Source organism: Salmo salar, chromosome ssa01, assembly GCF_905237065.1.
Source record: "Salmo salar chromosome ssa01, Ssal_v3.1, whole genome shotgun sequence".
NCBI lineage: Eukaryota > Metazoa > Chordata > Actinopteri > Salmoniformes > Salmonidae > Salmo > Salmo salar.
The window spans coordinates 88,065,104-88,209,282 of record NC_059442.1 but is presented as its reverse complement, the minus strand read 5'-3'; the positions used below and the strand labels follow the sequence as shown (position 1 = coordinate 88,209,282).

General features: G+C 46.3%; 7 protein-coding genes across 10 annotated transcripts; 2 read left to right on the top strand and 5 right to left on the bottom strand.

The window, feature by feature from the left end:
• Positions 1 to 30,291: 30,291 nt before the first annotated feature.
• LOC106608924 (histone acetyltransferase p300) lies at positions 30,292 to 51,977 on the top strand. Of its 3 annotated transcripts, XM_014207167.2 has the most exons (30): positions 30,292 to 30,748; positions 32,648 to 33,240; positions 34,284 to 34,463; positions 34,632 to 34,947; positions 35,132 to 35,245; positions 35,584 to 35,817; positions 36,229 to 36,334; positions 36,553 to 36,687; positions 37,711 to 37,828; positions 38,107 to 38,194; positions 38,436 to 38,513; positions 38,736 to 38,818; positions 39,055 to 39,169; positions 39,212 to 39,390; positions 39,689 to 40,150; positions 40,451 to 40,871; positions 41,062 to 41,180; positions 41,322 to 41,561; positions 43,164 to 43,252; positions 43,778 to 43,888; positions 45,723 to 45,779; positions 45,904 to 45,981; positions 46,068 to 46,135; positions 46,263 to 46,413; positions 47,100 to 47,246; positions 47,368 to 47,647; positions 47,869 to 48,036; positions 48,237 to 48,398; positions 48,606 to 48,887; positions 49,431 to 51,977. In XM_014207167.2, the coding sequence occupies exons 1-30, from the start codon at positions 30,655 to 30,657 to the stop codon at positions 51,732 to 51,734; spliced, it is 7,572 nt and encodes a 2,523-aa protein (XP_014062642.2). In that variant the 5' UTR covers positions 30,292 to 30,654; the 3' UTR covers positions 51,735 to 51,977. The 3 variants fall into 3 exon arrangements, with proteins under 3 accessions (XP_014062642.2, XP_014062622.2, XP_014062632.2); XM_014207147.2 differs by having other exon boundaries at positions 39,055 to 39,390; XM_014207157.2 differs by having other exon boundaries at positions 30,293 to 30,748; positions 39,055 to 39,390; positions 43,808 to 43,888.
• A 3,644-nt stretch (positions 51,978 to 55,621) lies between these two features.
• On the bottom strand, positions 55,622 to 61,021 carry cbx7b (chromobox homolog 7b). Its single transcript, XM_014207190.2, has 6 exons — positions 60,679 to 61,021; positions 59,724 to 59,767; positions 59,547 to 59,612; positions 59,324 to 59,390; positions 58,829 to 59,180; positions 55,622 to 57,046 (listed from the first exon to the last, which is right to left on the bottom strand). The coding sequence occupies exons 1-6, from the start codon at positions 60,745 to 60,747 to the stop codon at positions 56,847 to 56,849; spliced, it is 798 nt and encodes a 265-aa protein (XP_014062665.1). The 5' UTR covers positions 60,748 to 61,021; the 3' UTR covers positions 55,622 to 56,846.
• A 224-nt stretch (positions 61,022 to 61,245) lies between these two features.
• Positions 61,246 to 68,255, bottom strand: LOC106608955 (josephin-1). The gene is made up of 5 exons (XM_014207212.1): positions 68,003 to 68,255; positions 66,676 to 67,532; positions 66,364 to 66,492; positions 63,654 to 63,848; positions 61,246 to 63,358 (listed from the first exon to the last, which is right to left on the bottom strand). Exons 2-5 carry the CDS (start codon positions 66,969 to 66,971, stop codon positions 63,256 to 63,258), a joined length of 723 nt encoding a protein of 240 aa, XP_014062687.1. The 5' UTR covers positions 66,972 to 67,532; positions 68,003 to 68,255; the 3' UTR covers positions 61,246 to 63,255.
• Positions 68,256 to 68,366: 111 nt separating this feature from the next.
• Positions 68,367 to 72,911, bottom strand: LOC106608935 (GTPase IMAP family member 4). The gene is made up of 7 exons (XM_014207179.2): positions 72,641 to 72,911; positions 72,195 to 72,272; positions 71,914 to 71,964; positions 71,696 to 71,746; positions 71,449 to 71,499; positions 71,297 to 71,347; positions 68,367 to 69,455 (listed from the first exon to the last, which is right to left on the bottom strand). Exons 1-7 carry the CDS (start codon positions 72,756 to 72,758, stop codon positions 68,710 to 68,712), a joined length of 1,146 nt encoding a protein of 381 aa, XP_014062654.1. The 5' UTR covers positions 72,759 to 72,911; the 3' UTR covers positions 68,367 to 68,709.
• Positions 72,912 to 74,855: 1,944 nt separating this feature from the next.
• xrcc6 (X-ray repair complementing defective repair in Chinese hamster cells 6) lies at positions 74,856 to 79,790 on the bottom strand. 2 transcript variants are annotated; one of them, XM_014207104.2, is made up of 13 exons: positions 79,036 to 79,361; positions 78,812 to 78,903; positions 78,615 to 78,727; positions 78,233 to 78,374; positions 77,795 to 78,046; positions 77,382 to 77,568; positions 77,060 to 77,246; positions 76,523 to 76,691; positions 76,213 to 76,374; positions 75,974 to 76,103; positions 75,686 to 75,786; positions 75,438 to 75,554; positions 74,856 to 75,273 (listed from the first exon to the last, which is right to left on the bottom strand). In XM_014207104.2, the coding sequence occupies exons 2-13, from the start codon at positions 78,879 to 78,881 to the stop codon at positions 75,074 to 75,076; spliced, it is 1,830 nt and encodes a 609-aa protein (XP_014062579.2). In that variant the 5' UTR covers positions 78,882 to 78,903; positions 79,036 to 79,361; the 3' UTR covers positions 74,856 to 75,073.
• Positions 79,791 to 80,615: 825 nt separating this feature from the next.
• On the top strand, positions 80,616 to 86,416 carry LOC106608961 (desumoylating isopeptidase 1). The gene is made up of 6 exons (XM_014207226.2): positions 80,616 to 81,087; positions 81,306 to 81,327; positions 81,502 to 81,571; positions 82,006 to 82,115; positions 82,251 to 82,373; positions 84,377 to 86,416. The coding sequence occupies exons 1-6, from the start codon at positions 80,997 to 80,999 to the stop codon at positions 84,468 to 84,470; spliced, it is 510 nt and encodes a 169-aa protein (XP_014062701.1). The 5' UTR covers positions 80,616 to 80,996; the 3' UTR covers positions 84,471 to 86,416.
• Positions 86,417 to 97,874: 11,458 nt separating this feature from the next.
• LOC106608966 (protein shisa-9) lies at positions 97,875 to 114,713 on the bottom strand. Its single transcript, XM_014207239.2, has 3 exons — positions 114,389 to 114,713; positions 102,555 to 102,659; positions 97,875 to 98,347 (listed from the first exon to the last, which is right to left on the bottom strand). Exons 1-3 carry the CDS (start codon positions 114,489 to 114,491, stop codon positions 97,875 to 97,877), a joined length of 681 nt encoding a protein of 226 aa, XP_014062714.2. The 5' UTR covers positions 114,492 to 114,713.
• Between the last annotated feature and the right edge of the window lie 29,466 nt (positions 114,714 to 144,179).

The window sequence follows — 144,179 nt, the reverse complement described above, 5'->3', positions numbered from 1 at the left end:
CACACGACTCTACACACACACAGCCACGGACTCTACACACACACACACGGACTCTACACACACACACACACACGGACTCTACACACACACACCCGGACTCTACACACACACACACACCGGACTCTACACACACACACACTCACACACACGCGGACTCTACACACACACACACGACTCTACACACACACACACCGGACTCTACACACACACACACGGACTCTACACACACACACACACACACGGACTCTACACACACACACACACACACCGGACTCTACACACACACACACACACACACACACACGGACTCTACACACACACACGCCGGACTCTACACACACACACACACCGGACTCTACACACACACACACCGGACTCTACACACACACACACACACACACACACACACGCGACTCTACACACACACACACACCGGACTCTCACACACACACACGACTCTACACACACACACACACACGGACTCTACACACACACGGACTCACACACACACACACACGCGGACTCTACACACACACACACACCGCGGACTCTACACACACACACGCGGACTCTACACACACACGCCGGACTCTACACACACACACCGGACTCTACACACACACACACACCGGACTCTACACACACACACACGCCAGACTCTACACACACACACACACACACACGGACTCTACACACACACACACACACGGACTCACACACACACACACACACACACACACACGAGACTCTACACACACACACCGCGACTCTACACACACACACACACACGGACTCTACACACACACACGCGGACTCTACACACACACACACACACACCGGACTCTACACACACACACACACCAGACTCTACACACACACACCGGACTCTACACACACACACACGCGGACTCTACACACACACACACACACCGGACTCTACACACACACACACGACCACACTACACACACGCGGACTCTACACACACACACGCCGGACTCTACACACACACACGGACTCTACACACACACACACGCCGGACTCTACACACACACACGGACTCTACACACACACACACGCCGAGACTCTACACACACACACTCACACACACACACACACACACGGACTCTACACACACACACACGGACTCACACACACACACACACGCCGGACTCTACACACACACACACACCGGACTCTACACACACACACACACGGACTCTACACACACACACACACCGGACTCTACACACACACACACACACACCGGACTCTACACACACACACACACCGACTCTACACACACACACACGCGACTCTACACACACACACCTACACACACACACACGGACTCTACACACACACACACGGACTCACACACACACACACACCGGACTCTACACACACACACACACACGGACTTACACACACACACACCGGACTCTACACACACACACACCCGGACTCTACACACACACACACACACACGCCGGACTCTACACACACACACACACCGGACTCTACACACACACACACGCGACTCTACACACACACACACGGACTCTACACACACACACACACGCCACACACACACACACACACCGGACTCTACACACACACACACACACACACGGACTCTACACACACACACGCCGGACTCCACACACACACACACACGCCGGACTCTACACACACACACACGCCGGACTCTACACACACACACGCCGGACTCTACACACACACACGCGACTCTACACACACACACACGCGGACTCTACACACACACACACACGGACTCTACACACACACACCGACTCCACACACACACACACACGGACACACACACACACCGGACTCTACACACACACACACACAACCGGACTCTACACACACACACACACACTCCGGACTCTACACACACACACACACAGGACTCTCACACACACACACACGCGGACTCTACACACACACACACACGGACTCTACACACACACACACACGGACTCCACACACACACACACACAGACTCTACACACACACACACACACGCCGGACTCACACACACACACGCCGGACTCTACACACACACACGCCGGACTCTACACACACACGCCGGACTCTACACACACACCGCCGGACTCTACACACACACCGGACTCCACACACACACACACACACACACCGGACTCTACACACACACACACACACCGGACTCTACACACACACACACACCGACTCACACACACACACACACGCCGGACTCTACACACACACACACGGACTCTACACACACACACACCGGACTCTACACACACACACACACACACACACCTACACACACACACACGCCGGACTCTACACACACACACCACGCGGACTCTACACACACACACGCCGGACTCTACACACACACACACACACGCCGGACTCTACACACACACACACGCCGACTCTACACACACACACACCGGACTCTACACACACACACACACACGACTCTACACACACACACACACCGGACTCTACACACACACACACACACGGACTCTACACACACACACACCACACACACACACACGCGGACTCTACACACACACACGCCGGACTCTACACACACACACACCCGGACTCTACACACACACACCGGACTCTACACACACACACACACACGGACTCTACACACACACACACACGCGGACTCTACACACACACACACGGACTCTACACACACACACGCTCACACACACACGGACTCTACACACACACACACCGGACTCTACACACACACACACGGACTCTACACACACACACACACACACACGCGGACTCTACACACACACACCGCTCACACACACACACACGCCGGACTCTACACACACACCGGACTCTACACACACACACACACACGGACTCTACACACACCCGGACTCTACACACACACACGCGGACTCTACACACACACCCGGACTCTACACACACACACACGGACTCTACACACACACACACACACACACGGCCTCTACACACACACACACAACACCACGCCGGACTCTACACACACACACACACGCCGGACTCTACACACACACACACACACGGACTCTACACACACACACACGGACTCTACCACACACACACACACACACCGGACTCCACACACACACACACACGTCCACACACACACACACGGACTCTACACACACACACACACACACACACACACACACACACACACGCGGACTCTACACACACACACACACGACTCTACACACACACGCCGGACTCTACACACACACACACACACACGGACTCTACACACACACACACGCCGGACTCCACACACACACACCGCCGGACTCTACACACACACACACCGGACTCTACACACACACACCGGACTCCACACACACACACACACCGGACTCCACACACACCGGACTCCACACACACACACACACACACACGGACTCTACACACACACACACACCACGGACTCTACACACACACACCACACACACACACACACACGCCGGACTCTACACACACACACACGCGACTCTACACACACACACCACGCCGGACTCTACACACACACACGCCGGACTCTACACACACACACACACACACACACACACACACGCCGGACTCTACACACACACACACACCGGACTCTACACACACACCGGACTCTACACACACACACACACACCGGACTCTACACACACACACACGCGGACTCTACACACACACACACGCGACTCTACACACACACACACGCGGACTCTACACACACACACACACACACGGACTCTACACACACACGCCCCGGACTCTACACACACACACACGGACTCTACACACACACACACGCCGGACTCTACACACACACACACGCGGACTCTACACACACACACACACACGGACTCTACACACACACACACACGCCGGACTCTACACACACACACACACACCCGGACTCTACACACACACACACACGGACTCACACACACACACACGCCGGACTCTACACACACACACACACGCCGGACTCTACACACACACACACACACACCGGACTCTACACACACACACACACCACACACACACACACGCGGACTCCACACACACACACACACACGGACTCTACACACACACACTGGACTCCACACACACACACCCGGACTCCACACACACACGGACTCTACACACACACACACGCGGACTCTACACACACACACACACACGCGACTCTACACACACACACACCGGACTCACACACACACACACCCGGACTCCACACACACACACACACACACACCGGACTCTACACACACACACACGCCGGACTCTACACACACACACACACACACACACACGCGGACTCTACACACACACACACACGCGGACTCTACACACACACACACGGACTCTACACACACACACACACGGGACTCTACACACACACACACACCGGACTCTACACACACACACACACACGGACTCTACACACACACACCGGACCACACACACACACGGACTCTACACACACACACACACACGGACTCTACACACACACACACACGCCGGACTCTACACACACACACGGACTCTACACACACACACACACACACACCGGACTCTACACACACACACACACGACTCTACACACACACACACACACACACACACGCGGACTCTACACACACACACACGCGACTCTACACACACACACACACCGGACTCTACACACACACACACGGGACTCTACACACACACACACACACGGACTCTACACACACACACACACACACACACGGACTCTACACACACACACACCCGGACTCACACACACACACACACACCACGGACTCTACACACACACACGCCGGACTCCACACACACACACACGCCGGACTCTACACACACACACCGCCGGACTCTACACACACACACACACCGGACTCTACACACACACACACACCGGACTCCACACACACACACACACACACACACGGACTCTACACACACACACCGGACTCACACACACACACACGCCGGACTCCACACACACACACACGACTCACACACACACCGGACTCTACACACACACACACGGACTCTACACACACACACACACCGGACTCTACACACACACACACGCCGGACTCCACACACACACACACGCCGGACTCTACACACACACACACACACACCACACGGACTCTACACACACACACACACGCGGACTCTACACACACACACACACACGCCGGACTCTACACACACACACACACACGGACTCTACACACACACACACCCGGACTCTACACACACACACACACACACACCGGACTCTACACACACACACACACCGGACTCTACACACACACACACACACCGGACTCTACACACACACACACACACACACACACACACCGGACTCTACACACACACGCCGGACTCTACACACACACGCCACACACACACGCGGACTCTACACACACACACACGACTCACACACACACACACGCGGACTCTACACACACACACACACGCCCGACTCTACACACACACACACACACCGGACTCTACACACACACACACACACACGGACTCTACACACACACACACACACCGGACTCTACACACACACACACACCACGCCGGACTCTACACACACACACGCGGACTCTACACACACACACACCGGACTCTACACACACACACACACACGGACTCTACACACACACACACCGGACTCTACACACACACACACCCGGACTCTACACACACACACACACGCTCTACACACACACACACGCCGGACTCTACACACACACACACCGGACTCTACACACACACACACACGGACTCTACACACACACACACACACACCGGGACTCTACACACACACACGGCACACACACACACACCGGACTCTACACACACACACACACGCCGGACTCTACACACACACACACACACCGGACTCTACACACACACACACGCGGACTCTACACACACACACACACGCCGGACTCTACACACACACACCACGCGGACTCTACACACACACACACACGCCGGACTCTACACACACACACACACACCGGACTCTACACACACACACACACGACTCGACACACACACACACGCCGGACTCCACACACACACACACGCCGGACTCTACACACACACACACGCCGGACTCCACACACACACACACGCCGGACTCTACACACACACACACACGCCGGACTCTACACACACACACACACACGCCGGACTCTACACACACACACGCCGGACTCTACACACACACACCGGACTCCACACACACACACACACCGGACTCCACACACACCGGACTCCACACACACACACACACACACACACACACACGCCGGACTCTACACACACACACACGCGGACTCTACACACACACACGCCGGACTCTACACACACACACCGGACTCTACACACACACACCGACCTACACACACACACACGGACTCTACACACACACACACCGGACTCTACACACACACACACACACACACACACACACGGACTCTACACACACACACACACGGACTCTACACACACACACACACTACACACACACACACACGGACTCTACACACACACACACACGCTCCACACACACACACGGACTCTACACACACACACACCGGACTCCACACACACACACACGCCGGACTCTACACACACACACACGCCGGACTCTACACACACACACACACCGGACTCTACACACACACACCGGACTCTACACACACACACACGGACTCTACACACACACACACACACGGACTCTACACACACACACACACACGCGGACTCTACACACACACACACGCGGACTCTACACACACACACACACACACGCCGGACTCTACACACACACACACACCGGACTCTACACACACACACCCGGACTCTACACACACACACACACACCGGACTCTACACACACACACACGCCGGACTCTACACACACACACCACCGGACTCTACACACACACACACACCGGACTCTACACACACACACACACACACGCGGACTCTACACACACACACCGCCGGACTCTACACACACACCCCGCCGGACTCTACACACACACACACACCGGCTCACACACACACACACACCGGACTCTACACACACACACCACGCCGACTCTCACACACACACACACCGGACTCTACACACACACACACACGGACTCACACACACACACCGGACTCTCACACACACACACGCGGACTCTACACACACACACACACGCGGACTCTACACACACACACACGGACCTACACACACACACACACGCGGACTCTACACACACACACACGGACTCTACACACACACACACACGGACTCTACACACACACACACACGGACTCTACACACACACACACACACGGACTCTACACACACACACACGGACTCTACACACACACACACACACACACACACACACCGGACTCTACACACACACACGCCGGACTCTACACACACACACCGGACTCTACACACACACACACGCCGGACTCTACACACACACACACACCGACTCTACACACACACACACGCCGGACTCTACACACACACACACACACACGCCGGACTCTACACACACACACACACACGCGGACTCTACACACACACACACACGGACTCTACACACACACACACGGACTCTACACACACACACACACACGCGGACTCTACACACACACACGCCGGACTCTACACACACACCGGACTCTACACACACACACACGGACTCTACACACACACACACCGGACTCTACACACACACACACCGGACTCTACACACACACACACCCCGGACTCCACACACACACGCGGACTCCACACACACACACACCCGGACTCTACACACACACACACGGACTCTACACACACACACACACACACACGGACTCTACACACACACACACACGCCGGACTCTACACACACACACACCGGACTCTACACACACACACCGGACTCTACACACACACACACACGCGGACTCTACACACACACACACGGACTCTACACACACACACACCGGACTCTACACACACACACACGCGGACTCTACACACACACACACACCGGACTCCACACACACACACACACACGGACTCACACACACACACGCGACTCTACACACACACACCGCGGACTCTACACACACACACACACCGGACTCTACACACACACACACGGACTCTACACACACACACACGCCGGACTCTACACACACACACACACCCCGGACTCTACACACACACACCGGACTCTACACACACACACACCGGACTCTACACACACACACGGACTCCACACACACACACACACACACGCCGGACTCTACACACACACACACACACACCGCCGGACTCTACACACACACACACGCGGACTCTACACACACACACCCGGACTCTACACACACACACACGCCGGACTCTACACACACACACACGCCGGACTCACACACACACACCGCCGGACTCTACACACACACACACACACGGACTCTACACACACACACGCGACTCTACACACACACACACACACCGGACTCTACACACACACACACCGGACTCTACACACACACACACGGGACTCTACACACACACACGCGACTCTACACACACACACACGCCGGACTCTACACACACACACACGCCGGACTCTACACACACACACACGCCGGACTCACACACACACACACGCCGGACTCTACACACACACACGCCGGACTCTACACACACACACACACCCGGACTCTACACACACACACACACCGGACTCTACACACACACACACGGACTCTACACACACACACACCGGACTCTACACACACACACACCGGACTCTACACACACACACACACACACACGGACTCTACACACACACCCCGGACTCTACACACACACACACACGGACTCTACACACACACACACGGACTCTACACACACACACCGGACTCTACACACACACACACGGACTCTACACACACACACACACACCGCGGACTCTACACACACACACACCGGACTCTACACACACACACACACACGCGACTCTACACACACACACCGGACTCTACACACACACACACACGGACTCACACACACACACACACGCCGGACTCTACACACACACACCCGGACTCACACACACACACGCCGGACTCTACACACACACACACGCCGGACTCTACACACACACACACGCCGGACTCTACACACACACACACACGGACTCTACACACACACACACACCGGACTCTACACACACACACACGCGGACTCTACACACACACACACACACGGACTCTACACACACACACCCACACACGCCGGACTCTACACACACACACGCCGGACTCTACACACACACACACGCGGACTCTACACACACACACACACGCCGGACTCTACACACACACACCGGACTCTACACACACACACACGGACTCTACACACACACACCCGGACTCTACACACACACACCGGACTCTACACACACACACACACCGGACTCTACACACACACACACACGGACTCTACACACACACACCGGACTCTACACACACACACACACACCGGACTCTACACACACACACACGCCGGACTCTACACACACACACACGCCGGACTCTACACACACACACACGGACTCTACACACACACGCGACTCTACACACACACACACCGGACTCTACACACACACACACACACACGCGGACTCTACACACACACACACACCGGACTCCACACACACACACGCGGACTCTACACACACACACACACGCCGACTCTACACACACACACACCGGACTCTACACACACACACACCGGACTCACACACACACACACGCCGGACTCTACACACACACACACGCCGGACTCTACACACACACACGCGGACTCTACACACACACACACACACGGACTCTACACACACACCGACTTACACACACACGCCGGACTCTACACACACACACACGCGGACTCTACACACACACACACACGCCGGACTCTACACACACACACACGCGACTCTACACACACACACACACCGGACTCACACACACACACACCGGACTCTACACACACACACACGGACTCTACACACACACACGGACTCTACACACACACACACACCGGACTCTACACACACACACACACGGACTCTACACACACACACCGGACTCTACACACACACACACACGCCGGCCTCTACACACACACACACACACGCCGGACTCTACACACACACACACACCGGACTCTACACACACACACACCGGACTCTACACACACACACGGACTCTACACACACACACACGGACTCTACACACACACACACACACACGGACTCTACACACACACACACCGGACTCTACACACACACACACACACACCACGCCGGACTCTACACACACACACACACACACACACACGCCGGACTCTACACACACACGCCGGACTCTACACACACACACCGCGGACTCTACACACACACACCCCCGGACTCTACACACACACACACACGGACTCCACACACACACACACACGCCGGACTCTACACACACACACACACGCGGACTCTACACACACACACCGGACTCTACACACACACACACGCCGGACTCTACACACACACACACACGGACTCTACACACACACACGCCGGACTCTACACACACACACGGACTCTACACACACACACGACTCTACACACACACACACACCGGACTCTACACACACACACACGCCGGACTCTACACACACACACACACACCGGACTCTACACACACACACACGCCGGACTCTACACACACACACCGCCGGACTCTACACACACACACACACCGGACTCTACACACACACACACGCCGGACTCTACACACACACACACACACACGGACTCTACACACACACACACCGGACTCTACACACACACACACACACACACACCGCTCTACACACACCGGACTCTACACACACACACACGCCGGACTCTACACACACACACACACGCGGACTCTACACACACACACACCGGACTCTACACACACACACACACCACCGGACTCTACACACACACACACCGGACTCTACACACACACACACCGGACTCTACACACACACACACACCGGACTCTACACACACACACCGGACTCTACACACACACACCGGACTCCACACACACACACCGGACTCCACACACACACACACGCCGGACTCTACACACACACACACGCCGGACTCTACACACACACACACACGCCGGACTCTACACACACACACACGCCGGACTCTACACACACACACGCCGGACTCTACACACACACACGCCGGACTCTACACACACACACACGCCGGACTCTACACACACACACGCCGGACTCTACACACACACACACCGCCGGACTCTACACACACACACACGGACTCTACACACACACACACACCGGACTCTACACACACACACGCCGGACTCTACACACACACACACACCGGACTCTACACACACACACACACGCCGGACTCTACACACACACACACACACACACGCCGGACTCTACACACACACGCCGGACTCTACACACACACACCGGACTCTACACACACACACACGCCGGACTCTACACACACACACACGCCGGACTCTACACACACACACGCCGGACTCTACACACACACACACACCGGACTCTACACACACACACACCGGACTCTACACACACACACACACACACGCGGACTCTACACACACACACACCGGACTCTACACACACACACACCGGACTCTACACACACACACACACGCCGGACTCTACACACACACACACACGCCGGACTCTACACACACACACACGGACTCTACACACACACACCGGACTCTACACACACACACGCGGACTCTACACACACACACGCCGGACTCTACACACACACACGCCGGACTCTACACACACACACACACACACGCCGGACTCACACACACACACACGCCGGACTCTACACACACACACACGCTCCACACACACACACACGCGGACTCTACACACACACACACACACGCCGGACTCTACACACACACACGGACTCTACACACACACACGGACTCTACACACACACACACCCGGACTCTACACACACACACGCCGGACTCTACACACACACACACCGGACTCTACACACACACACACGCCGGACTCTACACACACACACACACACACACCGGACTCTACACACACACACACGGACTCTACACACACACACACCCGGACTCTACACACACACACACACACCGCGGACTCTACACACACACACACGGACTCTACACACACACACACGGACTCTACACACACACACACGCCGACTCTACACACACACACACACACGCCGGACTCTACACACACACACACACACCGGACTCTACACACACACACGCCGGACTCTACACACACACACACACCCGGACTCTACACACACACACACACGCCGGACTCTACACACACACACACACGCCGGACTCTACACACACACACACACCGGACTCTACACACACACACACACGGACTCTACACACACACACGCCGGACTCTACACACACACACACACGCCGGACTCTACACACACACACGCGGACTCTACACACACACACACCGGACTCTACACACACACACACACGCGGACTCTACACACACACACCGCCGGACTCTACACACACACACGCGGACTCTACACACACACACGCCGGACTCTACACACACACACACGCCGGACTTCTACACACACACACACACGCGGACTCTACACACACACACACACAGGACTCTACACACACACACACGGACTCTACACACACACACACCGGACTCTACACACACACACCTCACACACACACACACGCCGGACTCTACACACACACACACCGGACTCTACACACACACACACACGGACTCTACACACACACACACCCGGACTCTACACACACACACACACACACACACGGACTCTACACACACACACACACACACGCGGACTCTACACACACACACACCACACGCCGGACTCTACACACACACACACACACACGCCGGACTCTACACACACACACACGCCGGACTCTACACACACACACACCGGACTCTACACACACACACACACACACACGCGGACTCTACACACACACACACACACGCCGGACTCTACACACACACACACACACGCCGGACTCTACACACACACACACACACACGCCGGACTCTACACACACACACACCGCCGGACTCTACACACACACACACGCCGGACTCTACACACACACACACCGCGGACTCTACACACACACACACGGCGGACTCTACACACACACACACGCCGGACTCTACACACACACACACGCCGGACTTCTACACACACACACCACGCCGGACTCTACACACACACACGCTCGGACTCTACACACACACACACGCCGGACTCTACACACACACACACACGCCGGACTCTACACACACACACACACCGCGGACTCTACACACACACCACGGGACTCTACACACACACACACACCGGACTCTACACACACACACACGCGGACTCTACACACACACACACCGGACTCTACACACACACACACACCGGACTCTACACACACACACACCGGACTCTACACACACACACACACCGGACTCTACACACACACACACGGACTCTACACACACACACACGGACTCTACACACACACACACACGGACTCTACACACACACACCGGACTCCACACACACACACACGGACTCCACACACACACACACGCGGACTCCACACACACACACACGCGGACTCACACACACACACACGCCGGACTCTACACACACACACGCCGGACTCTACACACACACACGCCGGACTCTACACACACACACACGCCGGACTCTACACACACACACGCGGACTCTACACACACACACGCCGGACTCTACACACACACACGCCGGACTCTACACACACACACGCCGGACTCTACACACACACGCCGGACTCTACACACACACCGCCGGACTCTACACACACACGCCGGACTCTACACACACACGCCGGACTCTACACACACACGCCGGACTCTACACACACACGCCGGACTCTACACACACACGCCGGACTCCACACACACACACCGGACTCCACACACACGCCGGACTCTACACACACACACGCCGGACTCTACACACACACACCGGACTCCACACACACACACACACCGGACTCTACACACACACACACACCGGACTCTACACACACACACGCCGGACTCTACACACACACACACACACGCCGGACTCTACACACACACACACACACACACACGGACTCTACACACACACACCGGACTCTACACACACACACACACACACACACGCCGGACTCTACACACACACACACACGCCGGACTCTACACACACACACACACACACACACACACACACACACACAGACACACGCCGGACTCTACACACACACACACGCCGGACTCTACACACACACGCCGGACTCTACACACACACACACGACGGACTCTACACACACACACACACACACACACACGACTCTACACACACACACACACACACGACTCTACACACACACACTCTACACACACACACACACGACTCTACACACACAAACACACACACGACTCTACACACACACACACACGACTCTACACACATTCGACTACACACACACACACACACACACACACACACACACACACACACACACGCCGGACTTCTACACACACACACACACACACGACTTCTACACACACACACACACACACACACACACACACACCCGACTCTACACACACACACACACGACTCTACACACACACACACACACACACACACACACACACAACACACGACTCTACAAACGACTCTACACACACACACAACACACGCCGGACTCTACACACACACACACACACACACACACGCCGGACTCTACACACACACACGCCGGACTCTACACACACACACGCCGGACTCTACACACACACACGCCGGACTCCACACACACACACTGGACTCCACACACACACACCGGACTCCACACACACACACACACACACACACACACACCGGACTCCACACACACCGGACTCCACACACACACACACACCGGACTCTACACACACACACCGGACTCCACACACACCGGACTCCACACACACACACACACACACACACCGGACTCCACACACACACACACCGGAATCTACACACACACACCGGACTCCACACACACACACACACACACACGCCGGACTCTACACACACACACACACGCCGGACTCTACACACACACACACGCCGGACTCTACACACACACACACACACACACCACGCTTGACTCTACACACACACACACACACACGCCGGACTCTACACACACACGCCGAACTCTACACACACACACGCCGGACTCTACACACACACACACACACACACACACACACACACACACACACGACTCTACACACACACACACGACTCTACACACACACACACACACCTCTACACACACACACCTCTACACACACACACCGACTCTACACACACACACACGACTCTACACACACACACACACACACTCTACACACACACACAACTCTACACACACACACACACACAACTCTACACACACACGACTCTACACACACACGACTCTACACACACACACACACCACGACTCTACACACATTCGACTACACACACACACACACACACACACGCCGGACTCTACACACACACACACACACACACACACACACGACTCTACACACACACACACGACTCTACACACACACACACACGACTCTACACACATTCGACTACACACACACACACACACGCCGGACTCTACACACACACACACACACACCGGACTCTACACACACAACTCTACACACACACACACACACACACGACTCTACACACACACACACACACGGACTCTACACACACACACACTCTACACACGACTCTACATACACACACACACACGCCGGACTCTACACACACACGACTCTACACACACACGACTCTACACACGACTCTACACACACACACACACACACACACACACACACACACGCCGGACTCTACACACACACACCGGACTCTACACACACACACACACACACACACACACACACACACGACTCTACACACACACACACCGGACTCTACACACACACACCGGACTCCACACACACACACACACACACACACACACACACGCCGGACTCTACACACACCGGACTCCACACACACACACACACACACACACACACACACCGGACTCTACACACGCCGGACTCTACACACACACGCCGGACTCTACACACACACACCGGACTCCACACACACACACACACCGGACTCCACACACACCGGACTCCACACACACACACACACCGGACTCTACACACACACACACACACACCGGACTCTACACACGCCGGACTCTACACACACACACACACACCGGACTCTACACACACGCCGGACTCTACACACACACACACACACCGGACTCTACACACGCCGGACTCTACACACACACACACACGCCGGACTCTACACACACACACACACACGCCGGACTCTACACACACACACACACGCCGGACTCTACACACACACACACGCCGGACTCTACACACACACACACACACGCCGGACTCTACACACACACACACACACACCGCCGGACTCTACACACACACACACACACACACGCCGGACTCTACACACACACACACACACGCCAGACTCTACACACACACACACACACGCCAGACTCTACACACACACACACACGCCAGACTCTACACACACACACACGCCGGACTCTACACACACACACACGCCGGACTCTACACACACACACACGCCGGACTCTACACACACACACACGCCGGACTCTACACACACACACACGCCGGACTCTACACACACACACACCGGACTCTACACACACACACCGGACTCTACACACACACACCGGACTCTACACACACACACACACACACACCGGACTCTACACACACACACGCCGGACTCTACACACACACACCGGACTCTACACACACACACCGGACTCTACACACACACACCGGACTCTACACACACACACACACACACACACACCGGACTCTACACACCCACCGGACTCTACACACACACACACGCCGGACTCTACACACACACACACACCGGACTCTACACACATACACCGGACTCTACACACACACACACACAGACACACCCACCGGACTCTACACACACACACACACCGGACTCTACACACACACACACCCACCGGACTCTACACACACACACACCCACCGGACTCTACACACACACACACACCCACCGGACTCTACACACACACACACCCACCGGACTCTACACACACACACACACACACGGACTCTACACACACACACACACCGGACTCTACACACACACACACACACACACACACACACACACACACACACACACACACACACACACACACACACACACACACACACACACACACACACACACACACACACACACACACACCGGACTGTTTGCCATACTCCTAACTACCGGTACCCAAAACTACACAACTAATCACAACAGCAATACCATTGCCTTTAACAAATCTTAGTTCAGTCACCAGTTTAAGTTGAGAGTGGGGGTATCCATAGCATTTTCCAATTATATTCCTATTTCACAAGTCAAAAAAATTGAGAACCTTTCATAACGTTGCCAAACAAAGACTCAACAAACTTACCTGAGACTCCCTGTCTCTGCCAGTCTGTCCCTGCATATCTGTCCCCAACTCTGCTGTCTGTGTGCCATCTGTTGCCTGCTCTGTCTAATGACATCATTGTGAAACATTTCCATTAGAATTTCATGTCACAGAAGTTGTCATGGAGAGAAGAGGACCAAGGCGCAGCGGGAGTGTGGACACTCATGTTTATTAAATAAAACACGTAAAGCATCCACTTGAAAACAACAATAAACAGTACTTACAACAGCAACAGTCTTGCAGGCACCCACAACCCCAAAGAAAAACACACACACCTATATAGGACTTCCAATCAAAGGCAACTCAACACACCTGCCTTCAATTGGAAGTCCCAATCACCAACACAACATTTAACAAACACAAACCACCTGCCACATCCTGACCAAGACTAACACAATTACGCCCTCTGCTGGTCAGGACGTGACATTTCATTTCTTTCTTATGAACATTTTATCAACTAGTCTTTGAGATATTAGGCTACTAGGGTTCTTACTATGCGTTTTGGTGTATTGAAAAATACTCTGATGTCCGTCTTTTATTTTTCTGCCATTTTTCTACCTGGCTGGCTGGCTACACACACAGTGTGTAGGTTGTTTACAGTAGGAGATGGGCTTCTATCATCTTCAATCATTCTATTTGGGCTTCGATCTAAAAGGTAGCTAGCAAATGTGAAACGGATTAAAATGACAAGAGTTGACAGCTGTATGAGTTCACCATTTACACAACATATGCTGCAACCTTTTGTAATTTTAATAGTTTGTTTCATATTGGCTGGCTTCCAACAATAGCTGAATTTGCAAAGCTAGCGAGCACCAGTTCAGTTTCAGTGGTGTTTGCTATAATCTTTGCTACCCGAGTTAAATAAAGGTGAAATAAAATAAATAAATAAAAGTTCACTTGCGACAATTTAGCTTTTGCAACGAGACCATTAAATATATTTAAGACAATGGTAGAAGAGAGTGTAGTTCTGTTCAGTTTGGATATCAGTTTATCGCTAACCTTATCACAGGGACTTTGAAGCACTAACTTACATCATCTGCATGCTGATTCCATCTTTGACGACGCCACATAAATGGAATAGGTACTAGCTAGCTTAATAGTTAATATTTGCGCGCTAGCTCTGCATATTCAGCTAGTGTGTGTGCGCGATTGACTGGATTAACCTCACGTCAGTTACGTGCATTGAGTGCATTTCAGACAGTAGATACGACCTCTCTGTTACGGAGCAAGCTAAGGAAGTGGCAGTGGATCAAACCATTGTGAGGCAAAGGGTGGGGGGGTTGCAATCTTTTGAAACTTAAAAACGCGCTATTAAGTGTCTATAATCAGCACAATTGCTTTCATTGCGTATTATTAATATTATTTAAATTACATAGTTATGTTTCAGTGATATATTGGGGGGGACAAATCATATTTTTCCCAGGATGGGGGGGTCGTGTCCCCCCGTCCCCCCCGGGATTTCCGCCCCTGAACCAGCCAGAACCACATAAAACAAATACCCCCTGCCACGTCCTGACCAAACTACAATAACAAATAACCCCTATTACTGGTCAGGACGTGACAGTACCCCCCAAAGGTGCAGACCCCGGATGCACCTCACACAAATAAACAAAATAACCCCAAAACAAAATAAATCCCCTAAACTAAAGGGAGGGAAGGGAGGGTGGCTGCCGTCAACGACGGCTCCTATTCTACACCCCCCCCCCAACCAACCTATACTGGAGGTGGCTCAGGCTCAGGTCTATTACCCCCACCCAACCTGTCCACCCCTGCTGAATGCTCAGGGCTGTAGAGCGTCTCTGGGAGCTCCGGACTGTAAGCCGACTCTGGAAGCTCCAGACTGTAGTCAGACTCACTCGGTGCCAGACTGTAGTCAGACTCACTCGGTGCCGGACTGTAGTCAGACTCACTCGGTGCCGGACTGTAGTCAGACTCACTCGGTGCCGGACTGTAGTCAGACTCACTCGGTGCCGGACTGTAGTCAGACTCACTCGGTGCCGGACTGTAGTCAGACTCACTCGGTGCCGGACTGTAGTCAGACTCACTCGGTGCCGGACTGTAGTCAGACTCACTCGGTGCCGGACAGTAGGCCGTCTCACTCGGTGCCGGACAGTAGGCCGTCTCACTCGGTGCCGGACAGTAGGCCGTCTCACTCGGTGCCGGACAGTAGGCCGTCTCACTCGGTGCCGGACAGTAGGCCGTCTCACTCGGTGCTGGACGAGGTACTGTTGGCGGACACTCTGGACGAGGTACTGTTGCCGGACACTCTGGACGAGGTACTGTTGCCGGACACTCGGGACGAGGTACTGTTGCCGGACACTCGGGACGAGGTACTGTTGCCGGACACTCGGGACGAGGTACTGTTGCCAGTTTGGGGACACGCACTTCAGGGCTAGTGCGTGGAGCAGGAACGGGCTGAGTTGGACTGGGCTGACGCACTGGAAGCCTAGTGCGTGGTGCTGGTACTGGAGGTATCAGACGAGACACGCACTTCAAGGCTAGTGCGAGGAGCGGGAACAGGACATCCTGGACTGGGCTGATGCACTGGAAGCCTAGTGCGTGGTGCTGGTACTGGAGGTATCAGACTGGAGACACGCACTTCAAGGCTAGTGCGAGGAGCGGGAACAGGACATACTGGACTGGGCTGATGCACTGGAAGCCTAGTGCGTGGTGCTGGTACTGGAGGTATCAGACTGGAGGCACGCACTTCAAGGCTAGTGCGAGGAGCGGGAACAGGACATCCTGGACTGGGCTGATGCACTGGAAGCCTAGTGCGTGGGGCTGGTACTGGAGGTATCAGACTGGAGGCACGCACTTCAAGGCTAGTGCAAGGAGCAGGAACAGGACGTACTGGACTGGTCTGATGCACTGGACCGTAGAGGCGCACTGGTGGTCTCGAGCGCAGGACTGGCACCGCCCGTACTGGCTGGGTGCCCAATTCCCCCTGGCAAATGCGGGGCGCTGACACTGCGCACACCGGCCTAAAAACACTTGGCCTCTCCACAGTACGCAATAACCCGACGCACGGGACCTGTCCAGTCAAAGGTTGCTCAACAAAAGCACGGGGGTTTGGCTTGGGGCTTAATCCTTGCCCAGCCAAACTACCCGTGTGCCCCCCCCCAAAGAATGATTGGGGGTGCCTCTCCGGCTTCCTTTCCAGCCGTGTTCCCCGGTAGCGTTCCCGGTCCTCACCAGACTTCCTCCATGGGCCCTCTCCGGCCAAAATCTCCTCCCACGTCCAAAACTCCCGATAGTCCATATAATTATCCCGTTGCTCCTTACCCCGCTGCTTGGTCCTTGGTTGGTGGGATTCTGTCACGGTTGTCGTAGGGTAAAGTGGACCAAGACGCAGCGGGGAAATGTGCACTCATCTTTTTATTTAAATGGACAAAGAAGGTAAACCAAAATAAATACGTACACAACAAAAACACAACGACTAATAACAGGCCGGTAAGGCAACAAAGCTATACCCAGCACAATCTCCCACAAAACACTAAAACAAACACATACCTCTATATAGGACCCTCAATCAGAGGCAACTAGAAAACACCTGCCTCCAATTGAGAGTCCAATCCCCAATTAACTAAACATAGAAATACAAAGAACTAGACTAAACATAGAAATACATTAACATAGAACAATGCCCAAAACCCAGAATACTAAATCAAACACCCTACAACTAACACAACCAGCCCGAACCACATAAAACAAATACCCCCTGCCACATCCTGACCAAACTACAATAACAAATAACCCCTATTACTGGTCAGGACGTGACAGCATTTTACATTTACTATACTTTTTGCCGCATTTGTTGATAACAAAATATGAAAATACTCTGGATACATTCAGTAAGACTATTCCTGGAAAATATGCGGTAGGTGCAACATGAAACAAAGCAATGACAAGGGTTTGAGTGAAAGGACTAACTGGAGTCTCCAAGTGGCCACATACCTCTCCAAAGTGTGCAAAGTTCCTTAGTAATTTCAAAGCACTTTTAAGTCTTAAACTATAAGGTGCTTTTTTGAGCTCAGCTAGCTGTGTTGTTGAGGAACTAGAGCAGGGATGGGTAAATTCGATGGGGGTGGGGGCCAGAAAGAATTTGAACTCATCATCAGGGGGCCGGCCGCAGTTGCTTGCAGGTCTGCGTACGCAGAGAAAGCTGCCAGTACTGCACTGCTGCCACACATTTCCCAACTTTAGGGACATTGTCTTCAAGAAAATCGCTATGAGACATTGTCAACCCAAGTGAGCCTGAAGGCCCAAATTTGTGGGTTTGACCCATGGACTATAAAGACCAGAGATGGGCAACTCTGACTCTGGAGTGCCACTGTGTGTGTGTGCAGGCTTTTGTTCAAGTGTAACACTAATGCAGGGGAGCCCATCCTGGCTATGGATGGATTGGGTATCGGGGTTTGGAAATGGTGTCCAGGGAACATGACTACTATGTATCTAGTCCAGTCTAGCTCTAGAGAGCCCAAGGGGGCATTTCTACTGTAATGTAATGGATGGAATTGGAGTCATGATAAGGGAAAAGTCCAGCCAGACAGTTGCATAAACCATAGGGCAGAGTCAAAGCAGGACCAGGCAGGCATGTAGTATGGCACAACATGGTGGAGGCTGACCAACTGAATTAGATGAGGGCTCACTTCCAATACCCTAGAAAGTGTCAGTGTTATTTATATATTTACGGTGATTTCGTTTTTTAATCATTTCATTGTAAGTTGCATTTATAATCTAATCAAGTTGTATTTGTCACGTACGCCGAATACAACAGGTGTAGACCTTACAGTGAAATGGCTTACTGACAAGCCCTGAAACAACAATGCAGAAAAATAAGTGTTAAGTAAAAAATAGATAAGTAAAAATGTTTAATTAAAATAACAAATAGTTAAAGAGCAGCAGTAAAATAACAGTAGCGAGGCTTTATACAGGGGGTACCGGTACAGAGTCAATGTGAGGGGGCACAGGTTAGTTGAGGTAATTTGTTCATGTAGGTAGAGTTAATGTGACTATGCATAGATAATAACCAGAGAGTAGTAGCAGCGTAAAATAGGGGGTGGGGGAATGCAAATAGTCTGGGTAGCCATTTGATTAGCTGTTTGGGAGTATTATGGCTTGGGGGTAGAAGCTGTTAAGAAGCCTTTTGGACCTAGACTTGGCGCTCCGGTACCGCTTGCCGTGCGGTCGCAGATAGAACAGTCTATGACTAGGGTGGCTGGAGTCTTTGACAAAACATTTTTTAGGGCCTTCCTATGACACCGCCTGGTATATAGGTCCTGGATGTCAGGAAGCTTGGCCCCAGTGATGTACTGGGCTGTACGCACTACCCTCTGTAGTGCTTTGCGGTCGGAGGCCGAGCAGTTGCCATACCAGGCAGTGATGCAACCAATCAGGATGCTCTCGATGGTGCAGCTGTAGAACTTGTTGAGGATCTGAGGACCCATGCCAAATCTTTTCAGTCTCCTGAGGGGGAATAGGCTTTGTCGTGCCCTCTTCACGACTGTCTTGGTGTGTTTGGACCATGATATTTTGTTGGTGATGTGGACACCAAGGAACTTGAAGCTCTCAACTTGCTCATCGTCGATGAGAATGGGGGCGTGCTCGGTCCTCTTTTTCCTGTAGTCCACAATCATCTCCTTTGTCTTGATCACGTTGATGGAGAGGTTGTTATCCTGGCACCACACGGCCAGGTCTCTGACCTCCCCCTTATTGGCTGTTTCATTGTTGTCAGTGATCAGGCCTACCACTGTTGTGTTGTCGGTAGGGTTGCACATTTTTGGGATAATTCAGAGGTGGAAACTTTCTGTGGGAATTAATGGGAATATATGGGAATTAACAGAAATATATGCAAATTAATATTAATACCATTTAAATGTAGATGTTTTTTGCATTGGATATACTTACCATATCATACGGAGACAGAAACATAAACATTTTATCTTATCATAAGTAGACATAATTGAAAATGATGAAATCCTTCCAATAGAAATAAAAAAAAAAAATTGTTACGAATTGAACTTTAATTAAATGAGTAGACTCTTCACATGGGACGATTTCACTGAACAACAAAAGAAAGGGAATATTGAATGATCCCCAATGATACATCGCATCTCCCAAAAACGTTTTCAACATACATCTGTGAAATTATAGTCTAGAAACGAATGCTTTGGTTGTCTTCCTCTCAGGCTTCCATGTCTTCTCCCTGGACCTCCTCAATGTCCACCTCTTGAACGTCAGTGTCACGCCCTGACCTTAGAGAGCCGTTTTATTTCTCTATTTGATTAGGTCAGGGTGTGATGTGGGGTGGGCATTCTATGTTGTTTATTTCTTTGTTTTTGGCCGAGTATGGTTCCTAATCAGAGGCAGCTGTCTATCGTTGTCTCTGATTGGGAATCATACTTAGGCAGTCCTTTTCCCACCTGTGATTGTGGGATCTTGTTTTTGTGTAGCTGCCTGTGAGCAGCCCAGAACGTGATGTTTCGTTTTTTCTCCTGTTTTTGTTGTTTGGTGAGTTTCATCTTCATTAAAAGATGTGGAATTCCATGCACGCTGCGCCTTGGTTTATTTATGAGCGGGAGTTTGAAGATAGTGAACGTGACAGTCAGACTCTGAGGCCTCATCTTCACTGTCACTTTCCAACCTTGTTGAGGATGGCTCGTTGTCAGGCTCAAAAAGCCTCAAATTTGCCTGGATGGCCACCAATTTTTCAACCCTTCTATTGGTCAGCCTGTTGCATGCTTTGGTGTGTGTGTTCCCAAACAAGGACCAGTTGTGCTCTGAAGTGGCTGATGTTGGTGGGATTTGGAGGATGATGGAGGCAACAGGGGAAAGAGCTTCAGATCCACAAAGTCCCTTCCACCAGGTGGCTGATGAGATATGTTGGCACGACTGCTGCATTGCATCTCCATCCCAAAGCCCTAGCTTGGAACTGTACTTCACCAGACTGCAAAGAACCTTGCCCTCATCCAGGCCAAGGTGGTGAGACACAGCAGTGATGACACCATAGGCCTTGTTGATCTCTGCACCAGACAAGATGCTCTTGCCAGCATACTTGGGGTCCAACATGTATGCTACGGCGTGTATGGGCTTCAGGTAGAAGTCTTCATGCATTTTGATGTATTTCAGAATGGCAGTTTCCTCTGCTTGGAGCAATAGTGAAGTGGTCAGGGCAGTATGGATTTCTTCTCTTACATCTGCAAGCAGTCTGAACATCAGACAGGATGGCATTGTCTCCCTCAATCCGTGCAATGGCTAGTGCTATAGGTTTCAGAAGTTTCAGGCTACTTACCACTCTCTCCCAAAATACATCATCCAGGAGGATCCTCTTGATGGGGCTGTCCATATCGGCAAACTGTGATATGGCCATTTCTTGGAGAGACTCCTTCCCCTCCAGGAGACTGTTAAACATGATGACAACACCACCCCAACGGGTGTTGCTGGGCAGCTTCAATGTGGTGCTCTTATTCTTCTCACTTTGCTTGGTGAGGTAGATTGCTGTTATAACTTGATGACCCTTCACATACCTAACAATTTCCTTGGCTCTCTTGTAGAGTGTATCCGTTGTTTTCAGTGCCATGATGTCCTTGAGGAACAAATTCAATGCATGATCAGCACAGCCAATGGGTGTGATGTGAGGGTAGGACTCCTCCACTTTAGACCAAGCAGCCTTCATGTTCGCAGCATTGTCTGTCACCAGTGCAAATACCTTCTGTGGTCCAAGGTCATTGATGACTGTCTTCAGCTCATCTGCAATGTAAAGACTGGTGTGTCTGCTGTCCCTTGTGACTGTGCTCTTGTAGAATACTGGTGGAGATGATGTAGTAAATTATTCCTTTCCCACGAACATTCAACCACCCATCAGAGATGATTGCAATACAGTCTGCTTTCTCTATGATTTGCTTGACCTTCACTTGAACTCTGTTGAACTCTGCATCCAGCAAATGAGTAGATAAAGCATGTCTGGTTGGAGGGGTGTATGCTGGGCGAAGAACATTCAGAAATACACATTGCCTGTGAGCATCAGAGGTGAACCAGTTGCATACACAGCTCAAGCAAGACATTCATCAGCATTTCTCTGAGTACGTTCCTCCATTGAGTCAAAAAGACTTCTGATTCCAGGAGGACCATGAGCTGTTGCTGTCGATAAGATGTCTGATTCATCATTTTCACCTCAAATAGAAATAGAGGGACTTTTGTCAGAGGTTGCTTGTTGTGAGAGCTGGGGGAGCTTTATGCACTTGACCAGATGATTCTGCATCTTCGTGGCATTCTTCACATATGATTTGGCACAGTATTTGCAAATGTACACAGCTTTTCCTTCTACATTATCTGCAGTGAAATGTCTCCACACATCAGATAGTGCCCGTGGCATTTTCCTGTAATGATTAGAAACTAATGAGTAAAAATAATAATACAATTCCATGTACAGATAAATAGTTAAGCAGTTCAATTAAACAACTCCTTTGTAAGATACATGTTTTAAAATGAAACACGTATGGAAACAGGTGAATTAACACTCCTCAGTTAGCAGGCTCAAGCAAGCTAAAAAAAAACACGGTAGCAAAACGAGAAGAAATTGTTAACAAGTTAGAAATGATTTAAACACACTTTGCAGTAGGCTACTGTTAACCAGTGAATAACTAAATCATGTATGTCATATAAAATATATTCACCCCACCCAGTACAGTAATCAAAACTTACCAGAAAGCACGTCCTTGGCTCAGACAGTGTAGTAGTGTGGGCTCAATAGCATCTCATTAGTGTGCAAGATCTTGAGAATCAGCTGTACATGTGATGGAAGAATGCACTGTGCATGCAGAGGGTTGCAATTCCATTGAATTGGGGATAGTTTAACCAAAATATGCCACAAGACCTAGAATTGCCTTATGTGTATCCCACAAAAAAAGGTTCTCTGTTATAAGCTAACTTGTTTGATGAATGTAAGCAAAATTCACCAAATTCCAGGGCTTAACTTTCATTGGAAAATTCCCGTTAAGATTCTGGAAATTTACCGGAAAGTTTCCGACCCTTTGCAACCCTGGTCTTTGGCAAACTTAATGATGGTATTGGAGTCGTGCCTGGCCATGCAGTCATGGGTGAAAATCAAAGTTTATTTGTCACATGCGCCGAATACAACAAGTGTAGAACTTAAAGTGAAATGCTTACTTACAGGCTCTAACCAATAGTGCAAAAAAGATATTAGGTGAACAATAGGTAAGTAAAGAAATAAAAACAACAGTAAAAAGACAGTGAAAAATAACAGTAGCGAGGCTATATACAGTACCGAGGCTATAAAAGTAGCGAGGCTACATACAGACACCGGTTAGTCGGGCTGATTGAGGTAGTACAGTGGGGGAAAAAGTATTTGATCCCCTGCTGATTTTGTACGTTTGCCCACTTACAAAGAAATGATCAGTCTATAATTTTCATAGTAGGTCTATTTGAACAGTGAGAGACAGTATAACAACAAAAAAATCCAGAAAAACGCATGTCAAAAATGTTATAAAATGATTTGCATTTTAATGAGGGAAATCTCCCCTCTACAAAACATGACTTAGTACTTGGTGGCAAAACTCTTGTTGGCAATCACAGAGGTCAGACGTTTCTTGTAGTTGGCCACCAGGTTTGCACACATCTCAGGAGGGATTTTGTCCCACTCCTCTTTGCATATCTTCTCCAAGTCATTAATGTTTCGAGGCTGACGTTTGGCAACTCGAACCTTCTGCTCCCTCCACAGATTTTCTATGGGATTAAGGTCTGGAGACTGGCTAGTGCTTCTTCTTGAGCCACTCCTTTGTTGCCTTGGCCGTGTGTTTTGGGTCATTGTCATGCTGGAATACCCATCCACGACCCATTTTCAATGCCCTGGCTGAGGGAAGGAGGTTCTCACCTAAGATTTGACGGTACATGGCCCCATCCATCATCCCTTTGATGCGGTGAAGTTGTCCTGTCCCCTTAGCAGAAAAACACCCCCAAAGCATAATGTTTCCACCTCCATGTTTGATGGTGGAGATGGTGTTCTTGGGGTCATAGGCAGCATTCCTCCTCCTCCAAACACGGCGAGTTGAGTTGATGTCAAAGAGCTCCATTTTGGTCTCATCTGACCACAACACTTTCACCAGTTGTCCTCTGAGTCATTCAGATGTTCATTGACAAACTTCAGACGGGCATGTATATGTATTCTTGAGCAGGGGGACCTTGCGGGCGCTGCAGGATTTCAGTCCTTCACGGCGTAGTGTGTTACCAATTGTTTTCTTGGTGACTATGGTCCCAGCTGCCTTGAGATCATTGACAAGACCCTCCCGTGTAGTTCTGGGCCGATTCCTCACCGTTCTCATGATCATTGCAACTCCACGAGGTGAGATCTTGCATGGAGTCCCAGGCCAAGGGATATTGACATTTCTGTTGTGTTTCTTCCATTTGTGAATAATCGCCCCAAATGTTGTCACCTTCTCATCAAGCTGCTTGGCGATGGTCTTGTAACCCATTCCAGCCTTGTGTAGGTCTACAATCTTGTCCCTGACATCCTTGGAGAGCTCTTTGGTCTTGGCCATGGTGGAGAGTTTGGAATCTGATTGATTGATTGCTTCTGTGGACAGGTGTCTTTTTTTACAGGTAACAAGCTGCGGTTAGGAGCACTCCCTTTAAGAGTGTGCTCCTAATCTCAGCTCGTTACCTGTATAAAAGACACCTGGGAGCCAGAAATCCTTCTGATTGAGAGGGGGTCAAATACTTATTTCCCTCATTAAAATGCAAATCAATTTATAACATTTTTGACATGCGTTTTTCTGGATATTTTTGTTGTTATTCTGTCTCTCACTGTTCAAATAAACTTACCATAAAAATTATAGACTGATCCTTTCTTTGTCAGTGGGCAAACGTACAAAATCAGCAGGGGATCAAATACTTTTTTCCCCCACTGTATGTACATGTAGATATGGTTAAAGTGACTATGCATGTTTGCTGAACAGAGAGTAGCAGTAGCGTAAAAGAGGGGTTGGAGGGTACAGGAGGGGACTGAACAGGGAGTACAGGAGGGGACTGATCACGCACCCCCGAGGGGCCCCGTGTTCAGGATCAGCGTGGCAGATATGTTGTTACCTACTCTTACCACCTGGGGGTGGCCTGTCAGGAAGTCCAGGATCCAGTTGCAGAGGGAGGTGTTTAGTCCCAGGGTCCTTAGCTTAGTGATGAGCTTTGAGGGCACTATGGTGTTGAACGCTGAGCTGTAGTCAATGAATAGCATTCTCACGTAGGTGTTCCTTTTGTCCAGGTGGGAAAGGGCAGTGTGGAGTGCAATAGATATCACATCATCTGTGGATCTGTTGGGGCGGTATGCAAATTTGTGGGTCTAGGATTTCTGGGAAAATTGTGTTGATGTGAGCCATGACCAGCCTTTCAAAGCACTTCATGGCTACATACGTGAGTGCTACGGGTCGGCAGTCATTTAGGCAGGTTACCGTAGTGTTCTTGGGCACAGGGACTATGGTGGTCTGCTTTAAACATGTTGGTATTACAGACTCAGTCAGGGACAGTTTTAAAATGTCAGTGAAGACAATAGACAATTGGTCAAATTCAGCTTTTGAGTGCCAGTGAGAGATGATGTGTCACAATTTAACCATTATCATCATGAAGTCCACATGGGCCTATTACAGAGGCTACAACCTTACAGAACATTCAGATAGAAATGTGTTGTGTAGAGAGAGATATGACTCGCTGTCATGTTGAATAGGGATATGATAGTGTCCATTGCAAGGCACTACAGAACATTCAGAAAATGTATATAATAAAACAGAAATGATAAAGTGCCATGTAGAATAGGCCTATTGGGAATCATGCCAGTCCTATATGCATTTATCCAGTCTTTATAGGCCTGTACGGCTCTATATTTAGTTACTTTCTGAACGTTTCAGTAGGCTCCTGAAAGTGGCCCGGTAGAAGCCAGGGGCCCTAAGGAAGGAAAGAAGAGAGGTGACTGAAAAACCTCAGCATTATAAAGAAGTATTCAAGAGTGTAGTCCTACTAGGCTATATGAAATAAGTTGTTGCATGGTGCAACCATTGAGATCCCATTAATGTATTCAAATTCCCATGTCCATAATTTACCACCATGCATGCAGTTGCAATTCTGATTTAACCAGATACATTGTATCATATTTGTACTGCATTGCAACATATAGGCTACATGTATTGAAATACACACTTTTCAACTATTGCATTTCCCAGACCCTGGAGATAACAGGCTATTTATTCTATCCTGCGCTGGATTTATTTCGCATCACCTCTTCGCCACAGCCAACAAGGGTTTGCTGCCCGACGTTTATGTTCATCTTATGCTTAGGGTGGCATAAATGACGGGTGTGATCATGGAAGATATATATTGGGACAATTTTCTCGCATCAGATGAAGCTACATGAGTTTAGAGGAGAGCCACGACGTGTGTCTCCCTCTCTCTCACACCGACCCCCCTCCTCCTCCGCTGGCAATTTATAAAGAACAAAAAATTCGACTAGGGAGGGGGTTGATACGCCGAAGCTGAAATCGAGAGGCGAACCCAGGAAAGGAGTATATTGTACACGCGACTTCCCCCCCCCTTCGTCCCCCAAAAGGAGGGGGAAAAGTCAGAATTGTGGAATCGAAAAGGAAAATAAGGTTCAAAAGACGTGAAAACGTCTTCCGTTGTGGATACCGTATATATTTTTAATTCGAAAAAATATGGCCGAGAACGTTCTGGACTCTGGCCCGCCTTCAGCCAAGAGGCCTAAACTATCCTCTCCGGCACTGTCTGTCTCCGCCAGCGATGGAAACGGTAAATGTTGTTTTTATTTGGTTTGTTTGGGTATTATGTTGTATGTTTTTATTTGGTATTATTTTCAATTAAATGTGATTTTTTATTCGAAATAGGAAGGGGCCGTGCGATTGCCCCACTGTTTTTGTCGTACTAGCTCTAGCTAGCGAGTGTGTCGGACTTGACTAGCAATAGGCTAGTAATTTCAGCAATACGATGAACGCTGGCTACTACTGTAACTAGTTACGAATGCGGGGCTTCGATTTGTCGTTGGTATTTAGGTAATAAATACATGAAAATATAAATGGTATGTCAACAAAACGGTTAACATTTTAAATTACCCCCTATATTGACAAGTACTTATTCCTTTTAGGCGACACAGCTAACGTTAGCTTGCTAACTATTTGTAAGTAGCCAACGCGCTAGCTAGTGCTAAAGCTTACCGCTTGATCGGTGTGGCAAATGATGGTTGGAAAAACGTTTTATAATAAATTAGCTAAGTGGCAATCCATGAAACACAGATGGTTCAACTCGCTCACCAGTAAATTGACTTGCCTAGCCAAGTAGCTAGCTACTTTGCTAACTAGTTAGCTATTTGTAGGTTGCTAGTTAGCTCGCGAGCTGACTAAATAGCTAACTTTCAAAGCGAGTTATGACAAAGCTCATCGCCATTCCATGCTAACTAGCTAACGCGTTAACTCAAACGCACCAACGAACAGTAAAATTCAACACTGTCTGGTGTGTATATACATTTTCCAACAGAGTATTTCATAGTTATCATTAACTATCTATATAGCAAACGATATAACGTTAGCTAGTAAACTAATTGTTGAAGTTTCCTTCACCTGGTTACCTGGAAAAGTTAAATGTTTCCCATTTAGTTCGCTAGCTTAGTTTGATTGCTAGCTAACGTTCATTTCATAGTTAGATAGCTACTGCAGCAGGCCCATCCATGTAGCTAGCTAGCTAACCGAGTGATTGTTATGCTCAAATTGCCATTGTCAGTTTTTCTGAAGATGTGTGGGAGAGACTGGAGGATCCAAGCCAGCAACCTTATACAAAAAGGTGAACAATTACACGGTTAAGACAAAAAGCCATAGAACGTGGCCACATTATTTACCACTCTGATGTGTTAAAATGGCCTTCTGCAGATGCTCGCTAGTAGTTATGAGAAGGCATGTTTGAAATGGGACTTGAAACTGTTCGTACATTTTGTCATTGCATAGCTACGGCCTCCCATTGTCCATCTGATACGTGCTCAAGTCAGCCACTTGACACAAAATACTTTGAGGGTCCAAGTTACCCTAATAACAGAAAATAATGTACTGCACTTTTGAAATGTTTCCCCCCCATACTGCACAGAGAATGCTGTGGCGGTCCAATATATCCAGAAAAAAATCCTGTAGGCCTATATGTAATTTGTAAATTCTCTAGTTGTCGTTTTGTGATGAGCAGACTCATCCCTGGGTTGTGTTCAATACTCTAGCACAGCTTTGCATAACGTTGCCCCTCTTTTCTCCCGTTTGTTGCTTACTGAACATGACACGGTGATGGTCCAGAGGGTCTCTGTTATCCTGGCTCTCTGTGTGGTGTTAATGCAGTGTTGAGCCCCATCGGTGTAAACATGTCTCTGTCTGCACCGAGCTAAATCACGCTCGAGGTCCTGCACACAATCTGTGGTCGGCCACTGTGGTGGGGGGGGGTGTCTGTGTATCTGGCTGTGCCAATTAGCCACCTCATTTGATGCAACCATGTCTGAATGCAGTACACTGGATTTGGTTTTGTTACTAATAATTTGTTATGCCCGCAATGTACCCTAGCACACCTATCTTCCAATGCCCTCTTCTCTCACTCACATTCCCATCTTGCTCTTTCTCCCTCATCTCTCCATATGCTCTCGTTCTCTCCCTCTCTGCACAGACTTCGGCTCGTTGTTTGACCTGGAGCACGACCTCCCGGACGAGCTTATCAACTCCTCAGAGTTGGGCCTGGTCAATGGAGGGGACCTCAGCCAACTGCACACCAGCCTGGGAGGTGGGATGGGCCTGGGCCCTGGGGGAGGGTGTGGCCAGGACGCGGTGGCCAAGCACAAGCAGCTCTCCGAGCTCCTTCGGTCAGGCGCTCCACACGCCTCCACCCAGCAGGGCGCAGTGGGCAGCACAGGCGGGGCCAGCATGGGCCACCTGGGAAACATGAAGGTGTCCCCTGGGCCCCAGGGCATGGGCCAGCAGCAACACCTCTCCCCCCAGCAGCAGGCCAGCATGATGCAGCAGCAGGCGGGGATGGTGGGCAGCATGAACCGGGGAATGATGGGGGCCCAGAAGGGCAATGGTCAGCAGCAGCAATCCATGATGGGTGGGCAGGTGATGAACGGATCCCCCAGGATGGGCTTCTTGAACCAGGGGATTGGGGGGAACAATAACCTGCTGGCTGAGACTCTGCAGCAACAACAGCAGCAGGGGGCTGGTGGACAGGCTGGACTCAGAGTACAGCAACCTGGAGCAATGAACAAGGTATGCATGGACCCTTCAGACCACAGGGGAGAGATGTTTTTTAATTGACCTGTTCTTTATTTTACCAAGGAGGGGACATTGAGATTGGTGTCTTTTTTCCAAGTAAGCCCCCCTGACCAAGAAAGCTATAAGCAGTTTCTTTTGCCCACACAACGTTACTACCCAACAGTTTATTCATACGAAAAGAGAGCAGACTGAAAGAGCACGTTTCAGTACTCCTATTAAGGATGTATTAATCATGGTTTAAAAACGTACAAATTGGAGTTGTAGTGATCAAAAGCTTGGGATGGTTAAAGGCTCTGTCAGGGAGCAAGAAGACCATAGGAAAGAGCATGACTGGGATATGGAGGGAGAAAGCTGGGGAGGAGGGGATTTATGCAAATTGATAAACGTTCACTTAACCCCAAGTTCTTGGAGAGGTGGAGATGCATGAGCACACACACCTGCGCTGCTTCTTCTGCTTGCTCTTTGGGGTTTTAGGCTCGGTGTCTGTATAAGCACTTTGTGACAACTGCTGGTGTGATATTTTACTACAAATTGGGAGCCACGTGGAAGCCCTTGATTAATATTTCACATCAGTGGTCGTCTTATTCCAACATGTCAACGTGAAATGTGGGGCAACCGTGGCATGGCGGAGTAGTAATTGGTCTGCCTGTTCTGAGCCATCATTAATGAGTTAATTGAACCCACCAGCGCTACCTGCCGCTAATTGATTAGAAATGAAGTACATTGTCTCTTTAGAAGTGGTAGATTTAATTGGTGTGTAAATGGCAGGGAAGGGAAGTTGATTAGTGGTAAAAAGCAGCATGATTTAATCTCTCTCTGAAAGGAGATGGTGGTTATTTTAGCTTAGATGCTCTTCACTGTAAGTGGGTAATATCCCTGGGGTTGTGTTCATTTAACAGGGCTACTGTCTGAAATGACACATTTGACTTGAACACTTACATTTTCATACACATTATTTGGAGCAGCATATAAAAGCTGTAGAAATAATGTCAATTTATTAAACTGTTTTTCTTCTCTCCCCCCCCAAATCTCCTCAGATGGGTATGATGGGTAACCCGGGCTCCTATGGAGGCCCCTATGGAGGGCAGCAGGCAGGCCAGGGCCTGGGGGGAGCAGGGCTGGGCCCTCCGCTCCAGAACAAAGGCTCCATGCCCAACAGCCTGGCCCAGTTCAGCATGGACAAGAAGAGCCAGCCCATGCAGGGCATGTCTGCCATGGTTAGGAAGTTAGCTAGCTAGTCTCCTACCTATCACTTCTCACTTACCTGTCACAAAGCTTTCTTATGCAGGAGGTGCTACCGTTTGGGTACCAGTCAACTGCACTGACCAGCCCTTAACCGACTATCACAGTTCTCTTTTCGCTCTTCCTCCCCTCTCTATTCCCAGGCCTCCCAGCAGTCCGCTGCAGGTGTGGGCGGTGGAGCCGGAGGCACTGCAGGGATGGTCCCCAACGCCCAGGGAGGCCTGGGGCCCGCCGTGTCTGTAGCCGCAGCTGCCGCAGCAGCCGGGGCACCCCCTACGGCCGACCCTGAGAAGCGCAAGCTTATCCAGCAGCAACTAGTGCTCCTGCTACACGCACACAAGTGCCAGCGGCGGGAGCAAGCCAACGGGGAGGTGCGCCAGTGCAACCTGCCACACTGCCGCACCATGAAGAACGTTCTCAACCACATGACCCACTGCCAGGCTGGCAAGTCTTGCCAAGGTGAGCTGATGAAACACAGAAGAGAAAGACCTGCAAGATGGTTCCCTGTCACACCTTTACCTGAGATGTGTATGATATTCACAGTTGTCTGAAGTACTCCTCACATTAGCCTTTTCTCCCTCCCTCCCTTTTTTATTTTCCTCGCCTCTGCCCCACCCCCCTTGCCCTCCTCTCTCTTCCCCAGTGGCTCACTGTGCTTCATCCAGACAGATCATCTCTCACTGGAAGAACTGTACACGGCACGACTGTCCAGTCTGCCTGCCACTCAAGAACGCTGGGGACAAGAGGAACCAGCAGTGTGAGTGTCTCTGCCCATCAAACGCTACCCCCCCCAGCTGGGTCATGTAACAGTAGTATGCGCTTGTAGTATTCTTATGTGCTTTTAAAGAGCCGTCGGGTCTCAACTATTTTTTAAGTAGTGTGTATGGATGTATACAAGTGGTCTAGATGCTTTGATAGACTGTCTTATGATTGAACTCTGCCATGGACTGGATCTGTTGCCTTATAAATATGTTGTGACTACATTTGAAACTTCGACAGATCAACTCCTTGTGTTCCTGACCTAGGTGTTCATAGCATACGTCCTAGAGGACAGAAATATTAACACCGATAGATCTGCCTCTCCTGTCTCTACAGCCCTGCTAGGAGGTGCTGGTGTAGGTCTGGGTAGTTCCCTGGGCTCAGTGCCTGGAGGCCAGCCCAGCGCCCCAAACCTCAACCCCCCCAGCCAGATCGACCCCAGCTCCATCGAGAGGGCCTACGCCGCCTTGGGCCTCACTTACCAGGGCCTGCAGAGCCAGCCCAACCAGGCTTCTCTGCCCTCACAGGGCCTGCAGAGCCAACCGGGCATGAGGCCGCTCAATCCCATGGGTAAACTGTTTAGTTAGTCCAGTCTAATGTATTTTTTTTTTTTTTGACTGGTTTAAATAATTGATGTACTACAGCAACCGTGTGCATGTCCTCTTGGGGATTGAAGCTGTAACCAGTCAATATCCACATTAGTAAGGTTATACTGCTGCTTTCCCTAACTCCCCCTCTTCTCCACTTTAATGGGAATTACTCCAGCACACACACACACACACACACACACCTATCTCTGCACGTTTTGTTTGTCAACATTTGTCAAGTTGGCCTTTTTTTATCAAGTCATTTGCAAATAAAACACGCAGGGGGAGTCATTTCTATCATTGACTTACAAGTAGTGTTTGTTGGTGGCTCTTTGTTTTTATTCTAAGGTCATGTTCAATATTGACTGTGTTAATGTTTCTTACACTCTGTCAGGGGGTAACCCAATGGGAGTGAATGGAGGTGTGGGTGTTTCACCCCAGAACCAGCAGGCCAGCCTGCTACAGGACACCATGCTACACCTTAACATGAACTCCCAGGGGTGAGTAGCAGACCTGCCTTCAAATATACTTTATTAGCTTTTTTTTCAATACCCGGCGCAATGGAACCAATAGAATAGTCCCTGAAGTGCAAACCCCATCGACCATACCTGACACTCCAGGAAGGCGCTATCAAACACTCAAAGTTGTGATTTTTGGATAAAAAATAAATAATTTTACAGTGATGAATTTAACTTTGTTCTCTCTCTGTGTGTTCTAGTCTGATGAGTGATGCGGGCGGGGCGGGTAACATGGGATGCATGCCCACGGCGACCCCTCCCTCGGCAGCGGGCATGAGGAAGAGCTGGCACGAGGACATCACCCAGGACCTGAGGAACCACTTGGTGCACAAACTGTACGTGACTTTGAGCTGGAATGGAGGGACAAGAGCCTCTGGATGAGGGCTTAAAATACTCTTATACGGCTAAAGAGTTACAGCCTGTAGTGGGGTGTGTGAGCCTATAGCAGAACACACTATTCTACATTTGCACACTGTACATAAATTCAAAAATCTTTCTTTTGTGTTATTGACTGTGCGTTTGTTTATGTGTAACTGTGTTGTTTATGTCACACTGCTTTGCTTTATCTTGGCCAGGTCACAGTTGTAAATGAGAACTTGTTCTCGCCTGGCCTACCTGGTGAAATAAAAATGTGTGGGGCGTGTGAGCCTATAGTGGGGCGTGTGAGCCTATAGTGGGGCGTGTGAGCCTATAGTGGGGCGTGTGAGCCTATAGTGGGGCGTGTGAGCCTATAGTGGGGCGTGTGAGCCTATAGTGGGGCGTGTGAGCCTATAGTGGGGCGTGTGAGCCTAAAGGGTCTCTAATTTGTGGATAATGAAGACATCCTGCTAAATTTGGCTTTTGGTTTAGCAGTTTCTTTCATTTGATTTTGGTTCAATTAGTTGTATACAAGCCAAAAACTAGCCCCCGTTTCAATGCAGCTAATGCTGTCTCATGTCATAGATGGGTATCCTGTAAGAACATTGAATTGCTAGACAAATAGGAAATATGAAGAGAGCTATTTGTGGTAAATGTACCAGCAGAACAGGCCGCAGACAGTTTCACAGTAAACTCACATCCTCTGGGTTTTCATACAGCGCAGAACGACTATGACAGAACACACTGACCACATTCACCACATCTAAGCACCTCCCCACTGTCTCCCAGCTCAGACACAGCTAGCTAGGTGTGATTGTCTGCTTTCAACGCTCTTCCCTGCTGCATCTCCCCTAGTGTTCCTCTTAACTTTTATTTTGTCCCATAGAGATGATTTAACAAAACGGTTTTCTTTGCACTGAAATGTGATTTGCGTCCTGCTCTCGTTCATATCCCCCCCACTTTCCTTAGTCTCTTGTCTCTCTCTCTCTGTGTGTATGTAGGGTGCAAGCCATCTTCCCGACCCCAGACCCTGCTGCTCTGAAGGACAGGCGGATGGAGAACCTAGTGGCGTATGCTAGGAAGGTGGAGGGGGACATGTACGAGTCTGCCAACAGCAGGGTAAGCTGTTACACTGACTGAGTGAAGACTTTCACTGAGTTGCTGTTGAGAGGGGGGCAACCCTTAGACGATACAAATGTCTGTGGAATACAAATGCACTTCAGAATTTCTCTCATTTTGTGTATTTGTCTGTTCCTAGTATGTTAACTCATTTCACCCTCTTTCCCTTACGCTGTTCCCCTTTCTCATCATTACCCCTCTATCATCCTAACCTTCATTCATCTCGCTGTCTCCTTCACTCTATAATTTCTCCTTGCATGTCTCTCTCCTCCTCCCAGGCGGAGTACTACCACCTGTTGGCTGAGAAGATCTATAAGATCCAGAAGGAGTTGGAGGAGAAGAGGCGGACGCGACTCCAGAAGCAGGGTATGTTGGTGCCCACCCCTACAGGGTTTAGGGCCCTGGGCCAGCTGGCATGCCCCCTACAGGGTGTAGGGCCCTGGGCCAGCTATAGCCACTGCCTCTCACTGAGTGGACAGGACACACATGTAATATCACAAATAGATGTGCATACTGCATTCAGATTCTCAGACAGGACACATTCTTTAGAGTGCAACAGAGGCAATACATCTTCTCTCTCCATCTTTTCACCTCTCCACCCCTACAGATGGTCCCCTCCCTGACCACTCTCTGGTGCGGCCCGGTGGACCCAACCAGATGGTTAATAGGATGCAGAACCCTGCAGGTGAGTCCATGGGGACAGGAGAGGGGTCGCCAAACAGACCTTATAGTTTCACTTGAGAGGTTACTACATTTGGCTCATGTTGACAATATTTTATTCTGTAACTTTGTTAGTGTGCCTTGAGCCATCCTGCTTACTATGTCCAATATTACACAGCACGTTTAGATGCATAAGCACCTAAATGCGTTTTCTTTATATGATAATCCTCGTGCATGTTTTCTTCAGGTATGAACCAGTTCAACCAGATGGGGATGCAGTCTATGGGTCAGAGGTCGACCCCTCCTCTCCCCCTCACACCCATCAACCAGGTCAGTACTCTTTTTATATTCACTTAATGGGCGCTGTTTTGAAAAGAGCATTATACCCAAATACAAAAGTTTTAGTGTTCAATTGATCTTATAGATGTATTTTGATGCAAGAGGAACCGTATCTTGTCATAGCACTAACGTATACATTGATTCAACACATGGAGTAGTCCCTAGTATCAAAGTGTCTGAAAGGACTAATGAGCTCTGTTCTAAACCAACGTCTGTGTCCCCTTTAGATGGGCATGGGGAACCCCAGGATGAGCCAGCCCAACGTGGGCCAGCTCCAGAACCAGTACCTGCCCCAGGGACAGTTCCCAGGCTTAGGTCCAGGCCTCAGCACGGGTCAGCCCGGCATGGCACAGCCTAGTATGAACCAGCAAGGCAACCAGGGAGGCATGGCACAGCCTAGTATGAACCAGCAAGGCAACCAGGGAGGCATGGCACAGCCTAGTATGAACCAGCAAGGCAACCAGGGAGGCATGGCACAGCCTAGTATGAACCAGCAAGGCAACCAGGGAGGCATGGCACAGCCTAGTATGAACCAGCAAGGCAACCAGGGAGGCATGGCACAGGTGAGAGAGGTGGGGAAAAGTGGAAGTATATGGTCTGTCGCTGCCCTCAAAGTCCTATGTAGATGCAGGAAACGGAAGGACAGATTGGTTTTAATTGTGAACTATATCACCAAAACAACTCAACACAATCGCTAAGACATTCCCACACATCTGTACATGCACAAGTGAAACTCTCCTTCCTACACTATTGTTTCCCCATGTAGGTTCACTGGAGGGATGCCCCTGTCATACATAATGTATGTTAATGTCTGAATAATGTATGAACTGTTAATGCTAAATGCCTCATCTCTCCTTACAGACTCAGATACCCATTCCTTCCCCTCTCCCCGTCAACAGCCCTCTAGCCGGGCCCGGCTCGGTCGGAGGGGGTAGTGGTGTCCCCTCGGTGGGGCCCATGGGTCCCCAGAGTGTGGGTGGAGGCCCCTTGTCCAACAACCCCCAGCAGCCCAACTCCATCCCCCACCTCGCGGCCAAGCGCCAGAGTTCGCCCTCCCCTGCCCGCAGTCTCACCCCCACACCCCACCAAACGCCACCCAGGCTAGCTGGCTCACAGACCCCCCAGCCCCACACCCCCAACCCGTCCCAGCTGGCCCCCCCAGGATCTCAGCAGCAGCTAGGGCCCGGCAGCCAGGGGCCAGGCTCCAACAAGCCCATGCAGCAGGGGATGGGGGCGGGGTCCACCACCCCATCGCACCCTGGTCACCCCTCCACAACCCCCAACCCCCATGGAGGCCAGCTCCCTCGCACGCCTCGCACTCCGGTGAGATTCACTTGTTAGATCATGTAGAAAAGTACAGCTATATCTCCAACATGTAGTATGAATAGTACATTGATTCAGTACCAGTTTTACAAAAGTGATCACAACATTGACATACAGCTGCAAAATGGAACAGTTAACAGCCAATGTACTAATGACTTGTTTTGGAACTTCCTCTCACCCACCTTACTGCACTCAGTTACCTGTCAATTTCCTCACCTTCACTAACTCCCATGGGGGTTGTTGCATTCTCTTGTAATACCAATTATTTTCTAACCAGTGTCCTGTTCGTCCCCCCCCCAGATGTCCCAGAAGGGTGGTTTCCAATCCCAGGACGGTCAGGCTCTGACCCCAGCATCGGTCAGCAGTGTGGACACAGCCTCCCAGCAGGCCTCCCATTCGGATGCCTCAGCCTCCGTGGACCCCAAGACGGAGGTCAAGCAGCAGCAGGACGAGGAAGACGACGGGGAGGAAGGCTGCTCCAAGGGGGGGAAGTTATCCAACGTCAAGATGGAGAACAAACCCATCAAAATGGAGGGGGTGAAGAAAGAGGAGTGTGGGGGCAAAGGTGTTCCCATGGAAACGTCATCATTGGTGGGTGTAAAGAGTGAAGACAGGGTGAAGACTGAAGACCGGAAGCCAGAGGTGAAGAAGGAGCTAAAAGAGGAAGAGAAGGGATCTGAGTCCCCTGGTACACCGTCTGGTGCCCAGAACAAGAGGAAGAGTAAGGACTATGTTATTTTGTGATAGCATGTGTACGAGTTGTTTCTATACTCTGTGTGGTTATGTTCCTGCTTCTAAAAATGTATGCAGTTATCTGTTTCTGAATCTGACTTGAACCCTAACCTGTCTCTCTACCCCTCCTTCCTCAACTCCTTTCACCTCTTCTCCTCCTCTCCTTCTACCTCTCTCAGTCTTTAAGCCAGAGGAGCTGCGCCAGGCCCTCATTCCCACCCTGGAATCTCTATACAGACAGGACCCAGAGTCTCTGCCCTTCAGACAGCCTGTGGACCCTCACCTACTGGGCATACCTGTATGTACTGCATATTCACACTGTTTCAGTTAATGCTCCATCAAAAATGTGCTTTTTACATGTGAAGCTAGCCAAACCAATTTCCCCCTCTGTGGAATAATAAAGCAACCTTAACTTGACCATACCTCTCTCCCTCCCCAGGACTACTTTGACATAGTGAAGACCCCCATGGACCTGTCCACTATAAAGCGGAAGCTTGACACGGGTCAGTACCAGGAACCCTGGCAGTATGTGGACGACATCTGGGTCATGTTAAACAATGCCTGGCTATACAACCGCAAGACGTCCCGTGTCTACAAGTACTGCTCCAAGCTGGCTGAGGTGTTCGAGGCCGAGATAGACCCCGTCATGGTCAGCCTGGGTTACTGCTGCGGCAGGAAGGTGAGATGATGGGAGGGAAGCAAGCAGGAGATAGACCCCGGGATGAAGGGCCTGGGCTACTGCTGTGGCCGGAAGGTGAAATGGGAGTGTGATGCGGGGTTATGTGTTTGTGTGGTTGGTTATTAGGGTGTGTGACGTATAGTGTCAGGCTAGATGTGGTTATTACGTCGTTAGTTTCACATCCCATTCTGTGCATGGAGACGAGGCTTGGCTAATTTCAGCGTTGGCATAACACCGCCATATTAACTTTCAACACTTTTTTTTAATATTGAGCATAACCTCTTGAATGGGCTAAGCAAAGTGGTCAACAGGGATTACTTGAGCGTCTCCGTTCATGAAAACGAGGCAAAGCGGTGTGGCGGTCGGGGCTCAGCCCCATACAGCTGTTGTCTTGTACTGTGACAGTGAGCCTGATGAAGGTCCATGTGAGCCAGGACTGACACATTCCTCTGGCCTAACCAAGTGACCCATGATGACGCCAAAACATTGTTCTATTGCTTTGGGCAGAGGCTGTAGATGGTCTAATGGTGCTCATGATCATGTTTCCCTGGTCGCATGGTCTGGTAAAACTCCTGGCAATGCGTAACAACAAAAAGCGGATTTTTAATTAGCCATCTCTTTTCACTCTCCTTGCTCCAGTCTTTTTGATAGTACTTACATCTCTTTTCACTCTCCTTGCTCCAGTCTTTTTGATAGTACTTACATCTCTTTTCACTCTCCTTGCTCCAGTCTTTTTGATAGTACTTACATCTCTTTTCACTCTCCTTGCTCCAGTCTTTTTGATAGTACTTACATCTCTTTTCACTCTCCTTGCTCCAGTCTTTTTGATAGTACTTACATCTCTTTTCACTCTCCTTGCTCCAGTCTTTTTGATAGTACTTACATCTCTTTTCACTCTCCTTGCTCCAGTCTTTTTGATAGTACTTACATCTCTTTTCACTCTCCTTGCTCCAGTCTTTTTGATAGTACTTACATCTCTTTTCACTCTCCTTGCTCCAGTCTTTTTGATAGTACTTACATCTCTTTTCACTCTCCTTGCTCCAGTCTTTTTGATAGTACTTACATCTCTTTTCACTCTCCTTGCTCCAGTCTTTTTGATAGTACTTACATCTCTTTTCACTCTCCTTGCTCCAGTCTTTTTGATAGTACTTACATTACTTTTCACTCTCCTTGCTCCAGTCTTTTTGATAGTACTTACATCTCTTTTCACTCTCCTTGCTCCAGTCTTTTTGATAGTACTTACATTACTTTTCACTCTCCTTGCTCCAGTCTTTTTGATAGTACTTACATTACTTTTCACTCTCCTTGCTCCAGTCTTTTTGATAGTACTTACATTACTTTTCACTCTCCTTGCTCCAGTCTTTTTGATAGTACTTACATTACTTTTCACTCTCCTTGCTCCAGTCTTTTTGATAGTACTTACATTACTTTTCACTCTCCTTGCTCCAGTCTTTTTTTTACCTGTATTGAAAAGCTCTGTACAAATATTATATTCCTCCTGGTATTGAAGGGTCAAACTATTTTGAAAATGTAGTTTGGGTTTAATAAGTGTTCATTTATCTACCTTTCTCTTTCCTGTCTTCCTTTCTTCTCCTCCCTCAGTTGGAGTTTTCTCCCCAGACGTTGTGCTGCTATGGGAAGCAGCTGTGCACTATACCCCGGGACGCTGCCTACTTCAGCTACCAGAACAGGTATGGAGAGGGGGGGAGGAATCTGAGTGACTCACACACGGTGATCAATAGAAAAGTTATTCTATGTTGAATTGTGTTTCTATGGAAATAAATGGTTTGCCACTTCATTTTCATATCTGTTCAGTGTCTGCATTGTCCCATGTTTCCCCTCCAGTTGATTCTGTCGCTGCTGTGGTGGTTTTGCTCATCATGTCCAAATGCTAATCTGTGCTTTGCCTCGACCTTCTGCTCTGTTGTCTTGTCCTCCCTCTCCTCACCATCCAACCCTTTCGGTCCTCTCCCTCTGTCGTCAATGCCTGTGACATCTGCGTTGGCTTGCTTTTGTCTGATCCAATCATGCGCCTCCAAACCCCTCCCTCCCCTTCAATCCTGAATCATGATTGGCTGTTCTGATGACGACCCCCGCCCGCTCTGCGCTCCTCCTGCGTGCTTGCTCCCGCCCTGTCCTGCCATGCCTTGCCCTGATTGGTGGCTGCCTCCCCGTGCCTTCTCTGTGATTGGCTGTGCTGTTGGGGAACGGTGTAGTTCACCAAAATTTGGGCTTCTTGCTGACAGGTACCACTTCTGTGAGAAGTGCTTCAACGAAATCCAGGGGGACAACGTGTCCCTAGGAGACGACCCCTCCCAGCCTCCGACGTGAGTAGAACGTTACCCTCTAGCCTTCCCTCAACTTATCTTTTAGTTTTAACGTACATTTGATTTTATATTTAGGCTTTTATTATTTGACTCCTCATATGCCAAGCTTCTCCCTCATATCTGCTTAAAGTACCTCCATTTGCTGTTATTGGTAATATTTTGTGAATGTCTCCCTTCCATTTCTATGTTTTCTGTGGTATTCTGTCTTCTGCAGTAGGTAATTGGTTTTATTGTACATCTGTACTGCCGCTGTTATTGTTTGTCTCACCTCTCAGACTGGTCTTCCTCTATAGCCCTACATCTGTTCTGCAGCATCTCTTTAGTAAATCAAGATTGGGATGAAAACACGGTGTATTTAAAAAATCTGGCCAGGATATCTGGCAGGTTTCATGAGTCTTAAACTTTCTATATGAAATGTTGGATGAGGCCACAGCCAGATAATCCAATGCTCCAAACTTGTGGTGGTTTTAGAGTTTGATGTATTTATTTAATGGTTTGGGGAGGGGGGCCGAGGGAGAGGGTTGGGAAACCCTGTAAAGGTTAGACCAGTGGTTTTCATCCGGTGTGCTCTGGCACGGTGGTGTTCCTTGAGGAGTGCTCGTTTGTGCCGTGAAACTTTACCTAATTTAAAAATAATTTAGCACTCATTTGTAAACGTGACCTGTTGAATGCACATGGAATTTTGATTTGGGAGCACCAGTGGCGCTCAGATAAATACATTGAATAGCACTTTGTTACATCTGTATTGTCCTTTCAAGTCTGGTGTGCTCAGGCTGTTACATTTGTATCATTTGAGGGGCACTCATCACCAGCAAAGTCATTTGACTTTGCCAGTGAGAACCATTTAGCCCAGGCACTTTACAGCTAAGTAACACGTCTCCATGCACACAAGCATGGCTTTGTGTCCGTGTTTTACCTTTACAATGCAGAAAACCACTTGCCTCTAGCTCAAACGTTCAAAACTAAATACCTTATTTAATTTTGTGTGTATATATATATATATATTTTTTTTTTATCATGAGTAAGGAGCTATGGCAATAGTTAAACAAAAAATTGAAACGCAACATGTAAAGTGTTGGTCCCATGTTTCATGAGCTGAAATAAAAGCTCCCCAGAAATGTTCCATACACACAAAAAGCTTATCTCTCATGTTGTGCACAAATGTGTTTGCAACCGGTTAATGAGGGATTCTCCTTTGCCAAGATAATCCATCCACCTGACAGGTGTGGCATATCAAGAAGCTGATTAAACGGCATGATTATTACACAGGTGCACCTTGTGCTGGAGACAAGAAGGCCACTCTAAAATGTGCCAGATAATTAAATGTTAATATCTCTACAATAAGTTGCCTCCAACATCGTTTTAGAGAATTTGGCTGTACTTCGAACCGGCCTCACAACCGCAGACCATGTGTATGGCGGCATGTGGGCGAGCGGTTTGCTGATGGGGGGGGGGTTATGGTATGGGCAGGTGTAATCTACGGATAACGAACACATTTGCATTTTATTGATTTGGGAATTTGAATGTGCAAAAATATCATGACGAGATTGTGAGGCCTTTTTTGCTTTTTAAGCTGTCAGTCACCAACAGATGCATATCTGTATTCCTAGTCATGTGAAATCCATAGATTAGAACCTAATGAATTTATTTCAATTTACTGATTTCCTCATATGAACTGTTACTCAGTAAAATCTTTCAAAGAAGTTTGGGAACCACCTAGGCTGTGGTTCATCCATTCTTTTCCATTTTTATAAAAAACTCATGAGGCTTTTGACTGGGTGTGGCCTGGTTGCGGATGTTGACTGGGGGTGGCATTTCTTCTTTCTCACTTCAGTTCCATCGGTAAAGATCAGTTTGAGAAGAAGAAGAATGACACATTGGACCCTGAATTGTAAGTCCACCATTAAGTAAATATCTTGTTGAGTAATTGCATTCATGTTGTGATTGCATTGTGAGCGCAATGTAGTTGTGCAGTTGTAAGCAGTCGCAGTGATTGATTTGGCTCCTCTCTGCAGGCTTGTGGAATGTATGGACTGTGGACGTAAGATGCACCAGATCTGTGTCCTGCACAACGACACTATCTGGCCGTTAGGGTAAGTCTGTCTGCCCTGTAACCTAGGAAAGATGAGGCAGTTTGAGTTTAAGAGTCTGGTTTCTCTAATGAACTTTCTCCTACCAGTTTTAATTGTGATGGCTGCTTAAAGAAGTTGAATAAGACACGTAGAGAGAACAAGTATGCCGCCAAAAGTAAGTACCAATGTCTTTACAAAAAAATTATCTAAATATCACTTACCTGTGTCCATTTTGATGTAGTTCATCCCTCTTTACCTAGCTTACTTGTAACTAAACTAAGCTTATCTCCCTCCCTCTCCAGGGTTGCCCCACACTAAGCTGGGCTGTTATTTGGAGACGAGGGTGAATGACTTCCTGAAACGTCAGAGCCACCCTGAGTCGGGTGACGTCACCATTCGAGTCGTCCACGTCTCTGACAAGGTGGTGGAGGTCAAACCAGGCATGAAGTCCAGGTAAGGGACAGGCACCATTGGGGGGGGGTTGTTATATATATGTGTGTGTGTTACCCTGAAGAAATAGAACAGGAGAAAGGGATATCTGTAGCGGTGGAACAAGTGCGGTTAATGTAGTAATTTGTTGAAGCCAAAATCAACCCATAGCCACTAGGGATTGGATCACTTCTTTCTCTCAATTTGAGTTTTTATTTTATTTTTTAATTTTTTTTTGGAATTGTTAGATGGAGAAACAGTCACTCTCTGAAAGGTGAAGTTTTGAAGATATTGGTATGCAGGGTTGGGGAGTAACTGATTACATGTAATCAGTTAAGTTAAAAGCAACAATATTGCAGTTATATTAGACACTTTTGAGAACTAGATTACTTTTGAATTCAGAAAGGATGTTTGAGAACAAATACATTGACACCTTTCGGTTTCCTCAATGAAATTCAATTCAACATTGAGAAGGTGTACATTTTAAGTTTGTTCCACCTGAGTGAGTCTGATCACAAGTCGTTGATCCTTTTTGCCTTCTAATGCCTCTTAAGGGCACAGTAATCTAAAAGTATCAAAGTAATCCGATAGTTACGTTACTGATGACCGTAACTAGTTACTAACGGATTACATTTAGAAAGTAACCTACCTAACCCTGTTGGGATGCATGCATTGTAGCATCAGTTTTCTCACTCTTGTCGTGTCTCCAGGTTTGTGGACACTGGGGAGATGTGTGAGTCGTTCCCATATAGAACGAAAGCCCTGTTTGCCTTTGAGGACATCGATGGCGCTGACGTCTGCTTCTTCGGCATGCATGTACAGGAGTACGGCTCGGACTGCCCTCCTCCCAATCAGAGGTAATGGTTCTGTTAAGGGTCAATTTTATCTTAACTCAGTTGGGAGCAGTTTTATGTACATGCATCAAAGGACTGGACCTCATCTTTGCGCTTTCTCTCTCTGCCTACGTGTCTACCCCAGACGAGTGTACATCTCGTACCTGGACAGTGTTCACTTCTTCCAGCCTCGTTCTCTGAGGACTGGTGTCTACCATGAGATTCTCATTGGCTACTTGGAGTATGTCAAGAAGCTGGGGTACACGACGGGTCACATCTGGGCGTGCCCACCTAGTGAAGGGGACGACTACATTTTCCACTGTCACCCTATGGACCAGAAGATCCCCAAGCCCAAGAGGCTACAGGAGTGGTATAGGAAGATGCTGGACAAGGCTGTGGCGGAGCGCATAGTGCACGACTTCAAGGTAAGAGTCTTGAGGAAGGCTTGAGGGGTCCATGCAGGAACAGAGTTCGAATTTTAAATGGCTCCATCCACAAGTGGAAGGGTTGAGCGCACAAGGACAGAGTCATGGATTGGCTTCTGAGAAGGAGCACAATTTTTATCACTGCTCATGTTTTGGTGTTACGCATTTGTTACATAAAGCAGGACGAGTGGAGGTTTAATCCCTTTCTCTCCCTCTCTCAGGACATCTTCAAGCAGGCCACGGAAGACCGTCTGACCAGTGCCAAGGAGTTGCCGTACTTTGAGGGGGACTTCTGGCCCAACGTGCTGGAGGAGAGCATCAAGGAGCTGGAGCAGGAGGAGGAGGAGAGGAAGAGGGAGGAAAACAGCACTTCCAACGAGAGCGTAGATGTAAGTGGGATAGGTATTTACTACAAGGTACATTGCTGTGTGTTCTTATGGGTCTTTTGATCTTTCAATGTGATCATTTGATTCAATTTTAAATACAAAATGTTACATTGATGCTTGTATGAACTGCATTTCTACATTTGATCTAAATCAAAAATGGTTACTACCGTGTATATAATTCACCTTCTTCCCCACACTTCCAGGCCACGAAGGGCGACAGCAAAAACGCCAAGAAGAAGAACAACAAGAAGACTTCTAAGAATAAGAGCAGTATGAGCCGAGCCAATAAGAAGAAGCCAGGCTTGCCCAACGTGTCCAATGACCTCTCTCAGAAACTCTACGCCAGCATGGAGAAGCACAAAGAGGTAGGAGGAAGAGACCATTGAATGTTTTTAATGTATTTCTGAACATAAGTTACAAACATTAGGTAGTAAATCAGGCTCCCTTGGAGTAAATTGGTGAGAATCAGATTTTAGGACTGGCTGAACGAGACACTTTCGCAAACACAAAAATACTTTCCACTAAGACAGTATCTTCTCACTCTTCTCTGTTAACCCTTCTCTCCTCGCCAGGTATTCTTTGTGATCCGTCTGATAGCAGCGCCCATGTCCAACACGCTGGGCCCCATCACGGACCCTGACGGCCTGATGGCCTGCGACCTGATGGATGGGCGCGACGCCTTCCTCACCCTGGCCCGGGACAAACACTTGGAGTTCAGCTCGCTGCGCAGGTCCAAGTGGAGCTCCATGTGCATGCTGGTGGAGCTCCACAACCAGAGCCAGGACCGCTTCGTCTACACCTGCAATGAGTGCAAGGGCCATGTGGAGACACGCTACCACTGCACTGTCTGCGAGGTGAGGGGCTGGTGGAGGGTTAGAGGGGGAAGAAGAGGGGATGGGTAAAGCTGGGATGATAAACTGAAAATTAGACATTGCCTTCCTCTTACCAAAGCAATTTTGCTTACATCTTTTTTTAAATGTTTTATTTTCTAAAACAAATTCGATGCCCTGTCCATGTGCACACTAATTAGGGGGAGAGATAAGCACAAGTATATGTCCATTGTGCCACATTTTACACATTGCAATTGTGGAAAAACATACTGTTTTTAAAGCAACTACCATTATCAAAGAGAGGAGAGTAAGCTTTAAGGGTATAACATTTTATTTCTCATCCAATATTGAGCAAATGGCACCAGCACTATACAAATGATTGTGAAGCCTAATATGGTTGAGATGATGCACCTGTGGAGAGTTGCACGTCATTCATGGTGAATACATCAAGTAGCCTAGGCCTATAGGACATTAAAACTAGAATCCTTAGTTGCTACATACATTTTTGAACTTATAAATTGATGAGTGAAGTGTGGAGTAGTAACCAACACATGCTTTCTATCCCAGGACTATGACCTGTGCATCACCTGCTACAATACTAAGGGCCACATCCACAAGATGGAGAAGCTGGGTCTGGGCCTGGATGACGAGAGCAACAACGCAGCGTCCTCATCCATCGCCAACCCCGGGGACTCGCGGCGCCTCAGCATCCAGCGCTGCATCCAGTCTCTGGTCCACGCCTGCCAGTGTCGCAATGCCAACTGCAGCCTGCCGTCCTGCCAGAAGATGAAGCGCGTGGTGCAGCACACCAAAGGTTGCAAGCGCAAGACCAACGGCGGCTGCCCCATCTGCAAGCAGCTCATCGCTCTCTGCTGCTACCATGCCAAGCACTGCCAGGAGAACAAGTGTCCCGTACCATTCTGTCTGAACATCAAGCACAAGCTGAGGCAGCAGCAGCTCCAGCATCGGCTCCAGCAGGCCCAGATGCTGCGGAGGAGGATGGCCAGCATGCAGAGGGTGGGTCAGCCACCTCCGGGACCGGGGGGAAACGGTGGACTACCATCTCCGGGAAACAACGGCACCACCGGGCCCAGCACCCCCATGTCTGTGGGCACGCAGCCCCCCACGCCTCAGACCCCCACCCAGGGGAACATGCCCCAGCAGGGGATGGGCCAGGGCCCCCCAGGGCAGCAGCAGGGCAGCATGCCCCAGCAGCACCACATGCAGCACCAGTTCCAGCAGCAGATGCAGCAGCAGGGGGGAGGGGGAATGATGAACTCTCCTCAGCAACAACAGATGGTCCAACAACAGCTCCAACAGCAGCAACAGGGCCAGTCTCCAAATGTCCAGCAGATGCAGCACCCAGGAGGTCTGCCCCCCTACACCCCCAGACCTCCAGGAGCCTCGCCCCTCCACCAGTCCCTGGGTAAACCCGGTCTGGGCCCAGCCACCCCTCCACAGCAGCAGACCAACCCTAGTCAGGGCTCCATGCCCCAGGGGCAGCAGCAGCAGGGGCCTCCTCAGGCAGCAGTGGAGATAGCGTTGAAGATCCAGCGTGTGGCAGAGACCCAGCGTCAGATGGCCCAGGCCCAGGCCCTCCAGAGGCAGCAGGCGGCCCAGGGTGGAGGCATGATCCCTCCTCACCACCAGAACCCCCAGGCCCAGATGCAGGGCATGGCCCACCCAGGAGCAGGCATGGTAGGGCCCCAGGGCCAGGGTCTGGCAGGGAGGACCCTGATGGAGCAGCAGGGGATGGTGGTGGGGCCAGGAGGCATGCAGCAGCAGTCCCAGGTCCCCCCTCAGGTTCAGCTCCAGCAGCAGGCCCGACTTCAGAACCCCAACCAACAGCAGTGGGGAGGCCCTGGTGGGATGACCCCCCAGCAAAGGCAAGGCATGATGGGACAGATGGGTCACCTGACACTGCAGCAGCAACAGCAGCTTGCCCAGCAACAGCAGCAGCGGCAGCTTGCCCAGCAACAGCAGCAGCAACAACAGCAAGGTCAGCAACAACAACAGGCAGGGCAAGGGGGGTTAATGGGGTTGATGGGAGTTCAAGGCGGTGTGGCTGGGGCGGCGGCGGCAATGGTGGGGACAGGGAACCTCCCCCAGGCAGCTCTACAGGACCTCCTGCGTACCCTCCGCTCTCCCAGCTCCCCCGGCCAGCAGCAACAGGTCCTCAACATCCTCCGCTCCAACCCCCTCCTCATGGCTGCCTTCATCAAGCAGCGAGCCGCCCGATACCAGGGAGGTCCAGGAGTGCCTGGGGCACCGGGAGGAGGCCCAGGAGGGGGGCCTGGAGTCGTGCGGTTCCAGGGGGCCCCTGGTGGGGTAGGAGTTGGGCCTGGTGGTAACCAGGTTGTTATGGATGGTCAGCAGGTCAACGTAAACCCTGGAGCGGCCCAGGCAGGTATGAACATGGGCCAGGGAGGAGGAAATATACCCACTATGGCTCAGCTACAGCAGTTGCAACAGCAGCAGCAGCAACTGCAGCAGCAACTGCAGCAACAGCAGCAGCAGCAGCAACAGCACACAGCAGCAACAGCAACAGCAGCAGCAACAGCAGCAGCAGCAGCAACAGCAGCAGCAACAGCAGCAGCAGCAGCAGCAACAGCAGCAGCAGCAGCAGCAGCAGCAGCAGCAGCAGCAGCAACAGCAGCAGCAGCAGCAGCAACAACAACAGCTGCAGCAACAGCAGCGCCCCCTCTTGCCTGGGAGTTTGCAGCAGCAAATGGCAGCGCAACAACCGCAGCAACAACAAGGTGGTATGCCAGGCCAAGGCACCCCAATGTCCAACATGACTCCCCAGTTCAGAGAGATTCTGATGCGAAGGCACCTGCAGCAACAACAGCAGCAACAACAACAGATGAGTAACAATGGTCAGTTCCAGCAGCCCCCCCAACAGCAGCAGCAGGGCTTCATGCAGCAGGGCCAGCCTGGTCAACCTGGCCAGACCCAGTCTGGGGGAGGAGGGCCGCAGCAGGGGGGGGGTCAGGGGCCCCAGCCGAGTCCAGGGCAGGGCCAGCAAGGGCAGGGCTACCCTGGAACCATGTCCCAGCAGGTAGCCACAGCCCTGCAGCAGAGGCTGCAGCACCAGATGCAGATGCAGCAACAGGATGGTGGGGGGCCTGGGCAGCTCCAACAGGGGCAGCAGGGTCCCCAACAAGGCCAAGGTGGTCCCCCCCAGCCCCAGTCCTCCCATGCCATTCTCCAGCAGGCCCTCCACCAGAGACTCCTCCAGCAGCAGCACCTAGGAGGGGGCTCGCCTGCCCAGCACGGCAGTCCTATGAGCCCCCAGCAGCAGATGGCCCAGTCCCCACACCCCCACCTCCAGGGCCAGGCTCTGGGCGGTCAATCTCTCAGCAACCAGGTGCGTTCTCCTCAGCCTTCCCCTCGTCCACAGTCCCAGCCGCCCCACTCCAGCCCCTCGCCACGCATGCAGCCCCAGCCCTCCCCTCACCGCATCTCCCCCCAGACCCAGACAGGCTCCCCGCACCCGGGTCACCTCTCCCAGCACCACCCTGGCATGGTGGCCTCCCAAAATCCACAACAATTGTCACACCAACAACAACAGACTAACTCTGGGGACCCAGGTACATTTGGTTCGGACCCCAGTGCTATGATGTCCCAGATAAGTGGGATGGGGGGCTTGCATGGCCCAGGGCAGTCGGACATGTTGGGTAATAACAACCAGGACCTGGGGACGAACATTAACCACAACAGTTTAGACATGATGTAACCTGCTACTACGTCTGTCTCAGTGGTCTGAAGAACTGCCTTCATGGGTCTTGCTGGGATTGAATGGAAGGTGGATGGCAGTTTTAAAAGTTATTTTTATTTAATATTTTTCTGATGTATAAATGAAAAGAACTTAACTTCCTATGGGAGATGCAACATTTTAAATCTACAAGTCAATAAATGAATAAATTAAACGAATGGTAAGTTATTGCTGTTTATGTTATATATTATATATAACATTTTTGCCAATTGTGTACATAAGGTGTAAGGGGTTTCTGGATGTGAGAGTTCTTCCTTAGTATATGACACAAGTAATATTTTTGGGGACAGAATTATTATTATAACTTTTTTTTTACAAGTATTTTTAAGATTTTAAATGTGGTGGAAAATTAGTGAGTTAATACAATGGACCTTTTTATCGTTCTGTTTTCCTTCATAAAACCAGTCATGATTGTATCTGTTTTGCAGAAGTATTTTTTTTTTTTTTTTTTTTAATATATATATTATAATGATCAATATTTTCGCTGTATCTACAAACAAACATCACAACATATCTTCCTGCCTTTTTGGGGGGAGGGTGGACTTTTTTCGGTAAATGTACCTTGCGACTGCTACATTTCACAAAATATATTTTTGAAAATGACTGTCCAAAAACCGAGAGGATTGAGAAAGGTGAGTTTTTATTTGGACTTTTTTCTGGTTTTGTAATGGGGTTAGGGATCCAAGTTAAACTTAAACAGTGTTGTGGGGAGGGTGTTGAACACTGGGTGGCTGGCTGATCTCCCTCTTGGACTGACGGTCTCAGGTCGGAAGCTTTCAGTTTTGACGCCCAGATCTTCTACGCGAGCACCTCTTTTCCCCCGTGTCTCCCAACTTTTTATTTATTTTTGTCTCTCCCACGAATGTGCACTCCCCTTTTACCCCCACACTTACTACAGAATGATGGATGGACTTACTGAGGATGTTGCCTGTTGCCAGCTGATTCGGATAGATGATGGCTGTGCATACATACATACATACATACATACATACATACATACATACATACATAAATGAAACGCAGAGGAACGGGGGATATGGCAGTGGGGAACGTGTAGCGGGGTTTGCTAGCTATAAACTCGCCTCTTTTTTTTAAAATATTTGTTTTCTTGTCAACAATGCCGCCCTTTCCCGCCTCTCTTCCTAGTCACGTCTCCCTTGTAGTCTTTTGCCCTGCACCATTGAGTGTAATCTAATATTACTGTACAAAGAACTGGACTTTAATGAAATGCTGTTTTTGTAATAAAATGAACAGCATAAACTTGAGGTGTACAGACTTTAACCAAGGATGAGCAGAGACTCTTTCAATTATAGATTTTCTCCTTTTGATTTGGTTTCCTAGCAACTCGGGCTCCTCCCAAATTGAAAGTATTGAGGTTTCTGTAAGGTACAGTATGGGGTGTAGGTCAAATGAGCACCAATGCGCCTTTGTATTTTTGACAAACTGGGGTTATTCAAACATTCACAACACAATACCGGGGAGAAGGCTTATTAGTGTGGTCAGAAAATGAATTGGTCATTAAAGATTTCACAAGTTCACTTATTTTTCTCTAAAGGTTGGGATTTGGGGGGAGGAGGAAAAAAGTGGCAAAATCTTGACTTATTTTATATAAAAAGACAGTCTTTTATATATAGATATATTATTTAATTTTTTTTTTTATATATATATATATATATAACTTGAAGCTACAGGAATTAGATTAAACTTTTTTTGTATTAAAGATGTGATGCAAAATGACACTGCGGTCATTGATACTGCGGGTTTGAGTATATCATGCCATTTGAAGAGATGTACATGCATATAAATGTACACATACTGAATCACTGTAGAAACCATGGCAACTGAACTTTTTGTGTTTCTTCCGAAAGAGACTGGAAATAAGACTATTTAATATTTGTTTAGTGTTCAAATGGAATCTTTGACCACTTCTCTTACCATATTTTGGTGCTTGTGCTAAAAGGAAGCAAAAAACAACTGTTGCTCCATTTTTCTTTAGTTTCAAATTTAAGTTATTTTGGTGGTCTGATTTGTATTTTTTTTTGCAAATAATTTAATTGTACAATAAAGTATGTTTGTACCATTGGAAAAATACCTGTAACGTCTATTTACACAAGCTACAGTAACATGATTCAGCCAATCGTACATTGGTTGCACGGACAACATATTTACTCCATTATCGACCACATGACCGCCGATAAATTAAGAAATCAGTCACAAATGAACAATTTAAAGATCAACATCCATTTATTTTTAGTACAATATAAATAATCTGACATTATTTATAGACAATGGTTTTCTTATTAGATAAGATTTGCAGCCCAAATAAATGCTTTACAGAGTTCAAGTAACGGACACATCTCAACATCAACTGTTCAGAGGAGACTGCGTGAATCAGGCCTTCATGGTTGAATTGCTACAAAGAAACCACTACTAAAGGAGACCAATAAGAAGAAGAGACTTGCTTGGGCCAAGAAACACGAGCAATGGACATTAGACCGATAGAAATTTGGTCCCAACCGCTGTGTCTTTGAGACGCGGTGTGTGTGAACGGATGATCTCTGCATGTGTATTTCCCACCGTAAAGCATGGAGGAGGAGGTGTGGGGGTGCTTTGCTGGTGACACTGTCTGATTTATTTAGAATTCAAGGCACACTTAACCAGCATGGCTACCACAGCATTCTGCAGCGATTCGCCATCCCATCTGGTTTGTGCTTAGTGGGACTATAATTTGTTTTTCAACAGGACAAGGTCCCAACACACCTCCAGGCTGTGTAAAGGCTATTTGACCAAGTAGGAGAGTGATTGAGTGCTGCATCAGATGACCTGCCCTCCACAATCATCTGACCTCAACCAAATTGAGATGGGTCAGACCGTAGAGTGAAGGAAAAGCAGCCAACAAGTGCTCAGCATATGTGGGAACTCCTTCAAGACTGTTGGAAAGAATTCCATGTGAAGCTGGTTGAGAGAATGCCAAGAGGGTGCAAAGCTGTCATTTTGATCTGTTTAACACTTTTTTTGGTTACTACATGATTCCATGTGTTATTTCATAGTTTTGATGTCTTCGCTATTATCCTACAATGTAGAAAAAATTGTAAAATAAAGAAAACCCTTGAATGAGTAGGTGTTCTAAAACTTTTGACCGGTAGTGTAGGTGTCATAACCAGCCATAAAATAACGCAATGTGTGTTATGACATGGTTATGACACTGGGTGTCAAGTAAAGTGTTACCAAAAAAAATCTGTTCAGTATTTACTAATACACAAGTTTTCTCCTTCAAATAATAAATACATTGAATTACATTCAGTCAGATCGATATATAGAAAAATAAGGACTAGAAAGACAATACCCTTCAGTCTGTTTCTCCTAACCCTGGAGTTAAGGTGGAAGAAGCATTCCTCTTACTTCAAGCTCAAAGGATAAGCTGAATAAACATCCAAAAAGAGGGGGCAGTTAGTGTTGCATTGTTGTGTGTGCACGTGCAGACGCACGTTTACAAGCCCCAAAATATCTCCAAAAAGAGTAACTTCAGGCAGTCCCATAATCCCTTGCTGCATTGTGATCACAGAGGGAGATCATTTTACCGAGTCATACTCACAAGACACTATCAGCCTCGGCTTGGAGTGGGATAAACAGCCACTGACCAATGGGAGATTCCACAAAGACGACAACATCATGATGTAAATACAGTGCAATTCAGAACAGACTGTTCCCAAGTCAGTTTTTGGTAAAAAATAAAATAAAAAAGGTTTTGGTTCCACTTTTAAGGTTAGTTTACACTGCATGTGTTGCGCAGGGCGTTAGTGGGATCCAACATGTCTTGATTATCACTATGTACCCATAGAGAGGAGAGGAGAAAAGTATGCAGGCCGATTAAGTCATTTTGTAGAGGATTTCTAAATCATTACAAGACTCTAAGCCACATCTAATAATAACAGTCCAGATGCAGTGCACAAAACCCTTTTTTGTATAGAAGGCTATGATATACAGTATACTGTGTATAGCCGGCTCGATGTAGGACGAGTGTATGCCCATCTCAATGTAGTCATGTATACTGTACACTACAGTCTGCCTATTGAACGGAAGAGTAAGTTAGTGTGGACAGAGGTCACTCACAAGGCCAGAAAGGGAAGAAGGGTAAACGTATGAGGAGAAAAAGTGTTCCCGCATTCCCAACAGTGTGAAGATAAAACTCAAGAACCTCTCGAACTCTAGAACTCTAAGCCCCAGCCTCTGAAGAAGCCTTTGGCTGCCAAGGCCTCTCTGAAAGTTACTGTGAGAGAGTTTATGGTGACGTCAGTCACGGTCACCTCCCCTGGGCCAATCACTGGGTTCCAAACGGCCGACCTCTCTGACACGGTCACTTCCTCTGAGCCAATCACGGAGCTCCAGTCCTCTGCCCTATTCTGCCCTGACGGGGCGGGGGGCACAGGAAAGTGGGAGAGAGAACAGGAGAGGGTAAGTTTGCTGGGATTTAATCAAGTCTATCATGTGTATTGAATGTATGTGTACATCTTACCATTCTAAATCAACTGATATGTCAGCTTCATGACTTTTAACAGTTTTTATCATTATGATAAAGGTTAAATAACACTGTGCCTCCAGTAGGAGTTGTAACATCAATGATGGTAACACCAATGACACATTCTAGTTAACTGAACATTTTTGGCATGGAGACCACAGATGGACACATCTAAGGTTATTAGCCATTTAAACATAATTTACTAAAGTTATATTTTGAATGATTTTGCTCACAGTAGCTAGGTATCCATTAAATTGGCGACAGAATTGCATGAGAATATTCTAGAATCAGTGTAAAGAAAATATGAACATTTTCCCTCCAGTGGTATGTTTCCACAAATCGACAGTTGTTGAGGATAAAAATCAGTGCGTGATGACATAGTGCACACAAAATGCACTTTTTGCTTAAATTTTCATGTACAGAATAAAAAACTAAAGTTCAATGTGTTTGCGTCGCATTTTCAACTCTACACTTAGTTTTATGAAAAACTGTTGTGTTAATTAGCAAATGTGCCTACTCTGGTCTTGGCACATGCGCTCTAGCCAACACCTCACAGATACAGTGCAGATAGGCTACAGTGCAGATAGGCTACAGTGCAGATAGGCTAGTCTACATGATGAGATTATTATGGACAACAGCGAGAATATTTGTATTTGTCAAACGGCAGTCAAGCATCGATCATCATGTCACCAGAATAAGACCCTCAAATTATTAGAAAGGAGCATCAAGCTCATCATCACCGTGCACTTTCACCACCCTGTGAAGTTCATTATCATTTATTTCATCTGTAGCCTAATCAACTGCATGGTTTCCCAAGTCGTAGTGAGAGGGCCACACCATATCATCGCGTGATTCCAAATTTACTTCGATGTGATGGTTATTATATTAATATTTGTGCATATAGGTGTTTTTACCGCCCAAATGTTATCACTACAACTCTACATCACTACAGGGACAAACCAATTTGCTTGCTCTTGGTACTTTATACAATGTATTAAGGTAAGGTTTTGCAATATAAACATCATCCGTTATGTTTTAGTTCATTATAAACAAAAAAACATGTATGATTTGTAACTATTTGGTCATTGTAAAGTGTTTTTCATGGTTGCAAAGCTGGGAGACGCAAATGCCACCGCAATTCAAGAACAAACGTATTATTAAGTTACGTTTCTATGGTGACCTAGATTGTGTATCTCATTTGTCTTTCGTTCCTGATATCATGAACTCACTGACAAAGATTGATAAGAGCACTGTGCATTGCCTGCATGATGAGTACATTGCCTGTAGGCTATGCATAGGCCATCTGTGTTCTACCAGGAAGATTGACATGTACTGTTCTGCGCCATACATTAAACCCCATTGTCAACCCTCGCCCTTGCCATTACTTGTGTCTGTTTGCTGTGCCCAGTTTGGATGGGATCGGGGAGCTTATGTTCCTGCTTGTCTGCCCAGCGGGCCTCCTGTACTATATCTACTAACAGGTTGACACACACACACACACACACACACACACACACACACACACACACACACACACACACACACACACACACACACACACACACACACACACACACACACACACACACACAGCAGTGTCATAGTCTAGAATTAGGTGAATTTGGTGATTAGGCAGAATAGAAACTTCCTGTGACCGACTGATACACTTACCATTCAGAATGCCGTTGGACATCTCGGTCTCTCGCGCTGACTCATCCTGTTGAGCTTCCTCCTCCTCCATGTCCTCCTCCTCATCTTCCTCTCCCCTCCTTCCCCAGTCCTCATGTGTGGGGTCCTGTGTGGGGGTAGGGGGACCAGGGGGAGAGGCCAGGCGCACGAACTGTGACCTCCTGGGTTTGTTTTTGTGGTGGTCCAGGTGGGGGTGCACACTCCGTCTACAGGCCCCGTAGGTCGGATCCTCTGCCTCAGAGTCCAGTGAGCGAGTCAGGGAGAGACGTAGGCGAGCTGGAGGCTTCTCTGGCACCTTGTGGGCACTACGGAGATCCATGGTGTAAATAGTGTTCTACAGAGAGGGGAATAATGAAGATGTCTTATAGAGTAGCAGTGTTTCTCCAACATCCTTACCCCTTTAGTTAGTATGCCAACTAGTATTACTCTGTCTAAACAGACACAGGAGAAGATACATTTAACATTAACCCATCCCACCTGTAGTAGAAGCCTTTTAGCTTTGGGTCCTCTCTTCCGGTACCCTAGAGCTCTGTCCTTCTGGTCTCTGGTGGAATGGTAAGGTCAGTCAGTACAAACAGGCATAGTTTACTACTACTACAGTACGGTGTATTAATACTACTACTACTACTACAGTGCTATCATATTTGTTAGCTAGGTAAGGCCTCTACGTAATGCGCTCTACAGTGTCTCATGGACTTACTTTTCCTCATAGGCCTGCACCAGACGCTGGTCCAAGATGTGCTCCTCTGGTTCCCATGTACTGTATCTGTACAAAGACATCGCTGTGGTTACTCATCCTCGTCCATCCAATAATACTCTGCATGACTCATGGTCCTGGATTACTGGATATGATGATGACATCATAGATGATACTCACTTGGGGGGCCATCCCTTCCACTTCAATAGATATTCCACATTCCCCTGTGACACAGAAGGTTGGAGACAAACATCAATCAGGGAGAAAGAGGAGAGTGTGTGTGGGAGGATGTTGATGGTAATATTGCTATGCTCACGGTCTACTCCAAGCACATAGTGCCCCTGTGACAACAATTTTGGACCCCCTTGTGGCCCCCCTAAATGTGGAGTAGGAAATCATTTTTACATAACACATTTTTGCTATCTTTCTTTTTTTACATCCATTATTAGACAGTGGCAACGCGGAACATGGTATTTTGCCTGCTAATGCCTTCAATGCAGTGAAGAAAACGATATGACAACAATAACGTCTAATGTAACTGGCCCCTCTAACAGTACAACTGGCCCCAGCTTGGCCCCCCCAGTTGAAATGGTCTAGAACCGCCACTGCTGCACGGACAATGACTCATGCGCTTACGGAATAGAATTCACTTTTAATGCAATGCAAGACCAACACTTACAAGGACTTCGTATCATACAGTATGCTTGTCAAACGAGACGGCCGCGTTTCGCGCCCTAATAACCCACAAACCTGTATCTGCCATTTCCTCAAGCGAAACTGCGTAGCTCTTCACAAATGCGCAATAATTGCATAACCCGTGGTCTATTCTTCTGCCAATGCACACGACTGAATGCAATGTTTAGGTTCCGATATGAGGCTTCCGTTAGGATAGACCACTGGCACCCGGAGTGTAAAGCGATTGCAACACGCTCCACGTTATGTTAAAGTTAAAGAGATACTCCCCACTCTCACGCCCCCTTAAACGTTTATGTCAATGGATACTGGATATAAATAGACTACTGGTACAAGTGCTTTTCAATGTAGGGTACCCTATAAAGGATATTCTCCTAAGTGCGTAAAAGTGTCATTATCTAATTATGGTACATGCGTTTAATTTCCAATATGAACGCCTTACCTTTCTAACTCTTTTCTTGATTATTGATTCCACTGCAAACACTTGTTCACCAATCGCTGACAGCTCCATTGGTCCGATATAGAACGTTCTGCTCACTCTTTGAAATAAACTGATCTAGTAGAGATGAGAATAACCGCTGTTAGTTCAGCTCTCCGCTACAAAGTAACTGTATAGGCTATGACAAATATCTAGACGTCGTGCTTAAAAATGGTATTCTCCTCCCCCAACCCTCCCTCTAGAAAGTGAGCTTTGTTTTCGCTTTAGTTCCAGATTATTTCTCCATTCCACTCGATCTCTCCGTACGTACAGTGACTTCTCAAATCTGCGACACATCTGCACCGTTTGGCGCGTCCCCGTACTTCCAAACGCGCGCTCTTCGTTCCACAGTGCCAAAACAACGCTCAGCTCGAGCGAAACGCCCGTAACATGGGTCCGCGCACGCAAATGACACTAACAAGCAGTAGCAGGAAAACAAAGCAGGCAACGTAGGGTTTATTATAAATGCGCTCCATTTTCCATCCAAATTCCAACAATTGCACTCAAGAAATTAAGCCACATCCTCAGGTGTACATATAAAGTGCCATTACAGGCATTTTATTTCTGTGAAAAAAGAGAAAACAGTAACACAACCAGGACCCTTTAACAGAAGGGAGAAGGTGGGTGGGATTGTCATGGCAAAACGCTAAATCCACTATGTCACTACTTACTGGTTTGAAAGGGATTTTCTACCAGTGAGTTTGGTTTCCCAACCTGAAGTCCCCTAGGGGCATCCTCAGACCAGCAACCTCATTGTTTTGTCTCATGATTAGTGACTGTTGCAAATGATTAAATTATCAGTTGAATGAACCATGTGATTGGATGCTCAGATGAATAGGAAAGCTTTTAGGATTGAGCCCACCAGGTGCAAAATTTAACAACCCCTATTTTGGTAGACAATAATGTCTGTGTCCTCTGTAAACAAGTTAAGGCCTTATCAAGTCTTGAATAATTCACAATATGTTGTTGTGATGATAAATATCTATCAACCAAATCTCTCAAACAGCTGTCAAAAACTCTCAATTTGTAAACTAACAGGTTTCTTCGAACTTTCCCTTTCTCTTCTACACATCAGACATACTTTCTCTTTCCATTACTCCCTCAACTGTCAACCTTTTCCCTCTGACTCCAATTTCCTTTTCAAAACGTACCAACTTCCTTCAACACACTCAGCATTGTGGACATTACAGCCAAGGCATCTTCAGATAGATCAAAATCTAACATCAGTGCATTTCCAGCGAATAACTGGAAACCTTGGATATAATTAGCACTTGTACCAATTCCACAATTCTGTATATTTGGCTGGTGGATTTTTGCAGACAACCATTTATCCATGGTCAGTCGCACATGTTAAGGGTCAGGAGTTTTTCTTGACCACATGATCTAACCAGAAAAAACTCTGGGCCCTGATTAGGTTATAATACAAGTTTGTGGCTTTTCTTGGTCAGGCCGCATGGTCAAGAACAAATCCTGGCTCTACCATGATACAATATATAGCCATTTGTCAATTAATTAATTAATTATAACCTTTATTTATATAGCCATTTGTCAATACCTGGGCCTAACATGGCTTCAGCCAAGAGGAATTCTAATTTCAAGACATGAACTAGCAGAGTTTCCTACTAACAGACAGGCATGGTCTCAGAAGCAACTGAGAGGATAAAACAGCTACATAAACACGTCCTCCTGTGCTATTGAGAAAACGTGCTTCTCACCAACTATATTACAGTCTATGTACACAATAGACACACTATGGAGTGCTTGGCATTCCATTGGTTGCTGTCATCATTAGCTCTGTGTTTGTACAAACGTTTAAAAAAGGCGGGATTTAGTGGGATTTAGTGTTGTCCGAGTGAAAAAAATAGAATTGTGAGCAGTGACATGATCAGAGGAAGACAGACAGGTAAAGAAGAGATGTACACTATCACAGTAGAGCAGAGCACGACAGATAGGAGAGAGAGGGCCAGAGAGAGAGAGCGAGGACGAGAGCGAGAGGGGACACAGAGAGAGAGCGAGGACAGAGAGAGAGAGCGAGGACAGAGAGAGAGAGCGAGGACAGAGAGAGAGAGCGAGGACAGAGAGAGAGAGCGAGGACAGAGAGAGAGCGAGAGAGCTAGCAAGAGCAAGAGTGACAGATGGGTAGTATTACACACAGTCACATGCCTCTCACACTTGGAAACTGGAAACGTACAAAAAAAATCAAAAGTAACATGGAAAAATAGTCATCAATATATATAAAAACACATTAGAATCCCAAACACCAAACATAATGTTTAGAAATCTGAGTGTTGTGTAGCGTGATTTCTTCATGACCTCCCTGTATTCATCTTTTTCCTTCGTTGCTTCAGGTCTCATCAGCCAGAGTCCAGCAATGGGGGTGTGAGAAAAAAAAAGTATGTCTGGTCGGTGTGCATCTGTGTGATTGGCTGAACACAACCCGACCTGCTCTTCAATCTGTCCCGATTGGACCATGCCTGTTATCCTGAGCAACAACTGGGAAAAGTCTATTCCGGTAGACAAAAGGTTGCCGGGCACATTCAATCAACAGCCATCTGACCTCCATGTTTGGTGGACCTCCACCTCCTCAGACACCACCAATAGGAGCTCACCATTTTTCCCTCTCAGCTGGTAACGCAGGAACTTCCTGTTGTGTGGAGGGAATCGAAAAAACAGAAGGAAAATAAAGATGTCAGCTTGTTATTTATTAGAAGTTAGACAAGGATCAATCATCATTGTGGATGGCGGCTGTGGAATTGATTATTATTTGAGAATGAGACTGATTTTGTATTACTATGTGGCAGCACCTAGTGGAGACAATACAAATTACATTCTCTCTTGGCTGCTCCACAATGTATGTAAAATGAACAACGCAAATTATGATGGACTCAATCTACTGACTGGACAGGATAATTGGGATGACACACACACACACACAGTACCTGAGCTCATCAGGGTTTCCGATGGTATGTGGGCTACGTAGTTTGGAGTCGAGGTTGTAATAGACTCCGCCCACCTCCCGCACCCCTATCCAGTGCTGGCGTTTGAGTGACAGGCGCAGCGGACCCCAGCGCAGATTGGACGGGACGTTCAAGATGAAGCCCGTTACGTTGGATAGTGCAATACTGCCCACATCCCTGCAGGAACACAACACACAAGTCAATCACGAGTTCCCGAGTGGCGCAGCAGTCTAAGGCTCTGCATCTCAGTGCAAGAGTCGCCACTACAGTCCCTGGTTCGAATCCAGGCTGAATCACATCCGGCCATGATTGGGAGTCCCATAGGGCGGTGCACAATTGGCCCAGCGTCGTCCGGGTTTGGTTGGGGTAGGCTGTCATTGTAAATAAGAATTTGTTCTTAACTGACTTGCCTAGTTAAATAAAGGTTCCACAATCACACACAGACTTCCATGAGTGGATTTTCAGTAGCTACTGTAATTTTGTAAATCCATGATGATGTCTGTGGGGTAATTTAAGCCACCCTTTGTTTCTAGATAACTATACACAAACTTGATCCTGTGACCAAATATTTATGAAGAGGTCATCATTTCATGGCATCTGTGATGGAAGAAACCACATGGAAAAAGTGATAAGCAAATTATGTCCAAAGAAAAGATTTTCACAAATTCTAATGATTTTGATGCTTTTATCTAAACCAAAGTAGATACTTCAAAGATTGTTCTATACATCAGTTGGGGTCTCTATAAGCAACAATATGCAGTCCTTAACATTGCATGAACATGTAACCTTGTAGCTGTGTGGGCTAATATAGCCAAAATGTTTGCCTTGGGATAAATTGAGCAATTGGCCACCATACCCCATATAAATGATGATTACATTTAGTCAGTTCTATGCATAATATGCATAGAAGCATAGTATTTTTGCAATGTGTCATGCTTATGAACTCAAGATCATCATGCCTGTGTTTACAAACGGAAAACAAGCAGGGTTCTAGCCCCCCTTAAGGTTCTTGAAAGAAGCAGCCAAGGAAGTGAGAGAAGGGTGCGTGTCCATTGGAGCAGCAGCAAGGGATGAAACAAGTTGACTGAATGACACTGAAGAGGTACATTGACAAAAAAGAAAACAGCAGCATTGTCTTATCTGATGACATGGAGTCTGAGCTTGATAAACATATCCGGAATTTTGCGGACCAGTTTCACGGGCTTAGTAGCCTCTAATGCAGAGAACTTTCCTACAAATTGGCACATTGAAACAACATCCCTGTCCCAGACAACTGGTGAAGAAATGGAAGGGTAAGTCATATTGAACGAAGATATCTATATATGAATGTAGGAATACATTCAAGATATACAGTGTACAAAACATTAGGAATACCTTCCTAATATTGAGTTGCACCCCTCCCTTTTGCCCTCAGAACAGCCTCAATTCATCAGGGCATGGACTCTACAAGGTGTCGAAAGCATTCCACAGGGATGCTGGCCCATGTTGGCTCCAATGCTTCCCACAGCGTTGTCAAGTTGGCTGGATGTCCTTTGGGTGGTGGACCATTCTTGATACACATGGGAAACTGTTGAGCGTGAAAACACAACAGCGTTGCAGTTCTTGACACACTCAAACCAGTGCACCTGGCACCTTCTACCATACCCTGTTCAAGAGCATTTTAAACTTTTGTCTTGCCCATTCACCCTCTGAATGGCACTCAATCCAGGTCTCAATTGTCTCAAGGCTTAAAAATCATCTACAAATCCTCCCCTTCATCTACAATGATTGAAAGTGTATTTAACAGGTGACATCAGTAAGGGATCAAAGTTTTCACCTGGACAGTCTGTCATGGAAAGAGCAGGTGTTCCTAATATTTTGTACACTATAATATATTGAATATATCAAAGGGGGCTGCGGAGGGGAGAACGGCTCATAATAACGGAGCAAATGGAATGGCATCACACACCTGGAAACCATGTTCGATACCATTCCACTTACTCCGCTCCAGTCATTACAACGAGCCCATTCTCCCCAATTAAGGTGCCACCTACCTCCTGTAAAATATACCACACCCCCATTCCATGAAATCAACTTTGACCTACCAGCCTCATCACCCACTTACCCCAAGCTATGTTTTCAAAACTGTAATGTTTACATGAATTCTGATTATTTCCAGGGATACACAACATCCTGAAATATAAGTAGATCTCTTTGTTAGAAAGAAAACTATATTTGCCTTTACGTAGTGATGCTAAATGTAAAAAAATGACTTAACTTACCCCACTCTCCCCTATGAATGCACTGTACTTATGTCGCAATTGCTTTGATTTTGAAATATCAGTTTCGGTAGCTGTTTGGGTAATCATGAGTCTTGTGCTCGACAGGGATTCAGAATGAAGAGGATATGTAAAGAAGTCTTCCTCTTTCCACTCTATAGCTGGCGTACGGCCAGTGATTGAAGTGAACTAAATTGAGCACTGCTGAGCCGACTAACATAGTTGCAGACAACACACGCACCAAAAAGGGAGAGGAGTAAACAAGATGAAGAACACAAATGAGCATAGCATTATGGTTCCAATGGCTCAGATGGTGCTTGTTGTGGAATTGAACATTTCTGCATGGGCCACATACATCGTTTTGGATAAAAATGTTAGTTAAATGACTAGATATGGAAGAAGGCCATATAGCTTTGATGAGAACAGAGGTATACCTTCTTTTATCCCACCAGACAGCCTCGTATCCTCGGGTCTGCAGAGCAGCCATAATGACATTCACGTCATAGTTCCCATTTCCAAGCATGCTCTTCTTGTGGGGGGTTACCAGAGTGCTGGGAGAAAGTCTGTGGAGAGGGACAAGAGAGCGATGAGGACAGAAGAAGCAAGAGAGAAAAAGGTTGAGAAAGGTAGAGAGATGCAGAAGGTAGAAAGATGCAGAAGGGGGGGAGAAAAAGAGAGAGAGGGGGTGAAAGAGGAAAGGAATTTGAGAAATATCTCCCCTAGAGGACACAACTTTAACCCCCCACCTCTGGTAGATGTCCTGGAGAGTATCCCTGCTGAAAGCTGCCCCATCCTGGAAGACGTTATTGAGTGCGTGCAGAGCACACAGCTCCCGCCGCTGCTTCTCGTGGTAGATGGGCGGTGGAGGCGTGGCCGGAGGGGTCGAGAGAGCATGCTCTCCCAGGTCTGACCTCTCCCCCCCCACCCCTCTTCCCATCCCTCCCCGCGCCACCACCCCTTTCTGCTTGCTCAGCTTCCATGGAATACAGCCCAGGTCCTGCAGCCCTCCTCTCGCCCTCCCGGAACATGGAGCACTCCCCATCACCCTGTCGCTACGCCGACACGACTACCATCGTCATGGCAACCTTTCAGTTGCTGTAGGGGCGTGCGTGTGACAAGGGAAGGGGGAGGTGGGTCTACTGGGTGATACTGAGGGGCGCCAGGTCACTTCAGCTACACCTGCTGTTTCAAAAGGGACGATTGGAAGAAAATAAAATAAAAACTGCTGGCAAACAAACAGTGTTCAAGTTCAGTGAGGAGGCCCGGATTGAATTATGTGGACAAAAAGTTGGGTGTGTAGACATTGATATTCCAGTTACTTCAATATAAAAAATAGAATGAACCACAAGGGTCATCTATGGAAAAATAAAAATTAGCAAGAGAAGCAAGAGTATGCGTCTCTTTTATCAACTTCCTCCATTCTGATGTGTGTCATCGTGACTTTTTTTTTTTGAGTGTCACGAGAGCTTAGGAGTTCTTTCCATTTCTAGAGAGCCCAGAGGACCACAGCTCCACCACTGCGAGTTTGCTCCAGTGGAAACGATGAGGGACCTGATACAGGAGGCTCTGTGACATGTAGACAGACGACTCCTTAACAAAACAGCTGAGGGAGGAAAAGGCAGATATCCATGTTTAGAGGTTGTCACCTAAATCAATGTCATGCTGAGATAACAATTTAGGGATAACTAGATGTTTTTCTAAAGCGTCTTTTCAGCAGTGGTCAGCAGGAAGGAACACAATACACAGGGTAAACATTTATACTAACAGCTGACTCGATAAGAGCGGCATGCTTGTGGCATCACAGTAAACTGATAACTAGACAACAGGCGTAAGAGAGTCTTGGTATCATTTAGTATTCTGTAAAACAAGTGATATTTACAGATTAGCGAAATATGTCAAATCTACCTGGTATTCAAATCCATAGCTCTAGCTAAAATCCAGTGGAACAGGAAGGCAGCTGCAAAGAACGACTAGATGTTCTTTCTATAGCTGGCTGTACGTGCCATTTGTTTGATAGCGTAAACATGGATGCGAAACCCTTCATATTTAGTATATTTCTCTGTTGCCACTTACCTTTCGCTTCATGCGATACTGTAGTAGGGTTGTCATAATCCTGGTTAAATTAATTGTTTCGCCTCTTTTCCTGGGGTTGTTTAGTCCTTTGTCTTTAGCACCTTTTCCTTGTAGCGCCCTCTCTATATGAGCATGCGCAAAACGTCAATAGCTTGTTTGCTTGTCATAGGGCTGACGCAGTCTATCTGCGAACTGTAGTCCCTCCACTCCCTCGAGACTAAACTAAATCTAGGGTTTAGTTAATCTAAAAATGGGTTGAGACCAAAAATTTATTTTATGCAAAAACATCCGCAAATTGAATGAAAGTTTAAGGCCGCTTGACTTGCAGTTACACTAGCAGGAAATACAGTCCGAGTCACTCCACTTATTTGGAAGCAACTTTAATAATACTTAAATAAAAAATGAAACCATGGCACAAATGTAGACGACAGACAAGTGTGTGCAAGAAAACAATTAGTGTACATGAAGACAAATTGACATGGATTAAATACTGTTCAGTAACAGCAGTACTGTAAGAACATCATATTGATTTCACAAAACAAATTGACCCAACAAGACCATGCTAAATCTGACATACTTGACAATAATCCATGCAGAGACAGTGACATCCTGAGGATCAATTCCCCAAAGACAATAACAAACCCAGAATGACAAAAACAGTCAACAAAATGCACCTAAACCCAAAATGAAGTATTACTCTTCAACTCTCAATACTCCTGTCCCAGTTTCCGTGCCAACACCGAGGCCATGTCCATCAGCAGTTCCTCCCTGACTTGGTCCTCCCTTTTCTGCAGCTCGTGGGTGTAGTGTCCCCTCAGTGCCCTCATCTCTGCCAGCCTCTCCAGCAGCCCCCTCGCCAGCTCCCTCCTCTCCTCCACCGGCTTGTCTGGGTTGTTGTCCACAAGCTCAGCCCTCTGACCACACAGATACAGAGCAGTTCTGAGGCCTCCAGCATCATCCTCCAGTAGCTGGGCTAGCGTGGAGCCCGGACCCAAACAGTCTGCATGGGTGAGGACAATGAGGATGTGGCCTGTGGCACTCTCTCCGACCAGCTCCAGGAGGGCCTTGGTGGCGCTAGCAGCATCCTGGTCCACCCCATCTCCAGAGCCAGGGGTCTGAAGCACCAGCAGGAAGGCATGTGGGCCTGGGCTGGCCAGCTGCAGGCTGCGGAGGGTCTCCAAGGCTCTCTTACTGTCACCCAGCGATGGACCCAGGAGGTCTGGGGTGTCTATTATGATCAGCTCTCTCCTGTCCACCACCACCCTCCGCTTGGTACACTCCATCACAGCCCCTAGGGACCCCCCAACCTGAGGGAGGCTGCAGCCAACCAGGGCATCTGCAAGGGAGGTCCGACCGCCACCAGGAGGCCCTGTAAGGATGAGCCTCAGCCCAGGCTCTATGGAAATAGGGCTGGGAGAGGGCTCTGTGCCTGGGGGACTGTCACTAGAAGCCCCTGGAAAATAAATAGACATGAGTGCATAAATAATTAACACGTTTGTTCGTCTAAGCAAACATAAAAGAGACATGAGTAGAACAGTTAATTCAATGAATGGACAGTGTTTTGTGGCATGATTTCATCAAGTGCTAGTTCTATTATTAAGGAAAACAACCCACAAGACTAAAGGACAGTTGATAGGATGTTTTTCGTGTAGGAATACAGACGCAGCAAGGAACATAATAGAAATGTCTAATTTCCTCTGTTTGCTGACAGATTCCACACATAGGTTCACTATCAAATGTGAAGCAGAGGGGAACAGTATGGGAAACTAAATTACACATACAGTACCAGTCAAAAGTTTGGACACCTACTCAGTCAAGGGTTCTTTATTTGTACTATTTTCTACATTGTAAAATAATAGTGAAGACATCAAAACTATGAATTAACACAGTAACCAAAAAAAAGTGTTAAACAAATCAAAATATGTTTTATATTTTAGATTCTTCAAAGTAGCCACCCTTTGCCTTGATGACAGCTTTGCATACTCTTGGCATTCTCTCAACCAGCTTCATGAGGTAGTCACCTGGAATACATTTCAATTAACAGGTGTGAATTGTTCAAATTTGTGGGATTTCTTTCCTTCTTAATGCATTTGAGCCAATCAGTTGTGTTGTGACAAGGTAGGGGTGGTATACAGAAGACAGCCCTATTTGGTGAAAGACCAAGTCCATATTATGGCAAGAACAGTAGTTCAACTAAGCAAAGAGAAATGAGTCCATCATTACTTTAAGACATGAAGGTCAGTCAATACGGAACATTTGAAGAACTTTGAACGTTTGCAAAAACCTATCAAGAGCTATGATGAAACTGGCTCTCATGAGGACCGCCACAGGAAAGGAAGACCCCGAGTTAACGCTGCTGCAGAGGATACGTTTATTAGAGTTACCAGACTCAGATTGCAGGCCAAATTAATGCTTCAGAGTTCAAATACCAGATGACATCTCAACATCAACTGTTCAGAGGAGACTGCGTGAATCAGGCCTTCATAGTCGAATTGCTGCAAAGAAACCACAACTAAAGGACACCCATAAGAAGAGACTTGCTTGGGCCAAGAAACACGAGCAATGGATATTAGACCAGTGGAAATCTATATTTGTCTGATGAGTCCAAATTTTTGATTCCAACTGCCGTGTCTTTGTGAAGCATGAAGGTGGTGTGATGGTGCTTTGCTGGTGACGCTGTCAGTGATTTATTTAGAATTCAAAGCACACTTAACCAGCATGGTGACCACAGCATTCTGCAGTGATACGCCATCCCATCTGGTTTGCGCTTAGTGGGACTATCATTTGTTTTTCAACAGGACAATGACCCAACACACATCCAGGCTGTGTAAGGGCTATTTAACCAAGGAGAGTGATGGAGTGCTGCATCAGATGACTTTGCCTCCACAATTACCCAACCTTGACCCAATTGAGATGGTTTGGGATGAGTTGGACCGCAGAGTGAAGGAAAAGCAGCCAACAAGTGCTCAGCATATGTGGGAACTCCTTCAAGGCTGTTGGAAAAACATTCCAGGTGAAGCAGGTTGAGAGAATGCCAAGCATTTGCAAAGCTGTCAAGGCAAAGAGTGGCTACTTTGAAGAATCTAAAATATATTTTGATTTGTTTAACACTTGTTTACTATTCCATGTGTTATTTCATAGTTGTGATGTCTTCACTACTACCACAATGTAGAAAACTGTAAAAATAAAATAATAACATTTGAATGAGTAGGTGTCCAAACATTTAACTGGTACTGTATAAAGGAACAGAACTTGCAATTAACGAGAAGGGAAAAAAAAGAGGGAGAAACTTACCAGAGTTGTTTTGAATGATAACAGTGAAACCGCTGAGTTTTGAGAATGAAGCTGATAGACGAACAAAACCACATCAATACATTATCAACACTTTCAGAGTTATGAATCAAAGACATAATTTATAGGGTGGGTGGGTATTAGCAATCTCTTACCAACTATAAACCTCCAAATACGCGACAGCCACTTCAGTAAGTACTGTAAGCCTGACACACAAAGACAGAATTAACAAATCGTTCACCACCACATCATACATTACTCTATAATTACCCGAAACCTGTGATAGCAATCAATTAATCTACTGCATATTTACATTCAGATGAGTTTAGTAAACATGTTAATGAATATTTTCCTGCGTGTGGGTTTTGATAAGAGAAAGGGAAGAATTGTGACGGTACGTACTACGAAGAGTTCCCATCAGGTGGCTCACCCAACCCCACAGTGAGGACAGACCTAAAACAGAGGGAATAATATTTAGTTTTAAATAGTATTTAATCAACAAGACATTTAATTTAATCTGTTGCTCAGATGAAGATACTCAAATGTTGATGAATGATGACATATGCAGGCGGAATAATGCAATAGGGTTCAAGGTTCAACCTCCAGGCATGATGACGTACCAGTGAGTGTGCAGAAGAGATGGATGGGCCATCTTATCAGAGCTGGGAGGGCTGTAGCGGACCAAAGAGACAAATGAACTCACTCAGTATCAAACTAAATTATATTTACGGTGGCATAACAAATTGATTATAAAGCAAATCAGATACACAACACCAGTTGATGTTAAAACCATACAGTCAGTCCCCAGATGGGAGAGAGGATCATTTTACAGATATGACGACATTATGTACATCAAAAAGCATTTGCTGAAATAGTACTGTTGTGGTGTAAGACTTCTGACCCTGTGAGAATCTGTAGAGGAGATAGCCCAACACAGTGAGAGCTCCTGTCAAAACACTGTTGAAGTCCAACCACAGACCTGCAGGGAAAGATTAGTGAAGCATGAGACTGATCAATGTTCTTCACTTATCAGGAGTTTAACCTTTAACCCCAATACATTTTGAAACGGGATATTTTTTGTTTTACATTTATAAACTGTGGGCTTATCAGCTTGGTATACTTTTGTGTTTTGTATTGATTTTCTAGTCTAAATGCGTTATTGTATACATTTATAATATGTAGCCTACATTTCGGACTCAACGGCCTCTACAAAGATTGAAACAGAAAAATAAACTCCGGTCGGCATGTTACACAGACGGAGCAAATGTCGGTATGATACTTGTTACTTTTAGATCTCGGACGGATAGGCTAACAGTTACATTTATCGGGTGTGAATATCCTTCTTACCAGTGCTACCATCTCCACAGTAGGTTGAGGTACAATCGCTGTCCGGTTTGCAGTCGCACTGGTCCATATTAACAGGTAAACCCGGTCCGTATGCTACTGGCCAAAACCAAAGCGCCATCTCTCGTTACGTGGAAGTACTTTGAGGAGTCGTCGGAACAAAAGTGTTCTTTATTGTAACTGAAGGACCGATATAATGCAGTATGAGTGGCACTGAGACACGCCTTTTTTCTAATCATACAAGTAGGACGGGAAATAAAGGTAACTGCCAAAATAAAGGAAACACTTGCGTAAATGAGGGTATATAAATTATATTAAAAGCAGGTGCTTACACACAGGTGTGGTTCATAAGTGACTTCAGCAATTAACATCCCATCATGCTTAGGGTCATGCAGAAAAATGCCCATTTTTTTTTAGCTACCATGGCAAGAAGAGACCACAGTAGCTAGGTTTCCATCCAATTGTCTACAAATTGAATGCAAATATTCTAACAAATATATGCGCTTTTTCCCACCAAACTGACTTGTGGAGAAAAATCAGTCAGTGATGACGTATTGCACACATTTACTTTTTCGCGTACATTTTAATGTACTCTGGTCTTTGCATGTGCAATCTAGCCAACAACTTGCAGATACAGTGAGGGTAGGCTATAGTCTACTCATGTTGATATTATTATGGATAAGAGTGAGAATATTTGTCAAATGGCAGCCAATCATCGAAAATGTCACCAGAATAAGACCCTCGATATTTATTGGGAAGAGGCATCAAGCTCATCACCATGCACATTCACCACCCTCTGTAGTTTATCATAACTTATTTCATCTGTAGCTTAAAATATACTGCATGCTTTCCCGAGTCATAGTGGGAGGACCACACAACATATCATCCCGTGACTCAAAGTTTACTTCGATGTGATGGTTCTTACACTCACTGAACTAAAATATAATTGCAACATGTAAAGTGTTGGTCCCATGTTTCATGAGCTGAAATAAAAAATTATAGTAATGTTCCATACTCAAAACGTTTCTCGAAAATTGTATGCACAAATGTGTTTAAATCCCTGGTAGTGAGCATTTCTGCTAAGATGATAGATCCACCTGACAGGTGTGGCATATCAAGAAGTTGATTAAATAGCATGATCATTACACAGGGGCACCTTGTGCTGGGGACAATAAAATACCACTAAAATGTGCAGTTTTATCACACAACACAATGCCACAGATGTCTCAACTTAAGGGAGCATGCAACTGGCATGCTCTGGCATGTAGGAATGTCCACCAGAGCTGTTTCCATAGAATTTAATGTTAATTTCTCTACCATAAGCTGCCTCCAACATCATTTTAGAGAATTTGGCAGTAAGTCCAACCGGCCTCACAACCACAGACCACATGTAACCACACCAGCCCAGGACCTCCACATCCGGCTTCTTCACCTGCGGGATCGTTTTAGACCAGCCCACCTAGACAGCTGAGTATTTCTGGTCTGTAATAAAGCCCTTTTGTGGGGAAAAACTCATTCTGATTGGCTGGCCCAGGCCCACCCGTGGCTGTGCCCCTGCCCACCCATGGCTGTGCCCCTGCCCAGTCATGTGAAATCCATAGATTAGTGCCTAATGAATTTATTTACTAATGAATTTTATTGACTTCATTATATGAACTGTAACTCAGTAAAATTGTTAATTGTTGCGTTTTTATTTTTTGTTCAGTATAGTTCTGTAAAAAAAAAAATGTATTCAGTACATGGGACTTTAACCCATCATGCACAGGCTTTTATCTGCAACAAGTCAATTTCATGGAAAATGCACATCGTTTTTATGCAGATTTTAGAATATTCACATGAAAATCTGTTGCCAATTGGATGGAAACCTAGATAGTGACTTTGGAAGAGGGGCCTCAAAAGGTACATAGGGGGTTTAAAGGGTGTGTGCGTGTCAACCTTATGAAACACTTATGGAAGATTCTGGAGTGGAGCCTGAGACAGCGTTTACCACCATCAACAAAACACCAAATTATAGAATTTGTCATGGAGTCACATCCCCCCAAAAGTGTTCCAGACACTAGTACAATCTATTCCAAGGCGCATTGAAGCTGTTCTGGCAGCTCGTGATGGCCCAACACCCTATTAAGACACTATGTTGATGTTTCCTTTATTTAGGCAGTTACTTTTATGTTCAAAAACTGCAGACAAGTAAAATTTGAAGCAATTACAGACAATTATATAAATTGTTCCTTTTAATTTTTTATTAAAGTTTAAAACATGTAAAGAAACAAATATTATTCTAGCAACACAAATTAGAAACTTTCCATTTGAAGTACAGTGATATCTCAAACTAGAAACCTTGAAATGGAAGCCCAAAGATAGACCAATAACCCTGCGATCTAGTGCCTCTGACCAGAATAGACAGCGTAGATGTCAACATATTTTGACATCTACGCCTCATTTGGTGAGCTGTGCAGTCAGGGCGTCTATTAGCTCCTGTTTCTTGGTCCCTGTGACCTTCACCCCAAACTGCTTACAGGCGTCCTTCAGCACGGGCACCGTCAGCTTACCCAGGGTGCCTTTCTGTACATGACCCCTCAGCTCGTCCTCAGACATCTCCAACTTGGGCTTCTTTTCTGCGCCGCCTGCCGCCTCAGCTGAACACACACAGGGCCAGGATGTTACAACAACTAGTATTTCAACAGTGAGACTGCCAGCTACTACCCTGTTCTTTCTTACCCTATGGGCCGGACCCAAATCTCCCCTACAGGACACAAAGCAAGTAAACCATACACCACATTATAGATCATACAGAACTCACCTGGTTTGCGTTTGGGTCCAGTCTTGCCCTCTGGGTTGTAGTCAGCAGGGTACACCAGATCTCTGAACTCCTGAGCCAGGGAACCAAGACGCTGGTCCATCATATTCACATTGGGCACTGAGAGGGAGAGAGAGAAAGATAAGGAGAGATTGAACAGAAAGAATGGATGAGAAAAAGCGAGCTTGAGCACTGCTAAAAAAGAAGCATGTGGGCCAATCAGAAGCATATGGTGTGTGTATTCATCTTACTGGTGTGATCCTCTATGTGCTCCGGGGCCATGAGATCTAAAGCCAAGGCTTCCAGGTTCCTGTAGTGCTGCTGGAGGACTGGGTTCTCAAACGCATCACTCCTGGCAACACAGACAACACAGGAATCTCAAGACTCATTCAGGTCATATTCTAGGACGTTTACAATAGTGTTCCCCTTGTTTTCTGCTATTCTTTCACTGTTATGTTTTATGCTTTAACTCTTTTCAAAATGTGAATCCTGGTATGAAATAATAATGTTTAGTGTTCACTGTAATAAAAGGGCCGTACCTGTATTTGAAGCGCAGCTTGTGTACTATCTCCTTCATCTTGTCTACCTGAGGCTCGGAGGCTGTGGGGAGCTGAGGAGTGTCCAGGGTACGGATGTCATCCGCGTAGGGCAGGAAGATGCCATGGAAACCTGAGACAAACACACACACGTCACTACAATTAGTCTGAACGTTTAAAAGTATTTTAATTGTGTGGCATTTGTGCAAGACCACGGCTGCAGTGGGACCCAATGACTGTACCTGGAGCCGCAATCTGGGCCTGGCCATCATCCACCTCCTCTCTTTGGGGCACCAGCGCTAAGAAGCGCGGGGGAGAGTTACGAATCCGTGTATATTTACACAGAGCGAACACGTTCCTCACACTACACCTGCGCAGCAACGCTGTGAACACACAGGCACTCCCTGGGATGGAAAAACAGGACATGGTGAAAGGAGTTAAAGTTGGAACTGAAAATGGAACTTGGAGGACGAACGTGGGCTGACGTTTCCTAGATTACATTTTGACTTGTCACCGTTTCTCTTCCCATCATAGTGACAGGTTCACACACACCTGTGACCATTTCCTCCTCTGGGTAGATGAAGACAGCAGATCTGAGGTGGTGGTGCAGTTTGAGACGCTCCATGGGCTTGAACCCAATCAGCTCCAGACCCGGGTCAGAAAACTTCTTTATCACATCCACCTCGTCTTTCTCCATCACTATCTGCCTGCCTGCATACACCTATACAGACAACACACATCACATCTAGACCGAAAGTAACCGGACAGAATGAGAAATATGAAATCATACATTTTTTTATACCCCTTTTTCGTGATATCCAAATTGGTAGTTACAGTCCCATCCCATCGCTGCAACTCCCGTACGACTCGGGAGAGGCAAATGTCGAGAGCCGTGCATCCTCCGAAACACAACCCAGCCAAGCCGCACTGCTTCTTGACACAATGCCTGCTTAACCCAGAAGCCATGGGTCTCCCGGTTGCGGTGCCGGCTGCGACAGAGCCACTGCGCCACTCGGGAGGCCCATACTTTCTTTGATACACTTTAAATATATATTTCTTTGGTTTGATTTGAGATTCCCACTTAGTTACCTGAACTCTCTTGGTGTCGCTGGGGAGCAGCAGACTGCCCGTCTGTGTGTGGTAGAGGCGTGTCTTGGTGCGGACGGGCTCGTTGTTGTCTCTGTAGAGCTTGATGGCGTTAGGCTTCCTGGCCTGTAGGGCCGTGATGTACACACCCACTGCCACGTTCATCCCTTCCCCCAGACACAGATTCAACCTGAGACACAGAGGACAAGAGAGGAGCCATCAGCAACCAGGGCCCTGTTCAGTTTTATTAAACATTTGTAACATCTAAACATGTCCTATAAGAACACAGTGCCACACCTAAACAATGATGAGGGAAACTCTGTACCTTGCGACCGATCTCTTCTTCATCTCCTTGGCTCTGACCCTCTTCTTGAGGTCCTCCAATTTCCCACAAGGCTCCATCTGCAGACCCAGCTCAGCCTCGTCCTCGGGGGGGCTCACCACATCGCAGAAGAAGAGCGAGACGTCGAACCCACCTGGCTTCATCAGATGCATCAGGTCTATCACCACACCTGTGAGTGACAGAGAGAGAGAGAGAGAGAGAGAGAGAGAGAGAGAGAGAGTTCACTGATCCAACATTGTTTGTGATAAAATAAACATTTGCAAGAACAAGATGTATTTCCGGCCCCTTTCAAACCCCTTCAACCCTGTTACATCAAGGAGGCCAACTGCCATAGAGATACAACTATGTATGTTCTCTCTCTTTGACAACTGCCTTCCCCCTTTCTCCAGACCCACCGGTCTCTTTGAGGTCGCTAGCCTTGGTGCGGGCCTGGCGGTCGCGCTCGCTGTCTCCCCCATGTGGTGTGTCTCGGCAGGTGAAGATCATGAGGCGTTTGTGGGAGAGCCGAAGCTTGATGTCACTGTAGAGGTTGGAGCAGCACCATAGCGCCTCACCCAGGTTGGTATTCCCACTGCCCATGGTCTCTCCTGCCACCTGGGCACCCTTCTCCCCACGCAGCTCGTCCACGTCCTGCACCCGACGGGCACCTAGAGGAGAGAGAGATGGGAGGAGATAAAAGAAAAGGATAAACAGAGAGATAGGTGAGGAGGAAGAGTAAAGATAAGTCGATTGGAGATACACAGAGAGAATAATAACAAATGTTCAAATGGGTTCCAGAAGAATCCAAGACTCTTTCAGAGCACACACTGAAACTGCAGGCCAGGGGGACATACCAGGTGAGTCCAGGTCATGGTAGATATAGACATGCTTGAAACTGTTCCTGGGGTTCTTGCTCTGTTCCGTCCCATAGAACACTAGAGCCACCAGGTCCTTGTCACTGCTGATTATTTTACTGGTGTAGACACTGCGGACACACTAGGGAGGGAGAGTAGCACAATAAAACACTGTCAGAGGGCTAAGTAGGACCACAGAGATAAAGAGAGGAGTGGGAAAGTGCCATCAGTCATGTCACTTTTCATGGTGCTAAGAGTTCAGTCATTTTGATCACGTCTGAGATAAGGAGAGAAAGAGAGGCAGGGGAGGGGGTGAAGAAAGGACAGGAAAGGGTAAGGGAAAGCAGAGAGGGAGTTAGAGACAGCGAGAGAGAAAGATTACCTGCATGGTCATGTCAAATGGCGAGGGCTCTTCATCCTCCCCCTTGATGAACATCTCCTTGGAAGCATCCACCAGAAACACCAGGCTGTCACGGCCTGTGCTCTTATAGTCCACTGTGGAGAGGGATTACATTACATATGCTAACCCCCATTCTATTCAGTATTGATCCATTCAATCACCATCAATGTTGGTCTTACCTCCAGACTCATCCCTTTCCTCTCCATCCACATCTTCATCCTCATGGTGGTAGTCGTTCCACTGTGCCATTGGGACATGTACTAGTCTTGCCCTGAAAGTAACAAGGAAACAAACGCATACGTGCACACACACACAGTGTGTGAGAGAACTGTGGTTGTTATACAACTCTGATCAGGTAATACCAGATGATGTCGGGGTAAATTTAATGTGGCACTCCAGTCACCTTTTGGGTAAGTGGCTAGTTAGTTCTTGAGAACTCAAGGGGGGTATACCCACTTTACAGTTCCCCCCCCTTTTGGGTTCTTAGCTGATAGTATGGACCACAGCTACTCTCCCTCCCCATGTGAACCACAATCCCGACACTCTGTTTACTCCCGACACTCTAAGCGCAAATACGCCTCTTGCGATAAGGTTTTGTAAACCTTTGGAATGTAACTTTCATATATGCGAGAAATAATATTTAAAATACAAAACACAATTTTACTGTTTAGCAAAGTTGCACCCGGCTGTTTTCACACACTGCCTCAGCTACAATACCTCCATTACACCAATACGTTCCACATTTCCGGTGTTTCTTAAAAATACAGCCGTGTGCAACTTTCAAAACTGCATGCGGTAAGTCTTTTGTATTTTATTATTTTTTTCCCCCACTTATATTCAAGTTAACTTCCAAATGTTTCCAAAACTGTATCCAACACCTGCATTTGCGTTTAGACAGAACATTTGGGGGAGCGTCGGGGAATTAGGCGGCAGACAACTTTTTGAATATAATCACAGAGTTTCTAAACGGTATATGGTTATCTTAGCATCCACGTATCAGCATAAATAAGAATGCACTCTCATTTAAACTATACAGCCGAATGAAAGCATACCTTATGGCCGAATGTATGCTGTTACAAAAGTGGTTTCGGTGGAAATAGTTAGCTACAAGCCTTGTTTTGTCTTGATGCAGGTGTTGATATCAGACCATAGTCGTGTCACTGGTTTTAATTACGTCGTCAGTTGCGACCTGAAAGCGCATTACTTTTTCTATGGTGAAAATGTTGGTGGGTTCATGTAAAGCCAAATGTGCATAGCGCCATCTACTGTGCTATTGAGGTAGAGACGATTTATGAAACAAATATCGTCAAAATATTTGTCATATCAATCGTAAAACTCACTTGCATAAACACAAGATTTCTTAATTTTATTACGGATTCTTGCGTCCATTTCATAATATTTTATCAGACGCTTTGACGATGTAGGTCGTCACGGTCAACTATTTGAAGCTAGCCACAATACGGATTGTGGAATTTGCAGTTTCCCTTCAAAATAAGATTCCCCCATTGAAACATGCAAATGAATACAAATAGTGGAATAATACCTATTTGGACTAGATGCCAAACAAGGTTGTAATGTTTTTATATACATTCAAAATACAATAAGTAGTTCATTTGACAAAAAAAAGTAAAGAGTCAGTTGAAATCGCACTGTGGATGTAATTAGACTTCTGTATTGCATTGGGGGCATACTTATAATAAGCACTATCAAATCAAACACATAATATGCTGAAACACTTAAAAAAAACTTGTTGGCGTCAAATTAACAACTTATTGTCTTTTGTTGAATTTATATATCAATATTCCAAACTTGTTTAGGATGATCTAGTCCAAATATGGCATTATTCCACTATTTGTATACATTTGCATATTGCAATGGGTAACTTTTATTTTGAACGCGAACCCCACATTCCACTATTGTGGCCAATTCTTATTGTTGCTAGCTTCACACAGGTGTCCCAGTCTCACTCTATCCATTCATTGGCTGTTTTTTAAGCCATATGTATCTATGGGCAATTTTGACAGATCTATTTTGTTTTGAGTCACAGTGACACAGCAACAGCTGACTAGCATGTTAGCTAAGAGCTTCGTACTGTCGTGAATTTGCCTCAATTATTAGATAGATATTCGTTGTAATTAAGCTTAGCTACTATATGCCTTTTTATTTTTCCCAACATAAGGCATTTCGGACTATTTGTGTTTTTCTATTTGCGGAACCAGAACGAACTATAGTAACTTAACTAGTTACGTTAGATAACACTACGTTAACTAGTCGGATAGCTAGCTAGATAACACTAGCTAGCTAGTTCGTACACATTGAAGACAACACAGCACTCAACCTAATTTTACACCATCAAGCTGAATTATGGATCCAAATAACACCTCGTACGCTGTGAAACTGTATGTTTACGACATATCTAAAGGAATGGCTCGCCAGCTGAGCCCCCTCATGCTAGGTAAGTTGCTAACGCGTTAGTTAGCTAACTAGTTTTGCTTGGAATATACATTGTTTTACCCGCGGATGTAGAGTTTGGATTGATGAGCAGAGGCCGAGGATGCATTTTAGGCCTATGCGCTGAATTTAGAATCAATTTCTGTATCTTATGTACCCCAAGTTCGCTACAAAATGTAAACTTAATGTATAACGTTATCAACTATTCTGTTATATTCACAGGTAAACAGCTTGATGGAATATGGTGAGTAAATTATGTATTTTTTTGAATGATTGAAATCCTTATTTTAGTGAGGACAAAGGTCAAGTTATGTACACCTTTAAATATTTATATTATATTCCCCCAGTGTTTTTAAGTCTGTTAATTGGGAATCTGTCTTTATGTGAAATAAACTGTAGCCTTTTTCCTCTCACTTAGGCACACTGCTATAGTTGTACATGGAGAGGAGTTTTTCTATGGGGGAGATGGCATCACAAACTGCCCACCTGTAAGACAACGTTTTATTCTATTCCTTCCTAACATAAACTAGACCTGTAAATCTCTTTCTTATTGGTGTACATAAGTCTAAGTTAGTTACCCCAAGCATAGATCCTGTTAGTTGTGATAGAAAACGAATCCTGGGGCTGCATATGGGCTATTGGAGGACAACTGAGCAAGCAGGTGGCAGGTAGCCTAGCGGTTAAGAGTGTTGGGCCAGTAACCAACAGGTTGCTGGTTTGAATTCCCAAGCCTGCAAGTTGGAAAAATGTGCCGTTCTGCAAGGCAGTTAAATCCCCAACAACACCTGCTCCCTGGTCAATTTAAGGCACCCCTCCGCACCTCTATGATTCAGAGGGGTTGGGTTAAATGCATTCGATTGTACAACTGACTAGGCATCCCCTTTCCCCTTACAAGCTGTTTGTATTTGTTGTGTGTTTTTAGGGCGGAACGTCCCTAGGACAACCCAACTCCATAATAGACCTGGGCACCACAGAGGTGACTGAGGAGATCTTTATGGAGTACCTGTCTTCACTGGGAGAGTCCACGTACAGGTGAGGCTGTGGTACCTGGTTGATCTCAACCTTGTGGATCTCAACTCCACACGTAATGGCGATGTGCAGTCTCTCTCCCTCTCTTTCTCCCTTTACTCTGTTCCTATCTTTGCCTCACATCTTCTTTATCTGTAGGGGGAACCAATACCATCTGTTTGAGTGGAACTGTAACACGTTCAGTAACGAAGTGGCCCAGTTCCTCACTGGCAGCAAGATCCCCTGCCACATCACAGACCTGCCGGCTGAAGTGCTCTCCACGTGAGTTACACCTCTCTCCCCTCCCCTGTCTCTATAGCAACAAGAACCTGTTGTCAGACATTTAGTGTAGTGCGGGAGCATGGCACAGCGATAGTCGAGCACATATTGTTCATGGGTAAGAATTCCACCACTGACACTTTCATGCTGTCTCTCCTCGACCTGTAACTCTAAATCTACTTTCAATACTGTCTGAATAAAGAGAAAAATATGGAAGGAGGACAAGTCTCTGTTCACATGTAGAGTGTAGACACTATAAATATATACACACAGTTGAAGTCGGAAGTTTACTTACACTTAGGTTGGAGTCATTAAACCTTGTTTTTCAACCACTCCACAAATTTCTTATTAAACTATATTTTTGGCAAGTCGGTAAGGACATCTACTTCGTGCATGACACAAGTAATTTTCCCAACAATTGTTTACAGACAGATTATTTTACTTATAATTCACTGTATCACAATTCCAGTGGGTCAGAAGTTTGCATACACTAAGTTGACTGTGCCTTTAAACAGCTTGGAAAATTCCAGAAAATGGTGTCATGGCTTTAGCTTCTGATAGGCTAATTGACATAATTTGAGTCAATTGGAGTAATACCTGTGGATGTATTTCAAGGGCTACCTTCAAACTCAGTGCCTCTTTGCTTGACACAACTGGAAAATCAAAAGAAATCAGCCAAGTCCTCAGAAAAAAATTGTAGACCTCCACAAGTCTGGTTCATCCTTGGGAGCAATTTCCAAATGCCTGAAGGTACCACGTTCATCTGTACAAACGATAGTATGCAAGTATAAACACCATGGGACCCCGCAGCTGTCATACCGCTCAGGAAGGAGACGTGTTCTGTCTCCTAGAGATGAACGTACTTTGGTGCGAAAAGTGCAAATCAATCCCAGAACAACAGCAAAGGACCTTGTGAAGATGCTGGAGGAAACAGGTACAAAAGTATCTATATCCACAGTCAAATGAGTCCTATATCGACATAACCTGAAAGGCCGCTCAGCAAGGAAGAAGCCACTGCTCCAAAACTGCCATAAAAAAGCCAGACTACGGTTTGCAACTGCACATGGGGACAAAGATCGTAGTTTTTGGAGAAATATCCTCTGGTCTGATGAAACAAAAATAGAACTGTTTGGCCATAATGACCATCGTTATGTTTGTAGGAAAAAGGGGGAGGCTTGCAAGCCGTAGAACAGCATCCCAACTGTGAAGCACGGGGGTGGCAGCATCATGTTGTGGGGGGTTCTTTGCTGCAGGAGGGACTGGTGCACTTCACAAAGTAGATGGCATCATGAGGAAGAAAAATTATGTGGCTATATTTAAGCAACATCTCAAGACATCAGTCAGGAAGTTAAAGCTTGGTCGCAAATGGGTCTTCCAAATGGACAATTACCCCAAGCATACTTCCAAAGTTGTGGCAAAATGGCTTAAGGACAACAAAGTCAAGGTATTGGAGTGGCCATCACAAAGCCCTGACCTCAATGCCAAATAAATTTGTGGGCAGAACTGAAAAAGTGTGTGCGAGCAAGGAGGCCTACAAACCTGACTCAGTTACACCAGCTCTGTCGGAGGAATGGGCCAAAATTCACCAACTTATTTTGGGAAGCTTGTGGAAGGCTAACCAAAACATTTGACCGAAGTTAAACAATTTAAAGGAAATGATACCAAATACTAATTGAGTGTATGTAAACTTCTGACCCACTTGGTTATGTGATGAAAGAAATAAAAGCTGAAATAAATCATTCTCTCTACTATTATTCTGACATTTCACATTCTTAAAATAAAGTGGTGATCCTAACTGATCTAAGGCAGGGAATTTTTACTAGGATTAAATGTGTATTTGGCTAAGGTGTCTGTAAACTTCCGACTTGTAGACTTCCGACCTGTGTGTGTGTGCTATAAATCAGGACAGCTTGTTCAAAGCACAAGTCGCTGTGTATGGAGTTCATCATGTTACTCCCCGTTGATCAGATTCTAATTTGTGGTGTTCCACTCTCTGTCACCCACAGGCCTTTCGGCCAGGCGCTACGCCCTCTACTGGACTCCATCAATATTGCACCTCAGGGGGGCAACACCTTCAACGGACACTATGGCCAGAGATAGACCAGAGATAGACCAGAGATAGACCAGAGATAGACCAGAGATAGACCAGAGATAGACCAGAGATAGACCAGAGATAGACCAGAGATAGACCAGAGATAGACCAGAGATAGACTGATAACACAGGTGCACAGAGTAATATATTACACCAACAGTCTGTGTGTGAGGGGTGGGAGATCTGCAGCTCACCTTTTGTGAGTCCCTTAGGCTGCGTTTACACAGGCAGCCCAATTCTGATATTTTTTTCACTAGTTGGTCTTATGACCAATCAGATCAGCTCTGAAAAACATCTGATGGGAAAAGATCTGATGTGATTGGTCAAAAGAGCCATTAGTGACAAAAAGATCAGAAATGGGCTGCCTGATGTATGTCAGTCAGTGGGCCAGGCAGAAACCTAAGCCTACCTGACCTCTTTAATACCTTAACACCAACCAAGCCTGGCACACCCCATCCCCAGCCGTAACTTGATTATACCTAACTCTCCCCTTTTCCACTATAAAGTTGGCCTGATCCGTGCTGTATTTTAGTATGTCCACGGATATCAAGATGGCCGTAAGTATATAATAAGATGGAGCTTTCTTCTACTCTCCGTAGGATCCCATGATCGGCTGAATGTAAAACTAGAGAGCTGCAAGGTTTCTCTCTAGAAAGTGCAGCTCTTTCCTACACGGGTGGGGGTAGGGTACCTTTTACATACCTTCTATGTTTTACTAAATAAGTATTAAGCTATTTTACTGTTATATTGTTTTGTGTTCTTTTTTAATTACCATGATATGACTGGGTTGCCACTAGAGGGAGCGAAGGAAAGGAAAAGAGAAACAGCTAAAGTGGTGATAAAATCTAGCCAAATTCTGATTTGCACTTGCCTTTGTATTGGGAACTTGCGTATTCACATGTCTTCGTACCAACTGTCTTGTGTCAAGGTTTATCCATCCCTTGAATACATCGTCACACACACTCAGGGTCATCATGCGACGACCTCAAAGTACTGAATGTGTGATTTTTATAACTAAAGATACCATAGCCGGTCGTTTCAAATCGGAACAAATTAGTCATAATGGGCAGAACAAGCAAGGAGGTGGGCAGAGCCAGTTACAAGCTAGCGAGATCCTTTTGGCGCGTTCTAGCATACATTCGCATATTTCTGCTAGGGAACACCTACTCTGTGAAGTGCGCGTGTGCAATAACTCAATTCGCTTTTGCACTTCTAAACAGTGCCATTTTTTAAAAACTTTAGCAAAGGGTAAATTCTAGGAAACTTAGTCCACTCTGTTCATAACAGATTAAAGTTTTGGGAACAGAACTGTATTGAGATCAAATGTTTCATCAATTAGAAATTAGCAGAATCTCAACCAAAATCCATCTCGTTCCATCTTCTCCCACTGCTGGCCACTGGGCCTCCTCTCACGGCAAAAGCAAAGCGGATGCTTCACATTTATACAGTCGGTGAAATATCTGGCTCATTGTTCTATCTGTGTCTGAATCTTTCCAGAGTTTGTATTCCCATACCTTTTCAAATGAGCAGGAATACACCATATACAGGAGTTCTCTAAGATTGAAATGTTATGCAAAAATCACTCTTCATATCACGAATCATGCCAATCTCTATTCACTTTTCCCCTGATATTATCAGTGATTTTTCTTTTGTGGTATATTTATTTATTTGGATAATATATATATATATATATATATATATATATATATAACACAAGGCTGTCTTTGCAAGTTAAATATTTTAATGAATTCCCTAATGTCATTATGGTCATATCGTTATAGCTATTGTATCATCAAGGCTAATCTATTCAGTCATTCACATTGGTGTTAAGTCAATGTTGTGATATCCCCCCCCAAAAATCCATCCTTACCCTCTCCACTATTGTGATATAAATGATCCCGTTTATATTTTACGAAACTCTTGCCACTACTTGATAAAGAACCTTTCTCTATAAGTATTGTTGTCTGCGTCTTGTGTTAACTCGACGATCTTAAGAAAGATCGAGAAGGACGGTGTTCCACAGTGAAATGCACACCACAGTGCAGTGTTACCAGCCTGTCTATGGCTATTCTAGGACTGGTAGTTTACTGAACTAATAGTTAAGTTATCCCTTCACCAAAATAGCCAGTGATCAGTGGGAGAGCGTTCTACATGCGTTATGTGATGGTTTAAGATACTGTACACTGGAAAATACAAGTGCTTTTGATGATAATTCCCAGAATGTCCACATGGGGGGGATGGTAGTTTTCTAGTTTCAGATTATTTTTAATGTCGACAATATAGCTACAGAGGAAAGTTATACAAATAACACTTATGAACCTCTCTTTGAGAGACATTTAAAAGTCTTACAATAGTTCCATCGTATTTCACCTTTCTCTGAAGTCAGTGGCATCAAAAACCTAACTAGAACATCTTCATATACACTACATACAGGAACAAATAAGTAGTCGATCTTTGATATACATAATTTTTTGGTCCAATATATCCTTGATTATTACGTTTTTATTCAGCACAATATCATACATGTATCACACTTCAGTTAGATAATTATATATTTGGTCATAGTATCTTAAACATTTTAATAATGCACTGTATAATTTTGCCGCAAGTCGGTATATATTTTGCATTGGTCTAGTTGCATTTGTCTCAAACTAGGCTGTAGATTCAGTCTTCAGCTGTGTTACTGTGCTGCAGTGAGAGGCAGCCCGAGCTGTGGATCTACAACTGAGCAGAAGATAACCTTAGTCAGACAACATCAACACATCAGGGATTTCCAAAGGGGAACTGTAGAATCTGAATGTCAGATCAAAGTTTATTGGTCATGTACGCAGATGTTATCGCAGGTACAGAGAAATGGTTGTTTCTAGCTCCAAGCGTACAGTAATACCTAGCAATACAAAAACATTTAAGAAGCATAATCCAAAAAAATACAGATTTTAAGAAATCAGAACGAGCAATGTCAGACACTGGAATATAAATAAGCAATAAGGCCCGAGTGTGTGTGCTATATGGCAAATATGCCACGGTTAAGGGCTGTTCTTATACATGATACAACGCGGAGTGCTAGGACAGAGGTCTTAGCCATGGTATATTGGCAATATATCACAACCCCCCCCGAGGTTCCTTAGTGCTATTATAAACTGGTTACCATCATAATTAGAGCAGTAAAAATGTTTTGTCGTACCCATGGTATACGGTCTGCTTTACCATGGCTTTCAGCCCATCAGCATTTAGGGCTTGACCCACCCAGTTTATAAATATATGCAGTACCAGTCAAAAGTTTGGACACATCTACTCATTCAAGGGTTTTTCTTTATTTTGACTATTTTCTACATTATAGATTCATGTAATTCCAGGTGACTACCTCATGAAGCTGGTTGAGAGAATGCCAAGCGTGTGCAAGGCTGTCATCAAGGCAAAGGGTGGATACTTTGAAGAATCTCAAATATAAAATATATTTTGAATTGTTTAACACTTTTTTTGGTTACTACATGTGTTTTTTCATAGTGTTGATGTCTTCACTATTATTCTACAATGTAGAAAACAGTAAAAATAAAGAAAAAGCCTTGAATGAGTAGCTGTGTCCAAACTTTTGACTGGTGCTAATGTAACAGTGTAGGTTCCGTCCCAACCCGGGCTCGAACCAGGGACCCTTGCACACATCAACAACTGACACCCCACGAAGCATCGTTACCCATCGCGCCACAAAAGCCGCGGCTTTTGTGGCGCGATGGGTAACGATGCTTCGTGGGGTGTCACTGTCACCTGGAATTAGGGGAAACCCTACTTCAAGTCTCAGAGCGAGTGACGTCACTGATTGAAATGCTATTAGCCCGTACCACCGCTAACTAACTAGCCATTTCACATCGGTTACACTCACCCCCCCTTTGACCTCCTCCTTTTCCGCAGCAACCAATGATCCGGGTCAACAGCATCAATGCAACAGTGTAGGTTCCGTCCCTCTCTTCGCCCCAACCTGGGCTCGAACCAGGGACCCTTGCACACATCAACAACTGACACCCCACAAAGCATCGTTACCCATCGCGCCACAAAAGCCACGGCCCTTGCAACGCAAGGGGAAACCCTACTTCAAGTCTCAGAGCGAGCGATGTCACTGATTGAAATGCTATTAGCGCGCACCACCGCTAACTAACTAGCCATTTCACATCGGTTACACTAATTCTTAAAATAATTTTTATGGAGTATCTATCTACATAGGCGTACAGAGGCCCATTATCAGCAACCATCACTCCTGTGTTCCAATGGCACGTTGTGTTAGCTAATCCAAGTTTATCATTTTAAAAGGCTAATTGATCATTAGAAAACCCTTTTGCAATTATGTTAGCACAGCTAAAACTGTGGGTTCGATTACAGGCTCAAAATGGCCAGAAACAAATAACTATTTTCTGAAACTCGTCAGTCTATTCTTATTCTGAGAAATGAAGGCTATTCCATGTGAGAAATTGCCAGGAAACTGAAGATCTCGTACAACGCTGTGTACTACTCCCTTCACAGAACAGCGCAAACTGGCTCTAACCAGAATAGAAAGAGGAGTAGGAGGCCCCAGTGCTGAGCAAGAGGACAAGTACATTAGAGTGTCTAGTTTGAGAAACAGATGCCTCAAGTCCTCAACTGGCAGCTTCATTAAATAGTCCCTGCAAAACGTCTCAACATCAACAGTGAAGAGGTGACTCTGGGATGCTGGCCTTCTAGGCAGAGTTGCAAAGAAAAACCCATATCTCTGTCCAGTGTCTGTGTTCTTTTGCCCATCTTAATCTTTTCTTTTTATTGGCCAGTCTGAGATATGGCTTTTTCTTTGCAACTCTGCCTAGAAGGCCAGCAACCCGCAGGTCGCCTCTTCACTGTTGACATTGAGGCTGGTGTTTTCTGGGTACTTACATGGCTTTCAATGGCCTCCATTCTGTGTAAAAACTCCAGCTGATTTGGTAACACCATAGTGGACTCTGGTCTGACAGATCAATTGCAATTCAATAAACTCTATCAATTTAAATATACTGTTTCACAGATCATAAAGCTCTTATCCAAACCAAAAATGTCAACTCCACATAATACACTACATTATATACAGTGAAAACATGATTTTCTGATTTCTTCTCCCTATAATTTGGTATGATCGGTAAGTAATGTGTATTGCCCATCAAATAAAATGTTGCTTACAAGAATAGATAATTATGTGTCATATGTTTATCCCAACAGAACATAAAGAACAAGTATTACCTGTAAGTACAAGGGGATATCATCATTGGGTTGGAAAAAATGCATGGTGTCATACTGGAAAAGATTGAAAGCACTTCAATTCAGTGCTTAAAACATTGACTTAAGTACTGAAATATTAAGAACTATTTATATTGCTTCAACATTTTTCTTCCCTCTTTATTACCTGCTAATTGCACTGTTTTTGCCCTGGAGGGCTCTGTGGGTCGCTCATGTTGTGTTATGTAGCATATGTCATTGTTGTGGTGGTGTGTCTGACAATTAGTTTTGAGGCTGTAATGTTACAGGATTGGCGTTGCATCGGATCTGTTTGGTTCTCACTTGAGGAGGGGAAGCAGTCAATGCAAAACCTAGCTGAAATTGAGTCTGTTTTCTGTTCTTGTAGTCAAAACATTTGCTTTAGTAGCTGCTACTGGTGTGGGAGTCATTTACGCACTGTGTCTAGTAGTGTCAGTCATGTTCATGGGGAAGCTGTGAGAGTACATATGCCCTTGTCCTCAGCCCACTGCCCTGACACACACACACACTGAAGCCTGCATCCTGGGGCTGTGGGGAGATAGTGTTTGGACTAGGAAACAGCTTGGAGGAGCCGTTGTCAGAGCAGGGGGTCAAAAGACTATCAGTTACACTGGAGAGAACATGAGCAAGTGATGGGGACAGAGGGTGGGAATGAGGGGAGGACGGGGGGAGGGAATGAGTGAGGGAGGGAATGAGGGACGGGAGGGAGTGAATGAGGAATTGAATAGCTCTCCAAAAGAAGGGGTGAATAGAGACTTGATGAGAGACCTGAGAGAGAGAAGGAAGAGATGAAAGCAGGAGAGGAGAGGATCTCACTCTTTGAGGCCGACGTGAGTAAGGTCTTTAATCAGGTCAACACTCACAAGTCCGGACGATATTCTAGGGAGCGTTCTCAGAGCATGCACAGAACAACTGGCAGGCATATTCACGGTAATTTTCAACCACCGTCATTCCTGTTACCAAGAACTCTAAGGCGTCATGCCACAACGACTACTGCCCTGTAGCACTCACATCTGTAATCATGACGTGCTCTGAAAAGCTGGTTATAGCACACATCAACTCCATCATCCCAGACACCTTAAACCCAATCCAATTTGTGTACCGGCCCAACAGATCCATAGACAATGTAATCTCAATTGCACTCTACACTGCCCTCACTCACCTAGATAAGAGGATTACCTATGTGAGAATTCTGTTCATTGACTACAGCTCAGTGTTCAACACCATGGTGCCCTCCAAGCTCATCACCAAGCTTAGGACCCTGGGACTGAACACCTCCCTCTGTAACTGGATCCTGGAATTCCTGACGGGCCACCTCCACGTGGTGAGAGTAGGCAACATCACCTCCGCCACACTGACCCTCAAAATGGGGGCTCCTCAGGGGTCTGTGCTTAATCCCCTCCTGTACACTCTGTTCAACCGCGTTTGTGTGGCCACGCACGACTCCAACACCACCATCATGTTTGCTGACGTCACAACACTGACGATGAGACTGCCTACAGGGGGAGGTCAGTGACCTGGCAGTGTGGTGCTGGGACAACAACCTCTCCCTCAACGTCAGTAAGACCAAGGAGCTGATCGTGGACTACAGGAAACGGGGAGGTGAGCACATCCCCATCCACATTGGCAGGGCTGCAGTGGAGCGGGTCAAGAGCTTCAAGTTCCTCGATGTCCAAATCAGTAAGGACTTAAAATGGTCCAAACACACGCACACAGTTGTGAAGAAGGCGCGACAGCATCTCTTCTACCCCAGGTTGGAAAGATTTGTCATTGGCCTTCAAATCATCAAAAGGTTACTACTACAGCTGCAACATTGAGAGCATCTTGACTGGCTACATCTCTGCTTGGTATGGCAACTGCACCGCCCTCGAACGCTTGGCGCTACAGAGGGTGGTACGGACAGCCCAGTACATCACTGGGGCTGAGTCCCCGGGACCTCTATATTAGGCGGTGTGAAAGGAAGGCCCGGAAAATTGTTAGACTGTTCTGAAGTGGCCAGCAATGAGTCCATCTAAATCCCATTGAAAACTTGTGGAGAGATCTGAAAACAGCAATCTCAGAGAACTGGAGCTGTTTGCACAAGAGGAGTGGGTCAAACTGCCTATACAGAGATGCAGGAAGCTCATCAATGGCTATAGGAAGCGCTTGATTGTAGTTATTTTGACCAAAGGCTGTGCTTCCAAATATTACGTCTTGGGTGTCAATCATTTTGTCAGTTACATTTCTGTTTAGTTTCTGATTTTAAATGGATATAAGTTCTGAATCAAAAAACAAAGGTTATGTAATATTAATAGTGATTTAAAGAATATTGTAGAGAGCAAATACTTTGGTCAATTTCAACTTCTTTTTTGGGAAAATTGTGAGTTACTTGAAAAAAGTGCAAGGCTGCCAATAAGATCCTGTATATTGCTACTGACCCTGGACCTAACCCTGTATATAGCTACTGACCCTTGAACTCATCCTGTATATAGCTACTGACCCTGGAACTCACCCTGTATATAGCTACTGACCCTGGAACTCACCCTATATATAGCTTACATAGTTTCTTGTGTTCTTATTTTTGTTATACTTTACTTTAAAAAATAAATAATACTACTGATATTGATTACTGCACTGTTGGGAAAAACCCTGCAAGGCATTTCACTGTACTTGTGCATGTGACAATATAAACTTGATTAGAAAAGGGTAGAGGAGGAGAAGATGAGGAGGTAGAGAAGATGAGGAGGAATAGAGAGAAGCTGAGGAGGTGGAATAAAGAAGATGAAGAGAAATAGAGAGAAGATGAGGATTAGAGTGAAGATGATGAGGAGGTGGAGAGGAGGAAAAGAGAGAAGATGAGGAGGAATAGAGAGAAGATGAGGTGGAGAGGAGGAATAGAGAAGATGAGGTGGAGAGGAGGAATAGAGAGAAGATGAGGAGGAATAGAGAGAAGATGAGGAGGAGGAGAGGAAGAATAGAGAGAGATGAGGGGGAGAAGAGGAGGAATAGAGAGAAGATTAGGTGGATACGAGGAATAGAGAGAGATGAAGAGGTGGAGATGGGGGAATAGAGAGAGATGAGGTGGAGAGGAGAGTAGAAATAGAGAGAAGATGAGAAGGTGGAGAGTAGGAATAGAGAATATGAGGAGGGATAGAGAGAAGATGGAGAGGAGGAATAGAGAGAAGATGAAGAATAGAGAAAATGAGGAGGTGGAGAGAGATGGAGAGGAGGAATAGAGAGAAGATGAGGAGGAATAGAGAGAAGATGAGGTGGAGGGGAGGAAAAGAGAAGATGAGGTGAAGGGGAGGAATATAGAAGATGTGGAGGGTTAGAGGAGGAATAGAGAGAAGATGAGGTGGAGAGTAGGAATAGAGAATATGAGGAGGGATAGAGAGAAGATGAGGAGGGGGAGAGGAGGAATAGAGAGAAGATGAGGAGGAATAGAGAAGATGAGGAGGTGGAGATGAATAGAGAGAAGATGAGGAGGTGGAGAGGAGGAATAGAGAGAAGATGAGGTGGAAAGTAGGAATAGAGAATATGAGGAGGGATAGAGAGAAGATGAGGAGGGGGAGAGGAGGGATGGAGAGATGAGGGGGAGAGTAGGAATAGAGAATATGAGGAGGGATAGAGAGAAGATGGAGAGGAGGAATAGAGAGAAGATGAAGAATAGAGAAAATGAGGAGGTGGAGAGAGATGGAGAGGAGGAATAGAGAGAAGATGAGGAGGAATAGAGAGAAGATGAGGTGGAGGGGAGGAAAAGAGAAGATGAGGTGAAGGGGAGGAATATAGAAGATGTGGAGGGTTAGAGGGGGAATAGAGAGAGATGAGGTGGAGAGGAGAGTAGAAATAGAGAGAAGATGAGAAGGTGGAGAGTAGGAATAGAGAATATGAGGAGGGATAGAGAGAAGATGGAGAGGAGGAATAGAGAGAAGATGAAGAATAGAGAAAATGCGGAGGTGGAGAGAGATGGAGAGGAGGAATAGAGAGAAGATGAGGAGGAATAGAGAGAAGATGAGGTGGAGGGGAGGAAAAGAGAAGATGAGGTGAAGGGGAGGAATATAGAAGATGTGGAGGGTTAGAGGAGGAATAGAGAGAAGATGAGGTGGAGAGGAGGAATAGAGAATATGAGGAGGGATAGAGAGAAGATGAGGAGGGGGAGAGGAGGAATAGAGAGAAGATGAGGAGGAATAGAGAAGATGAGGAGGTGGAGATGAATAGAGAGAAGATGAGAAGGTGGAGAGTAGGAATAGAGAATATGAGGAGGGATAGAGAGAAGATGAGGAGGGGGAGAGGAGGAATAGAGAAGATGAGGAGGAATAGAGAGAAGATGAGAGGAGGAATAGAAAGAAGATCAGGAGGTGGAGAGGAGGAATAGAGAGAAGATGAGGAGGAGTAGAGAGAATATATGGCAGTGGAGAGGAGAAATAGAGAAAAGATGAGGAATAGAGATGAGGTGGAGAGAGAAGATGAGGGGGAGAAGAGGAGGAATAGAGAGATGAGGGGGAGAAGACGAGGAATAGAGAGAGATGAGGAGGTGAGAGGGGGAATAGAGAGAAGATGAGGAGGAATAGAGAGAAGAGGAGGTGGTGGAAGGGCAGAATAGACAAAATGAGGAGGTGGAGGGTAGGAATAGAGAAGATGAGGAGGAATAGAGAGAAGAGGAGGTGGTGGAGGGGAGGAAAAGAGAAGATGAGGTGGATGGGGAGGAATAGAGGAGGGGGAGAGGAGGAATAGAGAGAAGAGGAGGAGGTGGAGGAGAGGAATAAAGAGAAGATGAGGAGGAATAGAGAGAAGAGGAGGAGGTGGATGGGGGAAAAGAGAAGATGAGGTGGAGGAGAGGAGTAGAGAGAAGATGAGGAATAGAGAGGAGGAGGAGGTGGATGGGGGAAAAGAGAAGATGAGGTGGAGGGGATGAATATAGAAGATGAGGTGGGTTAGAGGAGGAATAGGGAGAAGATGAGGTGGAGAGTAGAAATAGAGAGAAGATGAGAAGGTAGAGAGGACAAATAGAGAGAAGGTGAGGAGGAATAGAGAAGGAATAGAGAAGGAGGGTTAGAGAGAAGATGAGGAGAGAAGGAATGGAGAGAGGATGAGGAGGTGGAGAGGAATAGAGAAGATGAGGAGGTGGAGAGGTGGAATAGAGAGAAGATGAGAAGGAATAGAGAGAAGGTTGAGGAGAAGATGAGGAGAGAGAAGATGAGGAGGAGGAGAGGAGGAATGGAGAGAAGAGGAATAGATATAGGATCAGGAAGTGGAGATGAGGAATAGGGAGAAGATGAGGTGGAGGAAATGAGGAACAGAAAGATATGAGGAGGAATAGACATGATGAGGAGTTGGAGAGGAGAAATAGAGAGAAGATTAGGAGGAAAAGAGAGAAGGGGAGGAGGTGGAGGGGAGGAATAGAGAAGATGAGGGGGAGAGGAGGAATGGAGAAGATGAGGAATAGAGAGAAGGTTGAGGAATAGAGAAGATGAGGAGGAAAGAGAAGATGAGGAGGAATAGAGAGAAGGTGAGGAGGAATAGAGAGAAGATGAGGAGGGGGAGAAGAGGGAGAAGAGGAATAGATATAGGTTCAGGAAGTGGAGATGAGGAATAGGGAGAAGATGAAGAGGTGGAAATGAGGAATAGAGAGAAGATGAGGAGGAAAAGAGAGAAGATGAGGAGGTGGAGAGGAGGAATAGAGAAGATGAGGTGGAGAGAGAAGATGTGGATAAATAGACAGAAGATGAGGATGAATAGAGAGAATGCAAGGAGGATTTGAGATAAAATGAGGATGTAGAGAGGAGGAATAGAGAGAAGATGATGAGGAATAGAGAGAAGATGAGGAGGAATAGAGATGAGGAGCAATAGAGAGAAGATGAGGTGGAGAGGAGGAATAGAGAGATGAGGTGGAGAGGAGGAATAGAGAGAGAGAAGATGAGGAGGTGGAGAGGAGGAATATAGAGAAGATGAGGAGGAGGAATAGAGAGAAGATGAGGTGGAGAGAGAAGATGAGGAGGAATAGAGACGATGAGGAGGTGGAGGAATAGAGAAGATGAGGAGGGGGAGAGGAGGAATAGAGAGAAGATGAGGTGGAGAGGAGAAATGGAGAGAAAATGAGGAGGTGGAGAGGAGGAATAAAGAATATAAGAAGGGATAGAGATAAGATGAGGTGGGGGACAGGTGGAAGAGAGAAGATGAGGAGGTGGAGAGAGAAGAGGTGGAGAGGAGGAATAGAGAGAAGATGAGGGGGAGAGGAGGAATAGAGAGAAGTTGAGGGGGAGATGAGGAATAGAGACATGATGAGGAGGTAGAGAAGAGGAATAGAGTAGATGAGGAGGTGGAGAGGGGTAATGGAGAGAATATGATGAGTAATAGAGAGAAGATGAGGAGGTGGACAGGAGGAATAGAAAGAAGATGAGGTGGAGAGGATGAAGAGGTGGAGAGTAGGAATAGAGAATATGAGGAGGGATAGAGAGAAGATGAGGTGGAGCGTAGGAATAGAGAGAAGATGAGGAAGTGGAATAGCGACGATGATGAGATGGAGGATTAGAGAAGATGAGGGGGAACAGAGAGATGATGAGGTGAGACGAGGAATAGAGAGAAGATGAGGAGGGATGTGCGAGGTAGTAATGCATCATCATCATGACTTACATTTTAGTCATTTAGCAGACGCTCTTATCCAGAGCGACTTACAGTAGTGAATGCATACATTTCATAAAAAAATTTTCCCCATACTGGTCCCCCGTGGGAATCGAACCCTGGCGTTGCAAACACCATGCTCTACCAACTGAGCCACACAGGACTACGTCATTGTAAATAATAATTTGTTCTTAACTGACTTGCCTAGTTAAATGAAGGTTAAATAAATAAATGTATAGAGCGTAGTTATATTCATTGCCTTCATTAGCGTTCCACTTCCGGAAGTGGATTCATCTGAGTACACATTTCCGTCCCATCGTCTTGGTTTTAGAACTACTGCCACTGACTAGAGGCATTACTGTTACCAGTCCCAGGCATGTTATGTGGCATTTAGTCCTAGTTGCACCTGTATCTCAGGCCCTAATAAAAGTATCCTACTGTTTAACAGCAGTTATGTTTCTCTATTCTTCTTAGTGCAGTTCTTCAGTGGTTAATCATTGTCCTGGTCAACCAATATGCACCACTTGTAGAATGGGGCGCTTCCCATGCTATTTAAATAGTCTCGTAACACCTCTAGAGCTGTAGTCCGTGCCCTTTTACTGTCCGTTCATCAGGGGGTAGACACAGAAATACCTCCGCCACTCTGGGGTGCGAGAAGTCGCAGTGAATTCCTTCCACTGATTTCACATATGACTTGCGCACAGAAATACTCTCTAGCCTGGTCTCAGATCGGTTTATGCTTTTGCCTACTCCACTATCATTGTCAAGCCATGACAATTCCATAAGGAGCTGGCAAGAGAGACGAAACAGACTGGCATCCAGGCTAGACAGTCTCCAGATCCCCCCGCCCCCAGGGGAAAATAAATGTGTACAAATATACTTTGTCCTTTCCTTTCATCCGGCTTTCCTCTGAAGATTCTTGGAGTGATCTCCCTCTCTCTCTCTCCATACATTGCTCTCTCCCTCTCTCTCTCTCTCCCTCTCCCTCTCTCTTTCTCTTTCTCTCTCCCTCTCCCTCTCTCTCTCTCTCTCCATACATTGCTCTCTCCCTCTCTCCCTCTCCCTCTCCCTCTCTCTCTCTCTCTCTCTCTCTCCCTCTCTCTTTCTGTCCAGTGCTGGAGCAGAGGCTGATTGGAGCTGACGTGACAATTGCATTGTCCCTGTTGAATTAATGTGGCCCTGGGGTGCTATCATCCCTCTAATGGCCTGAACACGTTGCTTTTATGGGTGGAGGAGGGGCCTGTGGCGTTGTTGTGTGAGTGGGAAATAGAGGATATAGTAGGAAGAACAAGACCACAGAGTAATGCATGGAGAGATGTAGTTAGTTAGCGAAAGGTTTAGAGCCACACAGAGTTGTGGTGGACATAGAGGCCGAGAGTGTCCGGGTTCTGAGGCTCAGAGGTGTTCAGAGAGCGACAGTGTTTCTCTTGCCTTATCAATGTCGTAATGATGTCTGTGGTTAAGTTATTGTACTAGAGTGGCGATGCCGATGCATCGTTGTACATATTTGTATCTGTTTATGTGTCTCTGTATGTACAGGGGAACTCAGAGTTCCGTGCTCAGACAGTGACCTCCGTCTTGCTGTTGGTGGAGTAGCTCTTATGCCTAGTGTGGTGGTAGGAGGATGGGTGGCTGTACGGCACAGGGTGGTTGAACAGCTCCGGGAAATTCTCTACACTGTGCTGTCTCCTGGTGGAGTAGGCATGCCGGTGGGCCGAGATGTGCCCAGGGTGGGAGGTCTGCCTCTGGACGTGGCGTCCACTGGTGTCCCAGGCTTTGAAGGCTGAGCTGGAGAACAGGGGGTGGCTGGTGGTCTTGGGCAAACAGGACCTCTCCAGGTGGCTCTGGGGGATGGAGATGGAGAGGGGGGCGTGGAGGTTGTGCTGGGAGGAGAGCTGGTGGTGGTCTTGGTGTAGGTAGGACTTGTCTTTGGGGTGCAGGGAGATGGGCTGGAAGGCTGAAGGGCCTGCCTGGTACTGGGAGAAGTCCATCAAAGGGTAGCTCTTATAGTAGCCCCGAGAGGCGGTGTCCGCTGCAGAGAGAGAGAGAGTGAGAGAGAGAGAGCGCTTTGGTTTGAGTCATAATACCGCTTTTACACAGATGATTGTAGCTTTCACTTTCGAATGAAGCACCATAGTTGGGGTCAATTCCATTTCATTCAAGGGTTTTTCTTTATTTTTATTGTAGAATAATAGTGAAGACATCAAAACTATTAAATAACACATATGGAATCATGTAGTAACCAAAAAAGTGTTAACTTCTCTAGGGCCAGTGGGACGATTTCGTCCCACCTACGTAACAGCCAGTGGAATCCCGTGGCGCGTTATTCAAATACCTTAGAAATGCTATTACTTCAATTTCTCAAACATATGACTATTTTACACCATTTTAAAGACAAGACTCTCGTTAATCTAACCACACTGTCCGATTTCAAAAAGGCTTTACAACGAAAGCAAAACATTAGATTATGTCAGCAGAGTACCCAGCCAGAAATAATCAGACACCCATTTTTCAAGCTAGCATATAATGTCACATAAACCCAAACCACAGCTAAATGCAGCACTAACCTTTGATGATCTTCATCAGATGACAATCTTAGGACATTATGTTATACAATACATGCATGTTTTGTTCAATCAAGTTCATATTTATATCAAAACCAGCTTTTTACATTAGCATGTGACGTTCAGAACTAGCATACCCCCCGCAAACTTCCGGTGAATTTACTAAATTACTCACGATAAACGTTCACAAAAACATAACAATTATTTGAAGAATTATAGATACAGAACTCCTCTATGCACTCGCTATGTCCGATTTTAAAATAGCTTTTCGGTGAAAGCACATTTTGCAATATTCTAAGTAGATAGCCCAGCATCACAGGGCTAGCTATTTAGACACCCACCAAGTTTAGCCCTCACCAAAGTCAGATTTACTATAAGAACAATGTTATTACCTTTGCTGTTCTTCGTCAGAATGCACTCCCAGGACTTCTACTTCAATAACAAATGTTGGTTTGGTTCAAAATAATCCATAGTTATATCCAAATAGCGGCGTTTTGTTCGTGCGTTCAAGACACTATTTGTCACGCGTTTCGTGACAAAAAAATTCTAAATATACCATTACCATACTTCGAAGCATTTTTAAAATCAATTTTTATGCCATTTTTCTCGTAAAAAAGCGATAGTATTCCGACCGGGAATCTGTGTTTTAGTACAAAGAGAGAGAAAATAAAAACATGGGATCCCCTCGTGCACGCGCCTCAGTCTTATTGTCCTCTGATAGACCACTTACCAAAGGCGCTAATGTTTTTCAGCCAGGGGCTGGAATTACATCATTCAGCTTTTTCCCAGGTTCTGAGAGCCTATGGGAGCCGTAGGAAGTGTCACGTTACAGCAAAGATCCTCAGTTTTCAATAAAGAGAGTCAAGAAGAACAAGAACTTGTCAGACAGGCCACTTCCTGTAAGGAATCTTCTCAGGTTTTTGCCTGCCATATGAGTTCTGTTATACTCACAGACACCATTCAAACAGTTTTAGAAACTTTAGGGTGTTTTCTATCCAAAGCCAATAATTATATGCATATTCTAGTTTCTGGGCAGTAGTAATAACCAGATTAAATCGGGTACGTTTTTTATCCGGCCGTGTAAATACTGCCCCCTAGCCCTAACAGGTTAAACAAAACAAAATATATTTTATATTTGAGATTCTTCAAAGTAGCCACCCTTTGCCTTGATGACAGCTTTGCACACGCTTGGAATTCTCTCAACCAGCTTCAAATGGAATGCTTTTCCAACAGTCTTGAGGGAGTTCACACATATGCCGTGCACTTGTTAGCTAGTTTTCCTTCACTCTGCGGTCCAACCCATCCCAAACCATCTCAATTGGGTTGAGTTGGATGATTGTGGGTGCGGCAGGTAGCCTAGTGGTTAGAGCATTGGGCCAGTAACCAAAAGATTGCTAGATCGAATCCCTGAGCTGACAAGGTAAAAATCTGTCATTCTGTCCCTGAACTAGGCAGTTAACCCACTGTTCCTAGGCCGTCATTGTAAATAATAATTTGTTCTTAATTTACTTGCCTAGTTAAATAAAAACATTGTGGAGGCCAGGTCATCTGATGCAGCACTCCATCACTCTCCTTGTTGGTCAAATAGCCCTTACACAGCCTGGAGGTGTGTTTGTTCCTATTGTCCTGTTGAAAAACAAATGATAGTCACACTAAAATTTTCCGCATTGACTGACCTTCATGTCTTAAAGTAATGATGGACTGTCATTTCTCTTTGCTTATTTGAGCTGTTCTTGCCATAATATGGGCTCAGCCTTTTACCAAATAGGGCTATCTTCTGTATACCACCCCTACCTTGTCACAACACAACTGATTGGCTCAAACACATTAAGAAGGAAAAAAATTCCACAAATTTACTTTTAACAAGGCACACCTGTTAATTGAAATGCATTCCAGGTGACTACCTCATGAAGCTGGTTGAGAGAATGCCAAGAGTGTGCAAAGCTGTCATCAAGGCAAAGGGTGGCTACTTTGAAGAATCTCAAATATGAACTATATTTTGATTTGTCTAACACTTTTTTGGTGACTACATGATTCCACATGTGTTATTTCCTAGTTTTGATGTCTTCACTATTATTCTACAACGTAGAAAATCATTAAATAAAAAAAAATCCCTTGAGTAGGTGTCCAAACTTTTGACTGGTACTGTATGTGTGTGTGTGTGTGTGTGTGTCTACATGTGTGAGTGTGTGTATCATCTCCAGGTCTCTGTCAGGTCGGATCAGCGTTCTCTGCCAGGCGATGTGTTTGATGCCTGGATACTCATTAGAGCCGCTGAGAGACATCTATTACAGTGAATTGGAGCGAATGCTTCTGAGAGGAACTCCAAGTGCATTTTGGGTTTGGAATACTTTCAATTCCACTCTGCTCAGTGAATCATCCCTCAATCCCTGAAAAGTGGACTGTGGAGTGACATAGGTTCCTGTCCCTTTCTGTTGCTAGGTTTCTCTTCAGTCTGTCAGTGTGGATGGTGTGTTCCGTCCCAAAACACTGCCAAAATGTTGCTTCAGTCACACTGCCATAACGTTGCTTCAGTCACACTGCCATAAAGTTGCTTCAGTCACACTGCCATAACGTTGCTTCAGTCACACTGCCATAACGGTGCTTCAGTCACACGTTGCTTCAGTCACACTGCCATAACGTTGCTTCAGTCACACTGCCATAACGTTGCTTCAGTCACACTGCCATAACGTTGCTTCAGTCACACTACCATAACGTTGCTTCAGTCACACTGCCATAACGTTGCTTCAGTCACACTACCATAACGTTGCTTCAGTCACACTGCCATAACGTTGCTTCAGTCACACTGCCATAACGTTGCTTCAGTCACACTGCCATAACGTTGCTTCAGTCACACTGCCATAACGTTGCTTCAGTCACACTGCCATAACGTTGCTTCAGTCACACTGCCATAACGTTGCTTCAGTCACACTGCCATAACGTTGCTTCAGTCACACTGCCATAACGTTGCTTCAGTCACACTGCCATAACGTTGCTTCAGTCACACTGCCATAACGTTGCTTCAGTCACACTGCCATAACGTTGCTTCAGTCACACTACCATAACGTTGCTTCAGTCACAAAATAAAAATGACAGTGAATGTGCAACTTTATTTCTTTGTTCTAAATTTAAGATCTGCCAATCTGTACCATAACATCACTTCAGTTCCTACTCTACAGTAACTAACTTGAATGTGGTTGTTTGTATGACCTTGACCTATATGGCTTGGACCTCATCTTTCAAGTAAAGGCCTGAGACTGTATGACATGTATATGGCTTGGACCTCATCTTTCTGGTAAAGTCCTGAGACTGTATGCCCTATATATGGCTTGGACCTCATCTTTCTGGTAAAGGCCTGAGACTGTATGCCCTGTATATGGCTTGGACCTCATCTTTCTGGTAAAGGCCTGAGACTGTATGCCCTGTATATGGCTTGGACCTCATCTTTCTGGTAAAGGCCTGAGACTGTATTGCGTGTAGTATATCTGCTTTCATTTATGATATCTCTCTGCCATGAGTGGAACTCAATTCGCCTCAGATGCCAGCTGGAAAACCCTGGGCTGGTTAGAAAGGTTACGGTGCCAGTCTGGATTATGATCAGCTTGTCCTGGAATGTACAATGGATGTTTGTGTTGGTAAGTTAGTGGGACCATATGTCTGTGTGTGTGGCCTTACCCACAGCCCTGAGGGAGGTGTACTTGTTGAGGCCCAGTCCACTGAGGTTGCTGTGGGGGTGAGGCATTCCTGGATAGAAGGCTGAATTGTTCAGGTGGTAGTGCTCTGTAGGGAGAAAGAGAGAGAGAAAAGCGAGTAATAAGATTGAGATCACTTTATTTGTCAATTGTACGGACAGAGAACTGTTTAAATGCTCCTAACATTTGTGACTGGGATTGAGAAGTCTTCTTTTCCAGTCCAGATCTATCTGTTGCAAAGGGCTGTTTTGACAGAAGGAGAAGGTGGCCTTTAGTGTTAAATGAGGTGTGGCTAATTAACAATGGAACAGGCAAACTAGGTAAAAAAAACTGTCACTAATTGCATCAATGAGTGCTGCTGGCCCAGCCTCTGTCATGCTGTCAGGGGCCACAAGGAAATTGGGACACTGGAGTTGCATAGGGGCAGATTCTGCTCATACCCTGCATGGTCAGTGGCAATACAACTGGGGTCAGTTCGTAACCTATATGAACACATAGGCAGTGATTATTCCCATAGAAATCCCCACGTTTTTCAACAGTGCCATGGCATGACTTTGCAGTTAGCAGTATGATATTGGTATATGTCTGTGACCTCTAAATGTTGATTGATCTGTTGATTGATTCAGATTGAGTGTGCATCCTCTTTTCCCTGAAGTCATTTGCTACAGTGTGTGTGTGTGTGTGTGTGTGTGTGTGTGTGTGTGTGTGTGTGTGTGTGTGTGTGTGTGTGTGTGTGTGTGTGTGTGTGTGTGTGTGTGTGTGTGTGTGTGTGTGTGTGTGTGAGAATGAATGTCAAATCAAATCAAATTTTATTGGCCACATACACATGGTTATCAGATGTTAATGTGAGTATAGCGAAATGCTTGTGCTTCTAGCAGTAATATCTAACAAGTAATCTAACAATCTAACCAAAAATCCCCACAAGAATAGCAAACAAACAAAAATTTGACCAACTGGGGACAGTTTCTAGGGGGTTTAGGGTTAAGGTTAGAATTAGTGTTAGGGTTAGAATTAGATTTAGGGTTTGGGTTAGGAGCTGGGGTTAGGGTTAGGTTATGGGGTAAGGTTAGTGTTAGAGTTAGGTTCAGGGTTAGGGAAAATTGGATTTTGAATGGGACTGAATTGTGTGTCCCCACAAGGTCAGCTGTACAAGACTGTGTGTGTGTGAGTGAGAGTATGAGTGTCTCTGTGTGTGTCACGCCCTGACCTTAGAGATCCTTTTTATGTCTCTATTTTGGTTTGGTCAGGGCGTGAGTTGGGGTGGGCATTCTATGTCCCTTTTTCTATGTGATTGCATTTCTTTGTTTTGGCCGGGAGTGGTTCTCAATCAGGGACAGCTGTCTATTGTTGTCTCTGATTGGGAGCCATACTTAGGCAGCCTGTTTTTCCGTTGGGGTTTGTGGGTAGTTATTTTCCTGTTTAGTTCTTGATAACCTGACAGAACTGTTGCTAGTCGTTTTTTGTTTATTTTGTAAAGTGTTCATTCTTTCTATTAAAAGTCAAGATGAATACATTCTCCGCTGCACCTTGGTCCCATCCTTTCAACGGCTGTTATAGAACTACCCACCAACCAGGGACCAAGCAGCGTGGCCAGGAGAGGCAGCCCCAAGATATTTTTTGGGGGGGGCACACGGGACGGTCGGCGGAGCCGAGGATGGAACCAGAGCCAGTCGGGTGAAATTGGAGGTGAGCGAAGGGAGCGAAGCAGAGATAGTGAAGGAGTTTATGGGGAGATTGGAGGAGAGAGCTATGAGAGAGCTGCTGTGTTGGTGCATGAGGCACGACATTCTCCCTACGGAGCGTGTCCTCAAATTGATGTCACCTGAATCAGCTCTCCATACTCGTCCTGAGGTGCATGCTAGCCGTCTGGTGAAGACTGTGCCAGCCCCACGCACCAGGCCTCCTGTGCGCCTCCCCAGCCCTGCACGTCTTGTGCCAGCTTGGCGCTCCAGACCTCCAGTGCGCCTCCACAGCCCGGTGAGTCCTGCGCCCGCTCCACGCACAGTTTCCCCAGTTCGCCTGGAGAACCCAGTGCGGCTTGAGCCAACTCCCCGTGCTTACCGTGGCGAGCATTTCACTGGTCAGGCCCCGTGCTATGGGGTGATGCGCACGGTGTCGAGGCCGAGCATCCACAGGCCGGTGTGCTCGGTGCCAGTGTCCCGCATTTTCCGGGGGGAAGCGGGCACCCAGCCAGTACGGGTGGTGCCAATCCTGCCCTCGAGACCACCAGTGCGCCTCCACGGCCCAGTGTATCCAGTGCCTGCTCCCAGAGCCAGGCCTCCTGCAAGTCTCCCCAGCCTGGTGAGTCCTGTGCCTGCTCCCAGAGCCAGGCCTCCTGCATGTCTCTCCAGCAGGGTGAGTCCTGTGCCTGCTCCCAGAGCCAGGCCTCCTGCATGTCTCTCCAGCAGGGTGAGTCCTGTGCCTGCTCCTAGAGCCAGGTCTCCTGCAACTCCCCAGCCTGGTGCGTCCTGAGCAGCCAGAGTCGCCCGCCAGTCCGGCGCAGCCAGAGTCGCCCGCCAGTCCGGCGCAGCCAGAGTCGCCCGCCAGTCCGGCGCAGCCAGAGTCGCCCGCCTGTCCGGCGCAGCCAGAGTCGCCCGCCTGTCCGGCGCAGCCAGAGTCGCCCGCCTGTCCGGCGCAGCCAGAGTCGCCCGCCTGTCCGGCGCAGCCAGAGTCGCCCGCCTGTCCGGCGCAGCCAGAGTCGCCCGCCTGTCCGGCGCAGCCAGAGTCGCCCGCCTGTCCGGCGCAGCCAGAGCCGCCCGCCTGTCCGGGGCCCGCTGCGATGGTCCCCAGTCCGGGGTCGGCGGCGAGGGACCCCGCTCTAGAGGTGCCACCAAAGTGGGGTGAGCCAGTGGTGGAGCGGGGTCTGCGTCCCGGCCCTGAGCCACCACCGCGGATAGATGCCCACCCGGACCCTCCCCTATAGGTTTAGGTTTTGAGGCCGGAGTCCGCACCTTTGGGGGGGTACTGTCACGCCCTGACCTTAGAGATCCTTTTTATGTCTCTATTTTGGTTTGGTCAGGGTGTGAGTTGGGGTGGGCATTCTATGTCCCTTTTTCTATGTGTTTGCATTTCTTTGTTTTGGCCGGGTGTGGTTCTCAGTCAGGGACAGCTGTCTATCGTTGTCTCTGATTGGGAGCCATACTTAGGCAGCCTGTTTTTCCGTTGGGGTTTGTGGGTAGTTATTTTCCTGTTTAGTTCTTGATAACCTGACAGAACTGTTGCTAGTCATTTTTTGTTTACTTTGTAAAGTGTTCATTCTTTCTATTAAAAGTCAAGATGAATACATTCTCCGCTGCACCTTGGTCCCATCCTTTCAACGGCTGTTATAGTGTGTGAGAATTAATTAATGTGTGTGTGTGCATGCTCAGTTGTGTGCGTGTATACAGAATGATGACAGGTGTGTTTGACTGGTGTCATGGACAGGTATATTTAACTGGTGTCATGGACAGGTGTGTTTGACTGGTGTCATGGACAGGTGTATTTGACTGGTGTTATGGACAGGTGTGTTTAACTGGTGTTATGGACAGGTGTGTTTAACTGGTGTCATGGACAGGTGTGTTTAACTGGTGTCATGGACAGGTGATTTGACTGGTGTCATGGACAGGTAGGTTTGACTGGTGTCGTGGACAGGTGTGTTTGACTTGTGTCGTGGACACGTGGTTTAACTGGTGTCATGGACAGGTAGGTTTGACTGGTGTCATGGACAGGTGATTTGACTGGTGTCATGGACAGGTGATTTGACTGGTGTCATGGACAGGTGTATTTAACTGGTGTCATGGACAGGTGGGTTTGACTGGTGTCGTGGAGAGGTGTGTTTGACTGGTGTCATGGACAGGTGTTTTGACTGGTGTCATGGACAGGTGTGTTTGACTGGTGTCGTGGACAGGTGTGTTTGACTGGTGTCATGGACAGGTGGTTTGACTGGTGTCATGGACAGGTGGTTTGACTGGTGTCATGGACAGGTGGTTTGACTGGTGTCATGGACAGGTGTGTTTAACTGGTGTCGTGGACAGGTGTGTTTAACTGGTGTCATGGACAGGTGGTTTGACTGGTGTCATGGACAGGTGGTTTGACTGGTGTCATGGACAGGTGGTTTGACTGGTGTCATGGACAGGTTGTTTGACTGGTGTCATGGACAGGTGGTTTGACTGGTGTCATGGACAGGTAGTTTGACTGGTGTCATGGACAGGTAGTTTGACTGGTGTCATGGACAGGTAGTTTGACTGGTGTCATGGACAGGTGTATTTAACTGGTGTCATGGACAGGTGGTTTGACTGGTGTCATGGACAGGTAGTTTGACTGGTGTCATGGACAGGTAGTTTGACTGGTGTCGTGGACAGGTGTATTTAACTGGTGTCATGGACAGGTGGTTTGACTGGTGTCATGGACAGGTGGTTTGACTGGTGTCATGGACAGGTGGTGTTAACTGGGTCATAGACAGGTGTGTTTAACTGGTGTCGTGGACAGGTGTGTTTAACTGGTGTCGTGGACAGGTGTGTTTAACTGGTGTCGTGGACAGGTGTGTTTAACTGGTGTCGTGGACAGGTGGTTTGACTGGTGTCATGGACATGTGGTTTGACTGGTGTCATGGACAGGTAGGTTTAACTGGTGTCATGGACAGGTGTGTTTAACTGGTGTCATGGACAGGTGGGTTTAAATGGTGTCATGGACAGGTGGTTTGACTGGTGTCATGGACAGGTGGCTTTAACTGGTGTCATGGACAGGTGTGTTTAACTGGTGTCATGGACAGGTGGGTTTAAATGGTGTCATGGACAGGTGGTTTGACTGGTGTCATGGACAGGTTAAGAGGTGTGTAGTTTCAAACAGCCTGGCAGGTTTTCATCACAGAGCTAAGAGATGCACAGAGCCAGCCCTTCGAACAGGGGTGGAGAGAAAGAGAGATGAAAGAGAGAGAGGGAAAGAGGGATACTGCATTTAACCCAACCGCTCTGAATCAGTGAGGTGCGGGGGGCTGCTTTAATCGACATCTACATCATCGGTGCCTGGGGAACAGTTGTTGGAGGAGGTTAACTGCCTTACTCAGGGGCAGAACAACAGATTTTTACCTTGTCGGCTCGGGGATTCAATCCAGCAACCTTTCGGTTACCGGCCCAATGCTCCTACCCACCAGGAAGGGAGAGAATTAGAGGGAGAGAGAAGTAGAGTGGGACAAGGGGAGGGAGAGAGAGCAGGATTTGCAGAGAGAATACAGAAACTAGGTAAGGATGTGAGAGAGAGATGATGGAGTGAGGGAGGGAGGGGAGATGACAGGTTGTGTGTTTGTGGAATAAATTAGGAGATTTAGCTGAAGTAAGAAGGGAGCAGAAATGTCAGACGTTAGTCTGAGCCCACACACACACACACACACACACACACACACACACACAGAGGTTGTCTAAAACCCATAATTTCTGTGCAGTTTTATACAGTAAACTGATTAGCTGCGGAGATGGCTCTCATGTTCTTCTACTGTAGATTTCTACTCTACGCCCATTGTCTTACATTAGATGGCGTCACTCCTATTTGACGCTCATCCTTTAGTGCAGGCGGAATCGACCGACTATCTGATGTCAGACAATGCTTTACATCGGGGACATACAGAGGCATTTACAGTACAAATGTGCTTATCATCATAGTGTTTGTATCAGTCTTCATAATTGTTCATCTGTTCAGTATCCTTCTGTAACCAGCGTATTACTGGAACTTCTCTGTCATTGTCATAATAATGTTGGTGGGTTTGTGGAATAAGCCCCATCTACACAGAGCCCCAGGCCTCCTAGATAGAGACTTGGTGAGAAACCATGCTGGCTAGCACTGAGGGGGTAGAGGGCTCAGTCGGGGGTATTAGGGGCTCCATGGGGGGATTCAGGGGCTGTCTGGTGAGGGGCTAGTTAGTTATGGTAATGGTGAGCCCATTGAGGCCCTACGGGGCCTGAGTTATTGACTTTCTACCAGTTCAGGAGCCTCATCAGGGCTCCTCTCTCTGCACGCCTTAGGAAGAGTGATAAATAGTGCTGTGAGATCAGTGTAGTCTCACATTTGCCATTTGAGCTTTACTAGTGTGGCAGGCATACAGACAGACACACACATAAACCTTGTACTCCCCTAATACCACACCCTATTACCACCCTGTATTAAGGCCCTGTTACCCCCTATTACCACCCTGTATTAAGGCCCTGTTACCCCCTATTACCACCCTGTATTTAGACCCTGTTACCCCCATTACCACCCTGTATTAAGACCCTGTTACCCCCTATTACCACCCTGTATTAAGACCCTGTTACCCCCTATTACCACCCTGTATTAAGACCCTGTTACCCCCTATTACCACCCTGTATTAAGACCCTGTTACCCCCTATTACCACCCTGTATTAAGACCCTGTTACCCCCTATTACCAGGCTGTATAAAGATCCTATTACCCCCTATTACCACCCTGTATAAAGATCCCTGTTACCCCCTATTACCACCCTGTATGAAGATCCCTGTTACCCCCTATTACCAGCCTGTATAAAGATCCCTATTACCCCCTATTACGACCCTGTATAACGATCCCTGTTACCCCCTATTACCATTATCTTTTTTAGGGCCTGGGGATGGGAGGATATCAGCAAAGATTAGCATACTAAGAAAGAGAGGGAAAATAAATGTGGGTGAAAAAAGTTACTGCGGAGAGAGTGAGAGAGTAAGAAAGATGGATGGAATAGAAAGACACAGAGATAAAAATGGACGGAATCGAAAGAGACAGAGAAAGATGGACGAATAGAAAGAGACAGAGAGAAAGATGGATGGAATAGAATCATGGACGGAATAGAAGGAGACAGAGAGAAAGATGGATGGAATAGAAGGAGACAGAGAAAGATGGATGGAATAGAAAGAGACAGAGAGAAAGATGGACGGAATAGAAGGAGACAGAGAGAAAGATGGACGGAATAGGAGACAGAGAGAAAGATGGACGGAATAGAAAGAGACAGAGAGAAAGATGGACGGAATAGAAGGAGACAGAGAAAGATGGATGAAAGAGACAGAGAGAAAGATGGACAGAATAGAAGGAGACAGAGAAAGATGGATGGAAGAGAGAAAGAAAGAGCTATTGAGTCAGAGGTAGTGCGAGGTGAGTGTTGTGAGTGATACTGATTCCTTGGTGGTTTCCTATTGTTTGATATCTAGGTCATTGGGAGTTTTGTACTTTTCTTTTGTGGCCTCTCTTGGCAATCTCTTTCTTACATTAAAGGCCAGTGCAGTCCAAAACGGGATTGTCCTGTGTTTTATATATTTCCACGCTATGAGGTTGGAATAATACTGTGAAACTGGGAAAATTATGATAATGCAGTTTTAGTGTAAGAGCTGTTTGAAAAGACTGTCTGAAATTTCTGCCTGTTTTGGTCAGATGGAGTTTTGGCCTGCCTGGTGACATCATTTTGTTAATAGACCAATAAGAACGAGAGTTCCAAACCTCTCTGCCAATAACATCTATTTTTCAGTTTTCCCCTCCCCACTCACATGCTGACCAGACCACCCACGTTACGTGGCCTGGCAAAATAAATGTACACTTACATGTTATTCAGTCATTTCATCAAAACTGCTCATGCGAGTCAACGGCATCTGTGTAGCCAGGTGTTAAAATAGGACTTTGTTCTATTTTAAACGCTTGACACGCCACAAATCCCCCCTCTCCCATCTACTCATTGGTTTTTACAAGCATATACCCACGTGGGTGATTGAAAGATGAACGAGGTCCACGCTCCAGTCCAGTTGGTTACGGTAATGCACCTTAAAGTTGGTTGCCAATTGCCAAAAAAATCCACGAAAAAAAAGAATGAACGAGGAGAGATTTATCAAAGAAAACGAACTAAAAACTATCTAGGATCCCCTTTTTCTGTGGATTAATTGTCTGAGTAGAGAACACGCTATTTTGTGTGTCTCAAAATGGGTCGAAAAGATCCACCTAAAAAAAGGACCATATGCATTTCAGGTAAAATAACAACCCAATGTTTATATCTCAGGACAAATTAGCTAGCAACAGCATTAGACCTTAGCATCTCTTTCTTTTTCCAAACCATATATTTATTTTTCCAAAGCATTGCTTTCTTTTTCCAAACCATCTCTTTCTTTTTCTAAACCATTTATTTATTTTTCCAAAGCATTGCTTTCTTTTTCCAAACCATCTCTTTCTTTCCACTCATCTAAGTGAGAAACAGAGATGGATGATCCTCAACAGTCAATTGAGGGGACAGAGGTTATTCAAACCACAGTGTTTTAACAACACCTTCAGAGCCAGACCTTTTAAAGTTGCCTGACAACTGCTTCAATCCCATATCTCTGAGACAGTGTGAGATTAGAGCAGTGACAGAACTGTAAACCAGAAGCGCCACTGTGTCAAACTGAAATCCTTTAGAAAGAGGGATTGGTGAGCATGGCGGGGTCTACGGTTCTTACCGCAAATCCTACATCACTGAAGGCCCAAATCCTCAAGACTGGTGGAGCGCTGTGTGTGTGTAATCCTCTGAGCTGCATTTGCACAAATGATCCAAGTCCAATCTTTACTGCTACAGCCAATGCCTCAACACACAACACACAGGAATGAAGATCCTTGATGTGTGTTTGTTTGTGTTTGCTTTATTGTGTGTGATTTGTGTGTTTTATTTGGTGTGTGTTGTGTTTAGAGGGGGTTTACTGAGAACTCTGTAGATAGTCTAATATTCACAAGGAGTTTTGGGTTTTGTGTGATGTGTGTGTTCTCTCTAATCTAATTATATGGATGCACAGTCAGCTGGAGGGGTGAGGGAAGAGGTAGGGGCTCTCTTAGATCAAACACTCCCCTCCACCCCTCACACACACACAAACACACAGCTGGATCTGGATGTATAGAATTTGCACATGCCGCTTGTGGATGGATGTGCAGGTGGGCTGGCCAACATTGACTCAGGGTTAGACGTAACATAGTACATGTAAATCTATCTCGCTCTATTGAGTATGATATGTTACATTTTATATGGTATGTATTAATTTGTGGATGTCCATCATACATTTTCATACAATATGTTACAAATTACAATACGTATGATATGTTAGCTAAGTGGCTAACTTTAGCTAGGCTAGGGGTCAGGGATTACGGTTAAGGTTAGGGTTAAGGTATGGGTTAAGGTTAGGGGTTAAGGTACAGGTTAAGATTAGGGTTAGGGGTTAAGATACGGGTTAAGGTTAGGGGTTAGGGTTAAGGTTTGGGTTAGGGGAAGGGTTAGCTAACATGCTAAGTAGTTGCAAAGTAGCTAAAAAGTAGTAAGTAGTTGCTAATTAGCTAAAATGCGGAAGTTGTGCGTGATGTGATTCGAAATACACAACCTTTGGGTTGCAAGACATTTGCGTTATACGCCCACCCAACCCCCTTGACCAACCTCCCTCCTTTCATTTTGGCTTAAGTAACCTTCTGTCTTATGTAACCATATCAAACATAACGTATCATACAAATTTGAGTGTCACAGATTTACATTTACTATGTTACGTTAGTCTATGAGACCAGGCTGGTGATTGCTGCTAGTTTTGTTATTGATGTTTACCATGTGGCCCCTGGTTTTCTTCTCTTTCCCCTAGCTCCTTATCTCCTTGATGTGTGTAGTATCTGTTGTTCCCACTACCAGACAAGGAATTCTCCAAATCAATGTCTCACTGATGTTATCAACCACTAAGGCATGCTTTGTGTTAACTTGACGCCACTATCAGCATAGTGTACACACCATAGAATTAGAATGAGTAGTTGTTATTCTACGGTAGCTACACACACACATAACCTCAGCAAAAAAAGAAACGTCCTCTCACTGTCAACTGCGTTTATTTTCAGCAAACTTAACATGTGTAAATATTTGTATGAACATAACAAGATTCAACAACTGAGACATAAACTGAACAAGTTCCACAGACATGTGACTAACATAAATGGAATAATGTGTCCCTGAACAAAGGGGGGTCAAAATCAAAAGTAACAGTCAGTATCTGGTGTGGCCACCAGCTGCATTAAGTACTGCAGTGCATCTCCTCCTCATGGACTGCACCAGATTTGCCCGTTCTTGCTGTGAGAGGTTACCCCACTCTTCCACCAAGGCACCTGCAAGTTCCCGGACATTTCTGAGGGGAATGGCTCCAGCCCTCACCCTCCGATCCAACAGGTCCCAGACACTCTCAATGGGATTGAGATCCGGGTTCTTCGCTGGCCATGGCAGAACACTGACATTCCTGTCTTGCAGGAAATCACGCACAGAACAAGCAGTATGGCTGGTGGCATTGTCATGCTGGAGGGTTATGTCAGGATGAGCCTGCAGGAAGGGTACTGCATGAGGGAGGAGGATGTCTTTCCTGTAACGCACAGCGTTGAGATTTCCTGCAATAACAACAAGCTCAGTCCGATGATGCTGTGAAACACCGCCCCAGACCATGACGGACCCTCCACCTCCAAATCGATCCTGCTCCAGAGTACAGGCCTCGGTGTAACGCTCATTCCTTTGACGATAAATGCGAATCCGACCATCACCCCTGGTGAAACAAAACCGCGACTCGTCAGTGAAGAGCACTTTTTGCCGGTCCTGCCTGGTCCAGCGATGGTGAGTTTGTGCCCATAGGCGACATTGTTCCCTGTGATGTCTGGTGAGGACCTGCCTTACAACAGGCCTACAAGCCCTCAGTCCAGCCTCTCTCAGCATATTGCGGACAGTCTGAGCACTGATGAAAGGATTGTGCGTTCCTGGTGTAACTCGGGCAGTTGTTGTTGCCATCCTGTACCTGTCCCGCAGGTGTGATGTTCGGATGTACTGATCCTGTGCAGGTGTATGCCACTGAGAGGACGATCAGCTGTCCGCCCTGTCTCCCTGTAGCGCTGTCTTAGGCGTCTCACAGGACGGTCATTGCAATTTATTGCCCTGGCCACATCTGCAGTCCTCATGCCTCCTTGCAGCATGCCTAAGGCATGTTCACGCAGATGAGCAGGGACCCTGGGCATCTTTCTTTTGGTGTTTTTCAGAGTCAGTAGAAAGTCCTCTTTAGTGTCCTTAGTTTTCATAACTGTGACCTTAATTGCCTACCTGTTAGTAAGCTGTTAGTGTCTTAACCACTGTTCCACAGGTGCATGTTCATTAATTGTTTATGGTTCATTGAACAAGCATGGGAAACAGTGTTTAAACCCTTTACAATGAAGATATGTAAAGTTTTGGGGATTTTTACGAATTATCATTGAAAGACAGGGTCCTGAAAAAGGGACATTTCTTTTTTTGCTGAGTTAACATGCTTATTGTGATGTATACCCAGCTGGATGCTAGTGATGTACGAGTACAAATGCATGCAACTTCTCTGGTCATTGAAAGACGAGGGCTCCAGAAATCATGTTGTGTCTGTTGCTGTACCTCGTGTCATACAGGTAGAGAATAATTTCATCATCCTGTAATGCGATGGACTGAGTCGCTCTGAATTCCTCAAATAGTCATACAGTGTTTGGGTGTAGAGTTGTAAGTACACCATAGAGCCTCATCCTGTAACCACACACTAATGGTATAACTCTGCGCTGAAACTGCAGTGTTTGGTCTGGCTACTTTAGTTATGCTAGAGAAGAGAAGGGGCTGTTGGGTGTTCCTGTCAGGCAAAAGTACAGTAAGAGAAACCAGCTCCCGTCCTCCAATGAGAGAGAGGGGCCTCTGGGGAAAAACAGCAATGGCAAAACGGCTCTGGCTGGGTTTGTTTTTCTTCACAGAGGAACAAAGAGAAACCCTCAACTTCGTTGATTCGTAGGGAGTGTGTTAGCATGTGTCTGTGTGCTGAGTAGCTGTGCTTACCGCTGCGGCTGCGTAGCATCCTAGCTGAGATGCCGTTGGTTCCGATAGGGGGGTTGGTGATTGTACTTTCCACTGAGCTCACCTCTCCTCCGGGTTGCTTCATAAGCTCTGTTATGGTCCTGTAGATGGACAAACAAACATTACAGTTAGACTTCAGTCATTTAGAATGACTCTCTACATGTATGGGGATTTAAGGAGGAGCAACCTGAGCAGGGATTGAAACAGCAATTCTGCAGTTACAGGCAATCGTCCCAAGCACTAAACCTAAACTCCTGGGCCAATAACTCTCCATAGCGCCCCATCGTTAGCCACTGTGCGTGGCTGTAGGCTTTGTCAAAGCCAAAAATAAGGGCAGCAACACTGCAGGAGAACATGGTCGAAAGTGATGGGAGCCAGAGAATTGGGCTGAGTGTGTGACAACATAATCTCCAGAGAGAAAGAGTGAGAGTAACACTGAAAATGGGCCATTTTAATTGCGTGTAATCTTATCAGACACACACTGTCACAGTCACAAATACCCCCAAACACACATTGAGCTGTGTGTAAGGGAACACACTGCTGTAGTGACAGACATCGTGTGTGTGTGTGTGTGTGTGTGTGTGTGTGTGTGTGTGTGTGTGTGTGTGTGTGTGTGTGTGTGTGTGTGTGTGTGTGTGTGTGTGTGTGTGTGTGTGTGTGTGTGTGTGTGTGTGTGTGTTAGGGACCCAGGCCTCAGGAGGTGTGGGGGGCCAGGGTTGTCCTCTCCTGGGAGGGCTTTCCTGAACAGATAGACCTTCCCCTGGGCTGTGGTTCACTGTACGGTACATTGTGTGCCAGGAATGTGTCTAAATATTGGGCGGGTGCTAGGGTGTAAATTGCCCTCCCTAGCTGAGCAGAGCAGAATGGGGATCAACTGAGAGAGATGTATCATATGGAGAGAGATATGTACACTCTTAAAAAAAGTGTTCTTCAGCTGTCCCCATAGGAGAACCATGTAGAACCCTCTCTAGAAAGGGTTCGACATGGAACCCAAAAGGATTCTCCCTGCAACCAAAAAGGGTTCTCCTTTAAAGAACACTTTTTTTCAGCCAAAGGGTTCTAGATACACTCTTAGAAAAAACGATGCTATCATATGGGGAGAGAGATGTATCATATGGGAAGAGAGATGTATCATATGGGGAGAGATATGTATCATATGAGGAGAGAGATATGTATCATATGGGGAGAGAGATGTATCTTATGGGGAGAGAGATGTATCATATCGGGAGAGACATGTATCATATGGGAAGAGATATGTATCATATGGGGAGAGAGATATGTATCATATGGGGAGAGAGAGATGTATCATATGGGGAGAGATATGTATCATATGAGGAGAGAGATATGTATCATATGGGGAGAGAGATATGTATCATATGGGAAGAGAGAGGTATCATATGTGGAGAGATATGTATCATGGGGAGAGAGATGTATCATATGGGAAGAGATATGTATCATATGAGGAGAGCGATATGTATCATATGGAGAGAGAGAGATATGTATCATATGGGGAGAGATATGTATCATATGGGGAGAGAGATATGTATCATATGGGGAGAGAGATATGTATCATATGGGGAGAGAGATATGTATCATATGGGGAGAGAGATATGTATCATATGGGGAGAGAGATGTATCTTATGGGGAGAGAGATATATCATATGGGGAGAGACATGTATCATATGGGAAGAGATATGTATCATATGAGGAGAGCGATATGTATCTTATGGGGAGAGAGATATGTATCATATGGGGAGAGATATGTATCATATGGGAAGAGATATGTATCATATGAGGAGAGCGATATGTATCATATGGGGAGAGAGATGTATCATATGGGGAGAGATATGTATCTTATGGGGAGAGAGATGTATCATATGGGGAGAGATATGTATGTTATGGGGAGAGAGATGTATCATATGGGGAGAGACATGTATCATATGGGAAGAGATATGTATCATATAGGGAGAGAGATATGTATCATATGGGGAGAGATATGTATCATGGGGAGAGATATGTATCATGGGGAGAGATATGTATCATATGGGGAGAGATATGTATCATGGGGAGAGATATGTATCATATGGGGAGAGATATGTATCATGGGGAGAGATATGTATCATGGGGAGAGATTGATAGAATGATGAACTCTCTTGCTCTTCACACTCTGTTGCTATACAAAACAGGCTTTGCAGGGACTTGTTAATTACACACACACATATACACATGCACACACACACACCTTACTGGTTTTCCATCCTCGTGGTGACCTAAAATTGATTTCCATTAAGAATCCTATTTTCCCTAAATCTAATCATTACCTTATCCCATAACTCTAATCCAAACCATAAACCTAACCACTAACCGCTTACACTAACACTAATTCTAACCCTAACCCTAAATCCAGCCCATATTAAGCTTAAAATAACCTTTTTCCTTATGGATAATGGGAAATGTCCCCATTAGGGAGAATTTTCCTTGTTTTACTATCCTTGTGGGCATTTTGGGGATTTTAGGTCACAGGAGGATAGAAGAACAAGACACACACACACACACAACCCCCAACCCGCAACGCTCTCGTTCATCACTTTAGATAAACATGGTTTCTCTCTTTGAGTCTGTTTAATTGTCAGAGTGGATAGCTCTCCCTTGATCCATTATTCACACGCTGGTGCCTCTGTTCAGCTAACTTAGCTCAGTGTATCGCCCGCTACCAAATAGTGCTCCTCAAACCTGCACATCAGGGACTGGGACCACATGGTAAGAGGACCAGACAGAGGGGAACCCCTGTGTTCGAGCTGCCAAAAAGTGAGCCTGTGCTATTGGCACTGCTGAGTGGTACAATGTGTAGGTGTGATGTGGGACTTCGACCACATCTGCCAAATTGTGCCCCTAAAGAGGAGTGTTGTGGTGCCATGCTGAGAGGGAAGTGGTGTTGATGTCAGATGTGATAGCTCGCTGTTTCAAGTTGGAACAAGAGTCTCATTTACAGGGACTCCTTCCTCTCTCTCTCTCTCTCTCTCTCTCTCTCTCTCTCTCTCTGTCTCTCTCTCTCTCTCTCTCTCTCTCTCTCTCTCTCTCTCGCTCTCGCTCTCTCAATTCAATTCAAGGAGCTTTATTGGCATGGGAAACATATGTTAACATTGCCAAAGCAAGTGAAGTAGATAATATACAAAAGTGAAATAAACAATAAAAATGAACAGTAAACATTACAATCACAGAAGTTCCAAAATAATAAAGACATTACAAATGTCATATTATGTATATATACAGTGTTGTAACAATGTAGTACAAATGGTTAAAGTACAAAAGGGAAAATAAATAAGCATAAATAGGGGTTGTATTTACAATGGTGTTTGTTCTTCACTGGTTGATCTTTTACTGTGGCAACAGGTCACAAATCTTGCTGCTGTGATGCAGGGGTGGTTCGGGGGGGGGGAGGGGGGCAGGGGGGCCAGTGCCCCTGTGACAACAATTTTGGACCCCCTTGTGGCCCCCCTAAATGTGGAGTATGAAATAATTTTTACATAACAAATTTTTGCTATCGTTCTTTTTTTACATCCGTTATTAAACAGTGGCAACGCGGAACACTAATGATTATGAACATGGTATTTTGCCTGCTAATGCCTGCAATGCAGTGAAGAAAACGATATGACAACAATAACGTCCAATGTAACTGGCCCTTCTAACAGTACAACTGCCCCCCCCTCCCCCCTCCCCCCCAGTTGAAATGGTCTAGAACCGCCACTGCTGTGATGGAACACTGGTATTTCACCCAGTAGATATGGGAGTTCATCAAAATCGGGTTTGTTTTCGAATTCTTTGTGGATCTGTGTAATCTGAAGGAAATATGTGTCTCTAATATGGTCATACATTTGGCAGGGGGTTAGGAAGTGCAGCACAGTTTCCACCTCATTTTGTTGGCAGTGTGCACATAGCCTGTCTTCTCTTGAGAGCCAGGTCTACCAACGGCAACCATTCTCAATAGCAAGACTATGCTCACTGAGTTTGTACATAGTCAGAGCTTTCCTTAAGTTTGGGTCAGTCACAGTGGTCAGGTATTCTGCCACTGTGTACTCTCTGTTTAGGGCCAAATAGCATTCTAGTTTGCTCAGTTTTTTTGTTAATTCTTTCCAATGTGTCAAGTAATTATCTTTTTGTTTTGTCATGATTTGGTTGGGTCTAATTGTGTTGCTGTCCTGGGGCTCTGTGGGGTGTGTTTGTGAATTGAGCCCCAGGACCAGCTTGCTTAGGGGGCTCTTCTCCAGGTTCATCTCTCTGTAGGTGATGGCTTTGTTATGGAAGGTTTGGGAATCGCTTCCTTTTAAGTGGTTGTAGAATTTAACGGCTCTTTTCTGGATTTTGATAATTAGCAGGTATTTTTGCAGAATTCTGCATGTGGAGTATCAATTTGGTGTTTGTCCCATTTTGTGAATTCTTGGTTGGTGAGCGGACCCCAGACCTGTTACGTCCTGACCAGTTTAGGGATTATTTGCTATTGTAGTTTGGTCAGGACGTGGCAGAGGGTATTTTGTTTATGTGTTTCGGGGTGATGGTGTATGTTGTAGGGTGTTTGATTTATTATTTCTGGGTTTTGGTCTATGTTCTATGTTTTGTATTTCTATGTTCTTTCTGGTTTGTTGTATTTGTATGTTTAGGTTGATGGGGGGTTGGACTCTCAATTGGAGGCAGGTGCTTTCTCGTTGCCTCTGATTGAGAGTCCTATATATGGGTAATTGTTTGGTTTGGTGTTGTGGGAGATTGTTTCTTGTTTTGCCTGTGTGAGCATGACAAGACTGTTTTGTTGTTCGTGCGTTTTGTTGTTCTCTTTATTTAAAATAAATATCAAGATGAGCATCCACATTCCTGCTGCGTTTTGGTCCTCTATTCCCGACGACAACTGTTACACTACCATAAAGGGCAATAACTGATAAAGGGTTCTATAACTGATTCAAGTATTTTTTAGCAAGATCAGGTTGGTATGTCTAATTTTATGTTCCTTTGATGGCATAGAATGCCCTTTTTGCCTTGTCTCTCAGATCGTTCACAGCATTCTGGAAGTTACCTGTGGCGCTGATGTTTAGGCCAAGGTACAGTTGAAGTAGTAGTTTACATACACGTAGGTTGGAGTCATTAAAACTTGTTTTTCAACCACTCCACAAACTTCCTGTTAACAAACTTTAGTTTTGGCAAGTCGGTTAGGACATCTACTTTGTGCATGGCACAAGTAATTTTTTCCAACAATTGTTTACAGACAGATTATTTCACTTATAATTCACTATCACAATTCCAGTGGGTCAGAAGTTTACATGCACTTAGTACACTGTGCCTTTAAACAGCTTGGAGAATTCCAGAAAATTATGTCAAGGCTTTAGAAGCTTCTGTTAGGCTAATTGACATAATTTGAGTAAATTGGAGGTGTACCTTTGGCTGTATTTCAAGGCGTACCTTCAAACTCTGTGCCTCTTTGCTTGACATCATGGAAAAATCCAAATAAATCAGCCAAGACCTCAGATAAAAAAGTTGTAGACCTCCACAAGTCTGGTTCATCCTTGGGAGCAATTTCCAAACGCCTGAAGGTACCACGTTCATCTGTACAAACAATAGTACGCAAGTATAAACACCATGGGACCACGCAGCCGTCATACTGCTCAGGAAGGAGACGTGTTCTGTCTCCTAGAGATTAACGTACTTTGGCGAAAAGTGCAAATCAATCCCAGAACAACAGCAAAGGGCCTTGTGAAGATGCTGTAGGAAACGGGTACAAAAGTATCTATATCCACAGTAAAATGAGTCCTATATCAACATAACCTGAAAGGCCACTCAGCAAGGAAGAGGTCACTGCTCCAAAACCACCATAAAAAATCCAGACTACGGTTTGCAACTGCACATGGGGACAAAGATTGTACTTTTTGGAGAAATGTCCTCTGGTCTGATGAAAAAAATAACTGTTTGGCCATAATGACCATCGTTATGTTTGGAGGAAAAAGGGGGATGCTTGCAAGCCAAAGAACACCATCCCAACCATGAAGCACGGGGGTAGCAGCATCATGTTGTGGGGGTGCTTTGCTGCAGGAGGGACTGGTGCACTTCACAAAATAGATGGCATCATGAGGCAGGAAAATGACGTGGATATATTGAAGCAACATCTCAAGACATCAGTCAGGAGGTTAAAGCTTGGTCGCAAATGGGTCTTCCAAATGGACAATGAGTCCAAGTATACTTCCACAGTTGTGGCAAAATGGCTTAAGGACAACAAAGTCAAGTTATTGGAGTGGCCATCACAAAGCCCTGACCTCAATCCTATAGAAAATGTGCACCTGTGTGAAGTGTTGGGGCTGCGTTTGAGAGCGATGTCCTTCAGAGTCCGGGCGAAGGTGGGCACTGCTGCCTTGTATAGGTGGACCTGGTCATAGAGGCTGTTCATGTCCAGGGTGGAGTGGTGGGCCAGGAAAATATTTGGTTTTGAGGCACAGTCACGGTAAATATACTGCTCAAAAAAATAAAGGGAACACTTAAACAACACATCCTAGATCTGAATGAAAGAAATAATCTTATTAAATACTTTTTTCTTTACATAGTTGATTGTGCTGACAACAAAATCACACAAAAATAATCAATGGAAATCCAATTTATCAACTCATGGAGATCTGGATTTGGAGTCACACTCAAAATTAAAGTGGAAAACCACACTACAGGCTGATCCAACTTTGATGTAATGTCCTTAAAACAAGTCAAAATGAGGCTCAGTAGTGTGTGTGGCCTCCACGTGCCTGTATGACCTCCCTACAACGCCTGGGCATGCTCCTGATGAGGTGGCGGATGGTCTCCTGAGGGATCTCCTCCCAGACCTGGACTAAAGCATCCGCCAACTCCTGGACAATCTGTGGTGCAATGTGGCGTTGGTGGATGGAGCGAGACCTGATGTCCCAGATGTGCTCAATTGGATTCAGGTCTGGGGAACGGGCAGGCCAGTCCATAGCATCAATGCCTTCCTCTTGCAGGAACTGCTGACACACTCCAGCCACATGAGGTCTAGCATTGTCTTGCATTAGGAGGAACCCAGGGCCAACCGCACCAGCATATGGTCTCACAAGGGGTCTGAGGATCTCATCTCGGTACCTAATGGCAGTCAGGCTACCTCTGGCGAGCACATGGAGGGCTGTGCGGCCCCCCCAAAGAAATGCCACCCCACACCATGACTGACCCACCGCCAAACCGGTCATGCTGGAGGATGTTGCAGGCAGCAGAACGTTCTCCATGGCGTCTCCAGACTCTGTCACGTCTGTTACGTGCTCAGTGTGAACCTGCTTTCATCTGTGAAGAGCACAGGGCGCCAGTGGCGAATTTGCCAATCTTGGTGTTCTCTGGCAAATGCCAAACGTCCTGCACGGTGTTGGGCTGTAAGCACAACCCCCACCTGTGGACGTCGGGCCCTCATACCACCCTCATGGAGTCTGTTTCTGACCGTTTGAGCAGACACATGCACATTTGTGGCCTGCTGGAGGTCATTTTGCAGAGCTCTGGCAGTGCTCCTCCTTGCACAAAGGCGGAGGTAGCGGTCCTGCTGCTGGGTTGTTGCCCTCCTACGGCCTCCTCCACATCTCCTGATGTACTGGCCTGTCTCCTGGTAGCACCTCCATGCTCTGGACACTACGCTGACAGACACAGCAAACCTTCTTGCCACAGCTCGCATTGATGTGCCATCCTGGATGAGCTGCACTACCTGAGCCACTTGTGTGGGTTGTAGACTCCGTCTCATGCTACCACTAGAGTAAAAGCACCGCCAGCATTCAAAAGTGACCAAAACATCAGCCAGGAAGCATAGGAACTGAGAAGTGGTCTGTGGTCTCCACCTGCAGAACCACTCCTTTATTGAGGGTGTCTTGCTTATTGCCTATAATTTCCACCTGTTGTCTATTCCATTTGCACAACAGCATGTGAAATGTATTGTCAATCAGTGTTGCTTCCTAAGTGGACAGTTTGATTTCACAGAAGTGTGATTGATTTGGAGTTGTTTAAGTGTTCCCTTTATTTTTTTGAGCAGTGTACTTGCGTTTACCCTCTGTTTGGTAGCAGGGTGGAAGACTTTTCGTGTTAGCAGGGTGGAGATAACCACTTGTGCATTGGGGAAAGTAGAAGAAGCTTTTTCAATCACTTCCTTCAGTGCTGTGGCAAAGAGTGTGCAAAGCTGTCATCAAGGCAAAGGGTGGCTATTTGACGAATCTCAAATGTAAAATATGGTTTGATTTGTTGGGCATTCTTTTGATTACTACATGATTCCATGTGTTATTTCATAGTTTTGACGTCTTCATTATTATTCTACAATGTAGAAAATAGTAAAAAAGAAAAACCCTTGAATGAGTAGGTGTCCACACTTTTGACCAGTAGTGTACATATTGCAAACTGATGAATTGCCTGGGGGACTTTGCAGACGTGTGGGGGCGTCAGGGGGACTTTGCAGACGTGTGGGGGCGTCAGGGGGACTTTGCAGACGTGTGGGGCCGTCAGGGGGACTTTGCAGACGTGTGGGGGCGTCAGGGGGACTTTGCAGACGTGTGGGGGCGTCAGGGGGACTTTGCAGACGTGTGGGGCGTCAGGGGGACTTTGCAGACGTGTGGGGGTGTCAGGGGAACTTTGCAGACGTGTGGGGCATCAGGGGGACTTTGCAGACGTGTGGGGGCGTCAGGGGGACTTTGCAGACGTGTGGGGGCGTCAGGGGGACTTTGCAGACATGTGGGGCGTCTGGGGGACTTTGCAGACGTGTGGGGCGTCGGGGGTTCTATGTGTGCAGTGGATGAAGACAGGAGTTTGGTACCAATAAAATTAAATAAAGATTGTGCTCAAATCATATAACTACTGGGCCAATAAAGGTATCCTCTTTCAAGCCACCTAAGTCTCTAAATATTCATTTTTCTCTCTTTCTCTCTCAATCTCTCTCATTCTCAGTCTTTTGTCATGTCAGTCTCTGAATCTGTCTCTTTCTCTCTTTTACTTTCTTTCTCTTCCTAAACCTACATTACCGTCTCTCTCTCTCTCTCTTTCTCTCCCTCTACCTCATGTTGTCTGTTACTCACTAGCTGAGACTGCCTAGGGCTTGGTTCTCTTTTCTTTTGGCTCGCTACTGAACAACTTGCTGATTTGGACTTTTAATCTACAATAAAACTGCTTTTATCTCTGGGCATTTAGTGCATTTATAGAGGCTAAGTTTAACTTCCACCGCAGGTTCCACCTATGTGGTAAAAATCAAATCAATAATGTATCTTCAAGGTCAAAAAGGTGATAAACAGACCAGAATCCTCCTTTCCACTTGAATTCCAGTAACTTCATGATAACATCTCAAGAGTCAGTCAGTTTTGAAAGACACAACCATCTTGCTGTCAATGAGCAACAATAGGCTTACGTCTCGTCCTTCTCCTGGACAGCAGGGAAGGTAAAAGCATTGAGCATCACGGAGGACATTTAGCCTTGCCTATAAACAGTACAGTCTGTGTGCATGCCAAATGGCACCCTATTCCTATATAGTACATTACTTTTGACCAGAGCCTGTGGTCAAAAGTAGTGCACTGTATAGGGAATAGGGTGTCATTTGGGATACAGTATCTATAGCCACTTATATAAGACTTCCTGCGTCGGAGCGTTCGTTATATGATCACTAATCCTTTTTGGTGAAAGCACATCGTATCGAATAACAAGGAGAGTGAGACACGCGTCTTCTAATGCAATCAATCATCCCTCCTCCCATACCAGGGAGGCAGATAGCTAATTAGCAACACTCAGTCTTAGTGTTCATCACTCACCACCACTGTTTCCAGCCCAGCTCAGAATCGATGTACTGTACTGTACAGTCCCCACTCTGATGATTGGAAAATGTTGCCCTCTGATCCAGCCCAGCTCAGAATCGATGTACTGTACAGTCCACACTCTGATGATTGGGAAATCTAGCCCTCTAAACTAATGTACTTCATCCTTTATTAACTCTGAGGGCAGTTTCTAAAGCAGAGATGTCCTTGTATTATCTGCTATCTTGTTTTCTCCTTGACTTTATGAACCATATTCACAATTAACATATCTGGTAATTTAAAGGTTTTCATGGCCGAGCAGCACACAAGCATAAAATCTGCATGCGCAATGCCAAGCGTCGGTTGGAGTGGTGTAAAGCTCACCACCATCTTAGTCCCATGTTATAGAACATGATATCTTAAGGTCCCAAGGATGGCCGTATCTCTCTCACACACGCGCACACCCGCACGCTCGCTCGATCGCTCGATCGATCAGATCAGATCCTTAGACCACCCAGTCTTCTCTTCCCCATGTTAATCCTCACCTTTGTGGATACTGCATGCCATGCTATCATGCCTGGGCCCATGTCTTCTGAATGTTGTGGTCTGAACCATGCACTACCAACCTAAAAGTTAGCGTCATCATTCTTGTTGTTAATTTAACTATAAATCACTATTCAGAATGTGGAATGATGCCTTTTGGGATGAAGGTTATTGTTGTTTGTTTATGTTCTATGCAATGTCCCTTTCGGTCGATGTCCTCCATTAGATTAGACATGCATCAATGGGTAGAGTGACACGTAGAGTGGTACATTCTGTCCTTTGTACACCGATATTTGGAGAATAGGAGAATTGTGCTGTACTAACTGCTGTGAGATTTTAGGGGGGGGTTGAGGGGAGTAAGGAAGTAACATCTGTCCTGGTAGAAACTGACTCTTAGATTTGAGAGCAGATACTGCATGCTGTTCTAATAAGCGCCCTATAGAGCAGCACTGCAGGATGTGCTGTCAAAGAGGGTGAAAGAAAAGAAGAGAGATGGATAAAATGAGCTGTGTAGAAATGAGTTGGTCTCTATACACTCTGTGTAGAAATTAGTCGGTCTCTACACAATCTGTGTACAAATGAGGCAGTCTCTATACACTCTGTGTAGAAATGAGGCAGTCTCTATACACTCTGTGTAGAAATGACTCGGTCTCTACACAATCTGTGTAGAAATGAGGCAGTCTCTATACGCTCTGTGAAGACATGAGTCGGTCTCTATACACTCTGTGTAGAAATGAGTCGGTCTCTACACAATCTGTGTAGAAATGAGGCAGTCTCTATACACTCTGTGTAGAAATGAGGCAGTCTCTATACACTCTGTGTAGAAATGAGTCGGTCTCTACACAATCTGTGTAGAAATGAGTCGGTCTCTTCACACACGGTGTAGAAATGAGTCGGTCTCCATACACTTTGTGTAGAAATGAGTCGGTCTCTATACACTCTGTGTAGAAATGAGTCGTTCTCTATACACTCTGTGTAGAAATTAGTTGGTCTCTACACAATCTGTGTAGAAATGAGTCGGTCACTTCACACACGGTGTAGAAATGAGTTGGTCTCTATACACTCTGTGTAGAAATGAGGCAGTCTCTATACACTCTGTGTAGAAATGAGGCAGTCTATACACTCTGTGTAGACATGAGTCAGACTCTGTGTAGACATGAGTCGGTCTCTATACACTCTGTGTAGAAATGAGTCGGTCTCTATACACTCTGTGTAGAAATGAGTCGGTCTCTATACACTCTGTGTAGAAATGAGGCAGTCTCTATACACTCTGTGTAGAAATGAGTCGGTCTCTTTACACTCTGTGTAGAAATTAGTCGGTCTCTATACACTCTGTGTAGAAATGAGTCGGTCTCTACACAATCTGTGTAGAAATGAGGCAGTCTCTATACACTCTGTGTAGAAATGAGGCAGTCTCTATACACTCTGTGTAGAAATGAGTCGGTCTCTACACAATCTGTGTAGAAATGAGGCAGTCTCTATACACTCTGTGTAGAAATGAGGCAGTCTCTATACACTCTGTGTAGAAATTAGTTGGTCTCTATACACTAGAAATGAGTTGGTCTCTATATACTGTGTGGAAATGAGTCGGTCTCTATACACTCCGTGTAGAAATTAGTCGGTCTCTACACAATCTGTATAGAAATGAGGCAGTCTCTATACACTCTGTGTAGAAATTAGTTGGTCTCAATACACTCTGTGTAGAAATGAGTCGGTCTCTATACACTCCGTGTGGAAATGAGTCGGACTCTATACACTCAATAAAAGGTGCTATCTAGAACCTAAAAGGGTTATTTGGCCGACCCTATTAGGATTACCCTTTGAAGAACCCTTTTTGGTTCCAGGTAGAGCCCTTTTGGTTCCATGTTAAACCCTTTCCACAGAGGGTTCTACATGTAACTCAAAAGGGTTCTACCTGGAACCAAAAAGAGACATCCTATGGGGACCGCTGAAGAACCCTTTTGGAACCCTTTTTTCTAAGAGTGTAGCATGAACACGGCAAGACCAGCTGGGCAGCAGAGGAGTAGCGACAGTATTCCAGTAATCTGAGAGACATTTATTTAATCTGTTTGAGTCTAATCTGGCCAGGACAGTTAATCTGGTATGAAGTCTTAATCAGACAAGGAGTGTATATCGTTGGGGGTGTGTTCTATTTAGGAGAGGTGTTAACATCTTAAAACAAAAAAATGTAATCCTGCGAATATTTTTCAAAGCTGGAGACATTGAAGGCCTTGTACTGTGAGAGCCGCTGTTCTCTCCCTGTGCGATAAGTATGTGGATTTCAGAGAGAAATATACAATTTATAATTCCCTTTGGCTTTTAGTAACTTTTTTTATGGAAGATTTCCATATCTCAATATTGGCCAGGTGGAGTTATATGAAACCATTGTGGAGTTATTAACTGCCAGCTAATAGGGACATTACTGTAAAAGAGGCAGAATGGAGAAGGGAGAGAGAGGGGGAGTGGAGGAGAGAGTGATGAAGAAAGGGGGAGAGAAGACAAAGAAAGAGAGTTGGAAAGGGAGAGAAGCGTGAGAAAGAGAGAGAGATTCTGATTGGGTGAAATCTCTTCTCCCGTGCCGCCCTGCTTCCGTTGATTACCAAATACAAAACCAAGGGCCCCCAGAAGAGAGGAGGAGAAGAGGTGGAGGAGAAGAGGTGGAGGAGGAGAAGAAGAGAGGAGGAGAAGAGAGTATGAGTGTAATAGAACAGAAAGCGAGATGAGAGGGATAAAAGAGAACAGGAGAACTGGTTAAAGGAGGGAGAGTTAAGCCTGTGTAGCATAGCAGTGTTTCAGTAATGATTTCCTAGGGGTTCGGCTCCAACCCTGAACCAGATATTTAACTTGACCAAGACTGGCTGAAACATTTTACAGGGAGATGAGGGCTGACTGGGATGTCATGTGGTGTACATACTGTAGCTATTAGGGAATATGATACATTATTTTGAGTAAATGTATCCATTGGCAGTATAGAATAAACTTAGTTTTGATAAGTATTTCCTTGATATCTATAGCATTACCTTTGGTCATATTGTGATCTCCTCCCTCTCTTTGTTTCTCTTCCTTTGTGTCTTTCTTCTCCTCGCTCTCTCTCTCTCCATCTCAACTTCTGGAGCAGGTCATATTCCCTATAGATTGTTGTTAAACACAACATCACCCTGCAGTTACCTTCAATATTCAACATGACAGTTTATGAATGTAAATAGACCACTGGCTAGAGTGATCAGGTAGGTCCTTGAACAAGTTTGTGAAATTTTGATGAAAAACACATCATATCAGTGGGTATTAAAACAATTAATATCCTTGCAATATGTTTCCCCCTAACAACACACACACACACACACAATTTGCCTGATTCATTTCATGGTTGCAGCAAAATACCCTTCCTCCCTCCCTCACCTGGCGTTGCTGAGGTCGTTCTGTGCCCCTGCTGAACCCCTGATCTTCTCCAGGCCCAGCTTGGTGAAGATGCCCATCAGCACCATGATGGCCACCACTCCACAGATGATGTAGACGATCATGTGGGTTCGATCCCTCTCCTGGTCACTGTGATCCTCGGTCACCGTGGTGATGGGCTTGCCCGTGTTGGCCCAGATGGGCGTGTCATAGTTTGAACAGATGCTCTGGTCGAGGCGCTGCCCTCTGAACTGGCAGCAGAAGCGGTAGAAGCAGGTGCCGCAGCAGTACAGGAAAACGCCCATGTTGCAGTTGAAAGGTGGGTCCCACTGGCCCATCACGTCATAGTAACCTTGGCAAAGGGTGCCTTTGGTCGGGATGACGTCCTCATCGTCCGCGATGTCACCGCTAGGCGTCGACACGCCACCGAACTCTGTGGTTACTAGCATGGTGACGGGCTCCACCGTGGTGGGGGTCATCGGAGCTGTCTGATTGGCTGTCTGGGTTTTGATGGTGTCTGTGTCAATGGTGGTGGAGCCAGTGAGGTTCTGGGCCATGCTGGACCTCGTCAAGAGGAAGGAGAGGAGGAGGCAGGATAGGGGACAGGTCGCCATGGTACAACGCATCCTCATCCTCCGGGCCATGCTGAGGCTTTAGAGCCGTCCTCTGTAGTGGGCCAGACCAGAGGTCAAAGGCTTGGAGTCTAAGACAGACCAACAAGGTTGGGAAGAAACAATCTAATGTCCAAAAAACTAAAGTATGTAGTTCATGTCTCTCAAGCACACACAAACTAATCCTAATTGACGTTACACAGTTTTTCAACAGAATTGATTTGTATTGAGTTGTTCACTCACATAGTTCAATCAATCACAAATGTGACTGATGAATAATGGAAACAGACAGAGTTGGTTTGGTTTGTAGGTTATAAATGTTTGTTTTGGTAAATGTAGTGCACGCCAGCCACTCAAAACAGTCCAAAATAGCTCAAATATCTGATGCTCTGGACTAAAATCCTCTGAAACATCACAATTGATTTGTCTTACCTTTCTCCTTTGAAATTGCCTTTAGAGAAATCAGCAGTTTCAATATTCCAGGGTATATTCCATGAACAATTGTCCACAAACTTTACACAGCCTTTTCATTCATAGTGTACAAGAGTTTATAATTTGCCTTATGTGTTTTCCATTCTCCAAATAGTTTTCTAGCAGCTTTGTCCACCACTGGCGACCTCTCCTCTCTGCTCTCGTTAAAGCAGTGTTTCCCCGTTCCTCCTCCCAGCACAGTGTTTGCGAATAGCTTGGAGGTCCAGACCAGACCAGTCCACTAGTGGTAGAAATCCCACAGGGTACCGCGCTGCGCTCGCTGACAATCCTGCCTCTGTAAGTGAGAAAGTGTGATGTGCGAGTGTGTGCTGTTGAATGCGACTCGCTCTGTGAAAACGCAACAGTTCAGGAGCCAAATTAAATCCCCTCCTCTCCTGCACTCAGCGAGTACCACACAGAGGGAAATAGAGAGGGAGAGTAGAGAGAGAAAGAAAGAGATATAGAAAGGGAGGGAGAGAGAGGGGGGGTCCAATCCTATCCAGCCGCTGCTCATATCATCCCCTGAGGAGGGAGGGGTGTGAAACAGAGAAAAGAGAGAAAAACTGAGATGCAGTCTGTCATTTTCTGTCAAAAATAGTTTTTTCTGAATAATACGGTGTGTGTTTGATCTGCTCTCTATCTAAATGTATGTAGTTCCAAGTCAAACAGACATCTGTTCACTCCCTCCAATTGTTTAGTTGCATATGCTTTGGTTATCTGGCTGCTTCTCATTCGTCCTCATTCTCTTTCAGTCCTCCTCTCCCTCTCAGATGGCCCGTACATGGTGAACACAGATAAACGTGTGTGTATGTCTGTGTGTGTGTGTGTGTGTGTCTGCCAGATTAAGTCCAGAAGTCCAACTCTTGGGTCTTCCATGTGTTTGGTTTGTTACAAATCTCAACCTGTGCTGAGACACAGCGATACCCTCACTCTGTCGGCCTAAACAACAGCAGCTGGAATCCAATGACAAGAGCCTGCAAGGCAGCTGATGCATTGGTGTTCCTCTCACTCTCTGCACATCTGCACACACACTGACGCCAGCTCAAATTCTAACAGCTTTTCCCAGTGTGAATTATAGAAAACCTAAATTGCTCTCCTTCAACCTTGACTCTACTCTTCTTTCCGCTCCTTTATTTTGCCTTCCACCATCCTCCCTTTTTCTCTCATTTCTCAACACTTTCTCCTCCACCATCCTCCCTTTTTCTCTCCTTTCTCAACACTTTGCCTTCCACCAAAGCAGGTCAGTGACCAAGATGGCGTAGCAGTCGGACGTGTGTTGTCTTTGTCTTATCCCGTCTAAATAGCTGTTTTTTTTTCTTTTTTTCTCGCATACATTTTAATCTCACTTTCTATCTACGAACTAAATATAGTTTCCTGCAACCCGCCTCACCCAATGTGGTACGGATCTGCTATTTTTATTCCTTATAACTGGAACCTCCATCAGGAGCTAGCCAGCTAACTAGCTACTAGACTTTGTTAGCCACGGCTAGCGGTCTTCACCTTTAGTTCGGACAATACATGCCAGTCTGCACAGCGCGATATCAACCCAGAGCATATCGGACTGCTTCTCTCTACCACGTTACTGGATTCCTGCCGCTCTGGATCATTACACCGGATCATCGCAGCTAGCTAGCTGCTACCGAGTGGCTACTGTTAGCTAACGCCTCTGTCCCGAAGCAAGCACCAGTTAGCCTTGAGCTAGCCTCTAGCTAGGCCCATATACCAGCTAATTCTAGGGCTACAATATCTCTTTTGCCAATTGGCCTGGACCCTTTATTGTCAACACGGAGCCCATCCGATCCATCACGACTTATCTGCCGACGTAATCACCCAATGTGGTCTCAATAGGCTTTTTTCGTTGCGATGTCGCCGAAGACCCATCTTCTTGCCCCGGCCCGTTAGCTTTCTAAACGCTGTGTCTCCCGCTCGCCTAGCATATTACTGACTGCTGAACGGCTCCCTGACTCACCTACTGCTGTTCTTTGGACCCTATGAACACTCGGTTATACAGCTGATGCCCCCTGGACTGTTTCAATAACACGGTACCTCATTTTGTTTCTGTCGGCCCCAGCCTCATACTCAGGTCCTGTATGTACCTAACTGACCCGCTCGGCCCATTCATCACCATTTACCCGTTGTTGTCTTAGCTCTCCTGACCAACACCTGTGACTGCTTTATGCCTCTCTCTAATGTCAATATGCCTTGTCTACTGCTGTCTCAGCTAGTTCTTATTGTTTTATTTTACTGTAGAGCCCTCAATCCCGTTCACCTTGCCTCAGATAGCTCTTTTGTCCCACCCCCCACACATGCGGAGACCTCACCTCGTGTCACGACTTCCGCCGAAGTCGGTCCCTCTCCTTGTTCGGGCGGCGTTCGGCGGTCAACGTCACCAGTCTTCTAGCCATCGCCGCTCCACCTTTCATTTTCCATTTGTTTTGTCTTGTTTTCCTGCACACCTGGTTTACATCTCCCCATAATTACTATGTGTATTTAGCCCTCTGTTCCCTCCATGTCTGTGTGGGGTATTGTTTATTGTCAGGTTGGCACGCTTCCGGCTGGTTTGCGCCGGGTTTTGTTTTACACCCGTGCTTTGTGGCAGCCGGTACTTTGCACTTGGTTATTGTACTTTGTGCTGCCTCACTTGTTCTTTGGACATTTGTTTTTGTGACACGGTTGCGTTCTGTTCAAATAATTGCCTCAGTAAAGTGCTTTGTCCACTCATCTCTGCTCTCCTGCGCCTGACTTCCATGCACCAGCTACACCCAGCAATTTGACACCTGGCTTAAATGGTGCCACCAGTGACGAAATCTCTCTCATCGTCACTCAACGCCTAGGTTAACCTCCACTGTATTCACATCCTACCATACCCTTGTCTGTACATTATGCCCTAAATCTATTCTACCACGCCCAGTAATCTGCTCTTTTTATTCTCTGTTCCCAACGCACTAGACGACCAGTTCTTATAGCCTTTAGCCGTACCCTTATCCTTCTCCTCCTCTGTTCCTCTGGTGATGTAGAGTTTAACCCAGGCCCAGTACCACACCTATTCCCCAGGCACTCTCATTTGTTGACTTCTGTAACTGTAAAAGCCTTGGTTTCATGCATGTTAACATCAGAAGCCTCCTCCCTAAGTTTGTTTTATTCACTGCTTTAGCACGCTCCGCCAACCCTGATGTCCTAGCCGTGTCTGAATCCTGGCTTAGGAAGGCCACCAAAAATTCTGAAATTTCCATCCCCAATTACAAAATTTTCCGTCAAGACAGAACTGCTAAAGGAGGCGGAATTGCAATATACTGTAGAGTTCTGTCATGCTATCCAGGTCTGTGCCCAAACAGTTCGTGCTTCTACTTTTAAAAATCCACCTTTCCAGAAATAAGTCTTTCATTGTTGCCGCTTGTTATAGACCCCCCTCAGCCCCCAGCTGTGTCCTGGACTCCATATGTAAATTGGTTGTCCCCCATTTGTCTTCAGAGTTCGTAATGTTAGATGACCAAAACTGGGATATGCTTAACACCCAGGCCGTCCTACAATCTAAGCTAGATGCCCTCAATCTCACACAAATTATCAAGGAACCTACAACCCCAAATCCGTAAACACGGGCACCCTCATAGATATCATCCTGACCAACCTGCCCTCTAAACACACCTCTGCTTTCTTCAACCAGGATCTCAGCGATCACTGCCTCATTGCCTGCATTCGTAATGGGTCCGTGGTCAAACGACCACTCCTCATCACTGTCAAATGCTCCCTAAAACACTTCAGCGAGCAGGCCTTTCTAATCGACCTGGCCCGGGTATCCTGGAAGGATATTAACCTCTTCACCATCTTAAAATGTAGAACTAAGAACAGATATAGCCCTTGGTTCACTCCAGACTTGACTGCCCTTGACCAGTACAAAAACATCCTGTGGCGTACTGCATTAGCACTGAATAGCCCCCGCGATATACAACTTTTCAGGGAAGTTTGGAACCAATATACACAGGCAGTTAGGCTAGCTTTTTCAAACAGAAATTTGCATCCTATAGCACAAATTCCAAAAGTTTTGAGACAATGTAAAGTCCATGGAGAATAAGAGCACCTCCTCCCAGCTGCCCACTGCTCTGAGGATAGGAAACACTGTCACCACCGATAAATCCACGATAATCGAGAATTTCAATAAGCATTTCTCTACGGCTGGCCATGTTTTCCATCTGGCTACCCCAACCTCGGCCAACAACTCTGCACCCCCCGCAGCAACTTGCCCAAGCCCCCCCCCCCCCGCTTCTCCTTCACCCAAATCCAGATAGCTGATGTTCTGAAAGAGCTGCAAAATCTGGATCCCTACGAATCAGCTGGGCTAGACAATCTGGACCCTCTCTTTCTAAAATCATCCGCCGCAATTGTTGCAAGCCTATTCCTAGCCTGTTCAACCTCTCTTTTGTATCAGTTCTCTGCTGCCAATGACTGGAACGAATTGCAAAAATCACTGAAGCTGGAGACTTATATCTCCCTCACTAACTTTAAGAGTCAGCTGTCAGAGCAGCTTACCGATCATTGCACCTGTACACAGCCCATCTGTAAATAGCCCATCCAACTACCTCATCTCCATATTGTTATTTATTTTTGCTCTTTTGCACACCAGTATCTCTACTTGCACATCATCATCTGCACATCTATCACTCCAGTGTTAATGGTAAATTGTAATTATTTCGCCACTATTGGCCTATTTAATGCCTTACCTCCCTAATCTTACTGCATTTGCACACACTGTATATAGATTTTTCTACTGTATTATTGAGTGTATGTTTGTTTATCCCATGTGTAACTCTGCATTGTTGTTTTTGTCGCACTGCTTTGCTTTATCTTGGCCAGGTCGCAGTTGTAAATGAGAACTTGTTCTCAACTGGACTACCTGGTTAAATAATATATATTTTTTTTTTTATCACTGACTGTGAGATATATATATATATATATATATATATATATACATATATATATATACATATATATATATATATATATATATATATATATATATATATATATATATATATATATATACATATATATATATATATATATATATACATATATATATATATATATATATATATATATATATATATATATATATATATATATATATATATATATATATATATATATATATATATATATATATATATATACACACACATTTATATATATATATATACACTGCTCAAAAAAATAAAGGGAACACTTAAACAACGCAATGTAACTCCAAGTCAATCACACTTCTGTGAAATCAAACTGTCCACTTAGGAAGGAACACTGGTTGACAATACATTTCACATGCTGTTGTGCAAATGGAATAGACAACAGGTGGAAATTATAGGCAATAAGCAAGACACCCCCAATAAAGGAGTGGTTCTGCAGGTGGGGACCACAGACCACTTCTCAGTTCCTATGCTTCCTGGCTGATGTTTTGGTCACTTTTGAATGCTGGCGGTGCTTTCACTCTAGCGGTAGCATGAGACGGAGTCTACAACCCACACAAGTGGCTCAGGTAGTGCAGCTCATCCAGGATGGCACATCAATGCGAGCTGTGGCAAGAAGGTTTGCTGTGTCTGTCAGCGTAGTGTCCAGAGCATGGAGGCGCTACCAGGAGACAGGCCAGTACATCAGGAGACGTGGAGGAGGCCGTAGGAGGGCAACAACCCAGTAGCAGGACCGCTACCTCCGCCTTTGTGCAAGGAGGAGCAGGAGAAGCACTGCCAGAGCTCTGCAAAATGACCTCCAGCAGGCCACAAATGTGCATGTGTCTGCTCAAACGGACAGAAACAGACTCCATGAGGGTGGTATGAGGGCCCGACGTACACAGGTGGGGGTTGTGCTTACAGCCCAACACCGTGCAGGACGTTTGGCATTTGCCAGAGAACACCAAGATTGGCAAATTCGCCACTGGTGCCCTGTGCTCTTCACAGATGAAAGCAGGTTCACACTGAGCACGTGACAGACGTGACAGAGTCTGGAGACGCCGTGGAGAACGTTCTGCTGCCTGCAACATCCTCCAGCATGACCAGCTTGGCGGTGGGTCAGTCATGGTGTGGGGTGGCATTTCTTTGGGGGGCCGCACAGCCCTCCATGTGCTCGCCAGAGGCCTGACTGCCATTAGGTACCGAGATGAGATCCTCAGACCCCTTGTGAGACCATATGCTGGTGCGGTTGGCCCTGGGTTCCTCCTAATGCAAGACAATGCTAGACCTCATGTGGCTGGAGTGTGTCAGCAGTTCCTGCAAGAGGAAGGCATTGATGCTATGGACTGGCCCGCCCGTTCCCCAGACCTGAATCCAATTGAGCACATCTGGGACATCATGTCTCGCTCCATCCATGCTTTAGTCCAGGTCTGGGAGGAGATCCCTCAGGAAGACCATCCGCCACCTCATCAGGAGCATGCCCAGGCGTTGTAGGGAGGTCATACAGGCACGTGGAGGCCACACACACTACTGAGCCTCATTTTGACTTGTTTTAAGGACATTACATCAATGTTGGATCAGCCTGTAGTGTGGTTTTCCACTTTAATTTTGAGTGTGACTCCAAATCCAGACCTCCATGGGTTGATAAATTGGATTTCCATTGATTATTTTTGTGTGATTTTGTTGTCAGCACATTCAACTATGTAAAGAAAAAAGTATTTAATAAGATTATTTCTTTCATTCAGATCTAGGATGTGTTGTTTAAGTGTTCCCTTTATTTTTTTGAGCAGTATATATATATATATATATATATATATATATATATAATCGAGGAACGAGAGAGAGAGAGATACTGGGCCAACGAGGAATGCAAGAGAGAGAGACACTGGGCCAAGAAGGAACGTAAGAAAGAGATACCCGGTCAAGGGGGAATGCAAGAGAGAGATACTGGGCCCAGGAGGAACAAGAGCGAGAGATCCTGGGCTAAGGGGGAATGCAAGAGAGAGATACTGGGCCAAGGGGGAACGCAAGAGAGAGACACTCGGCCAAGGGGGAACGCAAGAGAGAGATGCTCAGCCAAGGGGGAATGCAAGAGAGAGATACTGGCCCAAGGAGGAACGCAAGAGAGAGATACTGGGCCAAGGAGGAACGCAAGGGAGAGATACTGGGCCAAGAAGGAACGCAAGAGAGAGATACTGGGCCAAGAAGGAACGCAAGAGAGAGATACTGGGCCATGAAGGAATGCAAGAGAAAGATACTGGGCCAAGAAGGAATGTAAGAGAAAGTTACTGGGCCAAGGAGGAACGAGAGAGAGAGAGAGAGAGATACTGGGCTAAGGAGGAACGCAAGAGAGAGTGTCACGGCTCCTCCTCTGCAGTGCAGGGGCGGTTCCTCCTGCAGGCAGAGGAGGGTCGTTAGTGATTGGAGCTGGCGTGATTGGAGCCACCTGGGCTCAGGGTATAAAACTGCTCCACTAACCTCTCTCTCTCTCTCCCTGCTCCTCCAGGTATGATCCTGTTTTGTTTGTTCCTTTGTAGGTTTATTTAGTTTCCACTCAGTCATGTTCCCACACACAGATTCATGCATCCATGCACCTTACATACACCCTACATTATGACATTTCCACACCTCATTCCTTTTTTCTTTGTTTAAAATTAATAGTTTTGTTTACAATAAAGATCCTTTTGAATTGGCCTATACCTGTTGTTGATGTCCCCTCATTTTTGCCACAGGCTATGAGCCGGCCTGTGACAAGAGATACTGGGCCAAGGAGGAACGCAAGAGAGCGATACTGGGCCAAGGAGGAACACAAGAGAGAGATACTGGGCCAAGGAGGAACACAAGAGAGATACCTGGCCAAGGAGGAAAGAGAGAGAGAGAGAGGCAGCGGAATGACAGGGGTACATAAGCAAGGGATTATGAGCGAGGGAGAATGGAGGAATGAAGCTGTGGGAAAGACATATAGGTGACAAGTAGGGGATGGAGTGACCATCAGGTTTGGAGAGGGAGTGAGAGAGGTAGACTACAGGGCAAAGATGAAGGGGATGGAAAAAATCAATAAGGGGTAGGTGTGTGTGTGTGTGTGTGTGTGTGTGTGTGTGTGTGTGTGTGTGTGTGTGTGTGTGTGTGTGTGTGTGTGTGTGTGTGTGTGAGACAGAAAAGAGGGGAGCGGTCTCTTGTAGTTGTTGTGAATTCTGAATAATCCCCTAGAATGAATGTTCTGCTTGAACTAGATTCAGTAACAGAAGTGCCGATAGGTCTCCTCTCACAAACTGAATGTGCCTCCTCATCAGAATACATGGCAAGGCTGTGAAGTGATGCTCCTGAATATTTTATCATGTTTCTTATTCATTAACATTAGGCTCTCTTTGAATATAAATGTTTTGCTGTGTGTTTTCTTCTCATGCATTTAGAAACAAAGATTGCATTCATTTGGTTCCTTTGTCTTCCAATCAAATAAAATGTATTTGTCACATACACATGGTTAGCAGGTGTTAATGCAAGTGTAGCAAAATGCTTGTGCTTCTAGTTCCGACCATGCAGTAATATCTAACAAGTAATATAACCTAACAATTTCACAACAACTACCTTATTCACACAAGTGTAAAGGAATGAATACGAATATGTACATAAAAATATACAAATGAGTGATGGCCGAACGGCATAGGCAAGATACAGTAGATGGTATAGGGTAGAGTATATACATATGAGATGAGTAATGTAGGGTATGAAAACATTATATAAAATGGCATTGTTTAAAGTAGCTAGTGATATATTACATCAAGATGGCAAGATGCAGTAGATGGTATAGAGTACAGTATATACATATGAGATGAGTAATGTAGGGTATGAAAACATTATATAAAGTGGCATTGTTTAAAGTAGCTAGTGATACATTACATCAAGATGGCAAGATGCAGTAGATGGTATAGAGTACAGTATATACATATGAGATGAGTAATGTAGGGTATGAAAACATTATATAAAGGGGCACTGTTTAAAGTGGCTAGTGATACATTTAATTACATCAAGATGGCAAGATGCAGTAGATGGTATAGCGTACAGTATATACATATGAGATGAGTAATGTAGGGTAAGTAAACATTATATATATAAAGTGGCTAGTGATAAATTGATTACATCAATTTTCCCATTATTAAAGTCTCCCTACGTGTTTGTCTTCTGTCTAACCTTTTATTGATTTGTTTAATTCCTCTTATAGTCCTTGTTTCTTTCTGTCATTTTACTTTTCTCTGTCATGCTAAAAGGAGAACCTAGATACAATGGTAGGAAAATGTGTCCTCAGTTGCAAGGTCTCATATGAAGTTGGCGTAGAGTGAAATATTGTGCGTTCTGTATGGATAGAGAGGTATAATATACTCCACAAACCCAGATTAGGTTTAATATGAGAAAGGGAGAGAGGTCACAGTTTGATAAAAGAAGACAGGGCTATTGGAATGAGGTGGAAGAGGAGGAGGAGGAGGATAACATAGACATTCTCTTTATTATAATAGATAAAGTAGGGTGGGATAAGGGACATTCTGATGAGAGTTGGGGTGATACAGCAATATTAATATGAAAAGGATGTACATGAATCAGTATTTGTTTAGACATATTACATCATAATATTATTTTAGTACTTTTCAGATCTTCTAAACTACCACAACCACTAGATTGCATTATTGTATGAATCACACTGCAACAGTTAACAACTTTTGCAAAGAGCTGTTCTTCTCTCGTTCCTCTCTTGTACGGTAATACCCTGGGAAAGCTGGAGCAGGGTGGTTCAGGGTGGTGGGCTGTGATCACAGGATCACTCTTAATGAGGAGATTCAGGCTCTGCTTTGATGCTCTGATGCTTTAGGGGGTTCTGGGAGACAAGATATGACCTTTGACCCCTCTGATAGGCAGGTAAAGCCCAGTTCTCCAGAGTTACCGTTGGTCCCTGGAAATGGTGTAAAGTACTTAAGGAAAAATACTGGTGTGTCTGTACTTTACTATTCATATTTTTGTCTACTTTTACGTCACTACATTCCTAATGAAAATAGTGTACTTTACTCCATACAGTACATTTTCCTTGACACCCAAAAGTACTCATTACATCAATGCTACCGGTTCGATGACACACCTCACAAGTGCGAGGAGCTGGCACAGAACGCACTGGGCTGTGAAGGCGCACTGGAGACCTGGTGCGTAGAACCGGCACAAATTGTACCGGAACAATGACACACTTCGCAAGGCGAGTGCGGGGAGCTGGTGCAGGACATACTGGGCTGTGGAGGCACACTGGAGACCTGGTGCGTAGAACCGGCATCGATGGTACCGGTTCGATGACACACTTCGCACGGCAAGTGCGGGGAGCTGGCACAGGACGCACTGGTCTGGGGACACGCACTTCAGGACGAGTGCGAGGAGGGGACACAGGACGTACCGGACTGGTAAGGTGCACTGGAGGCCTGATGCGTGGGACCGGCACAAGTTGCACCGGATTGGTGACACGCTCCTCCAAACGCCTGTGTTGCCTCATACTCTTAGCCAACTCCATTCTCCGGTATCCCTCCTCGCACTGTTCCATTGACTCCCAGGCGGGCTCTGGTACTCTCCTTGGGTCGACCGACCACCTCTCTATCGCCTCCCAGGTTGTCACTGGCTCACTCCCCGGCTCCGCCGACCACCCTGTGTGCCCCCCTCCAAAAATATTTTTGGGCTGTCCTTGTGGCCGCGAACCCCTGCGTCGTCGCTGTCCTCCCTTCTCTCCCTGCGTCTGCTTCCACGGAAGGCTTTCGTGTCCTGACATGATCTCCTCCCAAGTCCAGGATATTTTCTCCTCGATCTCCTCGTAAGTCCAGGATGCCATCTCCTCCTGGGCACACTGCTTGGTCCTGTTGTAGTGGGATCTTCTGTCACGTTCGTCGTAATGATTGGACCAAGGTGAAGCGTGAGTAGCGTTCCACATCTTTACTATAATGTGAAACTTCAGCAAAATACAAAAACAATAAATGATCAAACGAAACGTGAAGACAGTGAAGTGCAAATAGGCACCTACACAAAAACAAGATCCCACAAGCACAGGTGGGAAAAATAACTACTTAAATATAATCCCCAATTAGAGACAACGATTACCAGCTGCCTCTAATTGGGAATCATACAAAACACCAACACAGAAAAAGAAACTAGAACACAACATAGACATCGATATACTAGATCACCCCCTAGTCACGCCCTGACCTACTACACCATAGAGAAACAATGGCTCTCTATGGTCAGGGCGTGACACTGCCTCTGATCTGGCGGACTCACTAAACACAAATGCTTCGTTTGTAAATTATGTCAGAGTGTTGGAGTGTGCCCATGGCTGTCTGTATATTTAAAAAAAACAAGAAAATGGTGCCATTTGGTTTGCTTAATATAAGGAATTTGAAATGATATATACTTTTACTTTTACATTTGATATGTAAGTATATTTTAGCAGTTACAATTACTTTTGATACTTAAGTATATTTAAAACCAAATAATTTTAGACTTCTACTCAAGTAGTATTTTACTGGGTGACTTTCACTTTTACTTGAGTCATTTTCTGTTAAGGTATCTTTACTTTTACTCAAGTATGACAATTGGGTACTTTTTCCACCACTGGTCCCTGGTACTGTTGGCAGTAAACTGGTCCAGACTCCAGATGTTCACTGGAAGTTCATGTGGAGGATAGACAAGCAAACTAGCAAATGTAACTGTAAGAAGCAGATATCTCGACTATATTAGTCATTTTTTCATTCAGTTCAATAACCACACAGACCATGTTGAGAGGCTGCATCATTATTCTGATTTGAACAAGCAGCCATAGGCCACTCTCAGATGTGAGTTACTAGATGACCATAGACATGTCCTTAACGCAGTGAATTAACACAACAAAGTCCTTAGCTACTGGGCACCCTGGGAATGTGTTTATTTTCCTGGAAATCAGAAGTCATGGTAATGTATGAGTAATAATGTAGGCATGGTTCTCAGAATGTTCACAGCTTAAAGGTTATCCTGGGTGTCCGTCAATAAAGTGCCAGGCCATCTCGTAGTGATCGCACATCACCGTTTGAAGCCTCAGGTCGCAGGACTGTCAGGTCAGCTCTTTGGGATCTACTCTCTCCCAGGAGAACCAGGAGATCAAACAGAATCTAATTGATCTCATCTGAGAGGGTGTGATGTCACACAAATGATGTGGTCTCACAGAGGTAATTGACCGAAGAGGAGAGACCATTCACAGATACTTAAAATATGAATGCCTTCAACTGGAGTCCAAGAATGAGAAATGTATTCACCTAATTTCTCACATATCAAAATGACTTACAATTACATCTACACATTTCTATTGTCATACATGTAAGTTCACAATGACATTTCTGTTTCAAACCTTAAATCCATCATTTGACAATGCGCCTGTCAATCATCCAGTGGACTTCTGAGTAAAACTACTGTGGGTCTGAGTACTTACGGATCGAATAAGGAAACCTCCAATCTGCATAGCATACGCTGCTAATGCAGTTGCCTTTACATTAGCATTCCTATACTCTCCACCTGATAACCTTACCACATACACAGCACTGGATGTATGGAATACCAATCACACATGTTTATGCATGCAGCCCAGTGACTTATTTATAGAAATGAGGCTTTCTATAGGAATGGTCTACTGTTCTGCTCTGTGGCTGAGGCCATGGTTTGGGGAGACATACAGGAGAGTGTGGAGGTGATGTGCACCCCCCCAATTTCTCCACTGTTACTAGGACAAAATGTGTGTGTGTGTGTGCGCATTCATATTTGCATGTGTGCGTGAGTAAACACAAGCTCCCAGACAGTACATAAACAGTGTGTAGCTAAATTTGAGTAGTTAGAATTTATCCTCACAGTGTTAGAAACGCAGACGGTGAAGGTGACAGACAAACACAACTGACACGTCTGTTTGACGACTGGAGTAAATAGTATGGCTAGCATTTTCATTGGTTTTGACTGAAACATCAAAAGAGGTTTCACAGCTAGGAGTTTCATTTGTTTTGGCTGAGACATCAAAAGAGGTTTCACAGCTAGCAGTATCATTGGTTTTGACTGAGACATCAACAGATGTTTCACAGCTAGGAGTATCATTGGTTTTGACTGAGACATCAACAAAGGTTTCACAGCTAGCAGTATCATTGGTGTTGGCTGAGACATCAAAAGAGGTTTCACAGCTAGCAGTTTCATTGGTTTTGACTGAGACATCAACAGAGGTTTCACAGCTAGCAGTTTCATTGGTTTTGACTGAGACATCAACAGATGTTTCACAGCTAGGAGTATCATTGGTTTTGACTGAGACATCAACAAAGGTTTCACAGCTAGCAGTATCATTGGTTTTGACTGAGACATCAACAGAGGTTTCACAGCTAGGAGTTTCATTGGTTTTGACTGCAACATCAACAGATGTTTCACAGCTAGGAGTTTCATTGGTTTTGACTGAGACATCAACAGAGGTTTCACATCACAGTTGAAGTAGAATTCTGAGGAATCTTGCAGAATTTGTAGCAGAAATACACTGAGTGTACAAAACATTAGGAACACCTGCTCTTTCCATGACATGTAAAGTCCCCCTATAATCACCATAACATTGACTGACCAGGTGAATCCAGGTGAAAGCTATGATCCCGTATTGATGTTACCTGTTAAATCCACTTCAATCAGTGTAGATGAAGGGGAGGAGACAGGTTAAAGAAGGATTTTTAAACCTTGAGACAATTGAGACATTTAAGTGCCTTTGAACGGGGTAAGGTAGTAGGTGTCAGGCGCACCGGTTTGTGTGTGTCAAGAACTGCAACACTGCTGGGTTTTTCACGCTCAACAGTTTCCCATGTGTATCAAGAATGGTCCACCACCCAAAAGACATCCAGCCAACTTGACAACACTGTGGGAAGCATTGGAGTCAACATGTGCAAGCGTCCCCTGGAACACTTTCGACACCTTGTAGAGTCCATGCCCTGATGAATTGAGTCTGTTCTGAGGGCAAAAGGGGGTACAACTTAATATTAGGAAGTTGTTCTTAATGTTTTGTACACTCAGTGTATTTATCTATGCTGTTCCTAACTGCAAAAAGTATCATACAGGGATGATTTCTATATTTTGAAAGTTATATGTCTTGAAAACTTGATTGCTGACAAGCAAAACATTTTGGGACCATGTCAACAATGGACTAATAAAACAAATACCAAAAGATTGTTTTGGGGGGAGTTTTCCTTTAATGTGAACCTATATAGTAAAGGCAGGATGTTCCAACATACAGACTCTTTGTTGACCCAGCCAGCCCGTCTGTCACTCTGTCATTATTTGTTGTCACCATAGAGATGCAATGACTAATAATGGCACCAGCCATCTCAGCTGACGTTTTACGGTCTCCTAACCAATTGTGCTTTTGTGTGTGTTTTTCACGTTATTTAGAACTTCTTTTTCTGCCACCGTCTCTTATGACCGAAAAGAGCTTCAAGATATCAGGACAGCGATTACTCACCTCGTACTGGAAGAAGATTTTTTTCTTTAACGAGTTGGACGCAAAGAATTTACTTCAGACACCTGACAAGAGAAAGAGATGGAGATATCGGGGATGTAGGTCGGGGTACCTTGTAAGGATCCGACGGCGAGTGGGTAATCTGCCTCTACAATCAGTACTATTAGCCAATAGGGTCCTCCTAGCAGCGGTCCCTCCAAGCTCCATGGGCGTTGGAGCAGGAGGGATGGGAGGTGGAATGAATAGGCCCCGATCGGAACGTCCCCGGGCAGTTAGCAGGTTGTCCAGCCTGATGGACAAATCAATCAACTGGTCCAGAGTGATGGTATGGTCCCGGCAAGCCAGTTCCCGGCGGACGTCCTCACGTAGACTACACCTGTAGTGGTCAATCAGGGCCCGCTCATTCCACCCCGATCCGGCGGCTAGAGTCCGGAACTCCAGCGCAAAGTCCTGAGCGCTCCTCGTCTCCTGCCTCAGATGAAATAATCGCTCACCCGCCGCCTTGCCCTCCGG

What these genes read in the sequence shown, in the direction of transcription:
- LOC106608955 (XM_014207212.1), bottom strand. Translation starts at nt 66,971, where the DNA reads ATGGGGAGTGCTCCATGTTCCGGGAGGGCGAGAGGAGGGCTGCAGGAC. An exon ending in CTCCAGGACATCTACCAGAG is followed by an intron (nt 66,493 to 66,675) that starts GTGGGGGGTTAA and finishes CCCTCTCCACAG; the next exon opens with ACTTTCTCCCAGCACTCTGG. An exon ending in GTCTGGTGGGATAAAAGAAG is followed by an intron (nt 63,849 to 66,363) that starts GTATACCTCTGT and finishes GTGTTCCTGCAG; the next exon opens with GGATGTGGGCAGTATTGCAC.
- LOC106608935 (XM_014207179.2), bottom strand. Translation starts at nt 72,758, where the DNA reads ATGGCGCTTTGGTTTTGGCCAGTAGCATACGGACCGGGTTTACCTGTT. An exon ending in CTGTGGAGATGGTAGCACTG is followed by an intron (nt 72,273 to 72,640) that starts GTAAGAAGGATA and finishes CTTTCCCTGCAG; the next exon opens with GTCTGTGGTTGGACTTCAAC. An exon ending in TATCATTCAAAACAACTCTG is followed by an intron (nt 69,456 to 71,296) that starts GTAAGTTTCTCC and finishes TTTATTTTCCAG; the next exon opens with GGGCTTCTAGTGACAGTCCC.
- LOC106608924 (XM_014207147.2), top strand. Translation starts at nt 30,655, where the DNA reads ATGGCCGAGAACGTTCTGGACTCTGGCCCGCCTTCAGCCAAGAGGCCT. An exon ending in TGCAGGGCATGTCTGCCATG is followed by an intron (nt 34,464 to 34,631) that starts GTTAGGAAGTTA and finishes CTCTATTCCCAG; the next exon opens with GCCTCCCAGCAGTCCGCTGC. An exon ending in GAACAAGTATGCCGCCAAAA is followed by an intron (nt 46,136 to 46,262) that starts GTAAGTACCAAT and finishes CTCCCTCTCCAG; the next exon opens with GGTTGCCCCACACTAAGCTG.
- LOC106608961 (XM_014207226.2), top strand. Translation starts at nt 80,997, where the DNA reads ATGGATCCAAATAACACCTCGTACGCTGTGAAACTGTATGTTTACGAC. An exon ending in AAACAGCTTGATGGAATATG is followed by an intron (nt 81,328 to 81,501) that starts GTGAGTAAATTA and finishes CCTCTCACTTAG; the next exon opens with GCACACTGCTATAGTTGTAC. An exon ending in GCATCACAAACTGCCCACCT is followed by an intron (nt 81,572 to 82,005) that starts GTAAGACAACGT and finishes GTGTGTTTTTAG; the next exon opens with GGCGGAACGTCCCTAGGACA.
- xrcc6 (XM_014207104.2), bottom strand. Translation starts at nt 78,881, where the DNA reads ATGGCACAGTGGAACGACTACCACCATGAGGATGAAGATGTGGATGGA. An exon ending in CCATGACCTGGACTCACCTG is followed by an intron (nt 78,047 to 78,232) that starts GTATGTCCCCCT and finishes TCTCTCCTCTAG; the next exon opens with GTGCCCGTCGGGTGCAGGAC. An exon ending in AGAGGAGGAAATGGTCACAG is followed by an intron (nt 76,375 to 76,522) that starts GTGTGTGTGAAC and finishes TTTCCATCCCAG; the next exon opens with GGAGTGCCTGTGTGTTCACA.
- cbx7b (XM_014207190.2), bottom strand. Translation starts at nt 60,747, where the DNA reads ATGGAGCTGTCAGCGATTGGTGAACAAGTGTTTGCAGTGGAATCAATA. An exon ending in TGGAAGGGATGGCCCCCCAA is followed by an intron (nt 59,613 to 59,723) that starts GTGAGTATCATC and finishes GTCTTTGTACAG; the next exon opens with ATACAGTACATGGGAACCAG. An exon ending in GTCCAACGGCATTCTGAATG is followed by an intron (nt 57,047 to 58,828) that starts GTAAGTGTATCA and finishes CCGCCCCGTCAG; the next exon opens with GGCAGAATAGGGCAGAGGAC.
- LOC106608966 (XM_014207239.2), bottom strand. Translation starts at nt 114,491, where the DNA reads ATGAAGCAACCCGGAGGAGAGGTGAGCTCAGTGGAAAGTACAATCACC. An exon ending in GATGCTACGCAGCCGCAGCG is followed by an intron (nt 102,660 to 114,388) that starts GTAAGCACAGCT and finishes TTCTCCCTACAG; the next exon opens with AGCACTACCACCTGAACAAT. An exon ending in CACCTCCCTCAGGGCTGTGG is followed by an intron (nt 98,348 to 102,554) that starts GTAAGGCCACAC and finishes CTCTCTCTGCAG; the next exon opens with CGGACACCGCCTCTCGGGGC.